General features: G+C 46.1%; 3 protein-coding genes across 12 annotated transcripts in view; 2 read left to right on the plus strand and 1 right to left on the minus strand.

Annotated features, from left to right (window-relative positions):
- Positions 1–18,531: 18,531 nt before the first annotated feature.
- PPFIA1 (PPFI scaffold protein A1) lies at positions 18,532–66,355 on the plus strand. 7 transcript variants are annotated; one of them, XM_083164562.1, is made up of 30 exons: positions 18,532–18,655; positions 18,898–19,062; positions 21,847–21,921; positions 22,155–22,256; positions 23,131–23,352; positions 25,789–25,935; positions 26,261–26,395; positions 28,567–28,641; positions 30,978–31,061; positions 32,751–32,882; positions 35,685–35,747; positions 38,828–38,907; positions 40,378–40,528; positions 42,165–42,388; positions 43,990–44,224; positions 45,785–45,871; positions 50,314–50,465; positions 51,422–51,594; positions 52,455–52,548; positions 54,638–54,719; positions 54,810–55,010; positions 55,743–55,805; positions 56,402–56,428; positions 57,140–57,315; positions 57,403–57,500; positions 59,540–59,715; positions 59,813–59,881; positions 60,081–60,246; positions 62,702–62,773; positions 65,864–66,355. In XM_083164562.1, exons 2-29 carry the CDS (start codon positions 18,952–18,954, stop codon positions 62,758–62,760), a joined length of 3,459 nt encoding a protein of 1,152 aa, XP_083020688.1. In that variant the 5' UTR covers positions 18,532–18,655; positions 18,898–18,951; the 3' UTR covers positions 62,761–62,773; positions 65,864–66,355. The 7 variants fall into 7 exon arrangements, with proteins under 7 accessions (XP_083020688.1, XP_083020690.1, XP_083020689.1 ...); XM_083164564.1 differs by lacking the exon at positions 45,785–45,871 and adding an exon at positions 49,875–49,904; XM_083164563.1 differs by lacking the exon at positions 56,402–56,428.
- A 5,401-nt stretch (positions 66,356–71,756) lies between these two features.
- Positions 71,757–106,511, plus strand: CTTN (cortactin). Of its 4 annotated transcripts, XM_083164569.1 has the most exons (17): positions 71,757–71,912; positions 86,322–86,402; positions 86,916–86,989; positions 87,583–87,712; positions 90,292–90,402; positions 91,224–91,278; positions 92,535–92,645; positions 93,721–93,829; positions 94,482–94,594; positions 97,072–97,182; positions 98,739–98,794; positions 99,223–99,292; positions 100,158–100,303; positions 100,895–100,987; positions 102,273–102,417; positions 104,472–104,543; positions 104,845–106,511. In XM_083164569.1, exons 2-17 carry the CDS (start codon positions 86,322–86,324, stop codon positions 104,976–104,978), a joined length of 1,611 nt encoding a protein of 536 aa, XP_083020695.1. In that variant the 5' UTR covers positions 71,757–71,912; the 3' UTR covers positions 104,979–106,511. The 4 variants fall into 4 exon arrangements, with proteins under 4 accessions (XP_083020695.1, XP_083020697.1, XP_083020696.1 ...); XM_083164571.1 differs by lacking the exon at positions 97,072–97,182; XM_083164570.1 differs by lacking the exon at positions 93,721–93,829 and having other exon boundaries at positions 94,484–94,594.
- Positions 106,512–125,003: 18,492 nt separating this feature from the next.
- Positions 125,004–144,179, minus strand: part of SHANK2 (SH3 and multiple ankyrin repeat domains 2) — a 303,970-nt gene continuing 284,794 nt past the window's right edge. The window contains exons 20-24 of the mRNA XM_083163796.1: positions 141,476–141,606; positions 139,049–139,160; positions 137,583–137,603; positions 132,343–134,722; positions 125,004–128,066 (exon numbers count right to left, since the gene is read on the minus strand). Of these exons, the coding sequence (XP_083019922.1) occupies positions 127,511–128,066; positions 132,343–134,722; positions 137,583–137,603; positions 139,049–139,160; positions 141,476–141,606 (3,200 nt within the window). The 3' untranslated portion in view covers positions 125,004–127,510. The remainder of the gene's footprint in view (positions 128,067–132,342; positions 134,723–137,582; positions 137,604–139,048; positions 139,161–141,475; positions 141,607–144,179) is intronic.

Consider the following 144,179-nt stretch of genomic DNA (forward strand, 5'->3'; position numbering starts at 1 on the left):
TGCTGTTACGTACCCTGCCCTAAGCGTAAACCAGATTATCCTGAAAGATGATTGCTCTTCCTTTTATGGTGAAATAAGCATGCTCGGATAAAAGTGTCCCGCACCTGCCGGATTACCTGCTTTGTGCCGGCTTCCAGATCAAAGTCTTCAACAGGGGTTGTTATTGTTTGGGGTCTTTTGCCCATAGAGTGGGCAGGCGAGAGGGTGCGCTTGGGGTATTAACTCCTAAGATGTTGTGACACTACAGATGTGATGAATGGGATCTAGATGTTAAATCTGCTTCAGAGGCCATTTAATTTACTGCACATGCTGCTGCATTTTACAAGTGAGACTGATGGTAATGCTGGGTACACACCAGGACGACAAGGGCCCGATCTCATCAATCTAGATCCAATTCCGACCGATTGGATGTAGATTGTGTGGGGATTGGGCCCTTTTCTGTCCTGGTGTGGACCGATACCGATCCGATGTGCGGTCCCGTGGGTCGGTCGGTCATTATTCAGATCCTACCTGCAGCAGGTAGGATCTGAATAATGACCATACTCCTGGGTGCGGGTCGCCATCGGATCGGATCCGCTCACGGTGCACATCGTGAGCAGGTCGTCCTGGTGTGTACCCCGCATAAGGCTATGCTGATATGTAGGTCCCCTCCTGCCTTCTCCTAGAAGCAAAGTGTTCTTTTGTATATTGATTTATTTTACCCGATGTCACATCCAGACCGTTACATTTGTTCGCCATTCCAGCCTAATAAGTGCAGTTGTGATGTCACGTCATTCATATTTAGATTTGAAAGTACCATATATACTCGAGTATAAGTCGACCCGAATATAAGCCGAGGCACTTAATTTTACAACAAAAAAATTGGGAAATCTTACGGACTCAAGTGGGAGCCTCACTCGAGTATAAGCAGAGGGGGCTTTTTCAGCATAAAAAATGTTCTGATAAAGTAGGCTTATACTCGAGTATATATGGTAATTCTGTGACCTACGAACATTGGATGCAGCCATTCTGTATGGACGATAACTAGAAGCCCAGAGCTTGTCACGTACAAGTACATGTCCAAGTACATTGCTTAATAAAAGAAGGGATGTAGGGATGGAGAATTCCCCCCCCCCCCCCTCCTCCCCAGCTGTTGTGGAACTACACATCCCAGCATGCTCTGCAACAGTTTTAGCATGGCCAAATAGCAAATCTGTAGCAGGGCATGCTGGGATGTGTAGTTTAACAACAGCTGGCTGGCCAAAGGGTCCCTTTCCCTGGATCCTTTGCCTCCTGTATATCTGCTTTTCAGCCACCAGCGCCTACTTAAGTGGTTTCCTACAGACTTGTTGTCCCTCATTGATTCTACAGTTCTGGCATTAGACAATCGGTTACACAGATTATATTGGGAGAGGTGCCGCTCATGGGGCCTGATTCAGTCCTGTACACTAGGCTAGAAAACGGGTCAGTGCTTCCCCGCGTTTTATCCTAAGTGGTCGGGTCCAACCCACCAAATCACTGCGCTATCATGTTTGTAGGTGGGTTTAATTCAGGGTAGTCATGGTGATTTCATATAAGTAGTAAGGGATGTGATATTGGTGATCTACAAATGCCATGTCATACATTAGTGTCAACCTCCCCTTCCCCTGTAGTTGAACGTCTCTGAGCTGACATTTGAACAGCAGACACCAGTGTAATGTCGTCACACTCGGTGTGTGATCCTCAGTGCACACATTGGGTGTGAGGAACAGTCAGAGGTGCTGGGAATCTGCTCACGCAGATGTGAGCCGTTATATCTGGCTTCTATACGGCAATGGGTGTGGATCGTATTATCGACCACACTTAGGTCGACACCGTTGGGTCGACAGGCAGGAAGGTCGACGGGGTTCTAGGTCAACATGGATAAAGTTCAAAAGGTGTCTAGGTCGACATGGGTTTAGGGCGACAGGTCACGAGGTCGACATAGGTTTTTCCACAGTTTTTTTTTTAACCCGAAAGTCGACATGGACACAGTTGGAAGACAATCGCAGCCCCTTGCATCGCTTGCTATGCTTCGGGCATGGTGCCTCGCTGCACTTGGCACACTATTTTATTCTCCCACCACGCCCTAGTGGATGGTAGGGCATGAAATACCGCCTGAAAAATCCCATGTCAACCTCGCAACCTGTCGACTTGGGTTAACGCAATTGTCGACCTAAAAACATGTCGACCTAGACACCTGTCGAACTTCATCCATGTCGACCTAGAACCCTGTCGCCCTAGTTGCCTGTCGACCCAACGGTGTCGACTGAATGACTGTCGACCTAAGTGTGGTCGATAATACGACAATAACAGTCTATCACATAGATGGTGATTTTGCAAGCAGCGGATTGCAGATCTGGGTTTAAGACATCTTCTATAAACGATCATTCTATTCTTTGGTGAGTAAGCCCCGTACACACTAGATGATGCACCCGACCCGATATCGGCTCCGTGTGAATGAATCGCTCATACACAGCGAACGATATGGGTACAGGATATTTATTAAACTGCATTGAATGTACCCCATTATAGGGCTTTCTAATTGTAGCCCGTCAGTTGAAAAATGTCCTTTTTTTTTGGGCAATATTCTGGTTCCCATATGCTTAGTATCTGAACCCAGGAACTATGCTGCGTAATCCCTGATAAATCCCCCCTATTGGGACTGACGCGTATCGGGGACTGCGACTGAGGCTAAATGGATTCTTCCCTATTCCAATGTGCGGACTTAATATTTCTCAGCTGTGCATTTTATGATATAGACTAGATGTGGTCCCTGACATTGCCTGGGGTTCATTTCCCCTTTCCCCTTTTTTATAAACTATCCTTGGCATTATCTCTTCATATCTTTTTATTAAGTTTATTAAGTTCATGAAAAGAATCGTTCGCTCCAGAATCTGCTTCTAGATGTATGATTTAGGGAACCACTGAACAGTTTGGCTGCTGAGAAATATTCTTTGAGATTAGGAGGGTTTGAAAGTGAAATCAGGATCCAAATCTATAGACTTTACGTAGACCATAGGTGAATTGTGCAGCCTCCGAGGAAAGCGTGCGCCAGCAGCGGCCAGTCCATCGCTTCTGAGTTCCAGTATTGAGTCTCTTCGTTAAGAAATGACCCGTTTTGGACATGTCTCATTTGAAAGCACCTTTGGTCCCACACCATTACCAAAACCCTGACTCTGAATGCAGCTCACAGTTGTCTAGGTCTTGGTTCACCCCCACCTTCCTCCCACCACATAGTTCTAACATACACTTTCCTAGAACCCACAGGAGAACTATGGGGTACTTGCATTATTACAAATGAGCAGACTAGCACAAACCTGCCCTTAATAGTAAGGGGATAGTTGGGGTGGCTTGTTTTATCGAGAGGTGAGTTTTCCATAGTCCCTTTAAATATTCAGTCGGCCACATCATATGGAAAAGTCTGTTCCTGTACATGTGACTCAATGCAGCAGGGCCCTCCTACCTCCATGTCTGTTGTTGCCCAGTTTGTTCTATCACTGTCTACAATTGTAAAGCACAACGGGATCTGCTGCGCTATATAAAGGTCCATACACACACTGGGCGACTGTGTATGGACAGCAATGATCGCTGTCATCTCCGGGGGGGAAGCCGATCAGTGCTTACACACTGAGCCGCTTTCCCCCTGCCCGGTGCCGTCAGTGGGGCGAGGAAGATGTTGCATAGCGCAGGGCTATACAAAGCCGCTCATGTGCTGGTAATACCATAAAATGAACAGCTTTCCTGGCGATGATGCAGGAGCGCTCACCGCTCATCGCTGGCTGTACACACTGGCGGCTTTGAGCTGAAAGCCGCTCAAACTTGCTGTTATGAGAAAAAAAAAAAAATCTGAATACTGTAGTATAAATATAGACGGAAGTCTGAGTGACTATATTTGCAATGATGTGCGTCTTTACCAATGGTCTACTACAGTGTGGTGGAACTACTGGTCACAGCAAGCAACGCTGCGGCTTGTTTAATGTATGCAACATTCTGTAAGCCGGTAACTTGCTGAGGTTCCTAGTCCAGTGAGTATGATTCAGCGCTGTTATTAAATCCATTGTGTTCTCAGCGATGAATACAAAAAGCGCTATTTCCTTATAAACGTGTTCAAAGCTGAGCTTGTAATGGGGTCAGCACAGGACCGTTAGGGTCAGATAGGATGACAATAGTATTACAAGGTATTAAGGGGAGGAGATGGCAGTGTCACAGTCTGGCCTTTTCTTGCCTGCATAGAGAGATAATGGGTTTTATGGAAGATCCTGGAGTTTTCTTCTCCCCTGTAGGTAATTACAGTGCTAGTACAGTGCTGCCTTTGTCTTGTACATTCTTTCCTGGCCATAGTGCCAAGGAGCAGACAAACATCTCCACACAGAGGTTTCTTCTCGGTCAGTGGTTGTGCAGACTGGAAGATGTGGTATGTGTAGCTTACTACTGCTATAACATGCGAAGCCTCCCCAACCCCCAGAAGAAGGGTCTAATCTCATTAATACAGGGCCGCATCCGGACAGCCTGTCCAGATTTCTGTAGAACAGATGGTCACAGGTCTGGTTTACAGCCAGTGGCTTCTACAGCCGAGCCAATTGTGCCACCACTGAGTCACCTATGTATATGTCTATACACATAGCCAAAAATGTGGTGTAAAATAACCTCCAATGAAACCCCTAGACTATTGAATACCCTACTGTAGGGGAGTTTAACCTGCGTCCTTCCACTTGTTGTGGAACTACAAATCCCATCATTCCCTGCCACAGTTGCTTTCTCAGCTAATAACAAAACTGTGGCATGGTATTCTGGGATGTATAGTTCCATAGGTGTGGATTCATTGAAATGGTTGATTCCCATCCCCTCTGGCAGCCTACCCCTAATCCTCCACCTAGTGCCGATCCCTAAACCTAGACTCTTATGGTTTGTACAATCTGCATGAGATCCAGATGAGATTTTGACTATGTCTGGATCTCATGCAGAAAGTCTTGGCTGCATAGACTATATCGTGCAGATCTGCACTATATGTATGCACATAGTCTAAATTGTATACATAGTCAAAATCTCATCTGGATCTCATGCAGATTGTACAAGTGTGTACACAGCATAAACCTAAGAAAAACCAACATGTTTGCCATTTTTGCATCAGGCATATAGAATTGATTAGGGATGGTCCGTGACAATCCTGTCTGGTTTGTACCCCGTTTCCACTAGACAAGCCATGTCCTATCTGGGATTTTGTCCCCCCATTGTGGCCCGGCTTGCAAACCCTTTCCCACTAGCTTCCCTACCCGGCATAATGCCGGGCTGGTGACTTCATCAGTAGGCCGGGCTGGGGCGCCACCAGGAGATGAGAGCATCTCCCAGCGGCTGCATTTACATTGCAGTGAACGGGACCTGTGTGGAAACCCACCTAATTACCTGGGTTGGATTGTCAGGGCAGTCGGCCCGGGATTTTTCCTTGGGACACGTTTCCACTAGCAAAAAAAACCCGGGTCGATGCGCGTCCCTGCGCAAAATCCTGGGTTATTTTTGCTAGTGGAAAAGGAAGATAAGTTCTATGCGATCTGCAGTACCTCCGGCTTTACCTGTTCAATTGTCCTATCGGTAATCGATAATTAAATATTGATCTATCCTCTCACTTGTATTTCTCAACTGATGATTTGCAATAACATACTATTGGTTCCAAGGGTGTGGTATGACTGGTCGACGGTCAGTATGCTGACATTGGAATCTTTGGGGGGGGGGGGGGGTGAGTGCAAAATGCCCCTTGTGGGATTGCTGCGCTCGCCACAGGTTCTGTTCTCCCTTGAGGAAGAAAAGCCCCTGTCGGTCGGGACCCTGACTGTCGGGCAGCCTAACAGGATTTCGTATCAGTATACTGACTGTTGGGATCCCGACCGTCAGCCAGTCACCTACATAGCACCGGATTCCAAAGCCTTGAACATTTTTTAGTTGTGAGATAAATCCCATTTACCCTGCATGTGAAATTGCTCCGGTCCAGGACTGTTTTATTTTGATTACTTATTTTGTTTCCCCAGCTCTTCCTTTGTGAGCTGTGTGGTTTTGGCTGGTGCCCTTTAGTAATCGTTGATTAATCCCATCCGTGAATTGGTGCAGACCTGTTGGATGTTTCCTATGGAAACAATAATGGCCAACTTCTATTCCCGTGCCAAAGCCTTGTGTTGTGCAAGATTCCAGCCTCCCTGTGACTAAATCCTGTCTACGTTCCTATGTAGGTGCTGGGATTTATGCTGGATATTTATAGTTAAGAAAGCCAATTCAAATTTACCCAGGCTGCCTTGCAGTGCGAACCTAGAAATCTCACCTATGCGCACAGCAATTTCGTCTAACACCTTCCATCTTTTCTGTGCCTACACTAAACAGGTCCATGGCAAATAATGTGCTACTTCAAAAACCAGGCACCGGGACAGGATGAAGGATGTCATTGTTGATAAATGTAATTATGCATATACGTCTAAGACGGCACCTTCAAGCTGTCCCATAAAGAAGCATTTTTCTCCTTCGGGAGACATCAGGGGCCACAGCGTTACAGTGGGTAGTGGGAGTGGGAGAGAGCACCAGCACCCTAGAGGTTAAACTTGAACTGCCTCCCAGGCAGCCGGGCTCCTCCCCTCCTCTACCCCGCCTCCAGGCCAGGAAGCTCAGTTTTTTCGGGTGCTGGCAGGAGCCAGATGCACCTAATAGAGGGGCTGCTATTTAGCAGCCTAACTTGATTTTTATATTTTATTTTTAATTTTTCTTTTACACTGACTTGTGTCAGTGACAGAGCAGCAGCACTGGGGGTCTGCACAGACACCTGCGCTGCTGCTCCATCACCCGGGTCCGGAGCTGCATCGCCACTCGAGGGTGGGGACCTGCAGCGGCCCCCGGGCACTGGGGAGCCACAGCCGCCACCGGACGCCGGGGACCTGACAAAGGTAACGCGCTCCCCGCTGGGAGCGCGCGCGATTGCGCTTGCTGGGCATTGCGGCTGCAGCAGTTCGGCGGGGGGGACCGCCGACTGCGCTGACAAGCGGACGGCTGGTTCGCCACCCGCTCCCGCTGGACCACCAGGGAAACGGTTTGTGGGCAGCGGCGCCAGGTATGCGGGGCCGCCCGGTAGCGCCGGACCCCTGCCATTTTTACCTGCGCCGCATGTGGACACCTCCCTGGGGGCCATTTGTCAGCAGGGGGAGAAGGCTCCCCCCACATCAGCCTCTCCACCCGGGGACAGTAGGCAGGGAACTGTGTTTATCACACAGAGAGTTCCCGCCACTGAGATCCCTTCCTGCCTGCGACATGTGAGGAGGGACACGGAGGAGCTCATAGCCACCCGGAGTTCCACTCCTTCACTGCCAGGTCATTTGGGCATGTCCCCCCTGTACCCCTCCTTCGGGAAACTGTACAGTACTGTGCTCTGAAAGGAGCCTTGTGCCATTAATTGCATTGCCCTTGTATGCTGCATTGTTTGCTAACAGTTTAGCTGCCTGTCAGTTTAATCTGTGTTACACTGTACTATATGGCCATGTATTGCTGGTTAGGTCATTCTGACTTAACATGTGTGGAGGGACACAGAGAGCTTATCAAGCCAGTCTGGGGTTCCACTCCTTCACTGCCTGGGCTCCCCTGTAATAATCTCCTCCAGGAGTCAGGTTACAGAGCAGACGGAGTTCAAACTGTGGGCACAGCAGAGCCAAGTGCAACATTGTATCCTGTGAATTAACACCATCACTGCCTGTCGGAAGCATAAAGGACAAAGCGGATGGTGTAATGGTTAGCATTGCTGCATCACAGTGCAGAGGTCATGGGTTCGATTCCCAACATGACCCAAACTCTGCAGTTATCTGCCTGTCAGATACAAGCTGGCTGTCAGATGCAGACTGCGTTGTCTGTATCATATAGACTGCCAGTATATCCACTGCACCTGTATATATAACTGCACTGTATGTCTATATCACTGCTTTGTATGTCTATTACAAGCTGGCTCAGATGCAGACTGCGTTGTCTGTACCATATAGACTGCCAGTATATCCACTGCACCTGTGTATATATAACTGCACTGTATGTCTATATCACTGCTTTGTATGTCTATTACAAGCTGGCTGTCAGATGCAGACTGCGTTGTCTGTATCATATAGACTGCCAGTATATCCACTGCACCTGTGTATATATATAACTGCACTGTATGTCTATATCACTGCTTTGTATGCCTATTACAAGCTGGCTCAGATGCATACTGCATTGTCTGTACCGTATAGACTGCCGGTCTATATCACGGCAGCTGTCTATTGTATGTATATCACTGCACTGTCTATATCACTGCATTGTATGTATATCACAGGCTGGCTGTTTACTGTGTAACACTATCACTGCCTGTCAGAAAGGCTGCCTGCCAGTGATTGCTATATGTGCCTAGTACTAGCTTACTGCGTACTGTGGGGGCAGCACAGCTCGGGTCGTGGGTTCAATTCCCACTATGACCCTAACTGTGCAGAGTTTGTACGTTCTCTCCGTGTTTTAGTGGGGTTACTCCGTGTACTCCGGTTTCTTCCCACAATGCAAAATTTAAAACAGAAGTATGCTGTGTTAGCCGTACAAATGGGCCAAATGTCTACGCCACCGCAAGGTATACGTAGTACCAGCTTACGGTGTATGGCTTGAACACTATCTCTGTTGGTCAGAGAATACTGTGTTAGCGGTACCATATAGGCTACCCGCCTATTCTATGGCATTGTATGCCTTCTATACTTGTAGTACATTGTCTTACCTGTGCTTTAGCAGCCGGTTCACAGTGCTATAATACTGCAACGTCTTCCAGGAGTACCAGTCCCAGTGACTCTGGGGCTCCGGCGCGGATGTCTTGTACATCCTGTAATGTTGGCCTATGCCCCCATTACTAGTACAGTACGGCTTATACGCAGGCTGCTACAATGCCTGGGCGATGCCCACAGGTACAGCCTCCTCTAGAAAACAGGAGCCTGCTTGGGCCACGTTCTTTACTCCGTTGCCGGTGCAGCTAGTAGCAGTAGCAGCATTATCCCTTGGCTGAGTGCTTATCTGCCTCCAGACAAGGTCCCCAGAAATGCCGTCCCCATCCTTGGCGGGTGTAGCTCCCCGCACAGTGGAAGCGCTCTGTACCTGCAGGTAGACGCAGATACCCCCGTCATCCAGACTCCTCCGTCAGCAGACACAGAGAGGAGGACACCTGGGATTAGCATTGTCTAGAGGGGACCGTCGACGACGGTATGGAAGATGGGGGGCCTGTGATAAGGTGAATCCCCCCCACCTCGTCTTGAGGTGCCGACCTTGGTCTCAGCTGTCAAATAGGTCCTTACCTTAAACGACCCCGCTGAGCCGCCTACACCTTTGGGTGTCTCCCTAGGTGTTTTCTGGGTTTATTCCGTAAATCTGTGAACTCGACTAAGGTCATCAGTTGGGAGATTCCTAACAGGAAGTTTAGCTTGCCATCGGCGGTTTCCCTTCCTTTTACCCCCTTCCACAGGAGGACATAGTCCCCTGGGAGACTGTCCCTAAAGTGGACGCACTCCTGCCCCAGGCATCTGCTTGGGTGGCTAAGGCCTTAGTTGCGTGAGCAACTTCTCTCACAGCGGACGCTGCATAAGGGGTGTCGGAGGAAACCCTGCTGCCTCCTATTGAGTATCAGGTGACACTTTACCTGGGGGTGACGGCTCTGGAAATTACACCAATCGCCTCCAGAGGGTCACCCTCGGCCATAGCTGCACACACATACCAGTGTCTGTGCTCTTGGAAGGCCTGAACTCAAAGTCCCTTTTGAGGGTTCCTTTTTATTTGGGCCAGTGCCAAATATGGGGGCCGGTTTAGATAATATTCGGCAGAGGATATCCCTTCTGGGGGATTGCCATCTGGCTCTACAGTCCAGGATCAGACATCTCTTGTCCCCCTGGCAGGTGTCTGTGCATGCCTGCGTGGGGTCCCTGGGGTTGGTGGATCGGCCTTCGAATTGGCAGAATAGGCTCAGTTCCATACCAACCCTCTACAATACTGTCCAAGGAGCAGCACGGATAGTGTAGTGGTTAACATTACTGCTTCACTGCGCTGAGGTCATGGGTTCGATTCCCACCATGGCCCTAACTGTGCGGAGTTTGTATATTCTCCCCAGACTTGCATGGGTTTACTCCTGGTACTCCGGTTTCCTCCCACAATATCCATGCCCAGAAGTTCGCCTGGTCTCCAGCAGGGCCCCCCTTTCCTGGGGGCTTCTGGACGGGACCTCGCTACTGGAGCCATGCATGCTAGCCTCCCGTGTTTGGGGGGTGGTCACTTCTCAAAGGTCTTTCCAGGGTCTCTGGACCACTCTAGTGGCCCAGCCCTCCATCATCGTCCTCGAACTAAAGACAATCTTCCGGGCAGTCCGCTTGGCGGAACCCTAACTTAGGGGTTGGCCGGTGCAAGTCCAGTCGGACATTGCGACAAGGGTGGCATATGTTAACCACCAGGGTGGCACTAGTTGTCAGCCCACTATGACAGAAGCATCCGGCATCTTTCAGAGATGATCCCTGCTTTTTCAGAAATTTTTATCCTGGTAGTCCAGAATTGGGTGGCGGTCTTCCTCGGCCGTCAGACCTGTGATGCCGACGACTTGACCCCCCTTAGAGTGATGTTTCAGATGCTGGTACAACGGTGGGGCCCAACCGAGGTGGCCTTGACAGCCTCTCGCCATACCCTCAAACCACCACTGTGCGGGTCCTGGTCTTGCGACCCGGAGGGGGGGGCTTGCCTGGTAGACGCCCTGTCCGCTCCGTGGCCGTCCACACTGATGGCGCCTTTCCACCACTTTCCTCCTTTTGCGAATGTCTCGCAAGCTGAAGCCGGAGGGCGGCACATTGATTCTGGTTGCTCCACCTTGGCCCAGACGGATCTGGTTTTCGGATCTGCAGTCAGTAGCCCCTCCTATTCGCTTACCCCTGGACACAGGCATGCTCTCATGGTCCGCCTCTCTCTTTCGGCTTTGAGGCACTTGGCTTTGACGGGGTGGCTGTTGAGACCTCCCGGGTAAGACCCAGCGGGTTTCACTCCACCATGCTCAGGGCGAGGAAACCTCCCTAGATGGGGTGTACCATCGCATATGGAGGGCTTACTTTTCCTGCTGCGAACCCTACGCTTCAGATTCCGGGACTTACTACCTGGCTAGGGTTCTGTCCTACTTGCAGAAGGGTCTGGAGGCTGGGTTGCGTTGATCATCTTTAAAGGTTCGGATTTCAGCCTTGCACATCTTGTTCTGTCGACGGGTGGCCCTGTCGACGGATGTCTGTACATTCCTGCAGGATGTCTTGCATATCCAGCCTCCCTTAGTTACCCCAGTTGCCCCCTGGGATCTCTCTAATCCTGACTTCTTCAGGGCCCACCTTTTGTGCCCTTGCGGTCGGTGGACCTGTGTTGACTCGCCTGGAAGATTGTTTCCTTGTTGGCGATAGCTTTGGCCAGGGGAGTCTCTGACCTGTCAGCTCTGTCCTGTAAGTCCTTGGTTCTTGGTTATAACCGGGCGGTTTTCCCTACCGTCCCTTCTCAACTACCTTAAGTGGTGTCCGGCTTTCAGGTCAACCAGGGCATTATTGTTCCGGCATTTAGACAGTCTGTTGTTACTACGGCTTGGTCCTCCTTGGACGTTGTCCGGCCGGGGTGTATTTATGTGCTATGTGCACCGTTCTAGGCTGTTGCACTAGTCAGACTCTCTCTCTCTTTGTACTATATGGTGTTCGGATGAGAGGGTGGCCCGCCTCTACGCAAACTACTGCCCGCTAGAGTCGCTCTGGCAGGCATATTTGGACACCTCCCTCCCGGTTCCGGCAGGGATTCAGGCACATTCCGTTAGGTCTGTGGAGGTGTCCTGGGCTGTAAGAGGCGGTGCTAAAGTTGAGCAAATTTGCAGGGCGGCGACTTGGTCGTCCGCCATTACTGTCTTGCATTTTTACGCTTTTGACACGTTTGCCTCCCAGGACTCGGCCTTTGGCCAGAGTGTGTTGGCTGCGGCACAGGCGCGTCCCCACCCATAGGTGGCTGCTTTAGGACGTCCCACTGTAACGCTGTGGCCCCTGATGTCTCCCGAAGGAGAAAATGAGATTTATGTCTTACCTGGTAAATCTCTTTCTTCGAGGACATCAGGGGCCACAGGGATCCCTCCCTGCCGCGCCTGCTTTTCTTCCGTTACGGTTAAGTTACGACTTTGTTATATTGTCCCTCGGTTGAGGGTACTAACATGTTCAGAATGTGTTTCTGTGCGGTGCTTCTCTTCCTTCTATCTTGTCTCCTGCCTTGGCTTGTTAAAAAAACTGAGCTTCCTGGCCTGGAGGCGGGGTAGAGGAGGGGAGGAGCCCGGCTGCCTGGGAGGCAGTTCAAGTTTAACCTCTAGGGTGCTGGTGCTCTCTCCCACTCCCACTACCCACTGTAACGCTGTGGCCCCTGATGTCCTCGAAGAAAGAGATTTACCAGGTAAGACATAAATCTCATTATTTCAGCTCTGGATTTGCAGTCAATGTAAAATAGTCTGAAGTCCACTGGATGTATCTGTATAATCTCAACTTCTCTTATTTGAAATGTTACAAAGTTAACAGCTACCAGCAGCTACTAAAGAAGTTGTCCGTTGCAATCTACATGGGAACGTGCTCATCTTTTCCTGTACTGGTATAAGTTTGGAGAAAGTCACACAGACCCCTCGAGTGCGACCCTCAGGCCACATTCTGATCATCTCGGAGTTTCACGCTGCCCTGTAGTGTTTCCAAACACGTTGCAGGATTAGCTCCGTAACTCAAACGTGTATTTTTAGATGTCAACTCGGTAGTAAACAGACGGTAATCCAATCTGTTACTTTTGGTTCTGTCCTCCGCACTGTTCTCCAGCGCGTAAAACCCAAATAAATTACATTATATCTGCAGAACGGCAGCATCTGGCTCTCATGGATGCGATTTTTACCTCGGGTGACCCTACCAGAGTAGTCATTGGGTCAGCCCAGGAGAGTACCACCCTCCTCCGCTGGATCACTTTGGGGGCAGGCCGCAGCTGGCACATTTTACTGCTCACTATTGAACAGATTTGTGAAAAGATAAATAATAACATAAACGGAAACCTTGAGAAGCCACCAACGCACGTTTCTCCCTTCCTGATATGTCTGTAGTCAGATCTGAATGGGAAATGTTTTGCTGTGTAGCTGTGATGCTAAACAACTAGAACCTTTTTTTTTTTTTTTTAAAGAATTTGCTGGTTTTTATTAGAAACTGATGTGTAAATTGTTCAGTCTTGGATCAGGATTTGCAGTTTTCTGGCGTTCCTTTTCCCTTGGAAAGTCTTGCGGGATGCACGGAGGCTGAGATAACATGGACACTAGCCGGATCGCAGTAATCCTGGCAGCCCGTGTAAACTTTGAGCTTAGATGAAGTTGGCGGTGATGTTAATGAGTAATGAGAACATTCTGCTGGTATAAGACCATGTTACCGTCCTGTCGCTCGTGTAAATGGGTGTGTTCCTTTTGGCACGGGGAGCCTACAATCCATACAGGGCGGTTTTAGAGATAATTGATCGCCAAGTAGGACACTAGCTTCCTTTTTTTTGGGGGGGGGGGCAGGGGGGAGGAATGTACCTTGCAGGGAACCGGTAACTGGCAAGTAATAGAAAACCCATTTATTCCCTACTGTACGTAAGCCCCACAGTCAGTCTGCCCGATGGTTGGTACCCACCCACTTTCCCATTTTAGAATGTTGCACTATTTCTGGTAATTGAGACCTACTTCCCTCTTGCAGCATCTCTTCCCATTCATGTTGAATTCTAACCTTAATTACCCCTGCCCTGTTTTAAACTTGTTTTTCTCTAACCACTAATATCGCTTCCAGATCACAAACCCGGGTCCGACCTAGCATTTTGAGACCGGGTCACCCATTATAGACAATGTGACCTTTTGTTTTAACCCGGGTTGCTTGATCTGGGTTATATCACTTTGGTGCTTTCACTCTGCACTTCGTTCTGAGTAGACCCGGCAATAACCCAGGTTATTTTGTGCGATGTTGAAAGGGTATGAGAGAGATAGTGTTCATTCTAGAACCCGCTATCTTTGAAAACCCATGCAGTTCCCCTTCCCTGCCTGGGGTGTCGCTGACTGCTGTAGTGCTCCTAGCACAGGTCTGGTTTGCATATCAGTGCTGATATACAGACCACACTGTGCTAGAAGCACTACAGCAGACAGCGACTCCCCAGGCAGGGAAGAGGAACTGCATGGGTTTTCAAAGATAGCAGGTTCTAGAATGAACACTAAGAGATGCAGACGATATTGCTCATTTTGGCCTTTGAGCGATATCCTGTGTAATATCGTCCAATGTGTACAATCAATATTGTTAACGATGTGTAGCCTCGCTGTTTGTTAACGATGTTCGTACCCAAGGGTTGTTAACAAACCTGGAATTGTAATGTGATCTGTATTAATATTAATTACTCTTTGTTATTGTGGTGGCAAAAAGCCACATGGCACTGATCCCAAGTGCCCATATGAAGTCCGTATGCTGAATGTTGGCAAGTTGGTGATGTCACGGGCTGTTTCCCAGGCGCACAGTGAGCATGCTCCTGCCAGTACTTGGGCTGATACTAATGAATATTCATAAACCGCTATCTAGAACATACGGTAACACAAGCTGTCATGTGGATTCTGTCCCAAGTGTTTGTTTCTCAACGTGAAAAAATCCCAGACGCAGCAAATGCCATTAAATCTGCAGAAACTCAGCATCTGGCTTTTGTGGAAGTGATCGCCTCATGTGAACCAATGTGGGGTAGTCATTGGGTCAGACAAGGAGAGGACCACCCTCAGCAGGATCACATTGGGGCAGGCTGCAGCTGGCAGATGTCACTGCTTATATATATTTGTGACACCATAAATATGACGAAAATGCCTTCACAAGCAGGAACACAAGTTCCTCCCTGCCCTTTTGTCCGTAGTGAGAATGGAATGGGGAACGTGTGAGAACTGCAGTGTAACATACACACCTTTATTGGAGAGACCGCAATCTCCAGTCAGAGATTGTTAATAGTTTTCCAATGAAAATGTGGTAGGAAGCAGATGGCTATTGCACTGTGTCTGCAGCGATGGGAGTGTGCTCATACGGAGCATGGATCCAGATGTTTGGCAATTAGGCCGAATGTTTGGATCTCGGCGTGTGTGTGGCAAGTTGTACAGTTGTGTTGTGTACATGGCATCCTGCTCAGGAACTTCGCTTGCCTGAGTATAAACTCTTTCTGTATAGAGGGATAATACGCCCTTGGCTTAGACAGTCCCCTGTACCTAAGCTTCTGTGTATAGACTTCGCTCACAGAATGTTTCACAGCGCTTATTTGCAAGACCTATATTACGGCCATTTGTTCTACACTCCTACTCGGTATTTATTGCTACCATACGCCCGATTCGCAATGCAGTTTATAGCTGGGCACACATTAGCCGATTATCGGTATCCATATTTGCGTGCTATTGACTAATGTGTACACACTAGATCATTAACGATGCAGTTATTGACCCCCTGTCCTGACTATATCGTCAAAGACCGCTATACTCTTGGATGTGGCCACTTAATATTGTTCAGTGTGTGTCCTGGAGTTCATGGGAAATCGTTAGCAATACTGTATCGCTGGCACGGTCGTCTAATGTGTACCCAGCTTACATGGTAATCAGGGTAAAGGGCCCCTTACACTTGGGAGATTTTGTCAGATTTGATCCAATTCCGATGGATTGGGCCGATCTGATGTGCCTGTCTGACAAAATCTGATGCGCCTGATGTGTAGGACCCAATGCACAACCCTGTGCACATTGAGTCTAACCAAGAGATTGATCCTCCTGCACATAGGATAAATCTCAAGTCAATCAGGTCCAATCAGTGTAAAGGCCCGTACACACTGGGCGACTATGAGCTGAAAGTCGCTCAAAACAGCAGGTTTGAGCGGCTTTCAGCTCAAAGCCGCCCAGTGTGTAAGCCCCAGCAATGAGCGGTAAGTGCTGCTGCGCGCTCCCGCAACATCGCTGGGAAAGCCGTTCATCTGCTGGTTATACCCCAGCCCCCCCCCCCCCCCTCCGTCAGCGCCAGGCCTCGCTGTCCATACACGCAGGGCAGAGTCGCCCAGTGTGTATGGACCTTAAGGGGGCCTTAAAGGGTGCAGATGTACTATTCTTTCGAGAGTGATATAGTGAAGAGAGATTACTACCAGCCAACCAATCAACTCTTAACTCCCATTTTTCAAACACTCTCCAACGTTTACTACATCTGCTTCAGAAGAAACTTCAAATTTGAGTAGAGAGCTGTGAGCTCAACAAGTTGTGAATAACGGGTCAGTCAGGTGCAGACACTTATATTTATGGATAGTTATGCGGGGTACACACCAGGACAACCCGCTCACGATGCACATCGTGAGCGGGTCGTCAGTGTCTCGTCCGACCCGCTCACGATGACGCGGGGGGGCACGACCCGCTCACGATGTGCACCGTGAGCGGGTCCGATCCGATGGCGACCCGCACCCGCCTGTATGGTCGTCATTGAGATCCTACCTGCAGCAGGTAGGATCTCATTAACGACCGACCGACCGACCCGCGGGACCGCGCATCGGATCGGTATCGGTCCACACCAGGTCAGAAAAGGGCCCAATCAGCACACAATCTACATCCAATTGATCGGAATTGGATCTAGATTGTGGGGATCGGGCCCTAGTCGTCCTGGTGTGTACCCAGCATTAAAGAAAAGTGACTACAATGCAGTATGTTCCTTGTGGTGTTGTATCGGGTGTAATCGTGTCCTGGTTCTGAAGTAGGTTTAGCACTAGGGGATTTGTGCAGAATGGTCTAGTTCTGCCCCCCCCACACACACACACACACTAGTCATTCCCTGTGCAGCAATCCCTAGTTGCTCCCTTCACAAAGCAGATTTATCTTCAGATCTGGCTGGTTGGAACAAAAACATGGATATGGATGAGAGCAAATGACAGTTGGACATTTGCTTGGAAATGCTGGAAACCTGACAAACTGTCACTCATCCATAACCATGTTTATGTTCCAACCAGCCAGATCTGAAGATAAATCTTACAGTGTATGGGCACCTAACAGTCATAGAGGGTATGCGGTCACTGGATAAACCATGTCTATGTCGACCACTAATGGTCTGCAGTGACCAGGTCGACATTGACAAAAGGTTGACACAAGCTTATGGTCGCCATAGACATGGTCCACATGAGTGTTTCATGTTTGTTTTTGTACTTGACCATCCAAATGGGCATAGAGTGGGAATATAATAGAGTGCAGAGCGCAGCAGTACACATACGGTGTCCGTGTTGACATATGTCGACATAGACACCAAAGAAACATGAAAAACTCAAGCCAACCCTATTCAAGTCGACCATAAGCTTGTGTTGATCTTTTGTCAATGTCGACCTTAGGTAAGTTGATCTAGTCACTGTCAACCATTAGTGCTCGACCTAGACATTGTCCATTACTTATATCATGACCGTCCGAGGCGCTTTATCTGCGCCTGCTCCAGGAATTCTTCCCGCACATCCTATAGAAAGGAGCGGAGAATTGCTGTTCCGGTCCCGTGGTCGCATCTCGTCTCCATCGCGTAGATATGAAGCCATTTTTATTTTCTCCCTGCTGAAATATCGACTTGAGAAAACGTCCGCTGCCTTCAGTTTCTAAGATTTGATGTTGATCTCGGTAATCATTAACCTGGCTCAGCAAGGAATTTACAGCCACAGTTGAAAGGTGAAACTGTAACAGCTCATGAGGACTTGTGGTGTTATCCGGGAGAACCTGCTAATGTGATGGGCGCATTCCCCTGTACACAGTAATACGCCTGCTAACAGGTGCACATGAGCTTTTGTTGTGGCTAGTTTGTGCTATACTTGGCCAGTGCTTGCAAAGCCCTTGTATCGCCTTTTACATCTGCCTCTAAGCAGAGGCAGAACTTCAACCCATTCGTCTGGGGCAATTTGGAGTGGAGTTTGATGCGCCCCCCCCTCTTAGAAAAGCGAGAGTCATCCCGTCCCCTATTGCAAGTGTTAGCAGGGCTTCTATGAGGGAGACTATAATCTCTGCAGTAGGTGGGTGCACCATAGAGCTCTGCTGGAGGAGCAGCGGTCACATTTGGCTCCTGCTGTGAACCGTACATGTGCTGCTCTACATGCAGGTGCCTGGAGGCAGACCACTCCGTTGCCTCTGGGAGTTAAATCCCCCAAACTCTAAGCAGAAGGATGCATAAGCGCTCAGTGTGTCTGCACCTCTTCGCTGTGTAAAGGTGCATACACACTAGGCAATTTTGAGCTCAAATCTTGTAGTGTGTATGGGCGGTAGTGCACTTCCGCATCTCCGCCACCGCCCTTCGGAATCTCTTTCAACGGTCTCCTACTGTGGAAATTAGTCGCCCCCCCCCCCCCTATGAAATTACTTTAGTGTGTGCGCAATTGTGTTATTTGGCCCATGAAGCACAAATAGGAGTCCTCGGAGTCCTTTACCCGTTCTTGGCCTGGTTTCTAAAGGTTCTAACTTCTAAACTTGTCTGTTTCTTTTGTATTGAAGGAGTTTGCAGCACTTACTAAAGAGCTTAACATCTGCCGGGAGCAACTTCTGGAGCGGGAGGAAGAAATCGCGGAGTTAAAGGCGGAGAGGAACAATACCCGGGTACTTCTAGTCTCTACATATGATTGTCGTCCTTGCACTAGCTATAGGGGTGTTACTGCTGGTTGGCAATACCAAAGGCTTTAATGCAGATCTTCCTGCACCTCTAATATGATGATATGACTTTATTGTATCTAGAGTTTGATATTTTTAATAGCTAACCACAGTGGTTGGCGTTGGCATGCAGTGGGTCAGGTCAGGAGCACCAGGTTGTGGCTACTCATGGTGTGGTTTTGTCTTTGCAGCTACTCCTAGAGCATCTGGAGTGTCTGGTGTCCCGACACGAGCGCTCTCTCAGGATGACCGTGGTGAAGAGACAAGCTCAGTCCCCAGCCGGAGTGTCAAGTGAAGTTGAAGTTTTAAAAGCACTGAAGTCTCTGTTTGAACATCACAAAGCTTTAGATGAAAAGGTAATGCGGGTGACTGATCCTGACAATCCGTACACGTCTCACTGATGCTGGTTAATGCTTTAATGGAGCTGACAAACTGGTTTCTGAGAGTGGCACTTTTCGGTCCTCTTCTGGTGACACGCTTGTTTCCGGTCGCTGGGAGTAGGACCGTGCACTAGTTCAGCATAGTACAGCTGTCGGTATAGCATTAGATGCTGTGTCCTAGGGGCAGATTTCTGAAGATGCAGCACGGGCGGTGTAATGGTTAGCATTACTGCCTCACAGCGCTGAGGTCATGGGTTCCATCCCCACCATGTGTTATATATACGGGGCAGTACGGATGGTGTAATGGTTATAGCATTACTGCCTCACAGCACTGAGGTCATGGGTTCTATCCCCACCATGTGTTATATATACCGGGCAGTACGGATGGTGTAATGGTTAGCATTACTGCCTCACAGCACTGAGGTCATGGGTTCTATCCCCACCATGTGTTATATATACGGAGCAGTACGGATGGTGTAATGGTTATAGCATTACTGCCTCACAGCGCTGAGGTCATGGGTTCTATCCCCACCATGTGTTATATATACGGGGCAGTACGGATGGTGTAATGGTTATATTACTGCCTCACAGCGCTGAGGTCATGGGTTCTATTCCCACCATGTGTTATATATACGGGCAGTACGGATGGTGTAATGGTTAGCATTACTGCCTCACAGCGCTGAGGTCATGGGTTCTATTCCCACCATGTGTTATATATACGGGGCAGTACGGACGGTGTAATGGTTAGCATTACTGCCTCACAGCATTGAGGTCATGGGTTCTATCCCCACCATATGTTATATATACGGGGCAGTACGGCTGGTGTAATGGTTATAGCATTACTGCGTCACAGCGCTGAGGTCCTGGGTTCTATTCCCACCATGTGTTATATATACGGGGCAGTACGGATGGTGTAATTGTAGCATTACTGCCTCACAGCACTGAGGTCATGGGTTCTATCCCCACCATGTGTTATATATACGGGGCAGTACGGACAGTGTAATGGTTATAGCATTACTGCCTCACAGCACTGAGGTCATGGGTTCTATCCTCACCATGTATTATATATATACGGGGCAGTACGGATGGTGTAATGGTTAGCATTACTGCCTCACAGCGCTGAGGTCATGGGTTCTATTCCCACCATGTGTTATATATACGGGGCAGTACGGACGGTGTAATGGTTAGCATTACTGCCTCACAGCACTGAGGTCATGGGTTCTATCCCCACCATGTGTTATATATATACGGGGCAGTACGGACGGTGTAATGGTTAGCATTACTGCCTCACAGCACTGAGGTCATGGGTTCTATCCCCACCATGTGTTATATATACGGGGCAGTACGGACAGTGTAATGGTTATAGCATTACTGCCTCACAGCACTGAGGTCATGGGTTCTATCCTCACCATGTATTATATATATATATATACGGGGCAGTACGGATGGTGTAATGGTTACATTACTGCCTCACAGCACTGAGGTCATGGGTTCTATCCTCACCATGTATTATATATATACGGGGCAGTACGGATGGTGTAATGGTTATAGTACAAATGTACATGTGGTAGGGAATATAGATTGTAAGCTCCACTGAAGCAGGGACTGATGTGAATGTTCAAATATTCTCTGTACTGCGCTATGGAATATGTGTGCGCTATATAAATAACTGGTAATAAATAAATCATAACACAACTGGAGGTGTTTCCCAAAGTAACAAGTCAGCTTTTAGATTTCATTGTGTTTTAGGTAACTGATTGCTAAAGTGTGATTGGTTGCCCCTTTGAATGTTTCATGAATAGCCCTATAGTGTTTGCCTTCGGGCAAAGTATTAGGCGGAGGTGGGGGGGGGGGGGGTAGGGGGGTTCAGGGGCTGCGATGGTGATCTTGTACACCTCACAGCAGTGGTTATCCATAGGGTTTTCTATTTTATTTATTTGCTGTTGACGGGACCCAGCATATGACAGGTCACCCCAGTTTGCCCAGTCCAATATCTGTCTGCTGCGCTATCCTGCCGTTGCAACCCTGTACTTTCCCTGCAGGTCCTCTGTCCTTACCGGCTACGCTCTGTCCCTAGCAGTTGGGAGAGGTTAGAGCGGTAGTGTTCCGCGCTTGCCTGAGATGGGACAGCAGATTATTTATATAGAGTCATTTTTTAGTTATTTTATTTTAGAATTAATGTAGCTTTCTTACTGTGTAAATGACAGGCTATGAGACCCCTCCATTGTCTGCAGTCTAGACATACATTCGGGAGTTGTTTTAATAGCTGCCTAATAACTAATATATTCCTGGCATTTTATTATTTAATTTGTTTATTCCAAGCATATCTATGTCATGCCAGTGTCTCTACGTTTTCCTACGGTCATATATAATTTTTTACCTTTCTTTTAATCTAATTTAAATTTTGTTTTTAAGAAATGATATACACAATTGCGGTTTGTCCGAACACTTCAACAGTTTGTCCCTACTGTTGAAGTGTTGTTTATTGTCCGTCGGTCACAATGTAAATAGCAGCCTTATAAAAGTTTGTTCTGTAGACATTTGTTAACAATGTTAAGTGTTCTTTCTTGCTAATGTCCTATGGAAAATATGGATAAGCAGTTTCCATTGCTTTCTGTGAATTAACCACATTCTCATGAACATTAAATTGCTGCCGCTGCTGCAGCGTCTGTTGGATTGTACGTTACACATATAATAGAGGAGGGGGGAGCGGAGGTTCTGTTATACCCCTGTCATTCTTACCTGGTCTATTGCTTTCAGGTAAGAGAACGGTTACGAGTCGCATTAGAGAGATGTAGCCTGTTGGAAGAAGAGCTGTCTGTAACCCACAAAGAGGTGAGTTGAACTTTTCTTTTGTACCTTTTTAAACATTTTACTCGCAGCATTTCCTTACCTGTCCAGCCATCAGGGTCACATAAGTCTATGGTGGACTTACGTAACGGCTATTCCTGCAATACATGACCTGTATAATAGCTGCCAGCCATCGTTGGACCATCTCCTACCTGCATACTCGCATTGTAACCACAGTATAACCTCCGCACTAATTTACTTCTGTGTCAAATTCTCAGCTGATGATTTCCCGGGAACAGAACAATCAGAAGAAGATCTATAACGAAGGGACAGTGGATTCCGGTCACATGCAGGAGAACACACCGAACACTAATGGGAAGGTGAGGGGAGTGGCGCTAAGTCCTTCGGTTCTAAATGCAATGCAAAGTTCTATATACGCCTGCTGGCTCCTGCGTTTACTGCCACCTGCGGAAATAGTCTCGGAGGGTATGTTGTCCGTCTCTGGACCGATAAGGGAAGCCGGGGCAAGGATCGGCAGATTGGACAGCCGATGTGCATTTGAGGAGATGATTCAGGACTGGACTGCAGTGAGACGGTTTGTGGATGTAGCCAGTAACAATAGTTAAGTCTAGATATGCGGTTGGTAGGGTTGGTTCGATAAAGCTATTCAGCATTTTTTAATGATCATCGATCACCTCTATTCAGGAACCCGTATAAACTACACGTTCATACACTTCAGCCACATCTGAGGAGCTGGTTTCCTGCAAATATATGGATTATTCTCTCTCCTTATTGTTTATATCCGCCAGAGAAGACTTTGGGCACGCCTGCAAAAGAAACTCTTCAGCTGTAATATGCGTTCGCTGTCACATGGTGCGGTTTTAGTTTTTTTAGTATGTCTAATGTGTCATTGACGGACGTTCTTTAATAAATGTACATATACGAGCAAAAAGATGCTAGCAAAATGAATGAGTTGTGCTATTATAGCCAGTCATCGGATAATAATCCCTTTCATAGGTTGTGCTTTCCCTGTAAATCTTTTTTTATTGTAGTTTAACATATACAGACTGTAGATCTCGTTGTTTCCTTGCTGACATATGTTCTCTGCAATTCCATATTGACAACGCCTCAGTGTCAATATAGAACTTGTGATGTGATTTAATTTTCATGTGCTACTAATGCAATCAGTCGGATTTCCCGAGGCAAATGCGGTTTAAAATTGTTTTCATTTATTTCGTATTTTAACTATAACAGAGACTATCCGACGGTTCGTTAAGTCACGACGAAGACCTATCGAAAGTGATCGAGCTCCAAGATGTCATTGAAAAGCAATCCAAGGAGCAAAATCAGATGAAGGAGCGTCTAGCCATCCTGTCCAACAGGGTCACTGAGTTGGAGGAAGATCTGGACACGGCGAGGAAAGATCTTATTAAATCGGAGGAGGCGAACACGAAGCTGCAACGTGACGTACGGGAGGTGAGTAGGCATGGGTGCGATGTGGCGAGAGCTTGGCGCAAATGCCAGGCCAGCAGGGGGAACCAGAGCAGGATTCTAAGGTGTTTAGCCAATATGAGAAAGGTCACGTGATATGTAGACATTGGGCCAGGAACAACTTGTAGATGCAGTATAAGTAAATGCAATCATAGTTCGTAGCAGCGGAGTTAATAACCTACTAAAGACCATTTCCTTACCTAGAGATGGTATCTGAGGAGAACCAGTTCTCACTGGGGGGAAGAGAAATCGGCTGCAGAACTTTGTGGGGGATGTCTAACAAGCAAACAAAATAGTGGGGAGTGGCAGCAGAAGAAACAAAGCAATTTCTATTTATACCCTAATGATAATGGAAGAGCCGCCGTGCGGGGGATGCAGAGGCAAACAAGTGGTTTAGCGTGAAAGGGAAGTATCTCCGTAGAGCAGGGATGGGGAACCTTCAGCCCTCCAGCTGTTGTTGAACTACACATCCCAGCATGCCCTGCTGCAATTTTGCTTACTGGCCATGCTAAAGCTTTTGCAGGGCATGCTGGGATGTGTAATTTAACAACAGCTGGAGGGCCACAGATTCCCCATCCATGCCGTAGTGGGTTAAGCGATTCTTCGTGGGGGGTGGGGGCAGAAGATGACAAGTTCTGGGGCCAGTGTGGAATACTGCAGGAGCACGGTGCTCTACGTTCTCTTCGTGTTAGTCATTATTAAAAAAGTAACATACCCAATAATATCGTCCATAGCAAATAATACATGTGTCAGTGCAGCGCAAGGTGTAGAAGAATAATGGTTTTTAAAAACGGGATGAAAGCCGATTTTAAAAGACAATCGAGTCATTATGTATAAAGCTAACAACATTCCTGGCAGAAGAATACCGTATACTCTCAACAGACTCCAAAAATAAATAGTCACCATCCTAATCTTGGCAGAGGCAGACTTGAGTCTGGTACCAGTGATCCACCATCCGGTGCTTATTAGCAGCATTGCTGGAGGGCCTGTGTGGGTGTGGCCTGTCATGGGGCCTAATACAGACCTTATCGCTGCTGAGCGACTTAGCAGTGTCCAGCAATCTGGTAGGCGTGGCCACGCTATAGGGAAATCCCACCTTGCAAATTGTGTACAGTTAGGGAAGTCGTCGCAGTTGAGCGAATATATCCAAATCCCGTCGCAAGCCACTCACCATCGAATGACTTTTCCACTGGTCGCCACTCATCATAAGCGCCGTGGGACTCGGCGGCTGCGATGGATACAGGCAGATTCGGCCTGAAGCTGATGTCACGCACCCGCCCCTAAAACACTTGGGCACGCCTATTGTTTTCCTTAACACTCCCACTAAATGCCCGGTTACCACCCCCAGGCGCCTACTCCCTGTCAATCACCTTGCGGATGGCTAGCGAAGGAAAAAAGTAGCAAGACGCCTTCACTAGCAGGCATCGCGCACACGTATGCATGCGCAGTTCATCGATAATCGCCCGCTGTCTGAATTACCCCAATGGTCCGCAGCGTCATTAACAAGATTTTGCTACATATGTAGGGAAGGGGGATCCGGAGTAGGGAAGCCAATCCCGGGGCATTTTTTTTCAATCCCGGTATTCACTCGATCCCGGGATTGGCTTCCCTAAAAAATTACATGTAGCCCGGTGGGTGGCTGGGCATGGTGGGGTCGCCAGAAGGGTGGGTGGGGAGCCCGGAGGGGTCTCAGGGAGTAAGGAGCCGGGTGGGTACGCAGGAGCAGGCAGGAAGCTGGGTGGGGGTGAGAGTTCTCCGCGAGCCGGGGTCTCAGGACACTTCTTGGCTGTCTGTGCGGCCTGCGCAGCGTGAACTATGACCTTGTCACGCTGCGCAGGGCCACGCTGCCGGGTACAGGGGAAGTCGGGCAGCGATGCTCAGACGCTGCCCGGCATTAGACCCGCTGTTATTGGGGCCATATGCCAGGATCCCGCCAATCCCGATCCCGGGGTTGCTCGCCCTAATTCGGCGCAAGCCCAGAACTAGCTTGTTATTACTTTGGTTGGAGTGGTCAGGCATAGAACCTAATTGTATAAAGCATTATGATACATTACCAAAGAGGTAAATCCTGACACAATCACTCACCCAAAACTGAAGGAAACCTGGGCACTTTAATAGGGTGTCAGAAGGCACAATCAGTTGAACTACACTTAGGACAAACTGGGGGTGGGGGGTAAATATATGAAGCATTGATAAGGGAGGAGAAGTAGCCCATGCAACCAATCAGCTGCTCTGTATAATGTTATATTATGCAAATTATAGATGTTACGTCAGTGCTGATTGGTTGCTATGGGCCACTCCTCCTCTGGCTCACTGTTTCATACATCTGCCCCTGAGTCCGATACAGGGTTAGAAATATATCCTGCGCGATACAAATTGTTAGTCGTTACATCACTGTCCTCTTTCCTCTTCCGCACTCAGGCCATGGCCCAGAAGGAAGACATGGAGGAGAGGATCACAACGCTTGAAAAACGCTACCTCGCTGCACAGCGCGAAGCCACATCTGTGCACGACCTCAACGATAAACTTGAAAATGAAATCGCTAATAAGGAATCCACACTTAGACAGGTAATACTGAGGTCTGCTATCGATTACTCGATGTTGCATCAACAATCAGGTTAATGGGTAAAGGTTACAGCCAGTTTACCCGTCGTCTGTAAATAGTGGGCGCAGCCATTATGGTGGCAACACTAGAGACCGCACAATGGCTGCCTCAGGTGACATGAATGCTCATCTAGATGTATGATAACAATGTATCAGGTCTGTGTTAAATACAGATAAAATGTATGTAAGGAAAAACCGTGTGGCTATGAACTCTAGTGTCTCGGTCTGCGGATGTTTAATTACTGATGAAGGAAATAAACTAATAGAGTTCTATGGTGTTAAACCCCAGAGTGAAGAGAAGAGCCGGCAGATCCAGGAACGCCTGGAACTCGCGGAACAGAAGCTTCAGCAGACGATACGGAAAGCCGAGACTCTGCCGGAGGTGGAAGCGGAGCTGGCGCAGAGGGTAGCCGCACTTTCTAAGGTGAATCTAATAATTGCCGCTAGTCTGGCGGTGATTAGACCTATTGTTGTGATGACTTAACAATTAAACCAAACATTGTTTATCCCGTATAACATCTTATACAGCGCTAGTGACTTGTGTGATCTAGATCTTTGGGGGCAACTCAGTTGGTCACATACCTCCTTGGAGTTTTTTTCCCCGCAACCCTTGAATTGCTCCTGTTTGGGTTGTGTACTCCAGTAAAAGTGAGTTCTTCAGGTGGATGATGTTCACCCCAACACAATATCAGGAATTTCATGGAAAAAGATTCATTCTGCCAAGAGTTTCTTAATCCATCTGTCCTTCAATTTAGAAGTCTGAGGTAGAGGCAGCGATCATAACAATTACATTACTCACGTTCTCCATTGTGTAGTAGCCCAGAGGATGACACCTAATACCTACATTGGTTGATCATAAACGTAGTGGTGCTGGTTGGTAAGTTGAAGCTATGGATCAGTGTCCTGTATACTTCTGAGTAGCAGAGCCACGGGTTTCTTACTGCGGTTGCTCTGGTTGCCACAATACAGGTCACCTGGGATGAGGCCACTCCTGCTTGGGGGGGAAGGGGGAGGAGTCAGATGAAGTTGTGCGTTATTCCCTGATGAAATATGTCAGGTGTGCTACGTTGGGACCCCACTCGAGTGATCTAAGTAAGTAGGGCTTTCCGCCATATCTCACCCGCAAGCGCATTGGCACAGAATCTTTTTGTTAAAAGACATTGGCTACAAACACCAAAATAAGAGAGTACTCTCGTTCTGTAGCCGATTAGCCACAAACTAACATTTTGTACACTAACTAAAGATCTGCTGTGGTCACTTTTATTATCCTATTAAGGATAATTAAGTTTATTCTCGCTCAGCCCTTTGTGTATAGCATTTTTTCTTCTGCAGAAGTTAAGGCCCCCATACACTATGCAAGTCGTATCCGATCCCCCTTGAGCCGCCGGACCATTGTAGGTGCCAGGATTTAATTGGAAGCATTGCGTGCGGTCTTCGGCATGTGACATATCACATGCGATCCCGTTCCCCACCGCGGCGATGGGGTCCGACATGCAGCATATCCGACCTCCGACTCTGATTCGACGCGCACAAGACCACACATCGGATCTAATGTCACACACATGCGATTTGGGCCAATTTCACTCGATTTTTCGTCCCGATTCGTCTGAATCGTGTGAAATTGTGCACAAATCACATAGTGTATGGGGGCCTTTAGTGATAGTTGCCTATCAAAGCCTTTCTAGCTTGTGCAAAGTGTTTCAGCAGGCTGATAGGCTATGTGCAATTTGCAGTCACACATCTGCATTAATCCGTAACCTAGGCTGCCAACAAAAGCCAGAAGATGCAGTGAAACGTGCCGGGCCTGAACAGATAGGGGGTTCTTATAAATACCGGCAGCATGTTATTAAGTATCCCTCTATTAGCCGTTATGACTTTCATGCAGTATTAAGCAAACAGTCGTACGCTGAGTTTACCGCTGTTTGTGACTGTAATCTAACGCCATCTATGGATGGTGTTAGACGTTCGATCCCCATCAAAACCGGTCTGGCATCAGCGAAGCCTTCCATGCAGATCCTTAGGAACTCCTGCAGAACAATACGATAAGAACAAATTGGGTAAATCGGGTACAAATTGGATTAGACCGTATTGGTCTATCCATTCAGCCAATGATGTTGCACCCTGCCCAAAATACATGGGGACGCTACTGCTTATGGCCCGATTGTCACACAGACACATTTGTGCGGTGATGTTTCATGTGTGCCCATACTGGCTACTTATTCGGACGTTGGGCCGTGGATGTGATCGCTGTATTGTTAAAGACAATCTGTTCGTGTTTAAATGGCCCGAGTGCAGTCTACTAACTTTAGAAGTCCCATTGGCGAATGTTAGAACTTGCTTATAATAGAAGTGTACTCTGTGTGTTAAATGTACTGTCCTATACCGCTTCTGTAACACCCTCCGCTTTCTAACTTACATGTTACGTTTTCAGTGATTGCAGGTTGGAATAATGCAAATGGTGGCACGATATACCGATGTGGCGAAACTAATGTTGCTTCTCTGGATGCCACAGCCACATGTGTCGTCTCTCACTGTCTACCTACAGAATTATAGTCTATGTGTGTGTTTGTCACCTTTCTTGTCCTCTGACTGTAGTCTGAGCTTTTGTTGCCGGGAAAGCCTGCTGCTAAGGAAGCTAAGCTGTTGGGAATTGCAGCCGTGCCTAGGAAGGTAGAACGTGCTCACTGTCCTCTGCCATGCTTGTTCCATTGCTTTTCCCTGATGAAGTGCAGCGAGAGGATCCCGATCACCCATTCTGCGGCTGTACCTAACTGTCCATTCCATGGCTGGGATGTGTCTGCGTTACTCAGTGGGCTTTGGCACTGCATCCATTGTGCACCTGCTAAGTTACCAGTGTATGTCCTGCATCTGCTGACACCGTCGTCCATTCGGTATAAAGGGGATGTGGTCGCTAGGTTGCCCGGGCTTAGCACAACACTGGAAATAGGTCGACGGGGTCGGGATGTTGACACAAGCATTATATGTACAATGGGAAGGTCGACTGTCAGAAGGTTGACATGAGTTTTTCAAAAATTACACTGATTTAAGTCAACCTAGACATAGAAAACGTGAAAAAACAAACATTCCAACCTTCCCATTGTCGACCTAATGCTTGTGTCGACCTTAGGCCTGTTGAACTAAGCACTGTCGGCCTTTAGTGGTTGACTTAATGTATGTCACCTTCACACTGTCGACTATATGACCCATACCCAATAAAAAGTATTCTGCAATGACCAGGTTTTATGTCAACACGTTGCAGGGGTGGGCAATAAGCAGCCCTCCGGCTGGATGAACTACACATCCCAGCATGCCTTGCATCAGTTTCAGCATGGCAATTCAGCATGGCCAAATTGCTAAAATAAGGCAAGGCATGCTGGGATGTGTAGTTCATCAACAGCTGGAGGGCCGCTTATTGCCCACCCCTACGTTAGAGGGTATTCAGCATTGCCTTTCATTAATTTTTCCTGCCATTTTTGCCGACGCTGGTTAAAGTCAAATCTGCATAGATGGAAACGGCTAAAATAATTTTTTGAAAGCGGACACATTTCAGACTAAGGCTCGTGGTTCTGCAAGTAATTCGGCGCTCTATGTGTTTTCCGAACGTGGCAATTTTTATCTCTGATGGTCAGAAAAATAGCACTTGGATTATATAGGTCAAATGGAAATCGATAAAAAAAAACAGTGATGGAAAAATTGGCACTGATTGAACGAGCGGAAACCTGCTGTTTGAAAATGTGACAGATAGTAATGACTGCACCTGTGCACCAGCTAGGTGTTCTGGGGAATGTGACAGTTAGTAATGACTACACCTGTGCACCAGCTAGGTGTTCTGGGGAGTGTGACAGTTAGTAATGAATACACCTGTGCACCAGCTAGGTGACCTGGGGAATGTGACAGATAGTAATGACTACAGCTGTGCACCAGCTAGGTGTTCTGGGGAATGTGACAGTTAGTAATGACTACACCTGTGCACCAGCTAGGTGTTCTGGGGAGTGTGACAGTTAGTAATGACTACAGCTGTGCACCAGCTAGGTGTTCTGGGGAGTGTGACCGTTAGTAATGACTACACCTGTGCACCAGCTAGGTGTTCTGGGGAGTGTGACAGTTAGTAATGAATGCACCTGTGCACCAGCTAGGTGTTCTGGGGAGTGTGACAGTTAGTAATGACTACAGCTGTGCACCAGCTAGGTGACCTGGGGAATGTGACAGATAGTAATGCCTACAGCTGTGCACCAGCTAGGTGTTCTGGGGAATGTGACAGTTAGTAATGACTAAAGCTGTGCACCAGCTAGGTGGTCTGAGGAATGTGACAGTTAGTAATGACTACACCTGTGCACCAGCTAGGCGATCTGGAAAACGTGGACCGTTGGGAGATGTCGTGGACCTGTTTGGCCACCCCTGCTTTTCTATGTATATGATTACTACTAAAATGACCTCTTATGCTCTATTAAATATTCGGTTCCACTCACAAATTGGCACCGTCACTATAGGTTAGCAGGGTCCACTTTAAGGTGTTTATATAAAGACGTACTATGCTCACAACTAGAACAGGGCTTGCTGGCCCAATTTAGGGTCTCCTTTTATCAGATCTTATCTTCTGAGTGTACGAGTGTTCTCTCCAGCTGAACGCTGGGTGTATCCTTGCACTATGTACAGAGATAAGAATATCTTGTATCCGTGAACATTCACCAGCTTCGCTCTTTGTTAGTTGAATTGTGACCGGCAAATGCTTGTAATTTACCATTCAGCATTGAAGCCCCAGGGCTGTAATCCCACATATTTCATACGCTTTCACCTCACAATGGCCTCATTTTCGGCAGACTTGAATGTCTTCAGTCACAGCTAAGACACACACGAGCCATTTGCTTCTATACACCGCGCAATATATCACCAGTATCTGAGTCCATCTGTTGTTACACCTGCCAAGTACGTGACTGTGCGGTGCTCTAGGTAACGGGGAATGTGAAGTTGATATAACCGTCCGTATCCCTCTGTCCTTGTAACAGGCCGAAGAGAGACATGGCAATATTGAGGAGCGGTTACGTCAGATGGAATCGCGCCTGGAAGAGAAGAACCAGGAGTTACAGCGGGTAAGACCGTACACATCAAATCTTGAGAACCGTTGTTAATCCAGTTTTGATTTCTTTGGGGGGAAACTCCTTTCTCACAAAGCAATGGAGCATGAATTGTATAATAATATTCCAGAGACAAGGTAGCGGCTTCCTGCTGTGAACAAAGCCAAAAAGAGCAAGTAACTTCGCATTTAAAACCGCGCATGCTAAAGATTGGGCGGGTGTAATTTGTGCCGCAATTAGATTCGGGTGTGATGTGTCCAAACTACATCCTAAATTCACACGGGCTACATGCAAAAGCAGCCACTCTTTACCCTGCTTTCAAAATGTGTTTGCACTCTTTGAGTCGCAATTTGAGGCGATAGACAATTAGCCCCACTAAAACATGGCTGACTGGTGCAGGCGAAGCCGTATACACGATAAGCCGCAGCACGTGCCGGCTTACTGGGGCTAATTGGATAGCTCCCGATGAGCCAATTACCCACGGTCAGGGATCATGGGTAATTGGATACCACCATTGGTTTGTTTCTTTGCTCCCTCGTTTGAATCAGAACCGAAATGAGATAAAAGGGTTATTTTGTTGTGTCAAGAGGCACAATATCTCACCGTGTGTACACCGCAATAGAGTATCTACTTATATATATCTTTCATATAAAGACCGTTCGGGAGTTCAGATCTATGCTGGTGTATTACTTTGATATATTCTGTGTAAGAAAGCAATTCCCATTGATACTTTTATGAACAGTTTTGAATGTTATTATAGATGTATATAATTGTGTCATTTAGCGAATTGCAGCTTTGACATTTGGTTTATGGTCCGTTCTAACAAGCCCTGCCTGAATTTCCTGTTTGTAGATTATTGTAAGGCTGGCAATCCCCCTTTCCTTGCGTGCTGCAGTTACTTAGCCCCGCGCAGGTGCTCAAATATATTTTATTTATGACTGAAGTGTGGTCGGGAAGTGGTCAAACCAGTCAACGCCCACAAGCAAAGGGCAAAGCTGATTGTAGGCGCATGATGCAGCGTTTCCCCTGATTCCCCACCCGCCCGCCACCTTTCCGCCCACTATGGAGTGAACACGCCGGTGAGTGTGAAACTCGCCAAAGGCGTTTGCTTCAAAGGTTTGCACATGCACAAACCAGCACTATAGGACAGGGGTGCGAATTTGGCCCGCAGCGAGCGAGTCTGAATCACCCCTTTGATTTATTGTTCTTATTCATTAATACATTTCATCTGACACAAACCTTTTCTTTCTACTCCAAGTCTTTACAAAAGGCATCAAAATATAGCGGCGTCATATTGAATAACTTCATATTCGCATTCATATTTATTTATTCTGATCGCTCCTACCTGCCTTGGGTATCATTTGTTCTCCGGTATGAATGTATTGATAAGCCGGCACTAGTTCTGTTTGTTGTATCTGGAAGTGCCATATGTTTGTTCTTCTCCTGCGATTCGTTCCGGAGAGGTGCTAGACTTAAATGTCCCAAACTTAAGGCCATGGCATACCGAGCAGTATCCTCCTCCCTTCCAAGCTGTTGAATGTGACACTGCAGACGCCTATTAGCACTACAGCTAAAATTAGCGTTCTAAAAATGTACGTGGCTAATCTTCAGGAGCGCTGTGAAAACAACAGGGCTGTCCGAGCGGCCGTCTTACATAACCAGTGGAGCTTTTTACACTTTATTTCTTCAACTTCCCAACTCCAGGCCCGGCAGAGAGAGAAGATGAACGAAGAACATAATAAGCGCCTGTCCGAGACTGTGGATAAACTTCTGTCCGAGTCCAACGAGCGGCTGCAGCTTCATCTGAAGGAGAGGATGGCGTCCTTAGAAGATAAGGTGATGCCTGTGTGTCTGGGGCATTGTGACCTGGGGTGCTGCAAGGAACATATGGGGACTGCTATATTTGGAGTTTCACCTTATTCGGCATCTGTAACACAATGCTTTGTTTGGGGAAAGGTTAAAGGGTGTTTCCGACATTTACCATTGTTTAAATTGCCCCCCTTTGCCCGCTACGTTACGATCACAGAGGTCTAATGAATAGGTGCCCTCCGCTTGTAGAGACAGGCTGCTGATGGTAATAATAATCATTATTATCATTATTATTATTCTAGCTCACAGGTTCTCAAACTCTGGCCTCAGGACCAAGGACAGTGAATGTTTTTTTCCAGGTCACCTGTGGATTTTTCAAATGTGACAGTTGGTGATACACAGTTCACCTGCTGGGTGTTCTGAATCACATGACCTGTGTGGGGTACGGAGGACCGTGTTTGAGAACTGCTTGTTGTGCACAGCGCCGCCAAATTACATAGCGCATTCCAGAGATTGTGTCGGATCATTCCCAGTGTCATTGGATCTTATCGGCTAAATTCCCCACAACGCACTATGGACCGGTATGTCAAAATCCAATTAGGTTGCCGTATCACGGGAGCAACACTGAGGAAACACACACACACACACACACACACAGAGACATGGGTAAAACATAGGACTCTGTGCAATGTGTGGGGCGACAGCATTGCTAATTGTCGTGGGATGGGATTTTAAATAAGTAATGAGTATTGAGGGGGTGGTGTTTAACACTGGGTAAAACAAACCGATCATATCTGTCCAATGTAGAAATAATCCTTCTAGAGAAAGGCACGTTGTATTTCTATGTCCCTGTCATAGTACAGATATCGGGTTTGCTGTAAAGCTCAATGATTTTATATGACAGATGTTTGATCTGCTGACTGCACAAAACTCATATTGCCTTCCCCAGTGTGTACAAGATCTTAACCAATCTTATTGCTGATTTGTTGTATTATTTATTACCAGTTATTTATATAGCGCACACATATTCCGCAGCGCTGTACAGAGAGAATATTTGAACATTCACATCAGTCCCTGCCCTAGTGGAGCTTCCAATCTATATTCCCTATCATATGTACACGCACACAGACATTCTAGGGTTAATATTGTTAGGAGCCAATTATCCTGCCAGTATATTTGTGGAATGTGGGAGGAAACCGGAGTACCCGAAGGAAACCCACGCAAGTACGGGGAGAATATACAAACTCTGCACAGTTAGAGCCATGGTGGGAATTGAACCCATGACCTCAGCGCTGTGAGGCAGTAATGCTATAACCATTACACCATCCGTACTGCCCCGTATATATAACACATGGTGGGGATAGAACCCATGACCTCAGCGCTGTGAGGCAGTAATGCTAACCATTACACCATCCGTACTGCCCTGTATATATAACACATGGTGGGGATAGAACCCATGACCTCAGCGCTGTGAGGCAGTAATGCTATAACCATTACACCATCCGTACTGCCCTGTATATATAACACATGGTGGGGATAGAACCCATGACCTCAGCGCTGTGAGGCAGTAATGCTAACCATTACACCATCCGTACTGCCCTGTATATATAACACATGGTGGGGATAGAACCCATGACCTCAGTGCTGTGAGGCAGTAATGTAACCATTACACCATCCGTACTGCCCCATATATATAACACATGGTGGAATAGAACCCATGACCTCAGTGCTGTGAGGCAGTAATGCTAACCATTACACCATCCGTACTGCCCTGTATATATAACACATGGTGGGAATCGAACCCATGACCTCAGTGCTGTGAGGCAGTAATGTAACCATTACACCATCCGTACTGCCCTGTATATATAACACATGGTGGGAATAGAACCCATGACCTCAGCGCTGTGAGGCAGTAATATAACCATTACACCATCCGTACTGCCCTGTATATATAACACATGGTGGGGATAGAACCCATGACTTCAGTGCTGTGAGGCAGTAATGTAACCATTACACCATCCGTACTGCCCCGTATATATAACACATGGTGGGGATAGAACCCATGACCTCAGCGCTGTGAGGCAGTAATGCTAACCATTACACCATCCGTACTGCCCCGTATATATAACACATGGTGGGAATAGAACCCATGACCTCAGCGCTGTGAGGCAGTAATATAACCATTACACCATCCGTACTGCCCTGTATATATAACACATGGTGGGGATAGAACCCATGACCTCAGTGCTGTGAGGCAGTAATGCTAACCATTACACCATCCGTACTGCCCTGTATATATAACACATGGTGGGAATCGAACCCATGACCTCAGTGCTGTGAGGCAGTAATGTAACCATTACACCATCCGTACTGCCCTGTATATATAACACATGGTGGGAATAGAACCCATGACCTCAGCGCTGTGAGGCAGTAATATAACCATTACACCATCCGTACTGCCCTGTATATATAACACATGGTGGGGATAGAACCCATGACCTCAGTGCTGTGAGGCAGTAATGTAACCATTACACCATCCGTACTGCCCCGTATATATAACACATGGTGGGGATAGAACCCATGACCTCAGCGCTGTGAGGCAGTAATGCTATAACCATTACACCATCCGTGTCTATTAGCAACAACAGCCCTGTACATTTTTAGAAGCTTTAGTAAATTTTGTGTTACAATTCATGTAATGTTTACATGTAAGAGGAGCTATTGTGATCTTGTATAATCCAATCATCAGAAGCAATAGAATGTAAATATAGTCCTGTATTAATATGACGCGGCGTATGCTGTAATAACGCCATTTTATGGATTCCCTAGAATGCTCTGATTAGAGACGTAGAATCTGCGAAGAAGCTCATCGAGGAAATACAACATGAGAAGGTCGGTGATATATGGCCCAGCTACACTTACTACTTTATTATATCATCTTTCACCAAGTCCCCTTGCTACTGTATGTTCTGTGTGTGTGTGTGTGTGTGTGTGTGTTTATACCCCACATGCACATATGAAATTGAGTAAGAAGGATTTGTGACAAAGGTGGTACAGCGATCTGGCATTCATGAGGTCGGGGAGAGAAAATACAGATACAACTAAAATATAGGAGACATGATCTAAAAGTGTAACATACGTGTTGGTGGAGCAGTCCACAAGAGGGGAAGTAAGCAGGTCAGGGACAACAAGCAGTCCACAAGAGGGGAAGTAAGCAGGTCAGGGACAACAAGCAGTCCACAAGAGGGGAAGTAAGCAGGTCAGGGACAACAAGCAGTCCACAAGAGGGGAAGTAAGCAGGTCCGGGACAACAAGCAGTCCACAAGAGGGGAAGTAAGCAGGTCAGGGACAACAAGCAGTCCACAAGAGGGGAAGTAAGCAGGTCAGGGACAACAAGCAGTCCACAAGAGAGGAAGTAAGCAGGTCAGGGACAACAAGCAGTCCACAAGAGAGGAAGTAAGCAGGTCAGGGGCAACAAGCAGTCCACAGGAGGGGAACGAAGCAGGGCAGGGACAACAAGCAGTCCACAGGTGGGGAACGAAGCAGGTCTGGGACAACAAGCAGTCCACAGGTGGGGAACGAAGCAGGTCTGGGACAACAAGCAGTCCACAAGAGAGGAAGTAAGCAGGTCCGGGACAACAAGCAGTCCACAAGAGAGGAAGTAAGCAGTCCACAAGAGGGGAAGTAAGCAGGTCAGGGACAACAAGCAGTCCACAAGAGGGGAAGTAAGCAGGTCAGGGACAACAAGCAGTCCACAAGAGGGGAAGTAAGCAGGTCAGGGACAACAAGCAGTCCACAAGAGAGGAAGTAAGCAGGTCCGGAACAACAAGCAGTCCACAAGAGGGGAAGTAAGCAGGTCAGGGGCAACAAGCAGTCCACAGGAGAGGAACGAAGCAGGGCAGGGACAACAAGCAGTCCACAGGTGGGGAAGTAAGCAGGTCAGGGACAACAAGCAGTCCACAAGAGGGGAAGTAAGCAGGTCAGGGGCAACAAGCAGTCCACAGGAGAGGAACGAAGCAGGGCAGGGACAACAAGCAGTCCACAGGTGGGGAAGTAAGCAGGTCCGGGACAACAAGCAGTCCACAAGAGAGGAAGTAAGCAGGTCAGGGACAACAAGCAGTCCACAAGAGAGGAAGTAAGCAGGTCAGGGGCAACAAGCAGTCCACAGGAGGGGAACGAAGCAGGGCAGGGACAACAAGCAGTCCACAGGTGGGGAACGAAGCAGGTCTGGGACAACAAGCAGTCCACAGGTGGGGAACGAAGCAGGTCTGGGACAACAAGCAGTCCACAAGAGAGGAAGTAAGCAGGTCCGGGACAACAAGCAGTCCACAAGAGAGGAAGTAAGCAGTCCACAAGAGGGGAAGTAAGCAGGTCAGGGACAACAAGCAGTCCACAAGAGGGGAAGTAAGCAGGTCAGGGACAACAAGCAGTCCACAAGAGGGGAAGTAAGCAGGTCAGGGACAACAAGCAGTCCACAAGAGAGGAAGTAAGCAGGTCCGGAACAACAAGCAGTCCACAAGAGGGGAAGTAAGCAGGTCAGGGGCAACAAGCAGTCCACAGGAGAGGAACGAAGCAGGGCAGGGACAACAAGCAGTCCACAGGTGGGGAAGTAAGCAGGTCAGGGACAACAAGCAGTCCACAAGAGGGGAAGTAAGCAGGTCAGGGGCAACAAGCAGTCCACAGGAGAGGAACGAAGCAGGGCAGGGACAACAAGCAGTCCACAGGTGGGGAAGTAAGCAGGTCCGGGACAACAAGCAGTCCACAAGAGGGGAAGTAAGCAGGTCAGGGACAACAAGCAGTCCACAAGAGGGGAAGTAAGCAGGTCAGGGACAACAAGCAGTCCACAAGAGGGGAAGTAAGCAGGTCAGGGACAACAAGCAGTCCACAAGAGAGGAAGTAAGCAGGTCCGGAACAACAAGCAGTCCACAAGAGGGGAAGTAAGCAGGTCAGGGGCAACAAGCAGTCCACAGGAGAGGAACGAAGCAGGGCAGGGACAACAAGCAGTCCACAGGTGGGGAAGTAAGCAGGTCAGGGACAACAAGCAGTCCACAAGAGGGGAAGTAAGCAGGTCAGGGGCAACAAGCAGTCCACAGGAGAGGAACGAAGCAGGGCAGGGACAACAAGCAGTCCACAGGTGGGGAAGTAAGCAGGTCCGGGACAACAAGCAGTCCACAAGAGGGGAAGTAAGCAGGTCAGGGACAACAAGCAGTCCACAAGAGGGGAAGTAAGCAGGTCAGGGACAACCAGCAGTCCACAAGAGGGGAAGTAAGCAGGTCCGGGACAACAAGCAGTCCACAAGAGAGGAAGTAAGCAGGTCAGGGACAACAAGCAGTCCACAAGAGGGGAAGTAAGCAGGTCAGGGGCAACAAGCAGTCCACAGGAGGGAAACGAAGCAGGGCAGGGACAACAAGCAGTCCACAGGTGGGGAACGAAGCAGGTCCAAGACAACAAGCAGTCCACAAGAGGGGAAGTAAGCAGGTCAGGGGCAACAAGCAGTCCACAGGGGGGGGGGGCCGAAGCAGGTCAGGGGGACTACAAGCAGTCCACAGGAGGGGAACCGAAGCAGGTCAGGGGGACTACAAGCAGTCCACAGGAGGAGAACGAAGCAGGTCAGGGGCAACAAGCAGTCCACAGGAGGGGAACGAAGCGGGGCTGGGACAACAAGCAGTCCACAGGTGGGGAACGAAGCAGCTCAGGGGCTACATGCAGTCCATAGGAGGGGAACGAAGCAGGTCAGGGGGACAACAATAATTGCTTTCACTTTTTGTTATGAAATGTTTTAGCACACAAAGGAGTAATTTGGTCTATTGAGTGGCTTCTAGTGGTCACTGGCAGTACTTCACCTTAGATGGTCGATGTTTCCCACTACAGCGTCAGGCTGAGGAATGTTCTGTTATATTCAATTACCGCGTTGCGTGGCGTTTCCGCAGCGCTGAGTCTCATTCACGATTCTTTTGTTTGCTGTAAACCAGGAGGCGCTACTCGTCGAAATAGAAAATCTAAGAGCAGAAAATGAGCAAGTGAGGATACGGGCGGCTTCCCTGCACCACAGGTACCAGCCTGAAACCGATGAATTGTGTTCTGGTTCTGATGAATTGGTTATTTATAGCAAATCTAAGACATTATGAAATTCTTAGCAATACCATACAGTCTAAACTAGTTGTTTCCCCAAAATGACAGTGATTCTGAATTTGGGCATTGAGGGGCAAATGTATTAGGCCTGGTGAAGCGATAAAGTGGAAGGTGGTAACCAGTGTTCCCTCTAAGCTGTGCGCACGTGCGCGCGCACACACCTTGACGAGCGTGCGCACAGACATTACAACTGAGCGCACAAAGCAGCACTGGTCCCTTTTTGCAGTTGTGGACTCAATTCATGTGTGTTTCACCCATTAACTACATTGTGTGCTGTGTTTTGAATGTTTAATATCATTTTGAAGTAAAGTTAACACAATTGCTGAACGTCATTTTCCAGTTATATAGAAGTGACGCACAAAAATGTAAGTTTCATTTCAAAGTTGCACAGCCAAAATCTTTAGCCGCACACTTTGTAAAATTAGAGGGAACATTGTTGGTAAGACACCAACCAATGAACTCCGTAATGTCATTTTTCAAACACAGCTGATTGGCTGGTGAGTTATCGCCTTCTACTCTATCTCTTCACCAGGCTTGGTACATCTGCCCCAAAGGTAAATTTGCACCAGGACAAACCATGCTGCAATGCGACCGGTGCAAATAAATGATTATGTTTGAATGCAGGGTAGATGTAGCCCACAGATGCTGGGCAACTTTTATTCTTTCATTGCAAATTCACTTTTTTAGTTTGGACACATCCCTCCCACATCTAAATCTCTCTGCACATTTTACATCTGCCCCAAATGCAGCGCAGCATGGTTTGTTCAGCCCCACAGTTACTTATTAGTTACCCATTCTTTCTTTCCGATCTCTGGCCCTGCTATGTGAAACGGTTGAATAAACCTCATCCACACCGGGGGACATATGTTACAGGGGCCGTTTTGCCTTGTAAATGATTGGCGCATCCCGCACCTCTCGCTGAACTCGAACCCTTTCACATCGCCCCAGAGCTCTAGAAGATTGGGATCAGAGAATGTCTATTGTGAATAACACATCGGATCTATTGAATCCAATGATAAAGTGTAAAACTGTCCAATCATCAGATCTAAGTCTAACAATGCCGCACAAACATAATAAGTAATGTTTAATAAATGTAATCCAATATTTAGGACATTTAAAGTATTCTCTCGCCCTTATTTATTAATTTTAAATGTGTAACAAAAATGCTTCTGTAGTCACGTTGGGGAGGATAATTGTCACATATATATTTTTTAATGGTCCCATCTCAATGATTGGCCGGGAGAGAACTTTACAGTAGCGAAATACAAAGACCTGTTAGTACCTGCGGTATCTCCTTTAACAGCTCAGGTGTAGATGGATCTGACCAATGGGAGAGGGGCAGTGGGTAAACATGATTTCTGTTACATGACACCTGTATGTCCTTGTGCAGCCGACCTCACCTAGGCAGCGTGCCCGACTTCCGCTATGCCCTCGCTCCCTCGTCGCTGTCCGATGACCACACAGACTCCTACAGTAATTCGCTGGTTCTGCGCAGGCCTCAGAAAGGACGCATGGTTGCCTTGCGTGATGAGCCCTCTAAGGTATGTGGTTTCTATTTGGCGCTGTGTATAATGTTCTAGATCAGGGACGGGGGAACCTTTGGCCATCCTTGTGTTGCTGATTTACACATCCCAGCATGCTCTGCTACTGTTCTGCTTTGTGGTCATGCTAAAGCTGTTGCACGGCATTCTGGGATGCACAGTTCAACAACAGCTGGAGTGCCGAAGATTCCCCATCCCGGTTCTAGATAAGATAGGCTGCGTACAGTAAGATCTTTAGCTGAAGCTTTGAGTTGCTGAATATTTTCTTCCAAAACTACTGAACTGCGCACTTACACTTTCATTACTCTTATGAGCGGCTGCTGTGCCTTTCTCTGATTGGCTAGCCTACGTTTCCGAAGTGAAGGCTCATGGTGAACACTTGTCAGTGTGTCAGTGCGATGCAACCAAACCACTTCATGAGACGGAACTGATTCATTTTAATATGCTGCACTTCTATATCTATGCGTGACGGAGACTGTGTGCACAGTGCTACACTGCTTGGCCCGAGTTCAATTGTGCTTCTCATATAGTTGGAGACTCCGGGGTCTCTGAAATACGCCTTGGGGAGAGATAAAGTGTATGGAGATGAAGCACCAGCAATCAGTTCTTACTAATTACAGACCATTAATAAGCTGGTGAGGGACTGAGCAGTTTGAGACAATGGGGCAGATTTATTAAGCAGTGAAGTGATAAAGTGGGCGGTGATAATGCAGCAGCAAATTGGCTCCTAACTGCCATTTTGCATCCAGTCTGTAATATGACCATTAGGAGCTGATTGGCTGCTGTTATCTCCATTCACTTTCTCCGTCCACTTTATCACATTTCTAAGCATTATACATCTGCCCCATAGCCTGTAACATGGCACTTAGTGCTAATTGGCTGCTACTTTATCTCCATTCACTTTATCTCTCTCCAAGGCTTTGTAAATAGAGCCCTCTGTCGCAAGCAGATATACAAGTGTCACGCTAAATGAGTCCGTGCGGTGTAAAGGTGCCCATACACTTATGCCTCCCTTGCATTCGCTACCTCGCCAATTAACCGTCGGGGAGCCGCTGCACTCCGGGGCGGCAGAATCGCATGCGATTAATCGTATTTGTGGTCCTTTTGCATATGTTGTATCACATTTGATCCCAGCAAGGGCTGCGTTATCCGACCAATGTTTAGTGCAGCCCTTGCGATCTCCGATCCGATGCGCACGGGGCCGCCGGAATCACAGATGAAACCCACACTATTTTCTGAAGGAAGCGGTTCCGCTGCATATTGTGTCAAGGCACAAAAGTCATGTCCGACGTGGCCTGTGCTTGTTAGCACCGTTTATAGAGGCTGCGAGTATGAGGTCACAGCTGCTCCTCTCCATTCGCTTACATGATTTTGTTGTAATAATGATGGTTCAGGGCCAGTGTGCGTGAGCCCTTACAGCGCTTATGTTGCCGCGACCGCTGGAGAATTACTGTGATCTAAAATGTTTGTTTTGTCTTTTTCTGCTTTTCTCTCTCTGGACCTGCCCTCTCAGCACGTAAGTGTCTCTCCTCTCTCTCCTTTCTCTCTCGGTTTGCCTTGCTTGCTTTCCCCGATTTATCCTATTCTCAGCCACAAACTGCCTCACTCGGTGTAGTAACCTGGTCTCTCATCACAGGTACAAACTCTCAATGAGCAGGACTGGGAGCGAGCCCAGCAAGCTAGCGTACTCGCTAACGTAGCCCAGGCGTTTGAGAGCGACGTGGATGTCTCAGACATGGAGGATGACAGAGACACCATCTTCAGCTCCGTGGATCTCCTCTCCCCGTGCGGCCAGGCAGATGCTCAGACCCTCGCTGTGATGTTGCAGGAACAGCTGGACGCAATCAATAAGGAAATCAGGTATACTCCACGGCTGTTAGAGTGTGTACACACGGTTCGATGTTCTGTGCGATCCGATGTACGATTCGATGTTTTGTCCGATTTTTACTTTTCCCTTTTTTTTTTCTCTACTCCTTAAGATATGCCTTAAGATATGCTTAAGATTTTGACTTTTTACCATACAATTTGCTATGTGATTTCCTATTTGATTTACTATGCGATTTCCTATGTGCCTTAAGATTTGCTTAAGATTTTGACTAAGCGATTTTGACTTAACAACAGGATGACTGACAGGACCCTGGAAATCGTATAGCACATTGCATCTTAAGCATATCGCAAGGCACATACGATGCATGCGATATGCTTGCGATTTGTGCTAGATAGAGTGTGCTGCCCACTCTATCTCCCCTCCGATCTCTCATTAAACGGGAGCGCGCATCGGGCTAGGAAGCCCTTACAATGCATACAATCAGTATGCGATATGTATGCGATATGGCTTCCGATGTTGACGATATCGTCAACATCGGAAGCCATATCGAACCATGTGTACACACTATTATTTACTGTACATGAATACTTTATAGGATGCGCCCTCTCCCCAGTATGCTCTGCAGTTATCACTGGTCCTTGCTGTGCGTTGGACAATATCAGCTGCTTTACAACAAAACTCTAAATTCATCATCAGTGTCTCCATAACACTTGTTACGCTTCAGTGTTATAGTCATTATTTAAGTCAGATTTATTTAGATGGCGTCCATGTGTACTTAGAAAACAGATACATGGATAGATGTATGAAGGGATTCAGTATGAAATCTCGGTGGTCAAAATACAGATGGCGAAATACCAACATGGGTGCGGGCTCGATGCGCTCGCCACGCACTATTTTATTCTCCCTCTATGGGTGTCGTGGACACCCATAGAGGAACAAAGTGTCGGCATTGGGGCGGTTGGGATTCCAGCGTTGGTATTTCGACCGCCGGGATTTTGGCTCAATCTGGTATGAAGCAGTGATATGGGAGGAGAAGTGGCCCATGGCAACCAATCAGCTTTTGTTTAAGGGATTGGATTAGGTCTGTGCTTCCCAAAAGTGGTCCTCAAGGCACTCCAACAGTACAGGTTGTAAGGCTATCCAAGCTTAGGCACAAGCGACTTAACCAGTACCACCATCAGTTAGGTAACTGTGCACTAGCAGAGATATCCCTAGGGCCTGGACAGTTGGAGTGCCTTGCACACCTTGTTTGGGAACCACTGGGATATCGCATGGAGGGTATAATGTGGGTGGAGCTAAAATATGTAGCCAATCCAAGCTTTAGTATTTATGTAATCCCTGTGGAGCGGTCGTTAACGACTACAATACACAGTAGTCATGTGAGGCTTCAGATACAAGTTTGTTTTACAAACGGTTATTTGGAACTTTAATTCGAGAGTTCCCGGCAAATGTTCCTCACGCTGGGAGTTTGCACATACGCAGAGAATTTGTTTGAACGGGTCTGTATGTTACGGACATCACTGGGAAATGAAATAAAGTTCAGCCTCGCTGATGGCCGCACTCTAGCAAAGCGTTTAACCCTCCTGTAATTGCTTCGTGGGTACTGAGCGCAATCTTGTTCTGCTCTCCACAGGTTGATACAAGAAGAGAAGGAGAACACTGAGCAGAGAGCGGAGGAGATCGAGTCTCGGGTGGGCAGTGGGAGTTTAGACAATATGGGCCGCTTCAGGTCAATGACTTCCATCCCCCCCTCTTTTACTGGATCTTCCCTCGCTGGGTCCTCCCCGCCTGGAAGCGGCTGCTCTACTCCCAGAAGAATCCCTCATAGTCCTGCTCGGGAAGTGGACAGGCTAGGTGTGATGACCTTGGTGAGTGAGGTGGCAGAATGGGCTTTATCTATGGAGAGTGGTGGGCACTGTGGGGAGAAGATGGGCAAAGAGACTGCGTGGTGAGGGATTGGCGCAAGACCATCTCTGATTCTCGTCACACTTGCCTGTATTGATGTGTGCTTGTTTATTTGTCATAGTTATAGGTTTGTGTATTCATTCATTGTCCACTTTATCCATTCTATGGTCACATTGTCTGTTTTTAATGTACAGACTTTTATCATACTACAGTATGTCACATTTATAGTCCCAGAACTGTCCCTTCGTTGGTGGTCCTTTGATCTTTACGTTTGGGCAAAAACAGCATTTTATTCATTTGCAGGGTCCCAAAATATTAGTTAGCTTGCGTGAGACATTTTACTGTTTTTTTTTTTATTGTAGTTTACTTGAAAAAAACTTTAAACAATTCTCTTTATGACACTGCCGCGTTAATTACTCAATATGAACATTTTCCAAAATGTTCAAGCTCCGGCAATAGTGAAGCCTGCGAGAACTGTTTTTTATCTTCCTCAGCCATTCTGGACTGTTATAAGTCATTTGGAGATAGACCTCTCCCTAAAAGTTATAATTATACCAGAATAAATGTCTCATGTTTTTTTTTTTAAAAGGCCATGAGGCCTAAATACAAGGTTCGATACACAAAGTAATTACAGTGGTGGTTTAATAAGTAAGGTTACAAGACCTCTCACATATGTAAGTTCTAATTCACCGGCAGGCCAGAGCAGGTAGACCGCTGCTTCCTCTCACGGCTATTAGATACCATCCCAACATCAGCTGTGAGACGGCTGGGATGGTGGACACATGGTCACACATTGAGGTGCTCAGTGTGATCGGATTCCTGTGTCTAAAGCTGACATTCATCGCCAATGCCCTGAGGTGCACAGTGATATAGCCCAGCCACAGAAACCGCTATGCTGAACTAGGCGTGCCCATGCAAACGCAGGAGTGTTGAAACCTGCTCGGGTTGGGCAGTTGACGTCGCGTGACCCAATGCTCTGCCCAGAATTCGGCTATATCCGACGTAAATGAAAGACAGTCCTGACCTGACTTTTGTTTGCATACGGGTAAAAAAAAATCAGTGACCATCTAATTATTTTTTTGCCCGTTTGGCCTCATACGAATGGATGTGTAGGGCCTGACCGGGAAGCTGAGAGGACGCAAATGGATGTGTAAGCATACGGATCGATCCACATGCAGGAACCGATATTCGCTTAGCGAAGGGGGGGCGGGTGTTTGCCCAGCCGGCGGGTGGCATTTACCTGTTCACCTGTTCAGAATTAGGCCCATAGTTAGTTTGTGTTCTTGATTATTCTATGGCCTAAAGTTAGTAAGTTTTAGTAACTAGAATCTGCAGTCTCTTAGTAGCGGGACCTATACGGACGTTCGTGTGACCCCAAATTCCATTCCGCACACTTTCTAAATTAATTTGAAGCATGTTTTGTGTTTTTTTGTTTTTCCTTTTAATGCTTTAACCCTTCGCCATTGTCCCATGAGCCATTGCAGCACAGCAGCTCTGTGATTTGTGTGTTATTATTATTTTAGCCATCATCATCATCAGACTCTGTCCACCTGTCCAGCTCCCCCCTCAGCAATACCATTTCCTGCCCCGATTCCTCTCCGCTGCCCCAGGTAAAGAACCATCCTGCTTTTCCCACCTTCTGCTTTTCCAGCATCTTCCTGCTACTTCCTGCTTGCTTGCAGAAGAGGACGGAACTAACGGCCTAACCGATGGCGGCTTCCCGTATGTTCTCTGCTTATCCTAACGTGTCATCGCATTTCCTCCGTGTGTCTCTTCATCCCTTCTTTCCGTGTTCTCCGATGAGATGACTTGTTCCTTGTGCTCTGTGTGATTGGGGCGTTGGGTGTTCTGTCATTTACCAACACGTATTACATGCTGTCCATGGGAACCACTGTCACAGAATGTATGTTTTGTGCTGTATCACAGTCCTGACATGGGGCCAAATGGTTCTTGGCTGCCGTCAAGTTCTATGGTGTCCTGTAGATCAGGCATTCCCAACCACGGCCCTCAAGGCACACCAACAGTGCAGGTTTTTGTGATATCCAGGCTTCAGCACAGATGGTTTACTCAGAATCCCTCAGATACTAATTAAGTCACCTGTGCTCAAGCCTGGACTGTTGGTGTGCCTTGAGGACTGTGGTTGGGAATGCCGGCTGTACATGGACGGACCCGTTTACACCACTTTTAGGACTCTTTTGTGTCCATCATTTCACAGTAATTATTTTATGTGTTCAGTATAACATTTAGAAAACTGTCCCTTTGGTGACTGCATCATATGGGCCAATATGCCTGTCCATGGTGCTGTACATTGCTGCCCCTGTAGTGACTGCACCAGTCATACTGTACCTCCAGTGTCTGGCTACCCCCTAATGTCTGAACCAATATGACAGTCATACTCCCATCTATGGCTGTATCATACTGCCCTCTAGTGACAGGACCAATATGGCTGTATCATACTGCCCTCTAGTGACAGGACCAATATGGCTGTATCATACTGCCCTCTAGTGACTGACCAATATGGCTGTATCATACTGCCCTCTAGTGACTGACCAATATGGCTGTATCATACTGCCCTCTAGTGACAGGACCAGTATGGCTGTATCATACTGCCCTCTAGTGACTGACCAATATGGCTGTATCATACTGCCCTCTAGTGACAGGACCGATATGGCTGTATCATACTGCCCTCTAGTGACCGGACCATTATGTCTGTATCATACTGCCCTCTAGTGACAGGACCATTATGTCTGTATCATACTGCCCTCTAGTGACAGGACCAATATGGCTGTATCATACTGCCCTCTAGTGACAGGACCAATATGGCTGTATCATACTGCCCTCTAGTGACAGGACCAATATGGCTGTATCATACTGCCCTCTAGTGACAGGACCAATATGGCTGTATCATACTGCCCTCTAGTGACAGGACCAATATGGCTGTATCATACTGCCCTCTAGTGACAGGACCAATATGGCTGTATCATACTGCCCTCTAGTGACTGACCAATATGGCTGTATCATACTGCCCTCTAGTGACTGACCAATATGGCTGTATCATACTGCCCTCTAGTGACAGGACCAGTATGGCTGTATCATACTGCCCTCTAGTGACTGACCAATATGGCTGTATCATACTGTCCTCTAGTGACAGGACCAATATGGCTGTATCATACTGCCCTCTAGTGACTGACCAATATGGCTGTATCATACTGCCCTCTAGTGACAGGACCAGTATGGCTGTATCATACTGCCCTCTAGTGACTGACCAATATGGCTGTATCATACTGCCCTCTAGTGACAGGACCAATATGGCTGTATCATACTGCCCTCTAGTGACTGACCAATATGGCTGTATCATACTGCCCTCTAGTGACAGGACCAGTATGGCTGTATCATACTGCCCTCTAGTGACTGACCAATATGGCTGTATCATACTGCCCTCTAGTGACTGACCAATATGGCTGTATCATACTGCCCTCTAGTGACTGACCAATATGGCTGTATCATACTGCCCTCTAGTGACAGGACCAGTATGGCTGTATCATACTGCCCTCTAGTGACAGGACCGATATGGCTGTATCATACTGCCCTCTAGTGACTGACCAATATGGCTGTATCATACTGCCCTCTAGTGACAGGACCAATATGGCTGTATCATACTGCCCTCTAGTGACTGACCAATATGGCTGTATCATACTGCCCTCTAGTGACAGGACCGATATGGCTGTATCATACTGCCCTCTAGTGACAGGACCAATATGGCTGTATCATACTGCCCTCTAGTGACAGGAACAATATGGCTGTATCATACTGCCCTCTAGTGACAGGACCGATATGGCTGTATCATACTGCCCTCTAGTGACAGGACCGATATGGCTGTATCATACTGCCCTTTAGTGACAGGACCGATATGGCTGTATCATACTGCCCTCTAGTGACCGGACCAATATGGCTGTATCATACTGCCCTCTAGTGACAGGACCAATATGGCTGTATCATACTGCCCTCTAGTGACTGACCAATATGTCTGTATCATACTGCCCTCTAGTGACAGGACCAATATGGCTGTATCATACTGCCCTCTAGTGACAGGACCAATATGGCTGTATCATACTGCCCTCTAGTGACAGGACCAATATGGCTGTATCATACTGCCCTCTAGTGACAGGACCAATATGGCTGTATCATACTGCCCTCTAGTGACAGGACCAATATGGCTGTATCATACTGCCCTCTAGTGACAGGACCAATATGGCTGTATCATACTGCCCTCTAGTGACAGGACCAATATGGCTGTATCATACTGCCCTCTAGTGACAGGACCGATATGGCTGTATCATACTGCCCTCTAGTGACTGACCGATATGGCTGTATCATACTGCCCTCTAGTGACTGACCGATATGGCTGTATCATACTGCCCTCTAGTGACAGGACCAATATGGCTGTATCATACTGCCCTCTAGTGACTGACCAATATGGCTGTATCATACTGCCCTCTAGTGACAGGACCGATATGGCTGTATCATACTGCCCTCTAGTGACAGGACCGATATGGCTGTATCATACTGCCCTCTAGTGACCGGACCATTATGTCTGTATCATACTGCCCTCTAGTGACAGGACCATTATGTCTGTATCATACTGCCCTCTAGTGACAGGACCAATATGGCTGTATCATACTGCCCTCTAGTGACAGGACCAATATGGCTGTATCATACTGCCCTCTAGTGACAGGACCAATATGGCTGTATCATACTGCCCTCTAGTGACAGGACCAATATGGCTGTATCATACTGCCCTCTAGTGACAGCACCAATATGGCTGTATCATACTGCCCTCTAGTGACAGCACCAATATGGCTGTATCATACTGCCCTCTAGTGACAGGACCAATATGGCTGTATCATACTGCCCTCTAGTGACAGGACCAATATGGCTGTATCATACTGCCCTCTAGTGACAGGACCAATATGGCTGTATCATACTGTCCTCTAGTGACAGGACCAATATGGCTGTATCATACTGCCCTCTAGTGACAGGACCAATATGGCTGTATCATACTGCCCTCTAGTGACCGGAACAATATGGCTGTATCATACTGCCCTCTAGTGACTGCCCAATATGGCTGCTCAGGCTGCTGTACATCACTGCCCCCTAGTGGCTGGGCTCAGGCTGCTGTACATCACTGCCCTCTTGTGGCTGGGCTCAGGCTGCTGTACATCACTTCCCTCTAGTGCAGGCATGTCCAACGTTGGCCCTCCAGATGTTTTGAAACTACACATCCCAGCATGCTTTGCAATAGTTTTAGCATTCTCTAATAGCAAAACTGTGGCAAAGCATGCTGGGATGTGTAGTTTCACAACATCTGGAGGGCCAACGTTGGACATGCCTGCTCTAGTGGCTGGGCTCAGGCTGCTGTACATCACTGCCCCCTAGTGGCTGGGCTCAGGCTGCTGTACATCAATGCCCTCTTGTGGCTGGGCTCAGGCTGCAGTACCAGCTCATCGTGGTGTTTATAAAACTGGGTACTTATGATGTATTTTGTGCTATATCTTTATACTGCCTTTCCCCAGCTTCCTACTACTAACTCCTCTCTTTGCATGTCTTTATTAGCCTAGCGATTTAAGGAAATATCGTAGAAAGGTAATATATATATATATTTTTATGTGCTGTGGGCTTGCATGCACTGATTACTCGCTGAGTCACAGCTATTGTACTATAACTGTATCTGAATGCTGTGTTCTCTCTTATTCCATAGTAGTGCCATTCGGCAGCTGTAAACAGTTTATTTTTATATAATTTAAGTATTTATGACTGTATTTTGGGATAACGTCCACAAAATCCCATCTGGTTTTATTCTCAGATCTGTTTCCCCTAGTAACACCTTTCTTAATGTACATGTTCTGGAAACAACCTACTAGTAATGTATGTAACTATACATGGTACCGCGTCCCTTGCATTATGATACGTCAGTGTTTGGTGTTCAGAACACTCTGGTGAGTTAGGAGGACTCTACAGTGTGTGGGACTCACTCGTTTCCTCCTGTGTTTAGCCTCCAGGTACTAGAGATGATTCCCGGGATGACAAGACTACGATACGGTGCGAGACGTCCCCTCCTGCCTCACCCCGGTCCCTGCGCTTCGGTTCCATACATAAAGGGGCATTGCACACGATGAGTCACGAGGACATCCGAGACATCAGAAAGTATGTACCTACTCCAGCAGCCATTTCTGCGCATGTGCACCCACGACAAACAGACTGTTCGCAGGGGGCACGCACCCAGGACAGCGGGTGGCTCCATTAGCATATGGGAATGCCCAGCGTGTCATGGGCATTCTCGTGCCAATGAGGCCATGATGCGGGGACGGGCAGCTGAGGTCACTGGATGTCAGCTGTCAGCCCATTTCCTTGTCGGTGTACACGCATATGTCAGAAGTGACTTGAAAGTCACTTTTATATGCGTGCTCCATCCACATCCTTGCGAATCAACCAGAATAACCCCCTAAGACTTTACTGACAAAGCTCGGAAAGGAGCCGGAAATAGAGCAAAAATGAGTTTAGTTTGGGTAGAGCCCTGTGAAGGACAGTGAATTAGCTGCATGGGGAAATCCTATCATAAGTAACATTCACTGCACACAAACAGATGGGGGTTTAGGGAGTATTTACAGATGGTCAATTTATTCAATTGTTTTCAATTACATTTTTTTTTTTAAATCTATTTGAAATTGATAATCGTTTAAAACGAGACCTTTTGTAAATGTAACCCTAACCCCTTTCGCAGCTGTAAGCCGGTATAGTGCCTTTTTTTTTAGCATTTTAAAACTGTACCAGCTGCAGCGTGAAAGGTCCCCAGTCAATTTACCGGTTACAGAATACCGGCATTTGAAAATGTTTTAAAAGCAGGAACCTACACAGTTCTGAGCTGTTTTTCCTGCAGTCCGAACGGCCCAGAATCTGTTTGAACTACACATGATAATCTGCACAAAGGTCATTGGTTGTCTCCCTGCAAGGTGTCACCGCCCACAAGCAGGAATTGCACAATAGAGTTTTATTGCAAAAATATGTTTGATATGGGAGAGGGTTGCCCCGTCCTTCCTTTGCCGGTTGCGGTGTGTACATACAGCACTGTGCCAACGTTACTGAGTTCTCTCCTCATACAGCTCCACAGGCTCCCAGGATGGGCAGGTCAGCAATCCCAGCAGTAGCAACAGCAGCCAGGACTCCCTAAACAAAGCCCCCAAGAAGAAAGGAATCAAGTCGTCCATCGGCCGATTGTTTGGTAAAAAGGAAAAAGGTCGCCCAGGTCTAATGGGGAAGGAGTCGCTCGGACCAGGTAGATTATGTGCCCGGTTCTGCGGCTTCCCTCTGGCTAGCTTTGCCCAATTCATAAATCAAGTTACACACGCTTTGACACAAACCTTTATGTATATTGTGTTACTTTGTATGTCCCTTTTGTGTGATTTTGGGTTATGCAGCCACTGATACAATCTATTGCTCTCCGTTGACACCCACTGATAGTTATGCTTTTGCAACTTTAGTCTGGAGCTTGTTACTATGGGTGATTATATAGATATTTTTATTTTCACAATATATTCTAAGTTTGCTTTAGTTTAGGTTCAATATAAACATTGGTGTAAGTTCCAATACTTTTCATGGACATAGCCCTTTAATGTTCAATTCCAGCACAGCACTGCCACCTAGTGGACGGTGTATCCTTCAGAATGGTCATGAATACAAAGAATAGGCACCACAAGAAAACCTACGCAGAGGTTTCATAATAAAAAGAAAAATACCAATAGGTACACTTAACATATTATATGTAAGGGGCAGATCTATTAAGCCTGATGAAGTGATAGTGGCAGGATAATGCAGCAGCCAATCAGCCCTCAACTGTCATTTTTAAATCCCAGCCTGCAACTTGACAGTTAGGAGCTGATTAGCTGCTACGTTATCATAGGCCACTTGTTCACTTCCCCAGGCTTAGGAAATCTGTCCCACAGTAACATAGTGCCCGGTAATACAGGTTGGGGCATCCCCTGCAATGGGTATAGTACCCCCCAATGCTTGGTACTTGTTGGTACATGTGACATCTATAGCAGTTTTATCAACAGTCCCTTTGACCATGAATCCAGCTTTCACAGGAACACGGTGCACAGATGTATACTGAGGTAATGTCTCGTCTATTTGTTCTAGGTGGAATTCCAGAAGTAGAAAGTACGTCCCAGGAATCCCTCGGGCTGGCCAAGCTGCCGGGACAAACGGAGAAGAACCGAAAGCTCCAGAAAAAGTAAGTATTACCCCTGGCGTAAACTGTCCACAGTTCTTGTGCCTAGCGGGTGTATGGACGGTTCTGTGAATAGGCTGGCACCATTCCCCAGGCAGCATATACTGTATATATGTGACCTTTATTTTGCTGTTTCATACTATGCTTTGCTAGGTACTTATGTAGTATCTGGGCTGCCGATTTCTAAATCGGGTACATCGCATCGCATCGCATGCGACCATCGGATGCGATGCGATGCGATGCGATGACCCGATTTTTCCATAGGAATCAATGTTAAAATGGACTGAGTCCATTTTAACATGGAATTCAATGGGAAAAAGGGGTCCTTTTCATACCCCTACTATCCAAGTGGGCATGGAGTTGGATATAAACCTGTGGCGAGCGTAGCGAGCCACCGAGCCCGAAGCGTGGCGAGCGTAGCGAGCCCCGCGAGGGGACACAGAATACCGTCCCCTCGCGGGGCTCGCTTCGCTCGCCACGCTTCGGGCTCGGTGGCTCGCTGCGCTCGCCACAGGTTTATATCCAACTCCATGCCCACTTGGATAGTAGGGGTATGAAAAGGACCCCTTTTTCCCATTGAATTCCATGTTAAAATGGACTCAGTCCATTTTAACATTGATTCCTATGGAAAAATCGGGTCATCGCATCCGATGGTCGCATGCGATGCGATGCGATGCGATATCGCATCGCATCGCATCTGATTGTATGCCTTAACTTAAGGCATACAATCAAAAAATCGGCAGCCCAGATACTACATAAGTACCCTTTGCTATCCCTTTTGTACATGTCTATAGTAACTGACCCCATAACCGTGTAGCATTTGTCGATGCCTAAAGCCTTTTGTACAGGATAGATTTGACTTCATGTTTTTCTGTTTGTCTCCCCGTAACGTATTGTTGCTAGCATAATCTGGTGAGTATGAGGACGCGTGTGCTGGTGCAGGTGCTATAATCTCCCTCTTCTAGGTGCATGTGTGAGTGCCACATAAAGGGGACTGGCACGTCTGCTGTTTGGCAGTGGCACTTTCTGTACTTTTCCCAGCTTTTCTTCTTCTGTTTTGTATGGTGATCTCTGGGTTTCTCACTAGTAGCATGATGTACAGAACGTAGCCTTGTGGTCATTATCCTACTAGTTCAAAGGCTGTTACAATGACGGCTTCTGCAATGTACTCTCACTTTGAGCAGTGACAAACTCTCCGCCCCACCCCCAGTCCCCATCTGCTCCTACCTCCAATCTCTGTCTTCACAGCTCCCTCTCTCCATATACAGCAAGTTTGAAATAGATCAGTGTCCCTGCAAAAATTGCTTTCACTTTCAGTCACTTTTTAGCACACAAAGGAGTAATTTAGTCCGTCAAGTAACCTGTAGTGGTCACTGGCGGTATGTCCCCTCGTAGAGGTGAGGCGTATTTAACTATTTATATATAGATCTAATGAAAACCTAAAGATGCTCCTCCTCTTGGGGGGCCAGCGGTCAGTAGGTGGCGCCTGACAGAGCCACGTTCGGGCGTACACAGATCACCATGTCAGAGCTCCCAGCTCCCTAAATTTCATGTGCTGGTAACTAGTACAATAAGCAATGGGTCGGCTAAACTCACGCGTTTCACTGCAAGCAATAGGATGCACATTTTACACATGGGTCTTACGTGGGTAGTAAAATCATTGGATCGTTATCTTATTGATAACTTCATAGATAGAAACCACCCCAGCCAGTTTTCAGGCATAGACCAACTGTGCGTACACCATTTTTATTTGTACAATGTCCTTTTTGTCTTTTTAATAAAGATAAAGGATGTCGAGATTTTTTTTTTAAATATCTGCTTTTTTTTTTTTTTTTTAATAAACTTTATTAGTCAATTTGTACAGTATATTCCATGAAATACATGGGCACATTTACATAATATGGGATTTGGGTATGTTGATGATTTTATGACCTATTATATTAAAAAAAGTTTATCATTTTTAACTGATATATTGTGCAGTGATGTTGTGTAGTTCTTCATACTGGTAGTGTCGTATTTGTGCTGTGAGGGTCTTAGAGGTGCGGGCAGGAAATAATGGCACGTGCTTCCTAACATCTGTGATCTTTTGCAGGCATGAGCTGCTGGAGGAGGCGCGGAGGCAAGGCCTGCCGTTTGCTCAGTGGGATGGTCCTACTGTAGTGGTATGGTTAGAGGTAAGGATCTGTCCGTCATCAGCTGTCAATACACTGTAACCTTACAGCCCGTAAGGCGGTTGTAACCCCGTCTGTCTCTCCTCTTCGTAGCTCTGGGTTGGGATGCCAGCTTGGTACGTGGCTGCCTGTCGAGCCAATGTGAAAAGTGGGGCAATAATGTCCGCTCTGTCTGACACCGAAATCCAGAGAGAAATCGGGATTAGTAACCCTTTGCACAGGCTAAAGCTGCGGCTGGCCATCCAGGAGATCATGTCCTTGACCAGTCCGTCTGCACCTCCCACTTCTAGAACGGTAAGAATTGCTTTCATATCTAATGAGTATGGGCTTGTATCGGCATATCACCAATGATGGCGCTCATTAAGCAGACCCCTCCCCTTTTTCTTAACCTGACAAAATGCAGATAATGCAGGAATAGCAAATCAAGTTACTAGATAAATTCTGTATTGCTGTAACCTGATCTTTAATCCTCACTGGCCGCGAACTATTTCTGATGCAGTGATGCGCATAAACAGGTGTAGCCGTGACAATGAAACGCGTCGGGTAGACACAGTTTCTTTCTAAATAATCATTTTCCCATAACAAATGTGTGACCGGGCTAATAAAGGTCCTGATTCAGTACCGCGGCCATTCGCTGTTTAGCGAGGGGTTTATCACCACCCGCTTGAACATTGCTGGCCATTGAATGATTCCTCTCCCCCTTCGGAAATGAAAGTCAGTCTAAACTGACTGATATTTCCTTTGGAGTCCGCCGAAGAGGGGGCGGGCGCTGAAGTCATGTGACCATAGCCTGCTGCCCCCAGAAGGCATCGGCCTGCCCCCCTCCCACCCAATGTGAACGCATCGGTACCTGGCGCGTCTCCGGCTGTTCTCCTGTGTAGGCCTTTTTATTGTGGTTAAATCTTAATGCCTTAGACACTTTTAGCGTTTGCTCTCTCCTGCTCCAACTGTGTACCTATTGCTTATATATTGTGCTACCTTCCCTCTCTGTTACTGCTTCCCTCTCACTGGATGTGCTTGTATTAGTCCACGGGAAATGTCTGGGTTACACACGAAGAGATGGAAACCCTTACAGCCTCTCCACAAACGGTTAGTTTTTTTGGCACCGTCGAAGCATCTCCCGCGGATGCCTCTCAACCTTCTCTGTGTAGTTTTAGAATGAGTGGAATTGTAGACGCTCGAACTGTCTTGTTTTAGGTTTTACTATGTTCGGTTTAGAGTTACCCTCGTGTTTTTTGTTTGTTTAACCTCTTCAGTGCAGGTGAGCGGGCACTGCGCACCAGTAATCCCCTGCACAGCACTTAAGGGGTTATTCTGAGAAATCAGTAGAAACCCAAGAACCTATTCTGCGAAGCACAAGCGGATTCTCTTGGCGCTGTTGAAGGGCCACGTTCGTAATGCCTGGCAGAGGATCCTGCCAGCTGCTCGGAGAGTCCCAAAGTGCCCAGACCTGACTTATGTTTTCCAGTGACAAATTTAGCACTATAAATAAATGATCTAAAAAAAAACATGAACAGAGCGCCGATTATCTACCGAATGGAGGTTCCTGGTGTTTCTATAGATTTCTAAGTTGCATGTGCGTTGCGGGCGGTTTTGCTGCATGGAGTGCTGTGCACTTAGATCACCTTAACCGTTGCTAACTAACGTTGTATGTTCTTTTGCTTTCCTAACTCACCTAACACCAGGACGATGAGGAAGGGAGCTGGGCTCAGGTTTGAGCATTTTCACTAATGCACCTTTTCATTTAGCACCGTGTTATAGTTATTATATGGCGCACAGAAGTCGGGCGTTACTTGCACCGAATTTTACTTCATTGCTGCCTATCTCATTTCGAAGTGTCTATGGTCTGACTATAGGCCGTCCTCTACATTGACATCTTACCTATCCCCTTTAAGGCATTTTGTTCATATGATTGTATTTTAGCCTGTTAAATGGCCTCTAGTGTACACAGACCTTCGGCAGGACAGTGGCTAGTATCCATACAATTAGCCGGTTCTTCTTATTCTAGGCCCATCCTGACCGACAAGTACATTCGCCTAAGGCACAGGTTCTCAAACTCAGTCCTCCGGACCCCACACAGTGCATGTTTTGCAGGTCTCCTCTCAGAACCAGTGGATCTTTTTTAAAATGTGTCAATGGGTAATGAATGCACCTGTGCACATAACTGGTGGCCTGGAAATCGTGAACTGCGTGGGGTCCTGAGGACTGAGTTAGTGAACTCCTGCTCTAAGGAATTGTTCCGACCATTTAGGAATTGTCTCTTTCTGTCCATAGTCTGGTCATTGCCATCAGTCCACCTAAGACCGCGGTATAGTTTTATCTTCCTTCTGGCCGTTGCAGTACACCAATTATAAACTGTAAGACGCAAATCATGGGCAGGGAAATTCTTACCTGTTGTACCAAGCCTGTACTCTCTTTCTTAGACATTAGCATATGGCGATATGAACCACGAGTGGATTGGCAATGAGTGGCTACCCAGCCTGGGTCTGCCACAGTACCGCAGTTACTTCATGGAGTGCCTTGTTGATGCTAGAATGCTTGATCATTTGACGAAGAAGGACCTCCGTGGGCAGTTAAAAATGGTGGACAGTTTCCACAGGTATGACACGGGAGCTTGGAAGGTGGTCACTAAAAAAGTATTCGGTTTATAAAATAGAAATCACGGATTGTTCCTCTTTCTAATCAGGAACAGTTTCCAGTGTGGCATCATGTGCTTACGGAAACTCAACTACGACCGGAAAGACCTGGAGAGGAAGAGAGATGAAAGTCAGACTGAGATTAAAGGTAAAGGGGGGGGGGGGTCCAATGATCATCTAAAAAATCGGATAGGTGTATGGGTACTTGTGGAGTATCACGGCTCCCACTACCTGCATCGTATGCAGATCGCATGCTAAAAATCGCATCGCATGCGATCAAATCGCATGCGATGCGATCGCACCCGATTTTGCATTGAAATGCATCAGAATGCATTGAAATGTGTATTAAACTTGTGAAATGCCCCCAAATGCCATTTTTCATAGTGCACCACCCCCACTATCAATGTCAACCCGAAGCGCAGCGGTACGCGTCCTACGACCTTTTCATACCCCCACTATCCACGTCGGCGTGGAGTTGACAATAGAATAGTGTGGCGAGCGCAGCGAGCCACCGAGCCCAAAGTGTGGCGAGCGCAGCGAGCCCCACGAGGGGACGCGGATACCTTCACAGCTATCCGCGTCCCCTCGCAGGCTTCACAGGTATCCGCGTCCCCTCGCGGGGCTCGCTGCGCTCACCACGCTTCGGGCTCGGTGGCTCGCTGCGCTCGCCACACTATTCTATTCTCAACTCCACGCCGACGTGGATAGTGGGGGTATGAAAAGGTCGTAGGACCCGTACCGCCGCCCCTCGCGGGCTTGCTGCGCTCGCCACGCTTGGGGTTGACGTTGATAGTGGGGGTGGTGCACTATGAAAAATGGCATTTGGGGGCATTTCACTACTTTAATACACATTTCAATGCATTCTGATGCATTTCAGTGCAAAATCGGGTGCCATCGCATCGGATGCCATCGTATGGCATCCGATGCGATCGCATACGATTTTTGAGCTAAAATGCGCAAAAATCTGTAAAACATCGTATCGCATCGTATGCCACTACATATGGCATACGATGCCATGCGATCGCATACGATTTTTGAGCTAAAATGCTCAAAAATCGATAAAACATCGTATCGCATCGTATGCCATCGTATGCCACTACATATGGCATACGATGCCATACGATGGGAGCCGTGATACTCCACAAGTACCGGTGTATGTATCCCTGAATGGATAGATGTCGGATTTACTGTCTCCTACAACCAATCGGGGCAGATAATTTCTGGGTTGTACCAGGAGTCATTAGAACGTAGCCTATCCATGTACTAGGATCAGAGCTTTATTAAAATACCGTTGGCCGTTAGTCACCACTTAAGGCGTGTGCCCAGTGGACGATTATTCTACCGATATGCCCGATATCATTAACAATATGTTTGTGCATTTCGTCTAGTGTGTACATTATCGTTAACAATGCGTGATCCCGCAGCTCACAAATCCCAGCGACTGTTCTTTTAGTATGAATAAATACATTCATTGAAGTTTAGTTAAATATTGCATCAAAAAAGCTGTGAGCGGCGCCGGCATTTTTAGCGGCTATTATGAGGATCTCTCACAGCAACTTTGGCACTCAGAGGGTTAAGATGCAGGTGATGGTGCTGTTAGTGGCTCCAGTGCCCTAACTAGTATCTCCAGTTATCTGGGGCGATTTTTTTTTTTCAGAGGGAAAAACCAATTTTTAGTTGAATTTTATACTCGCTGTATTAAGCCTGCTGAAGAGATAAAGTAGAAGGTTCTAATGCACCAGCCAATCAGCTATGTTTTAAAAATGACAGCTAGTAGTTGATTGGCTGGAGCGTTATCATCTTCTATTTCATCTCTTCACCAGGCTTAACCAGGGCAGGTTTGTCCTGCCCCAGCAAAAACCACCACAGAGAGGTGATGCTAGATCGCTCAGCACACAGCGCTGTCTGCTGAACGGTCTGTCAGGGCCAGTATTCTCCGGTAAGACCATTGGCCCTGACCGGTGATGTAAGTAGTTTTATCCAGCATGCTAGATATTAATCGCAGGGGGATAGTGGCCTGCTGGGCCGCACATCACTATGGCCCCTACACACGATGAAGAAAATGTAGGTCCCATAAGACCAGGAGCATTTCCTCTCCCGTCCACTATTATATTACACATGATCAATGCTACAGTAGCTTATGTATTGTGTACACGTAATCTCAGTGTGTCATACTTTCCTCCCCAGATGTCATTGTTTGGAGCAATGACCGAGTTATCCACTGGGTATTATCCATTGGGCTTAAAGAATATGCAAATAATCTTCTAGAAAGTGGTGTTCACGGCGCTCTGATTGCCTTAGACGAGACGTTTGATCACAACACTCTGGCCCTGCTGCTACAGATTCCCACTCAGAACACACAGGTAACTGGGGTCCACAGCGGCACTGGACGAGGGCTTCCGCTGTGTCGGCATAGCCAAGTTACATGGAACTAAGCAATTCCATTATCTGTCCTTCCAGGCACGTGCAATGTTGGAGCGGGAATTCAACAACCTTCTCATACGAGGAACAGACAGAAGATTTGATGATGTACGTGGCTTTGTTTAATGTTTTTGCTTTTTTAGTTTTGACTCTGAGCAATAAAAATAAAGTGGGATGCCTCTCGGCACATAATTTGAACCTGTAGAACCACAATAAGCAGCATGCTCTGCCGATCGGTTGCTGTGCTTCTCCCATCGACAGAGAAGTTCCGCTCTTTGCTGACATTCTCTTTCTCTCTCTGTGTTAGGATGACGATAAAAACTTTAGGCGGGCCCCATCATGGAGAAAGAAATTCCGACCAAAGGATGTGCGAGGGCTCAGTGCTGGCTCTGCGGAGACGCTACCCGCCAACTTCAGAGTCAACTCCTCAATGTCCTCACCTTCTATGCAGCCAAAGAAAATGCAGATGGATGGTAGGAGCCGTTCGCCCCCATGTGGTGTACGGGCATGATGAGTGTGCGCTGCCCCCGTGCATGTGTGCTCCGTAATTGCTGACTTTATCTCTCTAACCTGCTCGGTTTCTATTGCAGTGTTTCTTAACATCATATTTGTATTGATAATAACAGAATACTTCTATAGGAATAATAACAGACAATAATCACTGTGCTTATTCCCATAAATTACCGACACGATAATATAGGTGTATGCAGCGCATTACATTACACATCAATGTATGCTTATTGTTAAAACAATGACTAAAAACAGATTAAGAAAATGAAAAAAACAAATGGGATAATCACTTAAACAATCTAGAATAACCAGAGGAAACCCCAATGGCAGATACACATTCCTCGCTACTTGGTATCATTGTAGCTGACAGAGCAATCTGTATTCAGAAAAAGGCAGGAGACCGTCAAGTCTTCATATTGTTATACGCAGTAGCCCCCCCCCCCCCCCCGCCCATTCTACACCGGCTGCCCCGCAGTTTTTCTTATGCAGCGCTGGCCATCAGCAGCATGGTCGGGATAGGTGGAGCAGGCGGTGTGGATCAGTGAGGTGCGGCGGTGGGTGGAGGGGATCAGTGAGTAGCGGCAGCGTGACCTCTGACATCACGTCAGGCTGCGCACAGCCACAGAGCCACACGCCAGGGTCAGGAGCAGCCGCGCAGCATCTGAGCGGAATCCCAAGATTAGAAGTTCCAATACTATGATTTAAATCCTCACGATTTTGGGCCCAAATACCGGGATCCCGATCCCAGGATTGGCCACCCTGCTTCCACTGGTGGCCTCTAGTGTACACAGACCTTCGGCAGGGCAGTGGCTGTTATCCATACAATAAGATGGTTCTTCTGGGCCTAGGCCTATCCTGAACCACAAGCTCATTCGTGTAAGAAATTGTTCCGATCATGTCTGGTCATTGCCATCACTTTACCGAAGGCTATTGCATTGTTTCATCTTCCTTCTGTCTATTACAGTACATTGTAAACCATCAGAAGAAAATGAAGGGCAGGGAAATTCTTACTACTATTATTATTATTTTTTTTGTTTTGTTTACACAACAACGGTTCCGCTGCACCTAACAATACATAAATGAGCAAAAAACAAGAAAAGAACAACTTACAGTACAAGGCAATTTAGGACAAGTAAATAAAGACCGTCACAAGACAGTTATAAGGGTGGCAAAGATAGTGTTCCCGCTAGGCTGTTTTAGTGGGGCGCTGCGCCCTGCCCGATTTTTTTTTTTTTTTTTTAAAGGGCAAAAAGCGCCCTGCCCGTCTCGCAGCGCCCCGCTGAAACAGCCTCACGGGGAAGCCCAACGTCGCCGTTGACGGCGATGCCTGGCGCTTCCCCGGCAGCACAGTGGATTCGGAGGGGCCGGGCCCGCCCCCTTTGACTGTGGCAGCCCGGGCACGCCCCCTTCATGACGTTGGTGGCCCGGGCACGCCCTCTTCATGACGTCGATGGCCCGGGCACGCCCCTTTCATGACGTCGGTGGCCCGGGTCCGCCCCCAGCTGTGACATCGGCGTGCCCGGTCCGCCCCCCAGTGCCCTGCCCGGTGTCACTCCTAGAGTGAACACTATATATATATATATATATATATATATATATATATATATATATATATATATATATATATATATATATATATATATATATATATATATATTCTAAGAAATGCACATGAGGAGAGAGGGCCCTGCTCGTGAGAGCTTACACACTCACACTAGCGTTTCCCTCCCACATGTTGTACCAGGTCTGTACTCTGTCTGTTAGACGCTAGCACATAGCGATATGAACCGCAAGTGGATTTGGCAATGATTGGGTCCTTCGCTTGGGTCTGCCACAGTACCGCACTTACTGGAGTGCATTGTTTATGCTAGAATGGTCAATCATTTGAAAACTCTTAACGGGTATATGTACTAACCAGCGGGTTGTCAAGGTTCACCATCATCAGCGGCTTAGACAGATTTCAAAGGCAATAGATACATTTGCATTTATTCTGTTGGCGGTTTTAAAGCAGTATGTTCAGTGGCGCTGATGATGGGTTAGTGAATCTACCCCTAAGGCTATACCAGGGTGAAGAAGGAGGCCAGTTGTTTCAGTATTTGCATTTCTATCCCTTGTTATGTGCAAGGTGATAATGCACCAGCCAATCGGCTCCAATATGTTGACAGCTAGGTGCTGATTGGCTGGAGCGTTCTACCCTTGCACATAACATTCTCTATGGGGATAGATACCACTTCTCTGAGCTGACCCGTATCGCTTGAGCCTAAAAGCATAAAGGTTTAATACTATGCAGTGTACCTGTATGTTTTGGTGCTAATACAGAGTTTGTGTCTGTTTTCTTTATTGTACCAGTTTTTTGTGCAAGATGAATTAACACTAACTGCATGTCGTGATTTGCATGTCTCTTGTGGTCATTGATAGGCAATGTGTCTGGAATACAAAGACTGGATTCAGCTACAATTAGGACATACTCCTGCTAACGCTGTCTTGTTGGTAAGTGCTGAGCCTGTACTCTGAACAGAACTAGGGTGTCCGCTTTACAAATATATATATAATATAAAGGTATAAATTTGGTTCAACCCATTCATCACATCGGTTTCACCTGAAAACCGGTTTCTATTTTCTTTTTTAGAATTTAATGTATATATTTTATCTAATATTAGACTCAGGGCCGTTTCTAGACAATTTAGCTACCAGGGCGAAGAAATCAAGATGCGCGCCCCCCCCCCCCCCCCCCCCAAAAAAAACCATAAAAAAACATAACATGGTATCATAGAAATTGTGCGCGCCGGAGGCGCGCGCCGAAATAGGGGGTGTGGCTTAATTTTAAAAGGGGTGTGGCTTAATATAAGGCTTGGTCTAGCAGGAAAACAATTACCTTATATCACACTTTTGCAACCTGCATGACCAGACATTGGTTACTGCAGGAATTGTTATTGTCCTCCCGCACTTAAGTTGGCGGGCTGAGGGCCACACAGTGAGCTAGTACGCCTCACAGATCAAGGCCAAACAATGACAGGCTACTTAAATCATTATACACTATTTATCCGTGATGACAATTACCCATTACGCCGTACACTGATATGACGATTACATATTACGCTGCACACCGTGATGACAATTACACATTATGTCGCACACCGTGATGACAATTACACATTACGCCGCACACCATGATGCCCATTAGACCCCACAATGTGATGGCAATTACACAATACTCCCCACATCGTAATGCCCATTACACATTATGCCCCATGTGCCGCTGCCGCACAACTGATGCCGTTTACTAATATGCCCCCACAGTGCCACAAATATATGCCCCCACAGTGCCACAAATATATGCCCCCACAGTGCCACAAATAAATGCCCCCACAGTGCCACAAATAAATGCCCCCACAGTGCCACAAATAAATGCCCCCACAGTGCCACAAATAAATGCCCCCACAGTGCCACAAATAAATGCCCCCACAGTGCCACAAATAAATGCCCCCACAGTGCCACAAATAAATGCCCCCACAGTGCCACAAATATATGCCCCCACAGTGCCACAAATATATGCCCCCACAGCGCCACACATATGCCCCCAGTGACACAAATATATGCCCCCACAGTGCCAGATGTGCCCCCACAGTGCCAGATGTGCCCCCACAGTGCCAGATGTGCCCCCACAGCGCCACACATATGCCCCCACAGTGACACAAATATATGCCCCCACAGTGCCACAAATAAATGCCCCCACAGTGCCACAAATAAATGCCCCCACAGTGCCACAAATAAATGCCCCCACAGTGCCACAAATAAATGCCCCCACAGTGCCACAAATAAATGCCCCCACAGTGCCACAAATAAATGCCCCCACAGTGCCACAAATAAATGCCCCCACAGTGCCACAAATAAATGCCCCCACAGTGCCACAAATAAATGCCCCCACAGTGCCACAAATAAATGCCCCCACAGTGCCACAAATATTTGCCCCCACAGTGCCACAAATGTATGCCCCCACAGTGCCACAAATATATGCCCCCACAGTGCCAGATGTGCCCCCACAGCGCCACACATATGCCCCCACAGTGACACAAATATATGCCCCCACAGTGCCAGATGTGCCCCCACAGTGCCAGATGTGCCCCCACAGCGCCACACATATGCCCCCACAGTGACACAAATATATGCCCCCACAGTGCCAGATGTGCCCCCACAGTGCCAGATGTGCCCCCACAGCGCCACACATATGCCCCCACAGTGACACAAATATATGCCCCCACAATGCCAAACTCACTTTTTCTCTCCCTCTGCTGCCTCTGCTGCCGCTGCTTCCGAGGGGAGGGGAGGGGAGCGCATCGTGCCTCTTTCCTTCCCCTTCAGTGTGTGTACCTGAGCTGAGCCGTCAGCCATTCATACCTCGCGCCCGAGCTCTGATTGGCTGACAGCGGCAGCCCAGTGACGTGAGCGAGGGGAAGGAGAGACGCACAATGCGTTCCCCTCCCCTTTCCAGGGAAATCTCAGCCTCCGCTTATGCACTGTCGTGCGTGGAGTCGGACCGGCCGGGGACACAGAGCGGCGGAGGAGGAGGCGGCGGCTACAGCGGCGTTAGCGGCGTTGGGGGAGACTGCCGGGCGCCCTGGCTGTTTCAGAGGCGGACAAGCCGTGCGGCGCCCCGGGCTGCTGCACGGCTTGTCCGCCTCTAGAAACGGCCCTGATTAGACTTACTCTAGAGGGTTTTTTGAGCTTTTAGTTAGCAGAGTGGTACCTGTATTGTCCTGGCACCGTCAGAGCCATAATGTTCCTTCCAGGAACTTGCCAGGGTAGGGAGGTGCTGTACAAGGGCAGCAAGAAAGAGGAGGACCGGGCCCACCGATATCACCATTGTGGGTGGTCCCGCGCTGCCAACATCACTAAAGGGGGGCGGGTCGGTCCAGCCGACGTCATCATTGGGGGTGGGCCAGGCCCTGCCAAAGTCACTGCCGGGAAAGCACCGGGCATCTACAGGGGCTCTGGGCTTCCCCCGTGCGCACCAGCGGAGACAGGCAGCAGGCTGTTCTATCAGGGCGCTGCAAGAGAAGCAGGGTGCATTTTGCCCTTTTAAAAATCAGGCAGGGCGCGGTGCCCCGGCGTGGACACTAGAACCACAAGTCGTTTGGCATTATCTGTGTCATTCAGTTCTTCAGTGTCTGTGCTGGAATCTAGGATCACTCATGGGCCTGTAACTGTTTTTGTGAGGTGGCTGCAGGGACTGAGCAGTACTGGTAATCTGCCCACTACATTCACATGATAATGGACCATCGACTGGTTTCTCTCCGCTTCGGTAATAAGTCAGTCTAAACTGAATTTTTAAAATAAATTTCTGTCACCATTCTCTGTTCAAGGTAAGATGAGAGGTCATCATTAATAAAGATAACTGAATAGGGTTGTTTAATAAATAACCTCTAGCATGTCATGTTTTCAAGATTTTTTTAATTTTTTTTAAAGCATCACTAAATCTAAAACCGTTCATGTTCCTTTATATTGAAGTAGCTGCTAACATGTGCATTGACAATTGTTCCTTTTCCCGCCCACTTCCAACTGTGTTTTCCTCTCTTGCAGTCTATCCACATTACTTCTACAGATGAATATGCAATATATGAATCCACCCTGATTCCACATTTCCAGACCTGGCCGAGTTTTCCCTTCGTACGAAGCAAGCTGTTCAGACACTTTGAGATATTTTAATACAGAGTTTTTAATTAATGAGTAAAATTATAGATAGAACAAATATTTTAGAATTTTACCGTTTGTTATATTTCTGTTCACCTTTGTGGAAAACTTCTACGTAGCTCATTTTCATGTATATTTCAGACCTTATCTGTATCCTTGTTCCTCCTTCTATTTGTAGGTCGTTGTTTCGTTTTTTTTTTTTGTTTGTTTGTTTGTTTTCGGGGTTTTTTCCCTCCCCTCTACTGAATGTACTGTAACTTCACTCAAGTCCCCGCCGATCACCAATGGGGGCTTTGTAAATGATTCTAGTATTATAATTTATGGGTATTTTTCATAATGAACCTGAGCGGAGAAAAATAAATAAAAAAAGTTGTATTTTTATGTGTATTTGTACAGTCTTAGAACATCATGGAAGTGCATTTTATCACAGGTATTAACTGGTGCAACATTACAAGAGCGCCCAGGCTTCGGAAATCCTTAGAACGCAATTACGGAATCTAAGACAAGGTTGTTCTTTAATAACCTGGTCGTACTTGGAAATTATGGGGGGAGTTTAACTGTCGTGTTTTTTTTTTTTTTTTGGAGGGGTGGCTTGGTTAACTGTTTTAACTTTACATTTTTATGTCGGTATATTTAAAGCATTTTAGAAAAGCCATAAAAAGCATTTTCTAAAAAAAAATGAGAAAGATATTGATTTTGTAAAGTGTTTCCCGACCTATCCTGCTTGGCTCCCAGGACATGGAACAATATGATACTGGCCTTTTGCAGTAGTTCAGGGAAATTCGTAAAAGGACCAATCACAGCTCTCCAGACAGGTGATATAGGTTGTCGCTACGCAGCCTGTTTTATACGAAAGGCCTTATCTTCTGTTTGTTTTCTATTTCATTTCTGTATTTCCTCTTAATCCATGTTGTGTTTGTACCAGAAGGAAGTGATCAGGACTTGTGTAATGCATAAATCCTGTTGATTTTATTTTTTATTTTTTTTTTATTTTTTTTGTCTTGGACATAATGTTGGCAAAGAAAAAAAAATTACCACAAATCAGTTCTGTTTCAAATAATGATGTATTATTTATTGCAGTTGACGTTATATATATATATACTGTCTGTTATTGTTTAAACTTTTACTTTTTTTTTCATGTATAAATTTGGATTCCTTGTTACAGTTTTTTTTTTCTAATCCTGTTTGTGTACTTGCTGATTATGTAACAATATATGTACAGTTGATGTACTTTTGGACTATTTTTATGACAGTATTATTTATTGCTTTCTTTCAATAAAATACTGAAGCATTTTCCACTGCCAATAAAATGAAGTGTAAAACTCATCCTTCCTTTTTATATATAGTTCAAAGAAGAACATATAATGGATCTCACTGTATTGTTAGCAGTGTAAAGGAGTGGGTGCACTGTATAGTACAGAGTATAATGTCTGCAGTAGAGAGAAGTCGCTAACACAACATCTTAGATGAATCAGGAAATTGTAACTAGTGGTTTGAAAGAGGACCGTGGTCCACAGCTAGTCCCTGATTATATTGGGTGGCTGACATAAAATGGCCGTGTAATTGCTGTGAAGTTACCTGGAAACATAAAAGACAAATTGCAGCAATGAACTATTAAAAATAAATTAAGACGTCTATATGCTATTTATTGTAACCACCAGAACTGTTCAAAACGCTTTTCAGTACTTTAGGTCAGGGATTGGGAACCTTTGGACCGCCAATTGTTGTTGAACTATGCATCCCAGCATGGCCAAATAGCAAAAGTGTAGCTGGACATGATGGGATGTGTAGTTCAAAAACAGCTGGATGGTCAAAGGTTCACATCCCTGGTCTAGGTGTTCTGGTTCGAGTGTGGGTAGTACCGTCAGGTGCTTATGTGTACACACAAGAAACAATTGAAAAAAATTGTAATTTATTTAAACAGCATAAGTGTTAATAATTACATGCATGCAATAAAAAAGACATACAGTAAACACACAATAAAATAAAATGTAAATGAATAATACACAGTAAATAAAGATAAGTAAAAAGAGCCTAGAGTTAATTGTATGGAATAATACCGTAGGACTAGAGGTCTTATCGGTTATTTCCAAATAGCATCCCAAAAAAACGGTCTGCTATAAGGGGGCAGACATTTTGTGTGGGAGATTTTTTTATAATAGCAGCAGGAGCTGAGTGAGGAGGCGTGCCGGGACCGCAGAGAATTAGATCTGTGTGTCCCTGGTTACAGAGGCGGTGGAACAATAGCCCCGCAGACCCCCGGCGCCCACACTTTACGCAGCACCTCCCCGCTGCCGCGGGCTCTGTGGGGCTATTGTTACGCCACTGTGGTAGGGGAATGGAGTTCCCCCTACTCCAGTCCTGAACAATAATTCCAACAGAAAAACCTGTCCCAGCGGCTTCTCCTGGCACGGCATATGTGATGTGAAGATGAACAACTGTGGACCTTGTGTGTATAAGGGGCACTACATGTGGTGTAATGTGTATACGATTGTGCTACATTGTGTTGTGGGAGGTCGGTATTAGGGGAACGTAGGGTACTTGTTTCCTAGCACGGCGCCACCGATTTTAATTGTATCCATCGGGTCGGAAAAATCGCGTCGATCACATCGCATTCCAACCAAATCCCATGCGATGCGATCGACCCGGTTTTTACATTGGAATCAATGTAAAATGTTCCCTGAGACCCGATTTTACATTGATTTCAATGTAAAAAGCCCCCAAACCTCCCATTTTAATACCAAACCCCCCCCCTCATGTTTTAAATACCCTCCCCCATTGTTAACGCCACCCCACTATTGACTGCATCCCGAAGCGTGGCGAGCGCAGCGGTACGCGTCCTCCGACCTTTTCATAGCCCTACTATCCACGTCAGCGTGGAGTTGATTTTATACAGTGCCTGAAGCGTGGCGAGCGCATACAGTCAACAAGATGGGCGCCGTGCTAGGAAACAAGTACCGAACGCAGTTCCGCCACCTCTCCAGGACCCCTTTAAGCCCTTTAAGAGACATTTTGGTACTTCTATGTTAGTTGGGCGCCCACTATAGTAAGTTAGCTCATACCCCCACTGTCCATGTCGGCGTGGAGTTGATTTTATATAGTGTGGAAAACTAAGCAAATAGCTTAGTGGGCGCCCAACTAACGTATAAGTACCGACATTTTGTAACCCTTCCAGAAATGTTCCACCCAAGTAAACGTGGCTTAAAGAGGCCATGAGTAGTGGTGCCTCAGAATCGCTATTTCCACCCAAGTGAATGTGGCTTTGGTGCCCCAAGCAGCTGCTAATCATGCTGGCCTAAATTCTGAGTTAGAAGTGTAAAATAAGCTCACTCGGAGAACATCTCTTGTCCAAAGGGTCCTTTCACTTTATTTTTTTTTTGTTATTTAACATTCTAGAATGTATTAGACCTCGTTTGGATTTGGAAGTACTTTGTATCTAGAACAAACTGGATTGCCATGCAAGGAGAGCTAATGCATTTATATATTTTCTGTGCAGGGTAAATACTGTCTGTTTTTATATGTAACCCACAAATATTAGACCACTTTATTTTTACACTCAAATTTCAGTTTGGTCACGCTCACCCATATCTCTCTGCACATGTTACATCTACCCCACCTGCAGTGCAGCATGGTTTTGTCCAGTTACATAGTTGCTTTTTTTTCCTGCTTTGCTTTCAGATGAATAATTTGAACAAGTGCGATTGAGCGCTGATAAATCATAAGCAGTCTGGCATGAAAAGAATCCAAACTGAAGAATAAATTATTCTTATACAGCAGCAACCTGTTGCCAAATAATATTTAAATGAATGTCAAAATAAAAAGTAGTTGCTGAAGTTTCCAGATAGGAGCAAAACGTGTTCAAGATAGAGCTGCTGGCCTGCTGTCACTATATCCCACAGTGCTGTTGGTGAATCCCATTCTCCATAAGCCAGGAGCACCCATCTGCAGGAAAGTAGGGATGGCCATCGATAGAACTATGCAATGGATGACCATCGATCTTTTTACATATCGATGGTCGTCCATGGTTTTGAATTGATTGGCCTGTGGCCCAATCAAAATATGGGGGTGGGGCTATGCTCCGTGTCCCGGACCCTTGTGGAAAAAACAAACAAAATGAAACTATTCGTTGACACCTGACATCGAGGGTGGGAAACAATCTGGTTCTCACCCTCAATGTCAAATCTATTTGACATCGTCCATAAACCATTGATGATATCTAATCATCAATGGTCAATGGCCATTCCTACTGGAAAGCCACCTACTATCTCCAATTGCACAGGCTCAGCAACACTGGTTCAGAATTTAATAACCATTTGTAGCATATTCGTGTCGGTCACACAATATCTTCAAAGGGCCCTCATTTGTTTTCAGGGGCGCTTGGACCCATGTATACAGTCTCTCCTGTCATACGTCACTACAGATGACGTAGCTCTTCTTTGCTGGCGAATCGCCAGAACGTCACCGATGGCGATCCGCTAGCAGCCCGGCTCGCCATCTGACTGAGACGTGCGTGTGTCTCAATCTCCGTCGGTGGGGCGACGGGAACCCTGTCCGTCTCCGCTTCAGGGAGATGGACAGGGTTGGGGGGGTGCGGGCAGGCGGCGGGGACCCGGGGGAAGCGCTGGAAGTGGGACGCGCATGCCTCTCGTGTGCGTGTGTCCCCTTCTCGCTATACAGATGGCGGCTGGCGTCACCATCGCCATCCCCTGCAAAGATGAGCCATGCCCCATCTGTATACTCCAGAGTTTAGACCATAAAAATAAGAAAAATGGAAAGTATATTATACACAGCTTCAGCACCAACCATAGAGAGGGCTGATCGCTAAGCACATATAATCATACATGTCCTGGTATATGTCATCTATGTGCTGGAGTGATCACCCGGGGATAGGCAGCACTGTATGCATTGGGCACCGGTATTAGGTTGACGCATGAAAAAGGTCGACATGGTAATGATTGACATGAGTTTATCATCATTTTTTTTACCGACCTGTTCTTACTCCTCCATCCATGTCGGCGTAGAGGGAGAATATAACAGTGTGCCGAGCGCAGCGTTACACTAATTGGTTGTCCATGGTGACATATGTTGGTTAGACAAAAACATGAAAAATGACGCCTTATTGTGTCGATCTATGGCATGTTGACATTTGTCAATGATGACCTAATAATCCACACCCGCGGCACCAAGGAATCAGCAAAATCAAAACAGGTGTGGATCATTAGGTCTACAGCATGTTGGTCGACAGTCATTAGGTTGACATGGGCAAAGTCGACAGTCAAAAGGTCAACATGGGGTTTTTCACTGTTTTTTTTTCCCCCGAATTTCGACACAGTCGACATGGGCACTGAAACGTAGCACCGCGTCCCCTTGCATGGCTCGCTGCACTATCCATGCTTCGGGCACGGTGCCTGGCTAAGCTCGGCACACTATTTTATTCTCCCACCACGCCCAGTGGATGGAAGGGCATTAAATACCGCCTGGCGCCACTTGTCGGCTCAAAAAAACAGTGGAAGAAAACCCCATGTCGACCTTTTGACTGTCAACATTGCCCATGTCGACCTAATGCTTGTGTTGACCTAATGACTGTCGACCAGTCGACCGTATATCACCAAAACTATACATAGTCACCAGCTACTTACTATGCTGCGCTATAGGCGGCGCGCACACAGGTGAGGGAGTTCCGCTGTAGCCAATCACAGACGCCGCTGCCGGCTCTCAGCGTTCCATGCACAGAACGCAGAGTGATACATTGTATCCCGCAGCATTCCAAGCGTCACGTGACCGCCGCGCTCCAAGCAGGAGCATCACGTGACCCTCCCCCCCGTCCTTACGTCACACCGGGAGAGACCGAGGCAGGAAGTGGGAGCACCGACAGCAGCGGCGAGCGGTCACCTCCTTCTTCCCCAGTATCCAGAGCGGAGCCGCGGCCGGGAGCAGGGTGAGATACCGGGGTCCCCTGTCCATGTCTAGTCCCTGTGCCTCGCTATCCGGGTTCTCCTGTGTCCCTGGGAGCGCCCTGTGTGTAACCGGTTCCCGTAGGATGAATGGGGTTCCGCCTTATATATGTAGTCACCTTTGTTCTCCAGCGCACATAGGATCAAAATCTCCATTTTATATCATTTTGTAATACAATTTTTATAACCATTTAAATTTTTTTAGGTACTGACAGCCAGTGCCCAGCCCAGATCATGTATGTACATGTTCCTCAGATCATGTATGTACATGTTCCCCTGTCAGTGCCCAGCCCTGGTCACGCATGTACATGTTCCTCAGATCATGTATGTACATGTACCCCTGTCATTGCCCAGCCCTGGTCATGTATGTACATGTTCCCCTGTCATTGCCCAGCCCTGGTCATGTATGTACATGTTCCCCTGTCATTGCCCAGCCCTGGTCATGTATGTACATGTTCCCCTGTCAGTGCCCAGCCCTGGTCATGCATGTACATGTTCCCCTGTCAGTGCCCAGCCCTGGTCATGCATGTACATGTTCCTCAGATCATGTATGTACATGTTCCCCTGTCAGTGCCCAGCCCTGGTCATGTATGTACATGTTCCTTCAGTCTGTGCCCAGCCCTGGTCATCGTGCGTGTGTACATGTTCCCCCAGTCAATCCCCTGTCCAGGTCATCGTGCATTTGTACATGTTCCCCCAGTCCAGGTCATCATGCATTTGTACATGTTCCCCCCAGTCCAGGTCATCGTGCATTTGTACATGTTCCCCCCAGTCCAGGTCATCGTGCATTTGTACATGTTCCCCCCCAGTCCAGGTCATCATGCATTTGTACATGTTCCCCCCCAGTCCAGGTCATCATGCATTTGTACGTGTTCCCCCCCAGTCCAGGTCATCATGCATTTGTACGTGTTCCCCCCCAGTCCAGGTCATCATGCATTTGTACGTGTTCCCCCAGTCCAGGTCATCATGCATTTGCACGTGTTCCCCCAGTCCAGGTCATCATGCATTTGCACGTGTTCCCCCAGTCCAGGTCATCATGCATTTGCACGTGTTCCCCCAGTCGGTGCCCAGCCAGGCCACATACGTACATTCTCTTCGAGAGTTTCCTGAGGCTGACTGTTGGGAATGTCAAATATCCAACTACCTGTGAAAGAACCCAAGTCAGCACCACCTTGCTCCCCTGAAGTCACCCCTGCCTGTACCCACCTCCTCCATTTCATGCTTACTCCATCCCTGCCTAGCTCTGTGTACTCCACACACCTCCTGTGCCATACCTGTCACCCCAATATCCCTATTGTTACCTGTCCCTAAACTCCTTGAGGTCAGTTGTGAGTTACACAGTTGCCTTCAGCCTGACTGTGCGGTTGATGTTCCCCCCCCCCATGTTATCCCCCGCTTGCTACACCCATAAGACTTGCTTACCCCAAGTTCTTTACTATTTATCCCACAGTCAACTTGTTACACTTTTGCTTTTGAATCTCCCCTTTGCAGACACAATCTGGTGTTTTGTCTGCAGGGAGTACCCATATGTGTATTAATAAGGAGGCGAACTGACAGATCCGGATGTGAGTGGAACAGTGGGTATCTGTTGGAGTGAATCGGAAGCTGTACCCATGGAACTAGCCTGATGTGCAGTATTTAGCGGGAGAAGGGAACATTTGTGTTTGGGACGGAATGTGGAAGTGTCCCTGCGGTGGGCGTGACACACTTCACAATTTCCCGGTGTCAGATTCCATACCTTGTCATGTACAGACCTGTGACTGCCTGTGTCACTGCGGAGGTACACTCCCCGGGTGCCCTCTCGCTCCCAGTATAAATAGTTCATTGCTTTGTTACATGTGGTGGTCTGCAGGAATGGAACATATTTGTATTGAAAACTGCTGATCTTTCAAGTAGGATGATTATGAATTTGGAGTGTGTCCAGGCTCCTGAGTCAGTACTGCATTATTTGGCACACTTGTACAATGTGTGCTAGCAGTGTGGTGTGGGACACATTTAATACATAGAGAACATATAAATCACACTGGGTTTTATTGCTGTTAATGACTGTACTTAGCGCTGGTGAATGGCAGCCTTACAAAGAAGAATCAAGTCATTTACTGATCAGATACTTTGCTTTTTTTCTCCTTTCTTTATCTATCTGTCAGTGCATTGAAATTCCTCACCAGCTTCCACCCACAATAATGACTCCTTAACCTAAATTACAAACGGCGTCTGGAAAAAGCGGATTATATTCACAGAAGTAGGAATGTCTCACATTGTACGTTGTCCAGCTTTCTGGCATATGAGAGGTGATCGTTGTCAGCGATTGACAGCTATTTATCAAGCTTGGATTAAATAAAATGTTGTACAAAATGCAGTTTTCCGCATACTGTGCCCTTATGTATTTCTGTATCCTCACTATGTTCAGGGAGATCTGCAGACTGCAGTCCCTGGTAGAACTCTTTGGATTTCGGCCTTTTTGGTTTATGTCGTCCTCAGATGGTGTAAACTGCTTTTATTCCGCCACTGCAGCCGGTGTCAGTCTCCTGAAAAGTGATGCGAATTTGGCCCATGTGCAGCGACCTATTCCTGGGAAGGAGGAAGATGTGAAATGCTCCTCCGGTTGGGGAGAACGTAACTCCACCATCCCCATGAGTTACATTTAGTAACAATATAAAAACTATACCATCTTGCATATCATTAACGAGGCACACTTCTAGCACAGTATGGTCTGTATTTCAAAACTGATATGCAGACAGACCTGTTCTAGAAGCAACACCATAGGCAATGAAGATAACCTGTACGGGTTTTGAAAAGATGCAGGGTGCTAGAATGGAGTGTGGGTCATAGGGTCAACATTGTGAAGGTTGGCCACTAAAGGTGGGGTCCACAGGGTTATTGGGTCGACAATGGGTAGGTCGACAAAAGTTTTTCACGTTTTTGTCCCAAATTTTGCCGAAAGTCGACATTAGACATTGTATCCAAGTGTTCCGTGTCCCCTCACGTGGCTCGCTGCGCTCCGCCCTAGTGCAGGGGTAGCCAACTCCAGTCCTCAAGCTACCAACAGTTCACGTTTTCCAGCTCACCTCGCAGGTGCACTCATTACTGACTGACACATTTTAAAAGTTCCATGGGTGGAAAGAAATACTTTACTTGTGTTGATCTTCATAGTGTCAACCTAGCGACTGTATTCCCTAGGACACAGGTTCTCAAACTCAGTTCTCAGGACCCCACACAGTGCATGTTAGGTCTCTCACAGAATCACAAGTGACATAATTATCTCCATCGGTGGCTCTTTAAAATTGTGTCAATGAGTAATGCGTGCACCTGTCGGGTGACCTGGAAAACGTGAACTATGTGGGGTCCTGAGGACCAGGTTTGAGAACCGCTGCTCTAGAATGAACACTATAAAACATCTATGGGGGTCAATCTTGTTAACCTTGATGTGTGCGGATGATTCGCCGAGTGCGAATCATCACGACACCCGGCACACTTTTATGGCGGGCTGAATCCGCTGAAAAGTGCTCGCACCTCCATAGGGGTGCAAGCAAACTTCACGGAATTCAGGGTGCGAGTTAGGGTTAATTCTGGTGCCGTTTTCAGCGTTAAAATGGCACCCTTCGGGGATTAATAGGATCCACCCCTATGTCTGATACGCTCGTTAAACTTTTCTACAAACATTTTTGATTGCTGAATGCAAATAGAAAATTCACTGACACAACCAAAGTGCAGATCACCATTGCGGAGTCCTCTAATTACATATCATTTATAGTTGATAGAAAGTATCTTTTTCAGTGATACATTGTTTCCCATCCCATCGTCCTGAGAGTTGTGAATAGTAGTAGACTTTTTATTTTAATGGGCTCATTCACGTCGATCATGTAAGTAGCATTGATAACGGCAATAGTGAGACGCAGGAGGACACGCTTTGGAAGTACAAGCAAAGTAAATAGCCGTAATCGGGCCATAGGGGGTTAACTGCTCTATCACTGAATGCTTTCTAGTGCTCTCCTGTCATTAAGCCTTTTCTACTTTATCATCTACTACTTTGTTCTGGAATCCGACATGTGGGTCACGGGCAGTGCTCCAGCCCTTGGCACAAGTGTTCAGGCGTGCCCCTGTCATCGCTGCTGCCCGGCGTGGAACTGCAAACATGGCTGTAATTGGGAAACAGTACTGCAGCTCCTGATGATATTAGCCAGGTGTTAGAGCGTGGCGCAGGCGCTGCGGGGCTTGTGTTGCGAAGGCCTGAACTATTTATTGCCCACCCTGCATCATTGCCAGCGTACATAGGGGAATAGTGCTGAACAGCTTTGTGTTGTCTTTGGTTAAATGATTTGGAAAGTGCCCATTAATGCTGACTCAAGACCTACGCAGTTATGAGGTAAGTGCGGCAGGTGAGGAGTTACATGATAACACTGTTGTCTGATCCTAAAGGGCAGATTAAGTGTACAGGGCAGCTGTAATGTAGAGACTATGGCCCTTATTCAGATCTGATTGCAGTTTGTTCTCAACATGAGCAAAACCATGTGCACTGCAGGTGGGGCAGATGTAACATGTGCAGAGAGAGTTAGATTTGGATGAGTTATTTTGTTTCTGTGCAGGGTAAATACTGGCTGCATTATTTTTACACTGCAATTTAGATTTCAGTTTCATGTGACATTGCTGGAGAATTGTTTATGAATCGCTACCCACTCCTTAATCCACATACAATTCCCAGACCATAGAACAGTTTTTGGCGCCTGTGCAATTGTGAGTTACTGAGGCTGCCACTAATCTGCGACTGAGGCAGGGTGGAAGAGATCATTGCTGCCATCAAAGACCCTCCCCGAAAACTCCTGAGAACGCATGTATTTTTTTTCGGGCACACCCAGAAAACGGCCGGTTTCCACCTTCAAACGCGGGCTTCCTGTCGGTAAAAGTCCGGTCACATTGTTTTTACGATCCACACGGATTTTTTGTCACTGTTCACCCTCGCAAATGCGTAATGCGAATGGTAGTCCGGTAATCATTCAATTTGTGATTTCTCTAATTAGCAGTCTGCTCTGAATCAGGCCCCTTGTCAGGAGTCTACTACTGCCTATAAGGGACGTCGGTCTCTGGTTATTTGCCTGTTGAGGTAATCATTCAATCATTAGAATATTAGTGGAACTACACGTGACAGGACCGTTGCTGCATTGTAGGGGACAGTGTCCTGTGACGTTCCGCCTCTGTGGGATTGTCAGGACATGTGGTTGGCTTGTGTTATCAGTTGTAAATCAAACCCTGCAATGTTTCTGTGACGCCTCATCGATCAGAGTTTAATCAATATAATGAAGCTGTCCCATTTAATATAATCTAGAACCGACTCGTTAAGTTAGAGCACAGTATTTGTCATCCAGCAGTAGGTTCCTGCTCCCTAGGGTGGCCAATCCCGGGATCGGGATCCCGGGATTTGGCCCCCAAAATGCCGGGATTTCAATCCCGGGATTGGAGATTCCAATCCCGGGATTTCGGGATTAGACTGCCCATGCGCAGTCTAATTCCAGACAGCGTCTGAGCACTCGCTCAGACGCTGCCCGGCTTCTCCAATACCCAGCGTGCGGCCTGCGCAGCGTGATGAGGTCAGCTGTCACGCTGCGCAGGCCACACAGCCGCCCACACGCCCAGCAACCCGGCTCAAAACACCTTATCAGTCCAGCACAGTGCACGCCCGCCCAGCTACCCAGCTACCCGCCTGCCCAGCTACCCAACTACCCGCCCGCCCAGCTACCCGCCCGCCCAGCTACCCATCCACCCATCCAAGCTACCCGACCCCCTGCCCAGCTACCCGACCACCCACCCAGCTTCCCGACCACCCGTCCGCCCCCCTGCCTAGCTACCCGACCTCCAGACATACACGGCTCCCAGCAACCCGGCTAGCAGACATACCTGCAGCTCACCTGGCTCCCAGCAATATCTGCACGCTCGCCCACCCACCCAGCACCCGCAAATGTAAGTACTGTGAATGTGCAGGTGGCCGGGGGCGTTTTTTTCAAATTAGGGAAGCCAATCCCGGGATCCCGGGAATCCCGGGATTGAGCATTTTTCAATCCCGAATCCCGGGATTGAAAAAATGCCCCGGGATTGGCTTCCCTACTGCTCCCCCTGTGTCTATGTACAGTATGTGACTGTGAGACTATGTAATGCCCAGTCTGTAATCCGCTGTACATTATAAGGATATGAGTCACACAGGATTCCTGTGGCCATATAAACGCAGGAGGCTTCTGGCCAAGAGGCTATATACAGGATACAGATCTATGTGGTGACTTCCAGTATCTGTAATGTACAGGGGATTCCATACAATAAACCCTTGTCAGCACAGAGCTGGTGACATAAATCATGGCGTTCCATCCTATTAACAAAACAAAGTATATAACTCCCAACGGCGCCAAAAGGTGAGTGAAGTAATTTGCAAGCACACAAGTGATAAAAGAGGTGAGAAAAATGCAGCAATACTTCCTTTCAATCAATAGGGGGTTCTCTTAGATCCCCTCATTCAATCAGGATGCCCCCAGCAGGTAGAATGATTCAATGTATGTGAAAACAGAAAGGCTTATATGGTGAAGCCAGTTTTTAATTACATACACAGAAAACACATGGTACAATACGATACAATGTTAAAAACAATGGATTCTGGAAGACAGGAGTGAAGTGCTAATTACCAGCTGCAGTATTAGAACTGGTGGTTAGTCAGTTCATGAGCTTTAGTGAATCAATAGTCACCAGTCCATACGCCCGGGTGGTCGGCCTGGGAGAGGTTGATCCAAGGTAGGTAAAAGTCCTTCAGTACGTCTGTCCCGGAAATCCTGATGCCACAAGTTACGCCAACGCGTTTCGACCCGTAGAAATGGAGGGTCTTTTTCAAGGCTGTGTATGTGGCTAGTGTAGAAACCTCCTTTTATAACTGGATGTGCAGGTGAAGCAGTCAGCGGTAACGAGCGTTCACCTCCTTCCTCCGCCCGTACCGCTGGCTACTTCCGGGTCCAGTGATGCGATACGTCACTTCCGGCTTGTGGAACGCAAGTTGCGTTCCATTATGCCGCACTTCCTGTTCCTCACCCTCCAACAAGACGGAGAAAGCGTCTGAGCCCCATCTGTGAAGGGTGATGTGAAAACATCATAGGGAATAGTTATTTCAAGATACAGGTGTTTGTATTTGAATCACATACGCAATATTGAAGTATATATAGGAATATGCAGATGCATAAAGAGAAGTGCAAGTGCATAAAGGATCTAAAAATACATTTACAAACCAAATATCTTTACCAAAAAACGTGGATTAAAAAGATAGAATGATTAAAAATATTAAAATATTTCATAGAAAAAAACTAGGTACTTATGTATTATCTGGGCTCCCATGTTAAATGCACCCCATTTTTTCATACCCCTACTATCCAACTACGCATGGAGTTGATTTTATATAGTGTGGCGAGCGCAGCGAGCCACCGTGCCCGAAGCGTGGCGAGCGCAGTGAGCCCCGCGAGGGGACGCGGTCTCATAAGAAAAACGGGAGCCCAGATATTACATAAGTACCAAAAATTATTCATAAATAAATTTCTTTATCATAAAAAAACTTTTTTCCCTTATCATAAAAAATAATTATTCTTTACCATAAAAGAATATTCTCAACACAAAAACTCTTATAAAAAATCTTATAAAAAATTCCATAAATATGTCAAAATTTGTTATCATAAAAACCATTTGATCTCAAAGTCCGCATTTAGACCACCTGGTTTCAGAGTGCCAAAATCGTATATGCTGCGCATCTCTGCTTTAGCCAACTGGGTGCTCAGATTCCGCAGTCGGTGATTTGATTTGACACATTTAATGGCTAAAAACTTGACAATGCAATCCGTGCAACTGTTATGGACTTCTTTAAAATGCAAAGATAGTGCATGCAGGGGGAGTCCTTTTTTTATGTTGCGGAGATGTTCCCCAATCCTGACCTTTAATGGTCGAGAAGTCCGACCAATATAGACTAGATTGCACTTACACTCTATCATATAAACCACATTTTTGGTATTACATGTTAAAAAATAATTAATGACATATTTGACACCATTGATGGCTATCTCCTCAATTTTCTTAGAGCCATCACTTTTGACCTCTCTGCAACCGGGGCAGATTCCACATCTGTGGAAACCCTTGGTGAGGATATTACCCTGTTTCTCTTTAGGGGGAAGGACACTTTTAACTAATTTATTTTTTAGGTTCTGTGCTCTTTTATAAATAAATTGCGGCTTTTTGGGGTTAGTGCCACCTATTATCGGGTCTCTCAGAAGGATATCCCAGTGGCGTTTAAATGATTTCTCAATGTATTTATGTTGGGCAGAATAATTTGTGATAAATGCCCATTCTGCTTTATTATGTGTTTCCCCTGCATCTACTGCATTAGTTCTGGTCTCGAGCAAAGACTGTCTGTCTGTGCCATCCACCAGATCCCTAGCTTGTTTGATAACTTTTTTATTATATCCGCTGTTAGTGAACCTTTTTTCCAGTTGATCTGCCTGGAGTTTGTATGTCTCCTCCTCACTACAATTTCTTTTGATCCTTTTTAGCTGCCCCCCTGGGATAGAATTCAACCAGTTGCTGTGATGGCAACTGGTGCTTTCTATATATGTCCCAGAGTCGGTAGGTTTGGTGAAGGTTTTTGTGCAAACATGACCATATTGAATAAAAATAGAAATATCTAAAAAATCAACTGTGGCTTCACTTATGTTGAAAGTAAGTTCAATATTTAAAAGGTTAGAATTAAGATAAGTGCAAAATGAGGATAGAGACTCCCGTCCCCCCTTCCAAATAAACAAAATGTCGTCTATGTATCGTTTCCAGGATACCAGGTTCGCCCCATGGGGATTGTGGGTCCAGACTGCATCCTGTTCCCACTTACCCATAAATAAGTTGGCATAACTGGGTGCGAACCTGGTACCCATTGCTGTTCCGACCTTTTGGATAAAATAAGTGTCGTCAAACATAAAATAGTTATTGACGAGAATAAATCTAATACCATCAATAAGAAACTTTTGTAAGGGGGTTTTTAAGGTGCTTTTTGAAAGTGCTTCAGTGCATGCCTCTATACCTGCCTCATGATCTATGATCGTATATAAAGATTTTACGTCCGCGGTCACCAGGACGCACCCCTCCTCCCACTGGACCGTGGATAGGTAATTGAGTAAGTCCTTGGTGTCCTTAAGATGAGAAGGATTATTTTGGACAAGAGGCTGCAAGTAAAAATCTATAAACTCCGAGAGATAAGCTGTTATAGAGTCTACTCCCGATACTATGGGGCGACCCGGGGGATTGAGGGGGTCCTTGTGGATCTTCGGTGAAGATATATAACCGGAGTTGCTGGTTCTAAGTTAACGAGGAATTTAGCCTCTCTATCCAAAAGTCCATCCTATTAACCCTGGAGGGGTGCGAGCAAATTTCGGCACTGCGAAGGGTTGCGATTTAGGGTTAATTCGGGTGCCGTTTTCAGCGTGAAGTGCGCCCGATCTCATGATGATTCGCACTCGGCAAATCATCCGCACACATCGGAGATAATAGGATCGACCCCCATGATCTCTATAGGTCTTTCTGGGAGCTTATCTCTATATACAAAAGGCTAACTACTCCTCACCTCTATGAGGTGAAGTGCCGCCACTGACCACTAGAGACCGCTCGGTGGACCAGATAACCCCTTTGCACGCTAAAAGATGTCATAACAGAAAGTGAAAGCAATCTTTGCAGGGACACTGATCTGTTTCAAACTTGCTGGATATGGAGAGAGGGAGCTGTGAAGACAGAGATTGGAGGTAGGAGCGGATAGGGACTGGGGTGTTGTGGGCTAAAAACTGTCACAGCTCAAAGTGAAAGTACATTGCAGAAGTTGTCATTTTGACGGGCTTTTAACTAGTGTGTGTGTGTGTGTGTGTGTGTGTGTGTGTGTGTGTGTGTGTGATGGAATCACTAGTATATTATAAATGATGATGAGTGTTCATTCTAGCACCCTGCATCTTCCAAAACCTCTAGTTTGCCTGGGATTTCACTCTCTGCAGTGATGCTTCTAGCACAGTATGGTCTGTATTTCAGCACTGATATGCAAATAAACTGCATGTTTTCTTGAAATATGCAAAATGAACACGTGTCTGAGAGCGGCCATCGTGGGATTTTACAATTGATGTTAAATTGTATTTTTAGGGCTCCTGTGTAGCCTGCGGGCACTGATCTGGGCATTGGGGCTGCACCTCCTGGATTGTTATACGGATAACTTTTTTTATTATTATTATTTTTTTTATTTATACGTTTTAGTTAGGTACGTACATACATACATATAAAATATAGGGAGCTTTGCATATTACATTTTGATGCTTTAGTTGTCCAATAATTTCTTGCCTTACACAAGTATAAGTTATACGGATAACTTTAGTGATAGAATGAAAGTTGTTCACGGTTCGTGTTCTGTGTTTGGACAAATTATCAAGGACATATTTTAGGTGCTTAAAAAGGTGTTTTTCTAAGGGCAGCTGCTCGGGGAGGGATTAAGTCAGATCCCATCAATACAAAATACAACAATAGTGGTACGAATGGAAGCGGCGCTAATGAAAAAATCATTAAATGTAATAATGGTACTAGTGACGAGGGATCGTCTGTGAAAACAACTGATACATTTATTAAATACATACCAATAAATGCAATTCCCTAATTGGGGTAATTAAAATGTCACAATAAGGATAATCCTGGTTCCTTGGAACGCACAGTCAGTCCCTTTATTGGGTATCATTGGGCTGTCTCTGTTCTGTATTTCCTGTATACAATGATATTAGGCACTTAATATGGTGGTCTCACCCGCTGGAGGGGTCCTAGGGCCTCTGCTGCTGGAGTCCAGTTGGCCTCAGGATAATGCGGGTGTGTACCGGTGTTGGATGTCAGCTGGAGGAAGATTGATTGACTGAGTATAATGCCCATATGGTGTTGATTGCGGTGCTTTACAGATGATGGACCAAGTGTTGTCAGCAATACAACAGGGCCAGTCACACCAGGGGAGACCATAACTTGTGCAGGGAGCCGTGCTGTGGTCTTCTCACAGCCCTCAAGGCCACGTCTGTATTAGTGCCTGGAAACAGTCCTACAGAATTCAGGACTGCGGTAGGTAATGCGATCTGTCCTTATTATCGTTCACCGACTTTCTTTTGACAGTATTCCCACTATCATCCAGTAACCCCATGCTTAGTAACCCCATGTGCTTTGCCAGTCTTCCCTTGTGCAGTGACCTCATCCCTTGTCAATAAAAAACATCTTGCCAGAAGTGGATTTAGACCTCATGGGGCCCTAGGTAAGATACCATTTGGGGCCATTCGCCAACAATCCATAACACTATATTTTTGCTGCCGATTGCGGGTGGCGTGGATAGAGGAACTTGTAGCGTGCACAGTCTACTGAAAAACGCTCAGTTGCATTAACTTCGGCATTTATTGCGTTCACATCTGAATCAGGTTCTAGGTCTTTTGGAAGTAGGGGTAATACCTGTGTCACATTTATAGTAAACTGACCGAAAATTTTGTATGTCCATTTTTTTGTTTGTTTATGGGGTCCCTTTAGTCCTGCTGGGCCCTAGGCGGTTGCCTTGTGGAAAATTAGCCTTTGAATCTTGTGCGATGCATTGAGCCCAGTCACTGGATGAGATGAAGTCTTTCTTTTTCATAGCAGGTAAAGCGCATACCACATAATCAGCACAGTAATGATGATTACAACGTTTGCACCATACAAGCACTTCAGGAAGCTCCTGTTCTCCCTACCGTAGCCCACACCCCGGCCTAACATTTGGGCAGCTAATCCACCACCAGGAGCATTTTCCTTCTGCCCTGGAAACACTTAACTCAAGAGAGCACAGGTGCTGCAGATTACACAAACTTGTTGCTGCTACTGCTCCAAAACCTGGTCTGGATCCTCCACATTACTCTCTGGATGCGGTCGGATTCCCGACAGACGAAATACCGACGTCGGAATCCCGACCGCTGCAATGTCGGCACTTTGTCCCTCTATGGGTGTCCACGACACCCATAGAGGGAGAATAAAATAGTGTGGCGAGTGTAGCGAGCCCGCAAGGGGGGGGCAATCCACGCCCCCCCCTTGTCGGCATTTTGGAGGTCTGGATTCCGGCGTCGGTATTTCATACTGATCCTTACTCTCATGTGGAGAGATGCTGTCTCTGCTTCACTTGCTATATGTTATTTAGACCGCACCTATAAATACATAATATATATTATCTTGAACCCCCATCTACGGAAGATTATCTTTCCCTCCTGGCAACAGTATTGCAGGATTGCTGTTGCTAAGCTGGTCCCATCCTGTGGTTGTATGACGATAAAACAATAAAACTGATTTTTTGAGGGGACAATGGGCTTTGAAGGGTTGATATTTAACTGAATAGTTCAGTCGTGTTCTTCCGTGGTAAGGTTGACCCATACGGAAGGCAGGAAAGCATTGTGTGTGTACACCTTGTATTGGTTACCTGCCCTATCCATTCACAAAGTGACCAGTAGCTGATTGGTAGCAATTCATGCTGGTTCCGTTTCCCCAATGTACATCACAGGTCACTTTAATAGGAATGTGCGTCTCTAGAGCAGTAAGCAGATTGTGACCGACAGCTTGTCGAAGATTGATACACAGGTGCACACCTGGCAGTGGATAGATCAGAGGTTCCCAATCGCCGTCCTCAAGGCACCCCAGCTGTCCAGGTTTTACAGGTATTCCTGGCTCAGCGAAGATGATTTACTGCTAATTAAGTCGCCTATGGCCAAGAATGGATATGTTCAAAACCTGGATTGTTGGGGTGCCCTGAAGACCGCATTTGGGAACCTCTGAGATCGTTAACCAGCAACAGCTTTTGTATATGTATTAGGACATAGGGTGAGGATGTGAGAGGTGGCTACAGCTGACTGGTAGCTTACTGACCCAGTACAACACTGGCGAGACATAAGGTGTGGTTGGAGCAGGGTTGATCGTCCATATTGACCTTTGTTGTACACAGCACATTACTCCAACAATGTTATTGGCTTTGCTGTTGGTCCGCACGGCCTATAACCTGTGCCGCCTGCAGTGGTTATCGCTATATAAATGTGATGTTCTGCATCGTTATCTCCTGTGCAGCTCCACCGGTGTCTACTAGAGGCTGCTGTGTATACATGATTAGTGACAAGTCCTGTACTTGGGAACTCTGCATGTTGCGGTCTTCCTGGCATAGGTTATGGTTGTACAGTATAGCAGCGGAGCAGTCCAGCTGGCACCACATACAGGACTGGCACAGGCCTGGGAATATTGAGTGAAGGGGGGGCAGGCGTGGGAATATTGAGTGACGGGGGGGGGCAGGCGTGGGAATATTGAGTGACGGGGGGGGCAGGCGTGGGAATATTGAGTGACGGGGGGGCAGGCGTGGGAATATTGAGTGACGGGGGGGCAGGCGTGGGAATATTGAGTGACGGGGGGGCAGGCGTGGGAATATTGAGTGACGGGGGGGCAGGCGTGGGAATATTGAGTGACGGGGGGGCAGGCGTGGGAATATTGAGTGACGGGGGGGCAGGCGTGGGAATATTGAGTGACGGGGGGGCAGGCGTGGGAATATTGAGTGACGGGGGGCTGGCGTGGGAATATTGAGTGATGGGGGGGGGGCAGGCGTGGGAATATTGAGTGATGGGGGGGGGCAGGCGTGGGAATATTGAGTGATGGGGGGGGGGGCAGGCGTGGGAATATTGAGTGATGGGGGGGGCAGGCGTGGGAATATTGAGTGATGGGGGGGGGGCAGGCGTGGGAATATTGAGTGATGGGGGGGGGCAGGCGTGGGAATATTGAGTGATGGGGGGGGCAGGCGTGGGAATATTGAGTGATGGGGGGGGGCAGGCGTGGGAATATTGAGTGATGGGGGGGCAGGCGTGGGAGTATTGAGTGATGGGGGGGGGGCAGGCGAGGGGAATATTGAGTGATGGGGGGGGGGCAGGCGAGGGGAATATTGAGTGATGGGGGGGCAGGCGTGGGAATATTGAGTGATGGGGGGGCAGGCGTGGGAATATTGAGTGATGGGGGGGCAGGCGTGGGAATATTGAGTGATGGGGGGGGGGAGGCATGGGAATATTGAGTGATTGGGGGGGGGGGGTCATGCGAGGGGAATAGTTAATGTATTAATATCATTCATATTCATTAACCCCATACTTATTTTAGTTTACATACCCCAGGGCGCGGGCCACTGTCCTGGAACATCTGACTTCTCACATTCAACCTGTTATGATGGGATGTAAGTTGTCTGACACTCGAAGGTGGTTTTAGTCCCCTATATAAGAATAAACAAAACTATACAACAAAAAACAACGTTGTGGTCTCTATATGGGCGCTGATGACCGTTCCTTCTCTTTCAGATGTGGAAATCTGCAGTAGGACACTCTCTCTCCATTTCTGCCGATGACACCGACGACTGGGAGACGGACCCCGATTTTGTTGTAAGTTTAGGCAACGCAGCAAGAAGGGGATTAGAGGTGCTGCAGGCTGCAATGTTTCCATTGCAAAGTCACTTTGTCGGTATACATTTAATTTATTCTTAGTGTGTGTGTGTGTGGGGGGGGGGGGTGGAGGGTGTCTTCCTAGGAGTGTAGAAATGGCCATCTGGTCTTTGATAACACTTTTTTTGCATGGGGATACACTGGCAGATAAATGTCTGTCGTACAATTTGTGGCTGTTTGCGGCTACACACTGCAATTATCGGTGCGAGCCACTGATATTCCTATAGGGCCGATAATTGTGTAATATATGTCTGGCGTCATTAATAAGAACACTGCAAGGAGCCCGCAGCTTTCCAGCTAACTAGTTGTGGCCATAAGTAATATTATCCCCATTGTTTGTTCTTTAAGTTTTAAATCCAGTTCTGTCGTCTTTTGTCTCCCCCCTTTGTAAGCTATATACATTGCATCATGATGTCATTGAGGCTAAATATAACACTTATACTTTATTTATAGAACGATCTGAGTGAAAAGGAGCAGAGATGGGGAGCGAAAACGGTGGAAGGTTCCGGGCACCAGGAACACATCAAGTGAGTGCTTATTATGGGGGATTTTCACCTCCAGTGGTGGTATTAAGTACAGCTCTTGAATACTCCCAGTGTACTGTACATCCCTTCCCTGCCTCTACCATGGGAGCTTTCATGAAGAATCAAAACTATCTTTTGAAACCAAAATGATCTCCAGGTTCCACGGTAATCAGGTCATTCTGAGGATGTTTGTAGGATGTGTGTAAGTCTCCGAAAAAAAAGTGTTCTCTTTACTTTTTGGATGTGGACAGGGCCCTGTTGACCTGTTATGCATAGGGTGGGTGACCTCTTGGTCCTCTTTGCCCACAAGAGCGGTTGCCAGTTCTCTATAGTAATTTAGTCGGATCACATTGGTAATTGTGTAGTTAGTAAAGTCGCACTGTCTCGCGGGTGCTCTGTTTCACTAGGGGGAGGAGCTTGAGCTTTCAAAGGGAGCTTCTAGTGCCCAATCATCACAGCTGTGTCTGTATAACCCATTGTTTCCCATTGAACGTTGGCGTTTATGGTAGAGAACTGATATTCTCTGTTCCTATTGGTCCTCGCTGACTTCCTGTTGCTGGTGAGGTATTGGTTCTAGTTACTCCTCTGTCTTGCAGCATCCACACATTGAGAGAGAATGTGTCTCAGGAGCACCAGAGCCTAAAGGAACAGGAGCTGGAGAGTGGTCCCAAAGCATCTCACGGCTATGGAGGAAAGTTTGGAGTGGAGAACGACCGGATGGATAAGGTAAGGGTGCACGCACTTAGCCATACAGCGGTTTGAGCGTATTGATCGGTGTTTTTACAACTTATTTATATGTTCTGACGATTGGTGCAGCCAGATAATCAGGATATTTGGGTACATGTTACCGGTTACTAATCTAGGACCCGCATCAAGCAGTGCTTTACAGAGAATATTCTGCCCCATGGAGCTTACAGTCTATATTCCCTAACAATTGCACACACATACAAAGGGGTATTAATTAGTGATCAGCTCCTCCCTTTTATTTTTGGCACCCAGCCTGTATTGTGACAGTTAGGAGCTGATTGGCTATCTGTTATCACTTTATGAAGCTTGATACATCTGGAACTTCATGTCCAATAGGAGCCTGTTTTTAGAATTTTTAAATTGATAGAACCCTCTACTATCTGTACCTGCCTCCTACTTCAGCCCCCAAACTAGCCATCTCCATGTGTACAGATGATATGTTTTTTAGAATAGAATTGTCAGCTCTGAGTGGCCAGGGCAGGATGGGTTTATGTATTGTGATACTGTTTTTTTGAGGCTGTAGCACACTGTTTCCTGTGAGGAACATTATAATAAGCAGTAAGGGGGGGTGTTCAAGTAAGTCTGTCTTTTTCGTCTAGCCTAAAAATTGGCGGTACTTGTTTCCTAGCACGGCCTCAATCGCATTGATCTTGTGCCTTTAATAGTGGTATGCGATGGCCCCCGAAGCGATGGACCCGATTTCCCATTGAAATGCATTGAAAAGTTAAAAAATCGCGTCGGTCCGGTCACATGCGGCTAAATAAGCATAAAATGGTCCCGACGCGATGCCCCCGATTTCCCATAGGGAACAATGTTAAATGGCTCAATTTACCCAAATCAACAGGGAACAATGTTAAATGGTCCAGAAACCCCCCAAAACACCCCAGAACAGTGAAATGGCCCCCCAAAATTAGTTAACGCCACCCCACGATCAACGTGAACCCGAAGCGTGGCGAGCGCAGCGGTACGCGTCCTCCGACCTTTTTATACCCCCACTATCCACGTCGGCGTGGAGTTGAGAATAGAATAGTGTGGCGAGCGCAGCGAGGGGACGCGGATACCTTCACAGGTAAACGCGTCCCCTCGCGGGCTTCACAGGTGTCCGCGTCGCCACGGACACCTGTGAAACCGGCGAGGGGACGCGTATAACTGTGAAGGTATCCGCGTCCCCTCGCTGCGCTCGCCACGCTTCGGGCTCGCTGCGCTCGCCACACTATTCTATTCTCAACTCCACGCTGACGTGGATAGTGGGGGTATGAAAAGGTCGGAGGACGCGTACCGCCGCCCCTAGCGGGCTCGCTGCGCTCGCCATGCTTCGGGTTCACGTTGATCGTGGGGTGGCGTTAACTAATTTTGGGGGGCCATTTCACTGTTCTGGGGTGTTTTGGGGGGTTTCTGGACCATTTAACATTGTTCCCTGTTCATTTGGGTAAATTGAGGCATTTAACATTGTTCCCTATGGGAAATCGGGGGCATCGCGTCAGGACCATCGCATGCGATTTTTTAGCACGCATGCGATGCGACCGATTAGAATCGGTGTGGCCGTGCTAGGAAACAAGTACCAAATTGGCACTTTTCAAAGTTTTTAGGGCTAGTTTAGAATTGGCCTATTCAATGCCGATTTTTCGACTAGTAGAAAAATTCAGTATGGTCCAAAAACATGTGGATCAGCGAAATTGTGGCGGTTTTTGACCGTTTTTAGTCATTTTTTGGTCAATAGTGGTTAACGTTTCCAGAATTTAGAGACCCCACGGCATTCGTGTTAACCCTTTCAGGTCCAATGTCTAGTCAAGCTCAACAGCCCTAGCGCTAATAGATCCAATGGGCGAGACACTTTGAAATAAGAACCTTAACATCGTTCAACATTCAATGTAGACCTTTTTTGAATAATGAAAACCCCAAAAAATTACAATTTAGCCTTTTGCAGTCCAATTTTTTTTTTGCAATTCAAACAGTGGTTTAAATGAATTTACTTTTTATTATTATTCAAAAATGGTCTGCATTGAATGATGTTAAGGTTCTTATTTTAAAGTGTCTCACCACTGGATCTGCTACTAGCGCTATTGAGCCTGAATAGATGTTGGACCTGAAAGGGTTAAACATTTTAAACCAGACTGTTTGAATTGCAAAGAACAATTTGGACTGCAAACAGTTAATAGTATCTGGGGTTGACCTGGCTGCTGTACAACGAACACAGTGAAGGTCCAGCTCTTAGGGCCAATGACAAGCCAGGAAACAGCCGCCAAATGAGATGAGTGCGTAAAAGAGCCATTGAAACGGCTGCCAGCTGATTAACCAGCCTGGCACGGAGCCCGATCGTCCCTCAGATGTGGGCAGCTCTGTCTGTGTGCAAGTAACGGGAAGCGGTGGGTGGAATAATCTCCGGCTCCAGGGCTGATCTGGCCAATGGAACAGACCCTTTCCTCTCTGCACGTGCCAAGTCCCAATCACATGGCCAGAGTTGCAGCTGACCGGCGGCTGTGCAGGTATTTCCAGGTGCTGCCGCCACTAAAATTCGGTATTGCTAAACGTAAATCTGCCTCTCTCTCTCCTCCTAGTCTGCGGTTGGACACGAGTACCAGGCAAAGCTGTCCAAGCACTGCTCGCAGTCCGATTCCGTGAAGGGTTTCGGTGGGAAGTTCGGTGTCCAGACAGATCGTGTGGATCAGGTGAGGAAACCTCTTATGCGTGTGAAGTGGTTACAACTCGTGAAACGCAAACAAATCATCTTGTTGCACAATATATTGTTTGAGCCTTTCTGTACGAGCATGTGGTTTTATTATTGTCCTAAATATATATTTGTTAAGCTACTACGTTTATATTAAACTCCATTTGAAATGAGCCCACGTCCCTGTAGACATGTGCTTAATAGATGCCAATGAATTTGCAACTATAGTCCTGTGCGATCTGGGTGAATTCGGTTATTTTTTGTATCCCATAAAAGCTATCCGCTAGATTTGAACTTTTTAGACGCTGGACTCCAGTCGTGTGCCCTTTATCGCTCATCGTGCTGAGAAAAGGAACGATTTCGGAGAAGTCATTAGTTGGGTGTGCAAAGCACTCCTATATAACAACTTAATAGTGGTCTTTTATGCTCTTTTCCTTTTCAACCTTGCGGTGTACAAAGCAAGACGGACTTGTGTCATCTCACGTGTGCATTGCACCTACGTTTGCCTCCCTTGAATGCTACCCTTTAATGGCTTCAAAGTTTACCTCTGGCGATCACGAAAGGCACAGAGCCTGTAGGGAAAGCCTGCTGGGGGGGGGACAGACATGTCTCTTCTGTACAGATGGCACGCTGGCATCTTCTATAAAGTAAAACGCAGTCCCATCCCTGTAGAAGTCATCCTTTTCTGATGATTGCCGTCTTCTGTCATAATTGCACCATCAGGAACAGTCACAGAAATAGATTTTTTTCTTTCATTATTTGTGGTTCAGTATGTCTGATTAAATGGTCCGTGTATTCTAATTATGTTGTGTACACCTACAGTCTGCTATGAGCTTCGAATACCAAGGGAAGACTGAAAAACACGCGTCCCAGAAAGGTGAGTGTGTGCAGGCCTAATACACGTGTGTCTTGTATGTCGATTTGCGATCTCCACTTCTTTTTTTGTACTTAAATAGAATCTGAGCACGTTTTCCTCCCTCTGTTAGTCTGTGTGTGATTTTCTTTTGACCTGGTTGTATATAACTGAACCTGTTCTTATAATGACCATGTTAAAAGCAGCACAGATTGTTTCAGGATATGTGTGCTGATCTTATGGAAGGTAGTTACAAATTATGTAGCTGTGTAACAAGGGTGCGGCTGCATACGATACAGACAGCATCCAGATAAGATTACGTGACTGGAAGGAGGAAGGTTTCCCAACAGTACACATTAGCAATGTGACACCGCTGCAGGAAACTCCTGCTCTTCCTAGGCTTGCTCCAACCTCGCTTGCCTACTCAATCTACACCTCCCATCCCGTACCGTCTCCTATAGGCCTGGTCTCGTAACACCAAACATCAGTACATCCTATATTGTCCCTGGCTCTCTCTCCAACTACTGCCCTTCTGTTTTGCAGACAAGATTCTTGACCCTTGAGAGACTTGTCACCACTCTCCCCTCCTGCCACTCCCCCCCACCCCCCCACCCCCCCCTTACACCCACTGGTGCGCTGAGAGTGGCCGATTGGCGGGACTGAAGCCGCAGTATGAGGTCACATCTGTATATGAATAAATAGTACTTATATAGGAGACTGTATAGACCAAGGGTTCCTAAACTTTCTTCAATCACGGCGCCCTAGAGTATCAGCATTTTTTTTCATAGCCCCCTTAGGATAGATTTTTTTTTTTTTTTCATAGCCCCCTTAGGATAGATTTTTTTTTTTTTTTTATATGGATACATTTGAGAAAATATTGAATGAAGTAAATTGTGCCTAGTTGTCATTCTTGGGGTCAGTTAAGTGGTGGTGTACAGTTGTTCTTCTGATTCGCTACATGTTTTATGATGAGCCGCCACTAGCACTTGTTTTACCTAGAACTGTGACTATAAATTATTTAATGTGGTCTTGGACTACCGACCTGAAGCACCCCTGCAAGAGTCTTGCACCCCTGGCTGCCTAGGCACATGGCTTGGGAACCACAGGTATAGACTGTGATAGAGACACCACTGAGTGGGTGCCGCTGATATTCCTGCTGTCTGTCAGCATTAGAAATGTGTGTTAGCCCTACAATGTAATGTTAGTGGGGAGAATGTTGGTGACCCCAGATTCTGTAACCTCTTCAATAGTCCATGTAACGGGGATGTGATCTCTTTCAGATTACACCAGTGGCTTCGGGGGCAAATACGGAGTGCAAGCTGACCGCGTGGACAAAAGTGCTGTTGGCTTCGATTACAAGGGAAAAACTGAGAAGCACGAGTCCCAGAAAGGTTGGTGTCAAAATGAGACTGGTGACCGGGATCAGTCTCCTGGAACCCCTTTTCAAGAGCGTAGGGGCGTCTTTCTTCCCGGGATCTCCCATCTCCTACACAGGCCTCATACCTATGGACGTACTTTGCAAATTCTACTAGTAATCTTTTTTTTGAACTAGCTGGGCATATTGTACCTGGCTTCTACAGAGAAATCCTCCTTCAGAGCATTGTATTATCTTAGCTGATATGTATTCTAGTAAGCCCGCTCAAAGCAAATGCCTCGAAAGCTAGTTTGCTGCCTTGTGATTGCCTCTGTGTTTGTGCATGTGTGAGAGAAATATATAGATGATCTTTCTTGGCCATGACTATATAGAACTTGTGTACTTATGTCCCGTGCACAGATCCAAGCATATTTTGCTGTTTAATATAATGCTGGGCACACAGCAGGATGATTTGGGTTCAATTCCCCCAGTTTCAACGCGTTTTGCGACCGATTGTATGTAAAAAGTTCAGAATTGTATTTGTTTTTACTGCGATTGTGATCTGATGTGTGCGCCCCTGCCGGTAGTCTGTTGGTCATCTGTCGGATTGGAGATTTTACCTACTGCAGTAAAGATTCTGCATCTACATTCGATTGGGTACCGATCGTGTGTGTTTGTATACGCCAATCCATCTTGGCACCATTGTGCTATTTCAAAGAAATTCGTTTCAGGACACTGGAAGCAGGTCTGCCTGGCAGATAAGTTCTGATGTTCCTCTTACCGTGTCACCAATACCGGTCTCTGAGTGTTCAGCTAGAGGAATATTTGGACACTTGTCCTAAATCGTCCTGGGACTTTAGTCTTGGGTGTTACACTTGCTGTTTTGGCTCATTGAAGGCTGTTTTCATCCCATTAACCGTTCTTTGGAAGCAACCGCTTGGCTGAGTTTCGGGGAGTTTGTAAAAGAACAGCTAGAACTATGGGGAGGTGGGGATCATGGGTGTGTGCGCGGTGTACGCAGGGGGGGGGGGGGCTGAAGAGCTGGTATAAGGGATCCACAACAGATTAAATGCATCTAGTTTAGGGCTCAATTTTCTGATCTTCCTCCGCAGATTATTCCACTGGCTTTGGTGGCAAGTACGGAGTGCAGGCAGACCGCGTAGATAAGAGCGCTGTTGGATTCGATTACCAGGGAAAAACTGAGAAACACGAGTCCCAGAAAGATTTGTGCTGTATTTCATATTAGCCTATTTCTCTTAAACACAGTAGGAGTAAGGGGGAGAGACAGTTTTTGGTTCTATTTCTGGATCACCCTCTTTGCAAAATATATTCCTGTCCATGAGGAATTGAAATAGGGCGATGCTCTGCAGGTGTCTCGTTGTGTGAATAAACTACTGCAAATTATGAATACAGAAGGCAAAGCGAATGCGCTACTACCGAGTTGGTCTTCAGCAGTACTGGCCGCACTCTACACTTTTTAGTGCTCCCTAAAAAAAAAAAATCCCACCACTTTTTTTCCCATCAGGGGCTGGCAGCTCCGCTGAGCACAACATCAGCCACTGCTCAGCCCTGCACCCTGATGTTAGCAAGTTCACTCCACACCTAGCCGGAGGGAAGGAGCCAGAGCCGGGCAGCGGCACTGCCCAGCACTAAGCAGCACAGGCAGTGGCAGTCCTGAGAATTGTCCTGGCTTGCCAGTCTGAGCACTGGAGCATAGCCCGGAAATTTCTACGGTGTATCACTGAAGGGGTTAAAGTCACACCTCGCAAAACATCATGGGTGTATGTGGGACAGTAGTAGTGGTATATCAAATGAAATATTGTTTTTTTTGTTTTGTTTGTAAATTAAAAACGTGTGTTCTTTTAAAATTTTTAGATTATTCCAAAGGTTTTGGTGGGAAATATGGCGTCGATAAGGACAATGTAGACAAGAGCGCTGTTGGGTTCGAGTACCAAGGGAAGACAGAAAAGCACGAATCCCAGAAAGGTTCAGTATGCGTACAGCCCCTCCCCCTATTGTCCCTGGCAGGCCTATGTGGTTAGGGACACGTCGAACTTATGTCAGGCGCTGTGCCGGATACTGGGGGATTCTATTTAGCTCTGGTTAAGTGAACAGAGGGCTTCAGACCACGGCAGGTGTCGAACGTGCGGTCTCCCGACACCGTCATTGGTTTGCCTCAACCTGCAGATGGGGAGAAAAAAAACTAACGCTTTAATTATATTTACCTCCTAATTCTGACTTGGTGGTCAATTCAATTAGGAGCACAAGGGGCAAGTTGACTTTGCAGTGGCAACAGCAGGGGAACCTCGCCCCGTCGTAGCCCAATCTTGCCCCGGACTTGGGGATTTTTGAGCACAGCCCTATGATGCTGACCTAGTTGCTCCTAATTGAATGGAATCCTTAATATGATGTTTCTTTAGCTAAAGATGGCAGCAGATACTGATTTAAATGCATCTAGAAAACTACAACTGCCTAAGTATATTGCTGTCAAATAATTTTGTTGGGAAATGTAATGGTTATTTGGCATAAAGCCTTACTCCAATATAATATATGACGCTCCCTAACATCCAGTATAAAGCCTCCGCCTGTTATAGTTAACCACTTGATTCTACTGACACCTGGTGGATGACGCAGGAAGAGGTGTGCTTATATTTGGTCAACCTAGTCATAATCTTGACCTGCTCGCAATGTCCACATTGACCAAGTCAACATTCATCGTGATGAGAATGTCGACATAAAAATTCCCTGGTGGGCTAGCGATGTTTTCTGCGTCCAACAGTGATCTTATTTTGACTTCTAGCTCCCCCTGGTGGCTAACTGTAATTGCCACTCCCGCAGCCTAACCCTAACGTCTCTTCCTGCCACTTAACCTTAACCTCTGCTGCTGGTCGCTGCAGAAGATCATAATTTCACAAGCGACATTCCGCACTTGTTTACATGGTCAATGTCGACATTGTAACAAATTCTATGTTGTTTTAAATTATTTGGGGGTGGCCAAACCGGTCCTCGGGATCTACCAATGGTCCACATTTTCCGAATCAGCTAGCTGGTGCACAGGTGTAGTCATTACTAACTGTCACATTCCCCAGATCACCTAGCTGGTGCACAGCTGTAGTCATTACTAACGGTCACATTCCCCAGATCACCTAGCTGGTGCACAGCTGTAGTCATTACTAACTGTCACATTCCCCAGATCACCTAGCTGGTGCACAGGTGCAGTCATTACTAACTGTCACATTATCAAGCATTCATTTCTACTATAGATCACAGGTTGCCTGAAAAACATGAACTGTAGGTAGATCTTGAGGACAGGTTTGGCCACCCCTGACCTAGAAGGACCTTATCTGTACATGTCCTGTTCTAACAATTCGGCAAGGGGCCAGAATATAGTAACATTTTATAAAAGATAGATATCTGAAGTGGAACTAGCCTTTTCCTTAGCAGTAAATGCTGCCACCTCTAGCACAGAGACTGTTGGGGAAACGTAACTTCATTCTAACTTGTTTCTGAATGTCTACGGTTCTTGCAGTCTATTTTTCTCGTGGTTCTGCGTCACGTTCCTGCAGCCGCGTAGCAAAAGGCTACTGACGCACATCCTCCCCCTCCCCCGTCATCCTGGATGATGTGTCCCTTCTACCCATGTAACCTCATCGAGTATAATGTGTCCTGTGTAAAAGGAGTTCTCCTAATGAGCAAGTTAAATGGAAATTGCTGTAAATTGTTATAAATAAGTTGTTCTTGCTAAATATATAAGAAACAAAAATGTACCTATAGAGCCAGTGTTCATTCTAGCACCCTGCAACTTTGAAATCCTGTGCAGTTCCTCTTCCCGGCCTTGGGTGTCTCTCTCTGCTGTGGTGCTGCTAGCACAGGTCTGGTCTGTATCTGCGCTGAAATACATACCACACTGTGCTAGAAGTATCACAGCAGAGACTCACTTCAGGCAGGGAATGGGAACTGCACAGATTTTCAAAGATGCAAGGTATGCAGCATCAAGTGTGTGGCAGTAGGTGACGTGGCCTAAAGTCTATAGTGGAACTACATGTGCCAGTATTCTCTACCAGAAAACGGCACAGCGGCCATGCTGGTTTTGTAGTTACACCGGTCTCCGAGAACAACAGGTTGATTTGGTCGGCCTTACTTGTATACTTGTGGGTGTTTCCAGATGCCGATTCATGGAGGATCAGCTTAGATTGAGGATCTCCAGAGCGTTTAGTTCTGGATCACCCTAAATCTCACCCTTTTGTCCGAAAGTGCCGCCTGTAAATGAGACCTTTACATTTGCTATCTACCTGTTCTTCTGTCCCTGTATAAAATCATTCAGCCGATCCTTTCATCAGAGCTCAATTTCCATTTAGCGGGCTCACCCTATAATGACTTTAATACTGTATACTAAGCTACAGCATAACCTGTGCATGGGGTGTCTCTCCTTCCTAATGGCACGTGGATTTCTGTGTGCGTAGACTATGTGAAAGGGTTTGGAGGAAAGTTTGGTGTGCAGACAGACAGACAAGACAAGTGTGCGCTGGGATGGGATCACCAAGAGAAACTGCAGCTACACGAATCCCAAAAAGGTATTCTGCAACGTGACGACTCGGTGTTATCCTGTGTGTGTGTGTGATTGTCACTGAGTCTTACCCTGTATGATGCTTCTCCTGTATCTCCCTCACGGTGTTCTGTAACCTGCGCCTGGTTTGCTGGTTCTTGGGAGTGGGTGTTTCACACTAATACGGTTTGCGCCGACACAGCTGGACAAGTCCTGTAGAATGGCACTGTGGGTTCTAGAACGCCCTATTAATTGGGTGTAGAGTCTTTCATATATTCTTGAAGTTCTGTACTGTGTTGTCTTGCCTTAGCTACACCTACACAAAGCACTTTTGTTTATTTTTTTTCTTTATTTTTTAAATAAAAATATATGGCTACAACAAAATAATGGTGCGTTAGTTTGACATGACCATACACAACACCACATGATATTCCGAAAGACTAATGAGAAAGGAAAGGAGACGATTATGCAAAATATGAATTATAGTTCTCTGACCAGACTGTAAGAATGGTTAGAAGATCCCACCTATCTCTGATGATTAGGAAGTCTTAGACCCCTACACACTTAGCATGTTATTAGGGAGAGTGAGAAATGTGCAGTATACTGACTGTCCAGTAGGGGGCAGTGGCCATCACCCTAGAGTCCTCCTACATATTCTTCATTGGTTGGAGCAAAGCTTTTGGTAAGTAGAAATTAGCTTTAATGACAGTCCCCGTTGAATACTATCCAGGTGCGACTTATTAGTGGTTTTGAAGGTAGATGTGTAAAAGCTGCTATGAAATGACGGAAACGGATTGGTTGCCATGAGCAACTTCACTTTATCCCCCTCAAAGGTCTCCTACATCTCCGTCTTGGTCAATTATAACTATTCGTCCCTACAAGATCCAACCTCGACTAACGGGCAAATTCAGATATGTTCGGTCATTTACTACGCCGGAAAGAGAGTAGTAACCTCAGGCTTTAAATCCCGATTCTAGTCAATTACAGCCCCTTTCCTTGTGCGGTAACCCCATAGAGTTGTTCACTAATAGACCCTGGGATAAGTTCCTGCAGCTATGGGTAAACCGTTTTGCCACAGGGCATTTGACACAGCGGGGTAGATGTATGAAGCAGTGATGAGGGAGGGGAAGTGATAAAGTGCCTGGTACTGTATCACCGGCCAATCAGCTCCTGACTGTTCCTTTTTAAACCCAGCCTGTAACTTAACAGTCAGGAGCTGATTGGCCGGTGATACAGTACCAGGCACTTTATCACTTCCCCTCCCTTATCACTGCTTCATACATCTACCCCCTGATTTCTGTTCAAGTCTCCTCCGAAACAAATCCGCATTAACGGGAACCTGCGAGCTATTATTGAATAACTCCGACAGATGAGTAAGATGGCGGAAATTAACCGCGGCTAGTCAAACTGCCGCTTAGCATTGATTTGAGGGTAAAGACTATTCATGTCCATTTCTGGGTACCCCCCCCCCCCTTCCCCAGTGTCCGTAGATTGCCTACCAGCAGCCAATGCCCAGGGGAATTACCCCCTCCCCCTTTACCAATGATATTTCCCCATTTAGTGATTTGTGCATCCTTACTGTAGATTACTCCAAGGGATTCGGTGGAAAGTACGGAGTGCAGAAAGATCGCATGGACAAGGTAAGAGTAACAAGCTTATAATGGGGCAGATGTATTAGGCCTGGTGAAGAGATAATGCGGATAACGCATCAGCCATGTTTTAAAACGGACATTAAGGAGTTAATCGGCTGGTGCGTTATCGCCGTCTCCTCTTTATCTCTTCACCGGATGTAATGCATCTGCCCATTGTTGGACCCCTGTTGTAGTGGGGAGAGGGCTGTGAGCTCGGATCAAGCATCTGCACAACTCAGATTGAAATAAATTGTTCAGCGCACGCTTCCATCGGTTCTACCTGTGCATCATGCTCCATTAGCAGTAATGTTGGATGTGCCCTACCTCCAATGTCTGATACAGCTCTCAGTATGGTCTGCATGCAATGTAGTGCAAAGATGAGAATGACCTGTGATAAACCATCTGTGTAAGGTGCTGATCCTGGCCTCCGTTTGCAGGCAGCGTCCAACTTTGAAGATGTGGAGAAAGTGGCTCCGAGTTATCAGAGAACGCGGCCGGTGGAAGCTGGTATGTAATGACCCCGCGACGTGGTGAATGTCTCTAAGGAGGACAAGATTAGATGTCGTCTATGGCAACCAATCCGATTTGGGCTATCCGATGAGCGGAGGTGCAGGGGGGTCCGTGCCGCCGGGGTACCTGCGGTGCTGTGTATTAAGCGGGCGGGGTCCCTGCAGTGATTAGGAAATAACTAGCGCTATCTGCCGGGCGGCGGCACGGGAAGCGCTGCTGGGTTTAAAAACCCTGGCCACACGCTGATTGGCTGAGAATCAGCCATTCTGCGTGTGGCCAGTGTTTTCAAACCTCTGCTCATCTCCATCCGGGGGGGGGGGGGGGGGGCGCTAACTTGACCAGACGGCGCAGCAGGTACCCCTCAGACCCCTGCACCCAATTAACCTCCCGGACCCTCGCGTGCCCCCCACCTCCCCCTCGCCTGGGGCGCTCCAGTGCCTTGCACCGGCCCTGGGGAAATACCTATATATTTACAGTATATGGGGCCCAATACCTTGTACATCATCAGTGCTTCGGGTACATACAGAAGGTTGAACCTCAATTTGGCGATCTGAACCTTGGATACACCGGTATCCTCCCCCAGGAACTGAGATATCTCTTTATATATCGTTTGGGTTTCTCTTTTACTGTTGTATATATTTTAGTATTCCAGTATGTAAGGCGTAAAATGACATACTAGGGATAAGGCCCTTTAGTAGGCACCTGTGCGTGACCGGAGTGGATGGCAGCCAATGTGTGATACGTGCCGGTAATCCTGACAGCACAAGTGCCCGTTCTTTGTCCGCTTGAGCGCCTCTATTATTCACGCGGGCTAAAAACCGATAAGACTGTAGTTGGACTCTGATCTTTATTATCCTTTTAGAGGGGAACAAAGCCAGCAGCATTCGGGCGAACTTTGAGAACCTGGCCAAGGACAAGGAGCTGGAGGACCGTAAGAAGGCGGAGGCGGAGAGAGCACAGAGGATGGAGCGGGAGAAGCAGGAACAGGATGAGGCCCGCAGGAAGCAGGTCAGTGTCTGCCTGAGGCTGGGAGAACTCTTTATGTGGTACCTTAGGCCTGATTCATACTCACGTACCCATAGTTTTACTTCTATGTCCCGATGGTTACTGCCGGGGGGACTCGGATCAGAAGTGCATGGAGATCCATGCAATGCCATTAGGCGTAATAGGTGGGTATTGTAGTCAACGCTGTATGGTAATGAATGAAAAAGTATTCCAAAGAGAAGAGCAGATATTATACCATGTGATACTATAGCTTGGCCACTAGAGGGCAGTGTTGCCTTTAGAGCAGGCTGTAGATTTTTTACTTTTCCTTTCGGAAGGAAACTCTATGGCAGCTCTTGATTCATTGATTTGTGTATGTATGTATATTATTCTTATACTATTGGTTGTGGCATCAGCTATGAAATATTGACAGTATGCAGCAATTGATTTTCATGTGGAACACGTGTGCTCACACAGCTGCAGTTACAGTATATACAATAGCTTACGTCAGCAATGATGTGCATAGATCATACTCCCACGCAGGGAAACCGTTTGTATGGGATCTGATTTGGACAGAATAAAATAACTTCATGTTTCTCTGCTTGTTATGTCAAGGAGCAAGACAAAGCCACCAAACCTGCGTCTCCTCCTCCGTCCCCCAGGCCCCGAATTGTGGCTGAAGAGGCCCCGGCAAGCCCCGTATATGAGGTATGAGGGGTGATGTCGCTGAATAGTCAACAATACATGTCTAGTACCATTGACTAATAAAACTATATAACACCTTGGTAGTGGGAGTAGTATTGTTTGGTTACAGCAGGCAGTGGCCCTCCAACTGTTTGTTTATTTATTTATTAACAGTTTCTTATATAGCGCAGCATATTCCGTTGCGCTTTACAATAGCAGACAGTGATACAACAAAACAGGGTATTTACAGACAGTCAAAATGTAGGAGGGCCCTGCTCGCAAGCTTACAATCTATAGGGAAATAGGTATTGATACATAAGGATAGATACTGTATTCTTTATTGCATCGATTCCACCAGAACGCAAGGTTCTATGACTGGTTCTGGATTTTGATAGGCTTGCCTGAAGAGATGAGTTTTTATGGAACGCTTATAGGTTTGGAAACTGGAGGAGAGTCTTATTGTGCTTGGGAGGGCATTCCACAGAGTGGGTGCAGCCCGAAGAAAGTCCTGCAGTCGGGAATGGGAGCGAGTAATGAGTGTGGATGAGAGACGCAGATCTTGGGAGGAGCGTAGAGGTCGTGTTGGATGATATTTTGAGATAAGAGAAGATATGTATGTTGGTGTAGTTTGGTTTATGGCTTTGGAATTTTAAATATGTTTTTTAGGTGCATGTGGCATGATTTTGAGACAGATTGAATGTGGGGTACAAAGGAAAGTTCTGAGTCAAGGATAACACCTAGGCAGCGAGCTTGAGAGGTTGTGAAACTACACCTCCCAGCATGCCTTGCAATAGTTTTAGCATCCCCTAATGGCAAAACTGTGGCAAGGCATGATGGGACTTGTAGTTTTACTACAGCTGGAGGACCACAGTTTGGCCATCCCTGGATTACGGCCTTTTTTAGTCAGTGCGGACATTTCTATTGTCCGTGTTTTTAATACTGCAGCAGGGATGTCACCAAGGATTCTAGCTGGTGTCCATCTCTGGCTAATTGCTGTTGCATAGACCAGACATGTCCAAACTGTATCCCTCCAGCTGTAGTAAAACTACACATCCCAGCATGCCTTGCCATAATTTTAGCATTCACTAATAGCAAAACTGTGGCAAGGCATGATGGGACCTGTAGTTTCACAACAGCTGGAGGGCCATAGTTTGGACTTGCCTGGCATAGACCCTCTAATCTTGTTCCTCTTCAACCTGAATTGATCACATGACAAAAAGTCACCTGTCCGTGCGCTGTTTGTGACATGTGATACAGGCGCTAACACCACAGGGGACCCATACATTTTCCTCTTCCTTCCATGGTGCAGGACGCCGCTCCTTTACGTGAGCAGCCAGAGAAAGCCGCCCCCGAGAACATCTCTACCGAGGAGTCCGATTACCACGATGTCGTGAGCCACAAGGCTGAAGCTCCGGTCACAGAGGCTGTGTACGAGTCGGCAGATTACCAAGATGGTAAATATAGTGGATACATCTGAGATGCACCTGACAAATTGGAGTCGGTTGAGTAATGTCTTTCACCTGCGTTTGACCGAGTTCAAACCAGGGTGATATCGATCAGACATGGGTGCATTTTTAAAATGAGAACACAGGAATTATGTTACTGTGTTTACGTCAATCGTGTGATGGTGCGTCCGTTCTTGGTTGCTATATTTGCCGGCAGCCAAATGCTCCCGTACATGAAGCCTGCACAGATCAGTGAGATTTGTGCAGTTGCTTCACTCTTAAAATGTGTAAAAAAAAAAAGTAAAAACTGGTTCAAAAAGTAAAGGGCAAATATTGTGGGAGGCCCCCCTGTATTTAAAGAACCAGCACCAGGCTCTTGGACCAGTTCTGATCACCTGTGTGGTTTAAACAAACACTGGGCTTCACCGTCCGGGGAAACACATGCTTATATTGGTACTTGCAGCCAAAGCATTACCACCCCAACTAGTCTTTTTACAAGTAGAAATATAGGTCCCATCGAGCCTCCATCACATGGTACTTTTTAAGAACCGTAAGTACCAACTTGCGGGATAAGAAATAATTGAAAAAAAGACAGGACACTAACACCGTAGAAAGAAAAATTGTATTAAACACTCACATCCTTCCCTACATCGCGTGCACCCATTCTTGTCCATTAAAATCCATTGTTTCCTGTCAAAAAATACTCACCTATTCCAGTTTAAATTGGTCCTCTTTGTTGCAAAGTAGTAATCCCTGAGTTAAAAAGAAAATGATAAATGTGGGCCCACATCAATCCCATTTCCGGAATCCTGGCCTCCACATGACCTGTGTCACTAGGAGACTAGGGCAATCCGGGAGCGCATTGTGGTGCCGCTCCCTTGATCGGCAGTGTTGCAGCACTGTTAATTACCTGCTCCCATACGTGTCTATTGTGAGATTTCTCCATAGAAGTCTATTTTGGGAACTGCGGCTATGTGGCTAACCGCAAGGTCAATTGAGGTCAAACACAAGATTGACTCCTATTAACTTTGCTGTTAACCACATAGCCGTTGTTCTCACCATAGAAGCGTATCGAAACTGGTGATTGTCAGTGCTGCAGCCCTACGTGGCGCTCCCTGATTGACTTGTACACTTTTTATAGCGGATTATCAGGTCTTTAGTGCTGTTAACCAATGATGGAAGTCCATCCTTAAATAAAACTCAAAAACAATGTGTATTTGGGGTTACTTAGTAACCGTCAGATATTATTATTGTGAAACCTGCACAGATACAAGAAGGTCCAACTTTTGGCTCTCCAGGTGCTGGGGATCACACGAAGCCAGAGGGCAGCAGTTGAGGGTGTAGATGACAACGTAATGGACAATATTCAATTGCCATATTGCACCCGAGCGATGATAGGTGATCTGCAGTAGATGTTTTTTGGGCTTATTATCGTCGGGTTTTGACCACGCATAACTGCTAAAGCTGACCCATCAAATTGGCGCGCTGCGCAAAGTCCTGTCCGAGTGCTCAGACAAGCGACTCTTCACTGATTTCAGCTCACCACCCCTGGGAGTGTGAGCTGAAGCGCCAGCAGCCAGATGCACCCGAACAGAGCTACATTTGAATAGCTCGGTTGGGTGTCCGCCAGTGGCTGTCGACGCGAAAACCTTTGACTACGGACCAAATTTTGGTGACTCAGTGGGCCGTGTTTAATGCGGCCGACCAGGAGGTCAAAAAGCGAGGATCACCGTAAACAAACGACCCTCGCTGTTTAACCCCCGCGCCAGCCGCTCACCGTATTCAATGTTCCGGCGGAATCCTTGCTGTCAGAGGATGGCGAGGTTCGCAGCTAATGCAGGGAGCCTGCTGAATTTTGCCGCGAATCTCGCTGTCTGGCGGCCACGCACACTATTTCCACCTCTCTGTAAAAACCCAGCAAGGTGGATATGTTGAATACAGTCAGCAAAGCTTGCCATCACAGCTCGCAAAAAGGCATTGAATACTGCCCAGTGCGTTGACATAGCTGAATAAAGCCTGTGGTTTTTATGCTTCTGCCACTTTTTTTTTTCTTCTCCTTTCAGTGGAAAATACATACGCCGAATATGACAGTGACCTTGGAATCACCGCCATTGCTCTGTATGACTACCAAGCAGGTAGGTGTTGTAAAGAATGACAGATTTAAACAATAAAGTTAAAACACATACTTTCGCTATTGGCTACCCTGACAGTTACCGCAACAACGCTGGGCCCGCCTCTGTGTGTGTCCACCAATCCGCACTGTGCGTTTCCACACAGCGAGTCTGCGGTAATCTATAATAAAATTGTGATGCTAAATAATGGTTTTCTGCACTCTTCCTTCTCCATGCCGGATGTTCTTTTTTTTCTTGCTTTGCCGAGGTGTTTTGTTGGGGTTGATCTTATTACTTGTATGAATCAAGTTTTTCTCTTTCCCAGCTGGTGACGACGAGATCTCTTTTGACCCCGATGACATTATCACAAATATTGAGATGATTGACGAGGGATGGTGGAGAGGGCTATGCAAGGAACGCTACGGGCTCTTCCCAGCCAATTATGTGGAACGGCAGTAGAGCAGCAGCCGCCAGTCTTCCCAGTGAGCGGATCCTGCAACGGGACCCTCTGTTCTGCAGCGCTGCACAGCGCGTTTCGCCCGTGGCAGCGCAGCAGTTCTGCAAGCTTCTCCTCTGAGCTGAATTTTGCCATAATTACCTGAGCTGGAGTCTACTACAGATCATTATATCTATATTTTTGTTTCTATTCTTTTGGAGAGGGAGCTGTGTTCTGCATATTAAACTTTTTTAATTTTTTTTTTGTTGTTCTGATCAGGCTTTTAACGTGCAGCTACCTGCTGTAAAGCTGGCAAAATGAGTTCTACAGGCTGTTAACCCATTTGCTGCCAGTTGTGCCTTCACTTCAGTGGATATTTGACCGAGGCTGATTATTAAGAGGTCCCTCCCCTACCCATTGAGTGGTTTCGTGGAAGCTGCGCCCGACAACACTACAGATAATCTTAGTTATTATACAGTTAGCCAAGATCTTTACTAGGGGCACCAGGCCTTGTGTGCCAACAAGCCAAACGTACCTGTTATGGAAGAGTTAATAGTGATCTGGTTTTATTTTTCTGCTTTGCTGCTGAAGTGACCAAGCTAGGCCGTATCTTGAGTATAACGAGAAGCCGAGGGGGTGGATACTGTAATATGTCGTCACGTTAAATATGTTTGTGCCAGGTCCAACTGTTTAGCACTGTGCACCAACGGAGATCATTGTAGTCTGACCTTGTGCTCTGAGACTGTCTCTTTTACTGCTGTCCGTTATTCTTTCCTTTCATGTCAGCTAGAATCCTCCAGTGTTACCAAAACGGCCTCAGGCTGGGGTGTATTAAAACTGTGAGTCACTTGCTTTATATAATACAATACATAAGGTCATTAATAAGGGTCAAACATAGGGTTTTTGTTTTTGTTTGTTTTTTGCTGGCGCACCTCCTCCGGGTTTTCTGTAACTCTGGGATCTGGATTAAGACCTGCAAACGTTTGAAGAACGTTAACAAAGAGACTTGGAGTTTGGAACAGTAGGAGGGGAATCCTCACCCTGATTTTACATTTTCCACCCAGCGGATGACGTGCGATATGGATCTCTCTAACCAGAGTGTCCAGCCCTCCTCTCAATAGGGACTAATCCTTCTGTGACGCCCCAGCGGCTCCCGTTTTAATTTTCAGACATAAATGGAATGTATAGTGAGGAAACATCATGAATTGTAATTTACAAGCTGAGGAAAGTAGGGGTCTTGATTATCCTTCCTTATGTTTACTTGACCATAAGCTGGTGGGGGACAACAGCCAGCTTCCAACCACATTACGGGGATGTCTTTTCTTCGCCCCCTTTCCGCACTCTTACAGTTCAAGTTTCTGAGGTTTTTGGACCAACTAGAAGGAAAAGGATCTCTTCGTGTCGGTGGAGAGGTGGGATTGTTCTGGCCCATGGAGAGGGGCGTAACATGGACTGGGTGGGTTTTTTAATCTTTCTTTTATCTGGTTTTTGCATTCTGCACTTAATTATCTATGATTTTGTAAATGATGCTTCAATAAAGTAATTTTTTCCAACCATATGAATTTCAGATTTTTTTTGGTTGTGCCTGAAATAAATAAATTTGAAAATACTCCAGGCGCATTATTACGGCTTTGTTCTTCTTCTCACAGATAATAAACACCGGCAGGGACTGATCACCGGCGGAATGGCGTATGTTCCCCAGAATACAGAGCTTTCTTTTACTTTACATGATTGTATGGGCGTCCTGATTGGCTGGCTGTCCTGCTGTGTAATACAGCGCCCCCCCCCCCCCCCCCCACCTGTCCTTAGCAGCTCATTGTCCATTGTCTCCTGAGTCCTAAGTTTTCTCACGCCTGATGCGGTCCAGTGTTTCTCCAACACTAGTGTCCGTGTGCGTCTAGATCACAATTCATTATATTCTATATAATCCGATGTCCCATCAGGTACTACCCTTAAATACTTATTTACTGCAGGTTGTATTGCCAAGTAATCTGCTTTACAGTAATAGCAGCCTGGTATACTGCCAGTGTGCCCACTATACAGTCATTCTGAACTCATGGCCAGCCGTCCCATTGACTTCTATAACTGCATTTATTTTTATCTCCTTCTGGGGCAGATGTATAAAGCCGAGTGAAAAGATGAAATCAAAGGTGATAACTCAGCATCCAATCAGCCCCTAACTGTCTAGTTTGGGTTTAACATGACATTTAGGAGCTGCCTGGCTGCACCATTATCACCTTTGATCTTATCTCCTCTTCAGGCGTAATATGTCTGCCACCATGTAGTATTAACATATTTTATGGTCCTCCATGTTGAGGATTGCCTTAAAAAAAAATTGGGTTACGTTTTTCAGGTAATCGGTTTACACCAGGCATGTCCAAACTATGGCCCTCCAGCTGTTGTGAAACTACAAGTCCCATCATGCCTTTCCACAATTTTGCAATTAGGGAATGCTAAACCTATGGCAAGGCATTCTTGGATTTGTAGTTTCACAACAGCTGGGGGGCATAGTTTGGACATGCCTGGTTTAAACAGTTTCCTCTTCTTACGCGGTGAAACTCACATGTTGGAAAGAAGAAATGAAACACCAATGGTCCAGTAAGTCTGGTATTTGGGGTTGTATGGTAATGGGTTAAAGGTGACAGGGATGCGTACCCTTAATCACACTAAAATCTGTATATTCATGTGCATAAAGGTATCTTCAACTTCTTGGGCAAAGAGTGTGGAGGCTGCTGTCCAACTGACCTCTAAGCATTGCTGGGACAGTTCAGCACTGCAGGCTGGACAGCTACCCGTACTCTCCATGCTGTCCAACTGACCTCTAAGCATTGCTGGGACAGTTCAGCACTGCAGGCTGGACAGCTACCCGTACTCTCCATGGTGCTGTTATCCCTGTGGAAGACCTCGTGTTCCTCAGCCATATAGCTGTCTAGTAGCATGTGCTTACGTGTAACAGACATGCAGCTGCCGAAGACGAGACGTTTACCAGGGCTGGAGAAGGAGATTGGTTCTTCTGTGGATCATTACTGTTTCGCTCATATGGATCTGCTGTGTTCTTAGGAGGCCCCGCTGGGTTTTTGATGAAGGCTTGACTGATGAACTATCAAATAATTGATGAGCTTTAACACTGATCATATATATCTATATATATATATATTCTAATTTGTAATGTTGCGGAACAATGTGATTGAACGTATATATACCTCATTGCTGAGGGCTGTTACACATTATATAGAGATTTTGCATGTGAGGCATTCCTACACTGCTGAGCCTGGACCTGACGTCCAATCTGTCAGAGGCATCCCCTTATGTTCCCAGGGACAGAAGACCACTAGACCCAGTACACTCCTTTCTGTCGGCATTTGGGCTGGTCTCACCTCCATACAAGGAATGGGATCTGACTGACCGGTCGTCAGTAAATAGTTCAGCAACATATGATCGACATATACAAGATAAACATAGGTAAAAGAATGGCGTAGCTATCTGTGGTGGACGACCCCCCCCCCCCAAAAAAAAAAAAAAACAGGTTGACCTGAGTTTTCCCCTATGGTCGTTTTTTCTTAAATAAGTTGGATGTTAGAACTGTTCATGTTATATCTATATCTCAAACACAGAGACACTGAGAAGCGCATGCAGCCAGGACTGACCGTCTATCATTTACCTTACATTAATCACCCTAAGGAAAAAGGATAATCCTATCCTCCCTATTGATATATCCTATTAGAAGCCTTGTGGCCCCTTATACGAGGGAAAATACAGAAAACACCTGAGAGGGAGTACCCTGCACTGATAATCAAGGTGTGACCACTTTTTGACCAATAGAAACTCAATAGAGAAATTAAGAGATCTACTTAAAAGAAAACTCTACCCCCGATGAAGTCTTGCAGTGAGACGAAACGCGTCTGGTATACGTTTTCCATAAAGAATCAAGAAAGCCACTCCTATGATTAAGAACTGCTGTGAAATGCGAATTTTAGTTTGTATATTTTAATAAATGTTTTAATTTGTACAGGGAAAGACTGAATTTATCATAGAATAACTTGAACTGTGGCGCTATTTAACACTACTGAGGTGGTATAAGGTTGAGAGAGCCGACTGGTAGGGGATGAAGTGTTAACAGCCACCAGTTAGTTCAATTATCTCCGCAACTAAAGGGATTCTGTTGTATATAGATATATATTGGCACAGTATCAGTGGACAGAGTGAAGTGTCACAAGTCGACCCCAGGACCGCGCTCCACACTTGGAGCCATCCTTTAGCTGAACGCGTACAATTTTGTTAGGTCTTTGAGGTGGGGCCTGGCGATGGCTCACAAATCCGGTCATGCCAGGGTTCGGGGGTGCTCTGGTCAGCCCTGAGCAGCATTTCTTTTTCTTGAAATCACCACACACACCCCCCCCCCCCCCCCTCCCATTTATAATTCAGGGGAATTTCTCCTGAAGTAGAATTTATGCATCTTGTTTTTACTGTTTAAATATTAAACTGGTATTCTGCATTATGCCACATCTACTCCAGTCCCTGGTAACTTACAATGAACTCTGTGGAGCGATATAAAATAGATTTTGTAAGGGAGGCGCAGGAGGGAGGTTTGTCTTGTTCTGTGGTAAGTGATTGGGGCGGGAGAATGTAAAACAATGGTCACATTGTATCCTGCACGCCCCATTGCCTGCTGACAGTGTACATGACACTTTTATAGCGCCGGTCCATGCCTGGCTCCTCTAAAATCCTTTGTACATGTGTTACGTGTAAACCATAAACATGTCGAGAGAAACAAATCGGTAACACAAAATAAGCCTGTAAACCGTGAGCAGAATTGCTGTCGCTCCGATCGAGGGCTGCGACCTGTTCCTACCAGGGTGCTGCCTGCGTAGTTCTCTGCTCTCCTCCCATGGTCCAGAGCTAGAAATGCATTGGTGTCGCTCCGATCGGGGGCTGCGGCCTGTTCCTACCAGGGTGCTGCCTGCGTAGTTCTCTGCTCTCCTCCCATGGTCCAGAGCTAGAAATGCAAGTCAATGGGCTCTGACTAATGGGATGATTCATGTTGGTTCCCTAAGCAGCGGTCTTACTCTAACACCCTCTTCGCTTGCCCTCTAACTCCGGGCAAGCAAACGCCCACCCCCTGCCGCTGAGCTCCGCTATGTGAATGAATATCATTCGATTGGTGCTGACCAATGAATTAATTTATAGGAATCCTCCGATAAGTCAGTCTAGGCGGTCTTATTTGATTCGCTAGTGTCCAAAAACAGGGTGGCAGATGTCTGCAAACGCCTAGGCTGCTGTGATAGTCCCTGTAGGCGCTCGCTCAGCGGCTCCTCACGTGTATATATTCGCCGATACGCATACTTAGAGCCGCACCATCGGTCCCCAGACAGAATTAGGCTCTTAGCGAGCTGTCGTGAATCCCCACCTAAATCGGGCCCAGTGGATGGGTGTGTGTCTGGACATTAGATGGTAACAGTCACAGTGGCTGGTATTTATGTTAAGGCGGGATGGACCGCTCTTCCCATTGGCTGTGCTCATTCTATTTGCACATACTGTACGTAAGTATATATTGGTAATGCAAATGGTAGCTCTACCAATAGGAATGGTTTCTTCAGCCGTTCCCTGGACTTCTGGGTATCAGCCTGCACAAAGTGATGCTGGGAGGGGTCCTATCGGCTCTCGCTGCAGCATCCTTCCTTATCTGTTCCTGCATTCTGGGGTCTGTACCCTTCCGGCTTTTACCTAATACTGGTTATTTGCTCGTTAATGTAGGTAGTGCATACACTCAATATCATCAAATGGACCTGCATGCACAGCCACCCCAATGGGTCATGTGATCCTGGCAAGTTTGGTGACATTTATATGGTGCTGCAATATACTGTTCTGTAACCATTGGTTTCAGCTGTCCCCTCTATGGCTGCACGGGATACGGTCATATTGTCTACAGCATTTAGGTCTACAAGCATTAGGTCTACACCACTAGGTCGATCTGCATTAAGGTCGACCTGCATTTAGGTAGACATGCATTTAGGTCGACATGACTGAAGGTCGACAGGGTCATTAGGTCGACTTTTATAAGGTCGACAGGGTCATTAGGCCGACATGGGGAAGGTCGACAGGCAAAAGGTCGACATTTGGTCATTTGACTGTTTTATGAGTCGACATGTGCCGACAGGCGGTATTTCATGCCCTACCATCTACTAGGGCGAGGTGGGAGATTCAAATAGTGTGCCGAGCGTAGCGTGGCACCATGCCCGAAGCATGGCGAGCCATGCGAGGGGACGCGGTGCTATGTTGACTGTGTCGACGCTTGAAAAAAAAAGAAAAAAAAACAACATGTCTGAAATTAGTGATTTGTTTCCTATCTGAGTTGAAATGATTGGTGTCGGATCAGCGGTCGCTGTGTAACAATCACATTTGGATGTCTGGTCACAGGACATAAGAGCAGGACTGGACACAGCAAAGCACACACCTGCTGGTACTAGCATTCCCCACAGCTGCCCAATTAGCTGATTGGCAGGAGGAGTCCTTACACACAGTAAATGCTTCCAGCACTGAGCAGTGGAGCAAGCAGACAACACATGTAAGTCACCGGCTCTTCTTATATTATATAGGCTGCGTTGTTGTATATGAATAAGCAAAGTGTATACATACTGTACAATCTGCCCCCATCCTTCCAGTGTCCCCCCCTATTATACTTCTCGCTCTGTCTCTGCTGCTGATGACAGTAAAGGCCCCATACACTGCAACGATAAGTTAGATGGAAAACACAAACGATTTGACACTTTTCAAATGATACATATCGGTCCGAAACACCGAAATCGGATGAAATCATGCAAAATCGTTCTATTGTATGGGGCCCTTAAGGGGAGGTGATTGGGAATAAACTATTTTCTCTCTGACTTTTTACTTCTGAACACGTTTTTCAGCCTTGGTATTTTACATAGTGTAGTTTAATAAATGCTCTGTACTATATTGCAAAGATTCTGGATTTAAATTAATCCTTTTGAAAACTCTTTCCTACACTGCAGGGGTGTCTCCGAGGTTTGGGAAGTGACAGCCGCCTTATGTCCCTGTGGCGGTGGTCTGTGCAAACCTTACTGCTAATGGCATTGCCCCCAATGTCTCATGCCTGCTGCTTCCCTATCGGTACATTACTATGTATAAGACCAAACACCTATGTCTGGTTTGTGTATCGGTAACCATGTTGCCAAACGATCTGGTTTATGTATCTGTAACCATGTTGCCAATTTGTCTGCATTGTGTATTGGTAACCATGGCTCCAATATGACTGGTTTGTGTATTGTAACCATGGTGGCAGTATGTTTGGATTGTGTTTCGGTAACCATGGCCGCAAAAAGTCTGGTTTGTGTATCGGTAACCATGGCGGCAAAAAGTCTGGTTTGTGTATCAGTAACCATCATGCCAATATGTCTGCATTGTGTATCGGTAACCATGTCACCAATATATCTGGTTTGTGTATCTGTAACCATGTTGCCAATACTGTATGCCTGCATTGTGTATCTGTAATAATTGTTCCAATATCTCTGGTTTGTGTGTTGGTAACCATGGTGCCAATATGTCTGATTTGTGTATCTGTAACCATGTTGCCAATATCTCTGGTTTGTGTGTTGGTAACCATGGCGCCGATATGTCTGATTTGTGTATCTGTAACCATGTTGCCAATATCTCTGGTTTGTGTGTTGGTAACCATGGCGCCGATATGTCTGATTTGTGTATCTGTGACCATGTTGCCAATATGTCTGCATTGTGTATCGGTAACCATGTCACCAATATATCTGGTTTGTGTATCTGTAACCATGTTGCCAATACTGTATGCCTGCATTGTGTATCTGTAATAATTGTTCCAATATCTCTGGTTTGTGTGTTGGTAACCATGGTGCCAATATGTCTGATTTGTGTATCTGTAACCATGTTGCCAATATGTCTCTCTGACTTTTTACTTCTAAACACATTTTTCAGCCTTGGTATTTTACATACAGTAGTTTAATAAATGGTCTGTACTAAAATTAATCCTTTTGAAAACTCTTTCCTACACTGCAGGGGTGTCTCCGAGGTTTGGGAAGTGACAGCCTCCTAATGTCCCTGTGGCAGTGGTCTGTGCAAACCTTACTGCTAATGGCATTTCCCCCAATGTCTCATGCCTGCTGCTTCCCTATTACTACGAATAAGAAAAAACACCTATGTCTGGTTTGTGTATCAGTAACCATGTTGCCAATACAGATGGAGCCAGGCTCACCTGTTGCCGGCGCCCGCCAGATCCCTTTCACTGGCGAGCGCCAGCGATAGGGACTGGGACGCGCGTGCCAGTATCATGGTGGATGGGCAGCGTCTCCCTGCCCGTCTCCGCTTCATGGAGACGCTACCCAGTTCGGGGAAGGGGGACCGGTGGCAACGACGACGGGGGGGGGGGAGGCGGCGGGGACCACGGGGCGCGCAAGTCCCTGGCGGTAGCCGGCCACTGGCGGGGGCTGGCAATAGAATCGCCAGCCCCTGCAAAGATTAGCCCGCCTACATCTGTATGTCTGGTTTGTGTATCTGTAACCATGTTGCCAATATGTCTGCATTGTGTATCAGTAACCATGGCACCAATATGTCTGTTTTGCGTGTTGGTAACCATGGCGCCAATATGTCTGGTTTGTGTATTGTAACCATGGTGGCAGTATGTTTGGATTGTGTTTTGGTAACCATAGCGGCAAAAAGTCTGGTTTGTGTATTGGTAACTATGGCGCCAAAAGTCTGGTTTGTGTATCAGTAACCATGATGCTAATATGTCTGCATTGTGAATCGGTAACCATGGCGCCAATATGTCTGATTTGTGTATTGGTAACTATGGCTCCAATATGTCTGGTTTCTGTATTGGTAACCATGACGCCAATATGTCTGATTTGTGTATTGGTAACTATGGCTCCAATATGTCTGGTTTGTGTATTGTAACCATGGTGGCAGTATGTTTGGATTGCATTTCGGTAACCATGGCGGCAAAAAGTCTGGTTTGTGTATCGGTAACCATGGTGCTAATATGTCTGTATTGTGTATCAGTAACCATGTCACCAATTTATCTAGTTTGTGTATCTGTAACCATGTTGCCAATATGTCTGCATTGTGTATCTGTAACCATTGCTGCAGTATGTCTGGATTGTGTATTGGTAACCATGGCGCCAATATGTCTGGTTTGGGTGTTGATAACCATGGCGCTATTATGTCTGATTTGTATATTGGTAACCATGCCTCCAATATGTCTGGTTTGTGTATTGGTACCCATGGCTGCAATATGTCTGATTTGTTTGCGTGTACCTGCCCATCTCCGCTTCAGGGAGATGGGCAGGGTTAGGGGGGGGGGGGGGTGCTCGGGGCATCGAGGGGTACCTGCGGCGACGGTGGGGGAGGCAGCGGGGACCGGAGGCAGGCTCCGTTGCCAGGGGTCGCGCGCTGACAGGATGGCGGGGGCTGGCGTTAGAAATGCCAGCCCCTGCAAAGATGGGATGAGCTCCATCTGTATGTCTGGATTGTGTATCAGTAACAATGGTTCCAATATTACCAACATACAAACCAGACATATTGCCGCCATAGTTACTGATACACAAACCAGACATATTGCCGCCATAGTTACTGATACACAAACCAGACATATTGCCGCCATAGTTACTGATACCCAAACCAGACATATTGCCGCCATAGTTACTGATACACAAACCAGACATATTGCCGCCATAGTTACTGATACACAAACCAGACATATTGCCGCCATAGTTACTGATACACAAACCAGACATATTGCCGCCATAGTTACTGATACACAAACCAGACATATTGCCGCCATAGTTACTGATACTCAAACCAGACATATTGCCACCATGGTTACCATTACACAAACCAGACATATTGCCGCCATAGTTACTGATACACAAACCAGACATATTGCCGCCATAGTTACTGATACACAAACCAGACATATTGGAGCCATGGTTACCAATACTCAAATCCGACATATTGCCACCATGGTTACTGATACACAAACCAGACATATTGCCACCATGGTTACCAATACACAAACCAGACATATTGGAGCCATGGTTACCAACTTGGTAATTATGGCTCCAACTAATGTCTGGTTTATGTATCGGTAATATCAATACCGATATAAATATAACCTGATGGACAATAAGTGAAGTGCGCAGTTTACGTACTATCTCCGTAAACTAATACCTTTTACTCCTAGCTACGTGCGAACAAAGCGTAGCGAACCTTATTATTATATTATACCCTAGACCGATACCTATAATTGAGTATCCTTTCGCAGTACTTAGTACCCAAACTGCGTACACCTTTAAGGACAATGTCCGTATTACACCTTTGTCGCTATATGCGAATAAGAGTCAAAGCAAGGGATTAACTCAAAGTAAGGAGATAGAGTCTCCAAATAATGTATTTAGTCCCTAGCGGACACCAGGGGGGTACAGAAAGAAGAACACAGTATAACACACGATAACAGTTGAATTAACAATACTAAATACGCTTTACACTACTAAGGGAAAAGTAACATCTTGCCTTTTTTTCTCAATTTGTCACAACATGTAAAACACGGCTTAGCTGTTCTTCCAAATGTAGCAAGTAGATAGAGTCTAAAAAATTTCTGAAGCAGTAGAACTTGTATAAAGTAATAGATTAGAGAAGCAAATTTTTAGAAAAATCACAAAGCGTGACTTTTGCAGAGTCCAAGGTGTGCCATGTTGTGCCATACACGGTGCAGTAAAACCAAGATGTACATGGACACATCTGTACATAATATAATCAGCCATAACTACATACAGGAATACAAATGTTACCGTCATATCAATATTGCAGCGTGGTCCGGTCGAGCTCACTAGGTTCAAATAGAACTTAGGGACAGATTTATTAAGCTTGGAGAAGAGATAAACTGGAGATAAAGCGGAGAAAAGGTAACAGGAGATAAAGCACCAGCCAATCAACTCCCAACTGTCTTTTTCAAACACAGCTGATTGGCTGGTGCTTCATCTCCTTTTACCTTTTCTCCGCTTTATCTACAGTTTATCTCTTCTCCAAGCTTAATAAATCAGCCACGTCCGGTCAGGATGGAGGGGGGGGGGGGGGGGGGTAGCAGTGAAGAAGTGACCGAACCAGCCAGGGATCGCTACTTTTATAGTGTCCACAAAAAAAGAGGTCAAAGGTAGTTTTCATTGATCCAAGAGTTCAAATGTCAGGTCCTCGTGGATTGGAGCAAAGGGGATGCACTTTAAGTGGATTGGTGCAGAGGGAATGTGCTCCTGTGTCCTTTGTTAGCTGGCATCATCATAGGGGGTCGTAAATCAACCACAAGAACTGGTTACAACCTGATCCTTTTGTCTTCCTCAGTTCACATGGCAAAAGTACATAGATTATGGATTTTGTCCGTAATTATCAAACTTGCAAACTTTTCCGTATGACAGGAGTGCTGCGCATAAGACACGGAACATAAAGATACTAAACAAGTACAGACACAATCGTGTATTATTGTTTAAACTATGTGCTGTGAACTAAACCTTCATTTAACTATATTTTATTTCGTGTAAGTGTGGGATATGAATTTATGTGTATTAGTATGGCTACGCTCAAGGCTCGCTTCGCTACACAGAACTTGGGTATTATACCAATTTGTCTGGTTTGTGTATCGGTATGATAACCATGGCGGCAAAAATTCTGGTTTGTGTATTGGTAACCATAGCACCAAAATGTCTGGATTGTGTATCGGTAACCATGACGCCAATATGTCTGGTTTATATATTGGTAATCATAGCTCCAATATGTCTGATTTGTGTATTGGTAACCATGACGCCAACATGTCTGGTTTATATATTGGTAATCATAGCTCCAATATGTCTGATTTGTGTATTGGTAACCATGGCAGCAATATGTCTGATTTGTGTATTGGTAACCATGACGCCAACATGTCTGGTTTGTGTATTGGTAACCATGGTGGCATTATGTCTGGTTTGTGTTTTGGTAACCATGACGCCAATATGTCTGGTTTGTGTATTGGTAACCATGGCAGCAATATGTCTGATTTGTGTATTGGTAACCATGACGCCAACATGTCTGGTTTGTGTATTGGTAACCATGGTGGCATTATGTCTGGTTTGTGTTTTGGTAACCATGACGCCAATATGTCTGGTTTGTGTATTGGTAACCATGGCGGCAATATGTCTGGTTTGTGTTTTGGTAACCATGACGCCAATATGTCTGGTTTGTATATTGGTAACCATGACGCCAATATGTCTGGATTCTGTATTGGTAACCATGGTGGCAATATGTCTGGTTTGTGTTTTGGTAACCATGGTGGCAATATGTCTGGTTTGTGTTTTGGTAACCATGACGCCAATATGTCTGGTTTGTGTATTGGTAACCATGGCGGCAATATGTCTGGTTTGTGTTTTGGTAACCATGACGCCAATATGTCTGGTTTGTATATTGGTAACCATGACGCCAATATGTCTGGATTCTGTATTGGTAACCATGGCGCCAGTATGACTAGAACCTTTTGGGTAGCGAAATTTTATGAAATATTTTATGTTCAATTCATATAAAATAACCACCTGGAGTGCTGCGCATAAGACACGGAACATAAAGATACTAAACAAGTACAGACACAATCGTGTATTATTGTTTAAACTATGTGCTGTGAACTAAACCTTCATTTAACTATATTTTATTTCGTGTAAGTGTGGGATATGAATTTATGTGTATTAGTATGGCTACGCTCAAGGCTCGCTTCGCTACACAGAACTTGGGTATTATACCAATTTGTCTGGTTTGTGTATCGGTATGATAACCATGGCGGCAAAAATTCTGGTTTGTGTATTGGTAACCATAGCACCAAAATGTCTGGATTGTGTATCGGTAACCATGACGCCAATATGTCTGGTTTATATATTGGTAATCATAGCTCCAATATGTCTGATTTGTGTATTGGTAACCATGACGCCAACATGTCTGGTTTATATATTGGTAATCATAGCTCCAATATGTCTGATTTGTGTATTGGTAACCATGGCAGCAATATGTCTGATTTGTGTATTGGTAACCATGACGCCAACATGTCTGGTTTGTGTATTGGTAACCATGGTGGCATTATGTCTGGTTTGTGTTTTGGTAACCATGACGCCAATATGTCTGGTTTGTGTATTGGTAACCATGGCAGCAATATGTCTGATTTGTGTATTGGTAACCATGACGCCAACATGTCTGGTTTGTGTATTGGTAACCATGGTGGCATTATGTCTGGTTTGTGTTTTGGTAACCATGACGCCAATATGTCTGGTTTGTGTATTGGTAACCATGGCGGCAATATGTCTGGTTTGTGTTTTGGTAACCATGACGCCAATATGTCTGGTTTGTATATTGGTAACCATGACGCCAATATGTCTGGATTCTGTATTGGTAACCATGGTGGCAATATGTCTGGTTTGTGTTTTGGTAACCATGGTGGCAATATGTCTGGTTTGTGTTTTGGTAACCATGACGCCAATATGTCTGGTTTGTGTATTGGTAACCATGGCGGCAATATGTCTGGTTTGTGTTTTGGTAACCATGACGCCAATATGTCTGGTTTGTATATTGGTAACCATGACGCCAATATGTCTGGATTCTGTATTGGTAACCATGGCGCCAGTATGACTAGAACCTTTTGGGTAGCGAAATTTTATGAAATATTTTATGTTCAATTCATATAAAATAACCACCTGGAATTGTCCAAGTCCTTATGGAACGGGCAGGATGAGATAATACCGTGATTCCTGGATCTGTACAGAGGAAGTGAGGCGAACTGATGCAAATCTCATAATTGTAGCCCTTCCTACTTCCCACAGACCCGCAAATTGCTGCGACAGGGGTGGGGCCTAATGCCACAAGCACCCGATCGACCCTCTGAACTTGCCAGCTGCTTAAAAAAGTCAGCAAGTGATGTATAAAAAAGACCTGCTGATGTGTGTTACAGATAGTGTTCATTCTAGCACCAGCCATCTTTGAAAAAGCATGCAGTTCCTCTTCCCTACCTGGGGTGTCGCTGTCTGCTGTAATGCTTCTAGCACAGTGTGGTCTGTATATCAGCACTGATATGCAAACCAGACCTGTGCTAGAAACACCACAGCAGACAGCGACACCCCAGGCAGGGAAGAGGAATTGCACGGGTTTTCAAAGATGGCGGGTGCTAGAATGAATGCTAACAGATCGGTGTCTGTTTATCAAAATAATTTTTACTTTACTACCAAAATTGCGGCCACTTTGATAGTTAGATGGCTGCTCAATGTGGCCCCTAACAGGAATCATTGACAGAAAGCCTCTTTCAGAAAATCGTTTAGCGACCCCGTGGTTCTGGAAGATACCTGCTGGTCTCTTTCATCCATGAACCTTTTCTTAACTTCTATTTCTTCAAGAACTCCACTTCCAAGTTCTATTGTCATTGGGAAATAAGTAGAATCTGGTTGCTACGGGCAACATCCCATCTTCGATAGAACTGACATCTTAAAAATGTAGCCCAGTGCCTCCCACCAGTCTCAGGATTCTCATGCATATTTTCCCTCTCTGCGCAGCCATGTTGGATGGACTTATGAAGCGTTCCTTCAGTAGCCTGCACAAGGAGACTGCAGCAGGACATGTGACCTTCTATGTGGACGTGTGCACTGGTGTCCACCCGCCAACAGAAAGGTCCACGCTCCCTATCGTGTGGTCTAGTCTGTGACTCCTGAGCAGTTATTCTCACCACTATGACCAATGATCACACTGTTATACAACACTCATAGATCATCTTTATTGAATCATATTGTGACAAATGAACACAAAACAGAAAAAAATAAAACCATACAATTGAATAGGGTGCCACCTTTTAGGTTGTGTGCGTCTCTTAATGCTTAATACCCTTGCAATGGTCGGATTTAACATGTGGAATGCAAAGTGTTTATATACAGGTATCTCATCAGCTTGAAAGTTTGACTGGGTTGGGATCATTTGGTCTACAACAAGTTGGTCGACATGTGGAAAGGTCAACATGGTTCTAGGTCGACATGGGTCAAGGTCGACAGTCAAAAGTTAAAAATGGATTTTTCACTGTTTTTTTTTTACCCGAATGTAAACACAGTCAACATGGACACTGTTTCCAATGCACCACATCCCCTCGCTTCACTCGCAATGCTTCGGGCACAGAGCCTCGCTGTGCTCGGCACACTATATTGGCCCTTATTCTGATCGGTGCGGATATTCCCGCTTGCGTACGGCCCGCCGATGTTTATCGTCTGCGCATGTGCAGAGGTCACTCTGCGCATGTGCAGGCGATTTCGCCGCAAGGATTCTCTATACGCCGCACAGGGGGCGTAGAGGGGCGTGAGGGGCTACTTATCCTCATTACCCTATGCATACGCCCCGCGTTTCATGGGCGTTCCCATGCAAACGCGGGGCGTATGCATGGTAATGAGGCCGTGACGCGTGGGTACGGGGCGGGCATCTGACATCGCCGGATGTCAGCTGCCCGCCCCCATACATGATTTCACACGGACAAGTGTCCGTGTGGTCTTGTGTTGCGGGACCTGGTGGAGCGTGCGGCCCTGCATTCGATGTTCGACGACCATCGAATGCAGGGGCAGCTCCCAAGACGGAGGAGGCGTATCCCCGTCCAATTTCATGCGGATCGCCACATATCCGCGTACGGACGGCAGGTGGCGATCCGTATGGAAGGCGGGGATTCGCCTGCACGGTTGCGGCCGCATATTCTGATCGGGCCGCACCGATCAGAATAAGGGCCTATATTATTATCCCACCAAGCCCTAGTGGATGGTAGGGCATGAAATACCGCATGTCGGCTCAAAAAACTGTGAAAAACCCATATCGACCTAGACCCTGTCACCTAATGCTTGTGTCAATCTAATGACCTGTCGACCATGACCCATGTCGACCTAACGATATCGACCCAACGCTTGTTGAACTTGCCGTAAACCCAATGACCGTATTCCATTTGACTAATGGTAATATAATCGTGTTTATTATGTTCAGATGATATTGCGTTTTACTCATGTGTGATGTCACTCGCTCCTTCTGCAAAGTCTCCCAGCAGTCAGAGCTGTTTTCAGTGCTGCTCCACTGGTAAGTAGTGGAGGTGCAACAAATAGCGTGGCCTGTTTTTCAGTACTAATATGCAGACAAGAACTGTGCTGGAAGCAGAGGGTGAGACCCCAGGAAGGGAAGAGGAACTGCAGGGGTTTTAAAAGATGCAGTGTGCTAGAATGACCACTACATCAGCCACCCCAAGCATAATCCCCCATTAGCTGCATACCCATAGGAGCAAGGGGTGTAAATTCATGTATTATTTATTTGCATGTAGAGAATATAAATATAGCAAACACGGTTCTACCACGGTGAGAATGGCCCCTTTTAACTTGCTCTGACTCCGTCGTCTAATATTACATCATACGTTTTGGCTAGAATTTTATTTTGTGGTTCTGTTTTTTTTTTGCCTTTATTAGTCACTATTTAACCTTTTGAGTGCCAAGCAAACATTTTTTATTCATCATAATGACCTGTAATGTCACCTTATATAGGAAATATCATCTTTATTTACAAAACATTTTTTATTTGATACTATGGGGGTTATTCTAGTTCACTCTTTCTGACAAATTCCTTCTTAGATGAACAAAACCATGTGCACTGCAGGTGGGGCAGATGTAAAATGTGCAGAGAGAATTAGATTTGGGTGAGTTATTTTGTTTCTGTGCAGGGTAAATACTGTCTGCTTCATTTGTACACTGCAATATCAATCTCACTTTGAAGTAAAACCCCATCCACATCTAAATCTCTCTGCACATGTTACATCTGCCCCACCTGCAGTGCACATGGTTTTGCCCATCTAAGAAGGAATTTGTCAGAGAGAGTGAACCAAAATAACCCCCTGTATAACAGATGTGGGCGATGCTGACATTTTTAGCAGATATTTTTTAACATCTCACAGAGATGTTGGCATTGTAAGGGTTAAAAGAAGATCAAGACCGTAAGCTAAAGTGACATTAAAAACAAAGTAAATAAGTAGTAGTCATTAAATAGTTTGGTGCATTGTGTTATGTCGGATAAATAGGTGTATACAGTATATAGCATTTATCAGCAGGATTTCATGTGACCGTTATGGTGGTACCTGGGGTCTATCCGATGGTAATCCGCATTAATAAGTGTAATCATTCTCCAAGTCTTTATTACTCGCCGTTCACATTATTTGTCATTTGAACAATTTTAATTTAAGTCGATGACGTTTTTCCTTTCAATCGAATTTACTGAAGTGCAGCAACCCTTCAAATTCTAACTGTCATTTCTCAGAAATACCATTTGTGGGACAACACCGCCCAGCATGCCCTGACAGCAAAACTCTGTCAGGGCATGCTGGTATATGTAGTTCCACAGTAATTGATGTGCCCCCCCACCCCGCCATTTCTGGAAAATGGTAATCCATGTATTAGGTGGTTAAGAAGAGGATTACGATTACCTTCACAATATTGTAGACAGATGTTTTATTGGTCGACATACAAGGTCAACAGGGTCTGAACGCCAGCACAAGCATTAGGTCAAAAGTTTCATTTTTTTTTGGAGCCGACATGTGCCGACAGGCGGTATATCATGCGCTACTATCAGCTACGGTGTGATGGGAGAATAAATTAGTGCGCCGAGCGCAGCAGTACGCTTAGACGGTCTCCATGTTGATGATGTCAACATTCGGGACAAAAAAAAATGTGAAAAACTCATCTCGGCTTTACTATTGTCGACCTAATTCATGTGTTGACCTTACCCATGTTGATCTATTTTAGGCGTCGTCCTAAGACTTGTCAACCCATCGCATGTCAACCTAAAGGTGGTCCATGACCCATCCCCCTGTGGTTTATGGTATAGGAAGTGACGTGTGTATGGACATAGCACTGAATGTCTATGCAGCGTGGATTCATGTGTTTGGGGAGCTGAGCCCTCTGCTGGTCGTACATGGAGTCACAATGGTAACTGTTACACTAAGGGTATTTGTGGCCCCACCACACTGATGTCTGGGAAAGAAACGTAGGTCTGATTGTCGCACTATTCTCCCTGCAGCCCGATCCTGTGTATGACAGTCTACCCCCCCGCTAGGTCAGTAGAACCTGTGTATGACAGATTCCAGACCCCCCCCCCCAATAGGTCAGTAGATCCTGTGTATGACAGATCCACCCCCCCCCCCCCGCTGGGTCAGTAGATCCTGTGTATGGCAGATTACCCCTTGCTAGGTCAGTAGATCCTGTGTATGACAGATTCCAGAAAACCCCCCCGCAATAGGTCAGTAGATTCCCCACCCCCCCCACCGGCTCGGTCAGTTATCCTGTGTATGACAGACTACCCCCCCGCTAGGTCAGTAGAACCTGTGTATGACAGATCCCCCCCCCAGCTCGGTCAGTTATCCTGTGTATGACAGATTCACCCCCCCCCCCTCCCCACTAGGTCAGTAGAACCTGTATATGACAGATCCCCCCCCCCCGGCTTGGTCAGTTATCCTGTGTATGACAGATCCACCCCCCCGCTAGGTCAGTAGATCCTGTGTATGACAGATTCCAGAAACCCCCCCCCCAATAGGTCAGTAGATCCTGTGTATGACAGATCCCTCCCCCCCCCCCGCTAGGTCAGTAGATCCCTTGTATGACAGATTCTCATTCTAATGCTGCTTTCACGGTCGTATTTGTCAGGTCCGACCCGGGATCTCGATCTGGCACTTTCACATTAGACCTGGGTCATCCATTACACACAGGGCTTAACCCTTCTTATATCCTGGGTTGAATTGCCGAGTTGGTTGACGCAGGAAATAAGGTTTGGTGCTTTCACACTGCACTTCAACCCGGCAATAACCTGGGTTTGAGATGCGGTGGAGAAAAGGATAATAGAGTAGTGTGTATCCAACATAAGAATAGTTCTCTTATCCCAATTCCGGAAGAGTTGGTGGAACATTCTCCTCTTGGTATTATTCTTCCCATGTTTTGTGCTTTTAAAATAAATATATATATAATATAGTCTCTTTTGCACCTTGATAAAAAGGCCAGACGGCCTTGAAACGTCGGCTCTAACCACACAGCCTTGGTGTCTTTTATTTCCTATTGGAGTGCCGCCGCCAGGGATTGTATATAATATAGGGGTAATAAAAGTATTAGCGACCGATGGTATCTAGAAATTGTCTGGTCTAGTACGTAAATCAAAAATTGGTGAAATGAGATAGGATTTTAAGTTTATACTATTTATTAAAAATATGTGAGTTTTATGTTTCGAATATAAAAATACAAAATAAATAGGCAAAAAATAAAAATATATACAGTAAATAAATATAAAAACTTGACAGTGAAAATAGTCCTTACTGTATCTTTTTTAGGTGGTAGGTCAATGCAAGACCCCTACGCGTTTTGTCCGTAAGACTTCTTCACCCCTTGAAGAAGTCAAGTTTCTATGTTTATTTATATATTTATTTTTATTTTTACCTATCCATCTTTATTTTGTATTTTTATATTCAAAACATAACTCAGGATTTTAAAGTTTATACTATTTATTAAAAATACATATCTCATTTCACCAATTTTTGATTTACGTACTAGACCAGACTATTTCAAGGTACCATAGGTCGCTAATACTTTTATTACACATTTCTTGAGGTGACCTACCATCGCCTAATATTTAAAAGTCAGCTGACGCTCACAATAAATTGGGAGTATCTAGATCAAATAAGACACCTAGGGCACTGGCAAACCACCGTGGCGCTACAGTTCTTTTCTCATATAAATATATATATATGTGTTTATATACGTATATAAAATCTTAGACAGCGCGGTGTTGTATAAAACAGCGGTACTTCAGGATATATATATTCTGAATTATTGATATTACAGATAGTTCCATCAGACAGCGTCCATCCTTGTGTGTAATTTAAAGACATCACTTCAACATTTTGGCAACTCTGTATCTTTTTATTGAGTCCAAAGATAACATGTTTTGTCTGCAATCAGAGCCACAACCGTAGTGCAATATTTTATTTATTTCTTACAGTAATTTGGTTGCCATACAATAGTACTGAGGATTTGGAAAAAGTGCAATTACAGTAGCTTGATTTGAAAAAAAGAAAAAAAAAATAAGTAAAAAGAAAGAAAACCAAATAAATGATTCTTTATCATCAGAAATTTAAAAGCACAAAAGATACAGCAACATTAACAACGTACACACTGGCCGGAACACAAACTGGAGAGCGAAACAGACTCACTCTAAAGAAACATTTTGCTGTGGGGTGATAAAGTACCGTCGGCAAGTGTTGGCTCTGACATCCGAATTAGGTTTATGTACTGCAGGTTTCCTAGACCTTCGTTTCATTAAACAAGGTATCACGGGGGTGGAAAAAAGCCTCCTGTGATATAGTTATCAACAGTCAAACCTAGTCATTTGTTTAGTAATATAACAAAATAACAAGGAGAATCCGAGCTCCTCCCTCACTGGCAAGTTTACACAATTTACAAGTTGTTTTTGTGTGTTTTTTTTTTTTTAATTTTATTTTTTTGTAAAATTTTGGTGTTTGAAATTACATAAACTAGATATATCAAGAAAAGGAATCTCTCTTAAATTACACTATGTAACAAAAAGTTCTAAATCTAAATTCCCCCGTCCGGCTGTCCGCATGGTATGTGGCGTTAATTTGTGTATGTAGGAGCTCTTCGTAGGCTGAGATGTGAGCAGTGTTGGGTGGTCCCTCTCTGCCGCCGAGCTCACCACCGGCCACTGTACCGTCAGCATTGGTTAGCCAGATGCTTCATGCGCCAAGGATTTACCCCAAACCCAAATATGTCAATATGGGCGATTTATTTGCGCCCCATACGTCCTTTTCATAAGACACCGTGTAAAAATATACTATATTTAGCTCTTTTAAATGCTTCTCTTGTTTCTAAGAAATATATTTTTGTTCTAGGTGCCTGAAAAAAACCAACACAAAACACATACGCACGCAAAAAAAAATACACATCCAGTCTTGGAATACGCTGTTCCTGGGTGATCTATACACATTACAGGTTGTGGTTTTGTGTGTTTAAGCAATATTCAGCTTAGTTTACTAAGGCAGTGCATCTCAAACTCTGTCCTCGTGGGACCCTAACAGTGCGTGTTTTCAAGATATCCTCAGGAATAATTAGTAGCACCTTGAGATCTATTGTGCGACTCATACCTGTGCTCCAGCTGGATCATCTGGAAAACATGCACTGTTAACGTTCCCTTAGAAACACTTCACTAATTGACTAGTGATCCCAATAGGAAAATTGGACAGGGGGCACAAAGTAAATGGATTGGCTAAATCAATACTGTGCTGATTTTGTGCTTCGGGCCCCAGTAATGTCACTAGTTATAACTGATGTCATAGGCAGAATATTGGATTAGATCACAACATGTTCTCCACTGTGCATAAGAGATGGGTAGACTTTAACCCAATCCAGAGACAAGAACGCCAATCTTAAAAGTCTTCCACAGTCACCTCTTCCCACTGCGATGACTACAACAATCACACGACAACTACTCCTGATGCATTATAAAGAGGTAATACCATATGCATTCAATACAAAAAAAAAGTACCATGGCCTTTCAGGTTCATATATTTAATTCTGAAATTATCACCAAGTGGAAGACGAGAATGGCTGAAAAACCCCATTTATACACTTCATAACATAGCTAAGAGTTTCACAACAGAATTATGTATGGTGGGAAACTTAGAGGGTTGACTTTTGGAAATTCAGTCTTCCCCGGCTAACAATCGAACAACAATCAGAAATACTCTCAAATAAAACGCCTTTTTGCTTGATTTTTTTTTTCTTTATTACAATGATAAATTTTTTGACTTGGATACAAATTCGTACCTGCAAAAGAATAACACGTAAGTTCTATACCCTAAACAGTTTTAGAGATCGGCCCGGGCCACCCAGTCAAACACTGCAGACCCTTCTGAGGCTGATCAGGGCTAAATGACTTATTTCCATTGGGGGGGAGGGATTTCAATTAAATACTTTCCTATATATTTAATATCCGCTGCATTATGCATACCCACATCTGAAGAAACATCCATTCTTCTATGGAGAAGTTCTAGAAAGATAGAAAATACAACACAGCTCAGCTGGTTCAGGTGCATCCAAATGAGGCTGATCTATTTTTATTTTTGAATTTTTGTTTTCATAAAAAGATTGAGTTGATGTTTTTGTTTTGTTTGTTTTTCTCCAAATAATTATTCCACAGAAATAGTATTATTAAATCACAAAAGTTTTTTGTTTTTTTTTCCATTTTTCTTTCGACAACTAAAGTGGCACAAAGGCTGCCCAGTAGACCAGCCACTTATCTCCGTAAAATATTGTGCTTATAAATTATCTGTACATCTATTTAAACTTGCAGTAAAGAAAGGTATTTAAATTAGTATTTTTTTGACTTGAAGTATTTAAATTGCCCCGTTAAGGAACTCTTTTGGGGGAAAGGAAACTTGAGGAGGCAACACAAGGTACTTCTATCTGTCCAAGAGCTGTTTTAGAGCTCGTTCTATGTTCATTCGATGTCCTACTCTTGTGACACCAAGATCTATCAAATCTTCTTTTTGAAGGCTTGGTAAGTGGGTTCCGTCTATTTCGTTGTCCATAAACATATCTTTGTGTTCTCCCAGGTGTAGACTTTCCAGCCAGTCGGCGACATCCTGTTTAGTCCACATGTGGACAGGTTTTGCTGAAAAAGGCTTATTGGAGATTGGCTGTTGTAAGATTGATGGCGAGGGGGACCTGCTTCTCCCCATGCTCATCCCAAAAAGATCCCCAATCGGGGGCTGGGTTGGTAGAATGAAGACATCAGAAATGGAGGCGGGTGGAGCCGACAGAGGGCCGGGCTTAATATCTCTCATGATTTCGGCAGGAGATACCACGGGGCTCGGAGCTCGTCTCATCCCAACAATCCTGCTGTCAAACTCGGGTGTCCTGTTCTGTAGTGTGATTGGCTGGTTTGCTCCAGGACGGACAGTGAAAGTGACTGCAGTATTCCTGTTACCTGAGACAGTACTCAATGCTTCTGTACCCCTGCAAGGGAAGAACAAGATACACTTACATCGTGGAATATTGCATTTTCATAGATGTTTTGTGATGTACATTATCTGTTTATGGGAACGCAGAGAACTTGTTTGATCTCTGTTACTATATAAATGATTGTTTAATAACTGTGCCAATGGTTTAGTTAATTATTTTCAAAACACAGAATGCTCTCTACAGGCCCTTTAAGCATACAACATAGGGCATGCTGATATACAGTATGTGTGACTGGATTGTGTGGCCAAACTTGTAGCGGAAACTGTTACATTTTGCAGAGCAAGGTGGAGATGTTTAAAGCAGTGTAAAGGAATATGTATGACCGGCCGGCGGTCAGAATACAGACTGCAGAACCCCGATAGTCAAAAGCTATTTGCTTGGGATATAGTTGGGATCCCAGTGGTCAGCATCCTTCCGTTGGCATTCTGAGAATCTGGATTTTGGAGAATTGGGATTTCTAACCAAATCCATTTCCTCGTCCCACATTTAGTTAGCTCAGGGCCCGACAAACCCCGGGCGCCAGGTCACCACGTGGCTGGGTGCACTTGCGGGAAGGAACAATCGGGCAGAGCGGTCGTCAACTCTCCCCCCTGGCTTTACAAGAGCAGGTCCGCCGCGGCACCGCTATTTTAAAACTACTCGAGCTGACACTGCAAGCCAATCAGGAACAGCAGTGGTAGCTCTGCTCCTGATTGGCTGTTGGACTGAGCTCCGAATGACTCGCGATCAGGCGTGAGTTTTTAAATAGCCTTGCTGCGGCGGACCTGTTCTTGTACAGCCAGGGGGGAGAGTTGACGACCGCTCTGCCCAGCTGTTCCCGCCGCAAGCGCATATGGTAACGGCAGGGTGGAGGAGGAGGCTGCCATTTACATTAACCCCATGGCAATTTACCCCTGGTAGAGCAGGTTAACCCCTCGATAATGAACATTTACTCCTGGCAGAGCAGGTTAAACCCTGGGCAATGAGCATTTAGCCCTGGAAGACTAGGTTAACCCCATGGCAATGAGCATTTCCCCTGGCAGAGCAGGTTAACCCCTGGCAGACCGGGTTAACCCTATGGCGACGAGCATTTACCCCTGGCAGAGCAGGTTAACCCCCTGGCGGAGCATGTAACTCCTGGAAAAGAGCATGCAACCCCTGGCATCAAGCATGAAACCCATAGCAACGAGCGCTTACTAAGTTCACAAAAATGTAAATTTATTAAACTTTGTCCAATATGGACTAAAAAGACACAATTAAAATTAATTACAATATCAATGCAGGATAAAATAACAGACAAACAAATAAAATGTTCCAGGGATTGCTCCTTACCCAAGCCTAGAAGTGGAGCCACAGGTGTAAAGTGCAGAGTGCCTCCGGATGCACCCTGCTAGGCTCCAGATGTAAGAGGCTGGGAAGGTGTCCTGGTTAGCAGCTGCAGTATAGCAAGACTTGAGGAAGAGCTTTCAAAGCTCGAAACGCGTTGGCTTATACTGCAGCTGCTAAGCAGGACACCTTCCCAGCCTCTTACATCTGGAGCCTAGCAGGGTGCATCTGGAGGCACTCTGCACTTTACACCTGTGGCTCCACTTCTAGGCTTGGGTAAGGAGCAATCCCTGGAACATTTTATTTGTTTGTCTGTTATTTTATCCTGCATTGATATTGTAATTAATTTTAATTGTGTCTTTTTAGTCCATATTGGACAAAGTTTAATAAATTTACATTTTTGTGAACTTAGTAAGCGCCTGTGGTTCCTGCAAGCTCCTTTTTACCACTTCAAGTTCTTTGGGAGTTGGGGGCACCCAGTAGGGTACCGGGGCAGCTAAACTAAGAGGAGCGCTCAAAGGAGGGTGACAACCACCATAGCAACGAGCAATCAGGTAAGTGGAACTTATTTGGCATAATATGTAATTGGCATTACCGCGTGTGGTATAATATGTAATGGGTAGTACAGTGTGTGGCATAATGTGTAATGGGCATTATGGTGTTTGGTATATGTAATGGGCATTGTGGCATGTGGTTTAATATGTAATGGGTATTATGGTGTGTGGCACAATGTGTATTGGGCATTACGGTGTGTGGCGTAACTTGTAATGTGCATTATGGCACGTAGTATAATATGTAATGGGTGTGTGTACATGTGTAATTGTATTACGGTGTAAATGTTTGGTGTGTGCCTTTGGCTTGCACTGTCCCTATTTTCAGTTTGTCTTGCTCATACACTTTCATCCTGGCTTCTAGATTTTAAAGCAATTTATCGAACCCTGACAGCTGATGTGGGAATCTTTAGTTTTCTTAAAATAACTACTGCTCTTCTATCTATCATCGTATAAGACACAATGGTAGATGTTGTAGTTCACTATATACCCACTTGTGCTCTACTCTGCTACTTTATCACATACTCCAGGACTCCTTGGCTCAGTCCAGCGCTACTCTAATCTCCGCCACTCCTGGGTACAGTCCAGCGCTACTCTAATCTCTGCTACTCCTGGGTACAGTCCAGCGCTACTCTAATCTCTGCCACTCCTGGGTACAGTCCAGCGCTACTCTAATCTGCCACTCCTGGGTACAGTCCAGAGCTACTCTAATCTCTTCCACTCCTGGGTACAGTCCACCGCTATTCTAATCTCCGCCACTCCTGGGTACAGCCCAGCGCTACTCTAATCTCTGCCACTCCTGGGTACAGTCCACCGCTATTCTAATCTCCGCCACTCCTGGGTACAGTCCAGCTCTACTCTAATCTCTGCCACTCCTGGGTACAGTCCAGAGCTACTCTGATCTCTGCCACTCCTGGGTACAGTCCAATGCTACTCTTTTCTCCGCTACTCCTGGGCACAGTCCACTGCTACTCTAATCTCCGCCACTCCTGGGTACAGTCCACTGCTACTCTAATCTCCGCCACTCCTGGGTACAGTCCACTGCTACTCTAATCTCCACCACTCCTGGGTACAGTCCACTGCTACTTTAATCTCTGCCACTCTTGGGTACAGTCCACTGCTACTCTAATCTCCGCCACTCCTGGGTACAGTCCACTGCTACTCTAATCTCCGCCACTCCTGGGTACAGTCCACTGCTACTCTAATCTCCGCCACTCCTGGGTACAGTCCACTCCTACTCTAATCTCCCCCACTCCTGGGTACAGTTCACTGCTACTTTAATCTCTGCCACTCCTTGTTTTATTTACAGCACTCATACAGATGCAATGAAAGTATAATACACTTGTGCCTTCCACAACCAATTAGGTAAAAGAGAACAGTGAGCGGTGATAATCAGGGGACCAATGCTACGCAAAAGATGCTTGTCAGTGCAAAACAATGTCCAACATTTCAAATTTGATGATCTTTCCTCAGGGAGGTCCACGTCGGACGTGGTTACATAGCTCAAAGTGATGTTTCAAGCATACTCACATAATTAACTCACTTGGCTAGTTGAATTCCTATGAAAGATAGGGGGTATATCCCCGCACTCACCTTCTAGGGTGTCTGGGTGTGTATAACCCCACTAAGTGTCAATTCTCTCACTTAGTGGGGTTATACACATCCAGACACCCTAGAAGGTGAGTGCGGGGATATACCCCCTATCTTTCATACGTTTAGGAGTGTGGACACTCGCTCACATATGGTATTTAGAGCGCGGGCAAACCTTTTTCTATATAGTTGAATTCCTAGTTGACATTAATCACTAAAAAATAAATATACACCTTTCTCTTTCCTTTTTAATTAATATACAAGTACTGTGTTCTGAAGCTAATAAATTAACCATAATAGCACTGCCATAGGCATAGCAAATACCAAGGTACCATAACGGTGGCCATACACTACTGTGATGTCTCGCAGCAGTGTATGGCCATCCGATCCCCCTTGAGCCACCTCGGGTGGCAGGATCGCATGTTGTACTTTCACATGTGATATATTGTACGTGACCCCGTTCTCCGCCACTGGGCCCGGGCCCGATGAGATGTCAAACACATCCGATTCGGTCGATTTCTTGGCCCAATCTGTCAGGCCAAGAGGGCCTTTAGACCCACTGGCAAAAAAAAAAGTGCACAATGTTAAATATAACTTGTTTGAAGCATGAATGTTCCCCCCAAAAGAAGACTGACTGACTGCCTGAGTCCAATTTTTAAAAAACTTTTGTCATATAGGGGCCATTTTTATAAACCTAGCCTGTAACTTGACAGATTGGCTGGTGCATGATCACCTTCCACTTTATCACTTCACCAGGCTTAATACATCTTCTCCATAAAGAGAAATCTGCATTAGGAATAACATACAACACAACTTAGCATTACCTTGTGCTGAGGCATGCGGTTTTCATCCCAGTTGGTGAATCTAATCCTTCCCCTGGTTTAATGGCCTTTTCTCTGTTCATCTGTTGCAAAATAGAATTTAATTCACTAATAACATTGGCTTTGGGACTTGGCATGATTAGGCTTTTCACCTCTGGGACATCACCCCATAACTTGGAGGTCCTTTGTTGCCCAAATTTGGAAAAGCTGGGCTGTATCCCTATCGGGGGAGGTGGTGGAGCAGGAGGGGGGATAACGAAAGTATCCATGTTTTCTTCCAGGACCGCGTCCTTGTAAAAGGCATTGCTCTTGTTGATTACGGGCTTCACTTTTGGCTTTGGAGGTACTGGGGGTTTGTCCACTAGAAATGCTTGCCCATCTGCATAGACTGTACATGTGTCCAAGTTCTCACCACCCTCTGATGATAAGGTAGATATGCTGGAGACAGTGGAAATAGTGCTTGTGGTTTCTAAGTGATGGTCACTGCCACTGCGGCTGTCCACCTCCTCAATCCCAGAGTCTGTGACATTATCAAAGCTCTCTGGGTGCTGCATGAAGGAGGCAGGCAGGCAGTTCGATAGAGCTTCAGGTGGCTTTTTACTTTCTAAAGAATTCGAGGCAATGTTGGGATTAAATGAAGCTGGGTGGAGTGCCCCATTCTTCCTCTGCATCAACAGGTCAGCCAAGCTAGCGGGTGGCATTGCAGAAGCATCCTCCGGAATATCAAAACTGTTGGCAAATTCAAGAGGAGGCGGCAGTGGCTCCGTGAAGATAAAGTCCTCGTCCACATCTATTGAGGCAAAAGGTGGCGGAGGGATGCGAAATGGTAGGATAACCGGCTCGTCCACAGAGCAGACAGCCACGATGGCTTTGCTAGGAGGGATAGGGGGCCCAGGGTCACTTGTTGGGGGTAGTGCACTTTCAACATTTTCATTAAAGACTGAGGCTGGAGCACTAGAATCCTCTGGTTCTACATCTTCATGGTCATTAAGAACATCTTCAGCTTTGGTGTCTACTGTATGAACCATGAGCAACCCGGCTGTCTTCTGCTGGGAAGTGTCCATGATATTAATCAACATGTTCTTCTTCTCCTCATGGCGTTTTTCCTCCTTGGCCACTTCTGGTTCATGCTTGTTCTCAGTCTCCTGTCTTTTTAGGGCCCCACGCTGGATCGGCCGGCTCGTACTGACTGCCGCCGCCGTGTGAAACGAACTTTCAGAACTGGTTCTTAGTTTCGTATTGATGTAGAGCGGCTTGTTCAGATCAGACTTGTCCGTTTCCGTGGGACTAGTGCTCGATTGGCCTTGTTCTTTCATAGCTCTGTCTCTAGCCGCCAAAGCTAGCGCCAAAGGAGAATTAGGATCTAGCAGTTTCCCTGTAACCGGATGCATGTAATTTCCAGAAATGCTATTCCCTTTCGCTGCATTGTTTTCATGCCCTCTTCCCTTTCCTAGTCTTATATTGTTCAGATCACCGTTGTTACTGAATGCATTTGTAGTTCCCCTGCTTAAAATGAGCGAGGATGGACCCGCAAAGTGCTTAAAGCTCTCCTCATTACAGAACATTCCCTCATCGATGGACTTGGAGTGCCGCAATCTGGGACTCGGTGCGGGGCCCACACTTTCATCTCCTAGGTCTGTAGAAAGAAAGGCGGGGGAGTTTCTCCTGGCCTCCAATCTCTTCTCCCGGTCCCTCACAGCTCCAGCAATAGCCGCAGCGAATGGGCTACTCACGTTAAGGCTGTCATCTGGCCGTAACTGCCCCTGCTGTTCTGTGGTTTGAAGATCTGTCTCCATGCTACTGCCCTGGCTGCTCTTTCCACTGCTGCTCGTTGAAGGTTCTTTAATGATGATGGTTGGGATTGGAATGGAACAAGTCTTTTCTGGGCTGTCTTCAACATTAGACTGTTTTACCAGCATTCCCTTCCTCCGAGCTGGTTTAGCCGGCACGTAAACTGCTTTGTTTCCCAACTTTCCCACTTCAGAGTAAGGGTTTTCTGGCAATTGGCCTCTCTTGTTTACAAAGTTTTGCTGGGATGACTTTTTGGAACTATAAATGTCTTCAGAGTCTAAGGAAAAGCGGTCTGTCTCATGCCTGTAATACATGCCTTTGTCTCTCATGATCGTCCCGACGTTATCCGACCGCACGGCTGGTGACGGAGACTTTGTTCCTGCGGTTTGATTGAAAGTTGGCTTGATAGTGCCATAACCCCGGGGGGTTGGGGACTTGGGCGAGTTAAAAGGTGATGGTGAAGGTGGAGGAGGCGACGGAGGTAAAGTGGCTGGAGGGGGAGGAATGTCTTCCGAGGCATCCGGCATGGATAAACTTCTAGTAAACTTTAACATTGGAGGAGCCAAAAATTGCCTCTCTTCTTCAGTTATACCTGGAGGACACAAACGGACAGGTATTAGTTCATTATAAGCAGTGTTCCCATTGAAACAATGTTATAGCTATATAATAGCTAGGCTATATACATATATGGGTTCGGTATGATTTACTCACAATCAAAATCCTGACAGCAATTGACCGACGGTCAAAATACCGACAAGGTCAATGGTTGTCGGTATTTTGATTGTAGGTAAATTGACCGCAACCCATATATATTAACTTTTATATATACTTTTAATAAATGGTATTAAAAAAGGTTTTCCGCCCTCTGATGAATTTATTTGGGGAAATGTAATAGGGTCCAAGTTTGCCAGATGTGCGGGATGCCACAATCTCATTTTAAACTGTTTTGCCTTGTAAACGATTGCCGCTTTAAAAAAAAAAAAAAAACATCTGACATTGGCCGGCATCTGGCACCTTTGCCAATCTTCGACCCGATTACATTTTTCAGATTGTCTTGTACGTGCCATTCTGCAACAGTACGGGGGGAATCCAATTTGTGGGTGAAGGGTGAGTTGCAGTTTCAGCGGAATGACAGCCGCAACAAATTTCACACCACCCGCAGTGCGTTCTTCCCTCAAATGCAGGAAGTTATGTATTGGCAGTGCGAATCAAACGTGTGCCTGTTGCCACATTAACTTGTGCGGGCGTTAACGCTGCCAACAATTGGATTCCCACCAAGTACATTGCTTTCTCTTTCTTTGTCCTCAGCCAGGTATTCTGTATCATCAGGTTGTGGCGCCTGCGTACGACAAAGGCCTATAGAGTGTTCTGCAGTGGATGCAAATGAATCCAGCTGCAGCTCGGCATCGAGGCCAGAGGCAATCCTAAATAAACCACTCTGCCTGATGATATAAAATCATGGCTGTAAAAGGAAAGACGTCAAATCAACTTTCCTAAAGTCCACACCGACATATGATCCATCTAAAAATACAAACTCTAATTCGTTATTAACGGAAGTGCCTTTAAAGTCAATCGTCAAACTACTACGGTTACTATAACAATAGCAAAACCAGTTCATGGACAGGAAACTTTATGACCACGCTGAATGAATGTGGTGGCACAACTCTTCCAACACGAGAACGTTTGCCGCACCTGCCGCACTGACAAAAGTTCAGTTTCAAGTACTAGAAGCATTGCACATCAAGGGAAGGTTATGAAATACCAAGCGGCCAGCCTGTAGTAGGATCTAGGACTACTCGGTGCAATCATGTCCAGCGCCTGAGTCTCCCAGGTTGCACAGACGTCTAGTCTTGAAACAATTTTTCAACCGTGGCACAAGGTGGAGTAAATAACGGACATTTCGTTTGTGCACTTGTCAAACACACAGCGGCTAAGACTAGGACAACACAGACTGACAGACATGGGGAGGAAATAAAAAAGTGACGCATGTATACGACTTAGTCTTTCATAAACGTAAGATAGGATTACAGCTCCCTGTATAAGCACAATACTGAAATACATTCGCTCTAAAATCTCTGTTCCTGTAAAAACAAATCCAGAAACTCTGTAGTTACCGTATATAGCTACAGTATATATTCTGCTGCCGAACTTGTTGCTGTGCAAATAAGAATATTATCATTTCTAAATTTAAACTACGCTGTAGGATTATACTTTTTATATCACGGTAAATACCACATTGCATTCTGGGCTGAACTTGACATTTTTATTTGTTGCTGTTTTCTTAAAGAAAATAGCTCATGCACTAACGGCTTCGCTGGGCTACGATAATACCTTATCGATTGTTGTTAATGACCTTATATTAAACGGTACTTATGTAGTATCTGGGCGTCCGATTTAGAAATCGGATCGCATCGCATCGCATGCGACCAAATCGTATGCGATGCGATGGTCAAGATTTTTCCATAGGATTCAATGTTAAAATGGTCTGAGTCCATTTTAACATAGAATTCAATGGGAAAAAGGGGTCCTTTTCCTTTCCCCACTATCCAAGTAGGCATGGAGTTGGATATAAACCTGTGGCGAGCGCAGCGAGCCACCGAGCCCGAAGCGTGGCGAGCGGACACAGAATACTTTTTAAGAAATATGCGTCCCCTCGCGGGGCTCGCTTCGCTCGCCACGCTTCGGGCTCGGTGGCTCGCTGCGCTCGCCACGCTATATAAAATCAACTCTATGCCCACTTGGATAGTGGGGAAATGAACAGGACCTTCTTAACATTGAATCCTATGCAAAATCGCATCGAATCGCATCGCATCTGATTGTATGCCTTAAGGTAAGGCATACAATCACAAAATCGGACGCCCAGATACTGCATAAGTACCTATTAAACAATCGCATATGAAAACTGAATGGGTTTTTGGTTATATAAAAAGAATTGCTATAACTTTTTCCTCATAACTGAGTGTACGCAGAACTTCACCACATCCGCAGGCTAAAATGCACCCGTCCTCAATGATCTGTGGAGGCAGCCATTTTGTGGGCTGAAATACAGTGATCTGTTCACTGGGAAACCGGGATATCACCGAAGCACAAAATGGCCGAAGCATGGGCATAGTCTCAACATACTGGGTACCTCAGCAACGTTCATAATCCGTTTATAAAATGATTCACGCGAGCAGGACCCAGCGTCCCTATTCTGTCTTTGTGTTAACCCTACAATCCCACCTACAGAAAACACGTAAAAAAAAATCACTTTATAGAGGCGGTGCTATATGGGAGATATTTATATGATACAAACCAAAAAAAAAGATGAGGTAACGGAAAGCATTAGTGGAATTTGCGGCTAATACACAACTAATTACAGCCTACGAGAGTAACACAGCAGTACATGCAAATGAGACGGTGAGAATAATCAGTTTATAATTGCACAGCCTACAGTGTACTAAGCTACTAACCTGACAGTGTGATTCTGCTGTCTGACAAAAGGAAATCACTTGTTAATTATGCAGAAAATCATTTTTCATCTTTGCTGCCTAGTCACGTAACATTAGATTACACAACATTATTTGTGTTTCAGACAGTGGCAATTATGTTTACTATCTGCATATTTAGTGACAAATGAAAGCGAATCTCGGCATTCGGAGATATTTCAAAACAGCACACGAACACAAGTGAGATGACACGGGTACAAACTGCGGTGAAAAGGTCACATTATCTAGGGTACGCTCAGTGCTGAGATATAATAGTTCCCAGCCTGGCAAATGACGGAACAACGTAACAGTAATTTAAGTTTAATTAAGTATGTATATGATCAGTGGCGGGTTCAGAGGTGGTGCTACAGCAGAGTCCAAACTTCAAATAGGGGAGCCACACCCCCTGCCATTCCAAACTGACTCGCTGGCAGTGGGTGTGGCTAAATTGCTGAGGAGGGTGGTGCTTCTCTGTCTTGCATCTGTGGCAGTGGCAACCTACAGCTAGGGCAGTGATGGCTAACCTTGGCACTCCAGCTGTTGTTGAACTACACATCCCAGCATGCCCTGCTACAGTTTTACTATTTGGCCATGCTAAAACTGATGCAGGGCATGCTGGGATGTGTAGTTCAACAACAGCTGGAGTGTCAAGGATAGCTATCACTGAGCTAGAGTGTCTAACTTGTGCTACAAAGCTGGAAACACATTGGCCCTCATTCTGGTCACCACGATACCCTGCGGGTTTGCTTGCATGTGCAGCCGCTTGGTGCGAGCAGGCGCGGCAAACTGCTTGTTCGCATGTCCTCATGGCTGCCCAGCACTACATGTTTTCTCAATGTCTTTACAGAATTAGGAATAACAAATAGCTTTTTTATTTTTGAGTTGGGCTCTTATTAAAAAAGTTGCTGGTAGATTCGGTTTTATATCCACTAATTATGCCTAGGTTTATTTGTCCGGGAAGCCAAGGCTGAGAGCCAACACGTGTCTGTTGGAGCATAGGTGTCATGCTGACATTCCGGTGCGTCTTGGCTTTTACAAATGAGGAAACTGGAGTTGAACACTAGTTGGGAGTGTGCACGTAGGACACCTGGAACGTTCTGATACTGCCTATGAGGGTCTTCCCTTGTGTAGAATCGTCTCACACTTTAGGGGACTTTTAGAATGGACCTACCCTTATAGTGCTACAGGAACCCCACAAGAAGTGACCACAGAATGAGTAAGACGGTTGTTTGGTCCCAGAACAAAATCCACAATGAGTACACAAACAGTACAACAAACTCAGCAGCTCCGCCTCCTACGCCAACAGTCACGTATTCACTATTGTCACACATGTACACAGAGCGATGGCATGCACGGGTCTGTCGGTTAGTTCACCACAGGTGTCGGCAGATTAGGCAAAGCTTCGAGCGTCACACAGGTGCACACAGAAAGGGCAGGAAAAGTTGGCTTACCTATTGATTTTTGCCTTCGCATAGTGCCACGAGGTATACCCAGAAATGGACCACGAGGGCTCCCTGGAACAGTGGGCGGCATTACAGCAATACCCTGCCTATCATACAGTGACTAAAACAGAATAAAATAAAACAAAGCTAATGGAATGCCTGCTAAACACACGGGATTAGTACATAACGTTCAGTGCACTATTGGATAACATTGCAATGCTGTAAGTTATCTTCCTGTACGCAAGTGTGGTCCCTCCAACAGCCTAGAACAAGCTCCGAGGGGTCCATACACCTACCGATCCCGCACATGTCTGTATTATCCAGCACTGAGAGGCCTGGACACGCCATGCAGGACTGATCTACAGACCAATATGGCCGCAGCATGACCAACTGGGGTAATGTCTTCAATTGAGGTGTAGTTGAGAGGATTTTTGCGCCTGCCTCACACACACCATATAATGTCGGGAGGTACGGCATGTACAGGGATCGCATACATCAACTTAAAATAATACCCCCAATGCAAAAAACTTCCCTGGTGGTAATTAAGATGAACAAAAGGGCAAAATAAATCATTTTATAGATTTTATTTCAGACTCCATACAGGAGACTATTTAAATGCAAAATACATATAAACAGTAAATGTGGTCACTGTAAGAGGGTAACAGAATCTTGTATCACAGGAGAGAGGCAAATGGTGCAATAATTCATTCTAATGCCCCTGTACGTTTCTGCACAATACACCTATAATCCCCGTTGCCGTTTCACCACAAAATAATCTAATTCAGTTATTTGGCACAATAGGCCAAAGGAAAGCTATATAAGGAATGTGACCAAATCCGCTTTAGCATTGCAATACAAGGGACAACGTATCTTGATATACAGTATTTAGACCAGGGGAAGCTAAACTGGTCCTGGAGTCCCTGTTTTCCAGGCCACCTGTGGATCTGTGGAATGTGTCGGTTAAGAATGACTGCAGCAGGTTTGAAAATGTGACAGTTAGTAATGACCGCACCTGTGCACCAGCTAGGTGGTCTGGGAAATGTGACCGTTAGTAATGACCGCACCTGTGCACCAGCTAGGGGGTCTGGGAATGTGACAGTTAGTAATGACTGCACCTGTGCACCATCTAGGTGATATGGGGAATGTGACAGTTAGTAATGACTGCACCTGTGCACCATCTAGGTGGTCTGGAAATGTGACACTTAGTAATGATTACACCTGTGCATCAGCTAGGTGGTCTGGAAATGTGAGTTAGGAATGACCGCACCTGTGCACCAGCTAGGTGGTCTGGGAAATGTGACAGTTAGTAATGACTGCACCTGTGCACCATCTAGGTGGTCTGGAAATGTGACACTTAGTAATGATTACACCTGTGCATCAGCTAGGTGGTCTGGAAATGTGAGTTAGGAATGACCGCACCTGTGCACCAGCTAGGGGGTCTGGGAATGTGACAGTCAGTAATGACTGCACCTGTGCACCATCTAGGTGATATGGGGAATGTGACAGTTAGTAATGACTGCACCTGTGCACCATCTAGGTGGTCTGGAAATGTGACACTTAGTAATGATTACACCTGTGCATCAGCTAGGTGGTCTGGAAATGTGAGTTAGGAATGACCGCACCTGTGCACCAGCTAGGTGGTCTGGGAAATGTGACAGTAATGACTGCACCTGTGCACCAGCTAGGTGGTCTTGGAAATGTGACAGTTAGTAAAGACTGCACCTGTGCACCAGCTATGTGGTCTGGGAAATGTCACAGTTAGTAAGGACTGCACCTGTGCACCAGCTAGGTGATCTGGGAAATGTGACAGTAATGACTGCACCTGTGCACCATCAAGGTGGTCTGGGGAATGTGACAGTAATGACTGCACCTGTGCACCAGCTAGGGAGTCTGGGGAATGTGACAGTTAGTAATGACTATACCTGTGCATCAGCTAGGTGGTCTGGAAATGTGAGTTAGGAATGACCGCACCTGTGCACCAGCTAGGTGGTCTGGAAATGTGAGTTAGTAATGACTGCACCTGTGCACCATCTAGGTGGTCTGGGGAATGTGACCGTAATGACTGCACCTGTGCACCAGCTAGGTGATCTGGGGAATGTGACAGTTAGTAATGACTACACCTGTGCACCAGCTAGGTGGTCTGGGAAATGTGACCTGTTGGTAGAACTCGAGAACTGGTTTGGCCACCCCTGGCATGGAGTCAGTATTCATTGGTGACTCAACTCATAATACCCCTATAATGCTCCCAACAGGATGTTCTATTCCTTATGTACTAAAAGGGTGGTGTCCTTCTTCTCCCGTACACATTGCACTTCTCATGTGCGTGTGGATGGAGCATGATCTGTGTGTAGGTGGAGTGTTATGTGGGTGGAGCCTGAGCTGCGTGTGTGGGCGGAGCAGATAATGTCTCCAGTACCGGACACCCCTCCTACTCACATTTGCTTCTGTAGCAGGAGTGAAGCATCTACCGGTTGGACGTTGCTTAATTGTTGCCACCCTGGAATCTACTGGCGCGTTGTCCACTGGTCTTAAAGGCTTAGATAATGGAGTGGAGTCCTCGTTTTTATCTGTAATGAAATAAGGAGGGCACGTTCCATAAGGACCCATGTTACAGGGGGTCGGGGGTGGGGTGGGGATGGCAATAGTCCAGTAATGCACGAAGAATAAATAAAATGGATAGAACAAGGCTCTGCATGGGCAGCATAGTTCAGGCGTGCAAGCGGTAATCTCCTGCATGGATCTGAGCTGCATGCATGGTTATATATAAGCCATCATGCACGTGGTCATTACTTAGTGTAACGCGAATTACAATCCTCCTCTTCAAACACTCAACATCTGAAAGCTGAACATCTACACAGAAACGGAGAGAAAACCTTTAGCACAAACATTGCTGGCATCAAGCTCTACCCACCCCCCCCCCCCCCTTCCCCGAAGAGAAGCAAGGACGGTTTATATATTGTACTGCAGGCTTACTGATCTTCCACACTCTCAGCACTGTCCATCTGATCGGAAGGCTGCTGTTGGTCCTAGACCAGTGGTTCCCAAACTCTTTTGAATCATGGCAACCTAGAGCATCAACATTTTTTTTCAAGGCACCCCTGGGCCCGAGCATTTCCTACTGAGAAATTACGAAACGCGTATCAAATTAGGTAAATTGTGTTTATAGGTCATCTCCTAAGGCCCTGGTGATGGACAGGATTTGCTTCTATTTGTCCACATATGTTATCAATGACGGCCAACAGCACTGGTTTTGCCTATTACATTGACAACAAATAATTTGAATTGGATTTTGACCAACAATTCAAGACACCCCTGCAAGTGTCCTGAGGCCGTGAACTGCGTGGGGTCCTGAGGATTGAGTTTGAGAACCGCTGGCATAGAACATTTCTGGGCACAGAGCTGGTCACATTGCCTACAGCACAATACAATTATGCAGTTTATTAGGGATGGTTAATATATAGGAAAAGATTTTACTTCCAAAAATACAAAGGTTCTCCGTGACGGAGGAATGTTTGAAACCGTTCCTGCAGGACAGGTGGATTCTTTGTGATTTGACCACAAAATGCAGTCGAGGAGCGTTCCTGTACAGACCCACAATTGTATCATGTTAGTGTTGTCGTGCGAGCTCTCCTGTAACATTTTTGGGTACTTGTTTTCTAGCACGGCGCCCACTACAGCATTTGCGTAGTCGGCTATTCAGGGTAGTGAAATCGCATGCCATTATTGTATGGCATGCAATGCGATTTTCCTATGTAATGTATTCACTGCTCTCTGTCAGTGAATACATTTAAAAAATCGGATCCGATAAAAAATCGCATCGCATGCCATTATTGTATGGCATGTGATGCGATCAGATATCGGTTCCAATTTGACATATAATTATGGCATTTAATGTACTATACAATTAAATGACATATAATCTCATTTATTTAGCCCCCCCCCCCCCCATCCACGACATCTCGAAGCGTGGCGAGCAGAGGCGGAACGCGTCCGGCCGACCTTTTCTTACCCCCACTATCCACGTCGGCGTGAAGTTGATTTTATATAGCCCGAAGCGTGGCGAGCGGCCGTGTAATACATGTAGCATGATACGCGGACCCTCGCGGGCCACGCTGTGCTTCGGGCTCGGTGGCTCGCCACACTATATAAAATCAACTCCACGCCGACATGGATAGTGGGGGTATGAAAAGGTCGGGCGGACGCGTTCCGCTGTTTGCCACTCTTCGGGATGACGTGGATACTGGGGGTGGGGTGCGTAAATAAATGACATTATATGTCATTTTATGGTAAAGTACATTAAATGCCATTATAACAGGTAAAATCGTATCTCATCGCAACGCATGCCATACGATAATGGCATGCGATGCGATTTGACAACGTTTGCGTACGTAGTAAGATTGGGCGCTGTGCTAGGAAACAAGTACCCATGTTTGTTTTAACATATATCTACTGGATCTCTCGGGGCTCTCACTGTCCTCGCATTGTATATAGGCCACTGGAAGACCTACTTCTGACTCTTGGTGATAGAGCGCTGGATTCTCAGAGAAGAGAGTGCTTACAATGGGAAAAGGAGAATAGTAGACGCACTAGTGGTGGGTTTGTTGAAATGACATAGTATAATCACATAATGCTTGTAGTAGGTAATCGTTTCTTTACTTGTTATTTTTTTACTATATAAATACAAGGCTGAAAAGCACAGAAGCATATAATGTATTGGTAATGATGCAGAAAGGTGCGCACAGCCCAATAAATGGGCACCCATTCTGTTGTCCTCTGTGGTCTGTTGTCCTTTAGGGTGAAAAAAAATTACCATATATACTCGAGTATAAGCCTACTTTTTCAGAACATTTTTTATGCTGAAGAAGCCCCCCTCGGCTTATACTCGAGTGAGGGTCCCACTTGGGTCAATACGTTTTCCCATTTTTTTGTTGTAAAATTAGGTGCCTCGGCTTATATTCGTGTCGCCTTATACTCGAGTATATACGGTATGTCTGTATTCACAAGGGAAGTTCTGAGTGGTACAGTATGAGGGTTTGTGTGGTCTAGTAAGTAACACTTGTACAGAGTTTGACCTTTATACCCTGTAGAGCTTCAATGTGTTACTTCTGATTGACATTAAAATCTAGTTCAATGTTCAATC

This window comes from Crinia signifera, chromosome 11 (assembly GCF_055691185.1).
Source record: "Crinia signifera chromosome 11, ASM5569118v1, whole genome shotgun sequence".
NCBI lineage: Eukaryota > Metazoa > Chordata > Amphibia > Anura > Myobatrachidae > Crinia > Crinia signifera.

What these genes read in the sequence shown, in the direction of transcription:
- CTTN (XM_083164569.1), top strand. Translation starts at nt 86,322, where the DNA reads ATGTGGAAATCTGCAGTAGGACACTCTCTCTCCATTTCTGCCGATGAC. An exon ending in AGACAGATCGTGTGGATCAG is followed by an intron (nt 90,403 to 91,223) that starts GTGAGGAAACCT and finishes GTACACCTACAG; the next exon opens with TCTGCTATGAGCTTCGAATA. An exon ending in TCTGTATGACTACCAAGCAG is followed by an intron (nt 104,544 to 104,844) that starts GTAGGTGTTGTA and finishes TCTCTTTCCCAG; the next exon opens with CTGGTGACGACGAGATCTCT.
- PPFIA1 (XM_083164562.1), top strand. Translation starts at nt 18,952, where the DNA reads ATGACCGTGGTGAAGAGACAAGCTCAGTCCCCAGCCGGAGTGTCAAGT. An exon ending in TGTCTGTAACCCACAAAGAG is followed by an intron (nt 21,922 to 22,154) that starts GTGAGTTGAACT and finishes TCAAATTCTCAG; the next exon opens with CTGATGATTTCCCGGGAACA. An exon ending in GGGTAGCCGCACTTTCTAAG is followed by an intron (nt 26,396 to 28,566) that starts GTGAATCTAATA and finishes CTCTGACTGTAG; the next exon opens with TCTGAGCTTTTGTTGCCGGG.